Here is a 144179-nt window from a genome sequence, read left to right as displayed (position 1 = left end):
AATTTTGTAAAGTTAATGTGGGAGAGGTGGATTTTTTCTTGTTATCGATCAATTATGACAAACCTCCTAGCATTGACAACTTAGATGGAAAGGTACTGAGGATGGTAGCTGACTCTATAGCCACTCCTATCTGTCATATCTTTAATCAGAGTCTAGAGAAAAGTATTTGTCCTCAGGCCTGGAGGGAAGCCAAAGTAATTCCGCTACCCTTGAGTGGTAAAGCGGCCTTTACTGGTTCTAACAGTAGACCTATAAGCTAGCTGCCAGCTCTTAGCAAACTGTTGGAAAAAATGGTGTTTACCAAATACAATGCTATTTCTCTGTAAACAAATTAACAGCTTTGCACACTCTTGGCATTTTCTCAACCAGCTTCATGAGGTAGTCACCTGGAATGCATTTCAATTAACAGCTGTGCCTTCTTAAAAGTTAATTTGGGAATTTCTTTCCTTAGGTAGGTGGGGTATACAGAAGATAGCCCTATTTGGTAAAAGACCAAGTCCATATTATGGCAAGAACAGCTCAAATAATCAAAGAGAAACGAGTCCATCATTACTTTAAGACATGAAGGTCAGTCAATATGGAAAATGTCAAGACATTTGAAAGTTTCAAGTGCAGTCGCAAAAACCATCAAGCGCTATGATGAAACTGGCTCTCATGAGGACCGCCACAGGAATGGAAGACCCAGAGTTACCTCTGCTGCAGAGGATATGTTCATTAGAGTTACCAGCCTCCGAAATTGCAGCCCAAATAAATGCTTCACAAAGCTTAAGTAACAGACACATCTCAACATCAACTGTTCAGAGGGGACTGTTTGAAGCAGGCCTTCATGGTCGAATTGCTGCAAAGAAACCACTACTAAAGCACACCAATAACACCAAGAAGAAGAGACCTGCTTGGGCCAAGAAACACAAGCAATGGACATTAGACCGGTGGAAATGTGTTATTTGGTCTGGAGTCCAAATTGGAAATGTATGGTTCCAACCACCGTGTCTTTGTGAGACGCGGTGTGGGTGAACGGATGATCTCCGCATGTGTATTTCCCACCATAAAGCATGGAGGAGGAGGTGTTATGGTGTGGGGGTGCTTTGCTGTTGACACTGTCTGTGATTTATTTAGAATTCAAGGCACACTTAACCAGCATGGCTACCACAGCATTCTGCAGCGATACGCCATCCCATCTGGTTTGCACTTAGTGGGACTATCATTTGTTTTTCAACAGGACAATGACCCAACACACCTCCAGGCTGTGTAAGGGCTATTTTACCAAGAAGGAGAGTGATGCAGTGCTGTATCAGATGACCTGGCCTCCACAATATCCCCACCCTCAACCCAATTGAGATGATTTGGGATGAGTCGGACCGCAGAGTGAAGGAAAAGCAGCCAACAAGTGCTCAGCATATGTGGGAACTCCTTCAAGACTGTTGGAAAAACATTCCAGTTGAATCTGGTTGAGAGAATGCCAAGAGTGTGCAAAGCTGTCATCAAGGCAAAGGGTGCCTATTTGAAGAATCTCAAATATAAAATACATTTTGATTGGTTTAACACTTTTTTGTTTACTACATGATTCCATATGTGTTATTTCATAGTTTTGATGTCTTCACTATAATTCTACAATGTAGAAAATAGTTTTAAAAAATATATATATATATATATATAGCTACAAATGTGGGGCCCAAAACAAACCCTGCCCTGAATGATGGGTCGCCACTGCCTACAGCACCCGATGTCACAGGAAGGCCTTAAAGATCAACCACCTGAGCCACGGCCTGTTAACCCCGCTATTATCCAGAAGGCGAGGTCAGTACAGGTGCATCAAAGCTGGGACCGAGAGACTGAAAAACAGCTTCTATCTCAAGGCCATCAGACAGTTTTTTAGCCATCACTAGCCGGCTACCACCCGGTTACTCAACCCTGCATCTTAGAGGCTGCTGCCCTATGTACATAGACATAGAATCACTGGTCACTTTAATAATGTTTACATATTGTTTTTCTAATTTCATATGTACAGTGGGGAAAAATAGTATTTAGTCAGCCACCAATTGTGCATGTTCTCCCACTTAAAAAGATGAGAGAGGCCTGTAATTTTCACGTCAACTATGACAGACAAATTGAAAATCACATTGTAGGATTTTTAATGAATTTATTTGCAAATTATGGTGGAAAATAAGTATTTGGTCACCTACAAACAAGCAAGATTTCTGGCTCTCACAGACCTGTAACTTCTTCTTTAAGAGGCTCCTCTGTCCTCCACTCGTTACCTGTATTAATGGCACCTGTTTGAACTTGTTATCAGTATAAAAGACACCTGTCCACAACCTCAAACAGTCACACTCCAAACTCCACTATGGCCAAGACCAAAGAGCTGTCAAAGGACACCAGAAACAAAATTGTAGACCTGCACCAGGCTGGGAAGACTGAATCTGCAATAGGTAAGCAGCTTGGTTTGAAGAAATCAACTGTGGGAGCAATTATTAGGAAATGGAAGACATACAAGACCACTGATAATCTCCCTCGATCTGGGGCTCCACGCAAGAGCTCACCCCGTGGGGTCAAAATGATCACAAGAACGGTGAGCAAAAACCCAGAACCACACGGGGGGACCTAGTGAATGACCTGCAGAGAGCTGGGACCAAAGTAACAAACCTACCATCAGTAACACACTATGCCGCCAGGGACTCAAATCCTGCAGTGCCAGACGTGTCCCCCTGCTTAAGCCAGTACATGTCCAGGCCTGTCTGAAGTTTGCTAGAGTGCATTTGGATGATCCAGAAGAGGATTGGGAGAATGTCATATGGTCAGATGAAACCAAAATATAACTTTTTGGTAAAAACTCAACTCGTCGTGTTTGGAGGACAAAGAATGCTGAGTTGCATCCAAAGAGCACCATACCTACTGTGAAGCATGGGGGTGGAAACATCATGCTTTGGGGCTGTTTTTCTGCAAAGGGACCAGGACGACTGATCCGTGTAAAGGAAAGAATGAATGGGGCCATGTATCGTGAGATTTTGAGTGAAAACCTCCTTCCATCAGCAAGGGCATTGAAGATGAAACGTGGCTGGGTCTTTCAGCATGACAATGATCCCAAACACACCACCCGGGCAACAAAGGAGTGGCTTCGTAAGAAGCATTTCAAGGTCCTGGAGTGGCCTAGCCAGTCTCCAGATCTCAACCCCATAGAAAATCTTTGGAGGGAGTTGAAAGTCCATGTGGCCCAGCGACAGCCCCAAAACATCACTGCTCTAGAGGAGATCTGCATGGAGGAATGGGCCAAAATACCAGCAACAGTGTGTGAAAACCTTGTGAAGACTTACAGAAAACGTTTGACCTGTGTCATTGCCAACAAAGGGTATATAACAAAGTATTGAGAAACTTTTGTTATTGACCAAATACTTATTTTCCACCATAATTTGCAAATAAATTCATAAAAAATCCTACAATGTGATTTTCTGGAAAAAAAATTTATCATTTTGTCTGTCATAGTTGACGTGTACCTATGATGAAAATTACAGGCCTCTCTCATCTTTTTAAGTGGGAGAACTTGCACAATTGATGGCTGACTAAATACTTTTTTCCCCCACTGTATATACTGTTTTCTAGTCAATGCCACTCCCACATTGCTCATCCTAATATTCATATTTTTTAATTCCATTCTTTTACTTTTAGATGTGTGTATTGTTGTGAATTGTTAGATACTACTGCACTGTTGGAGCTAGGAACACAAGCATTCCGCTACACCCGCAATAACGTCTGCTAAATATGTGTATGTGACCAATAACATTTTATTGTATTATTCCAGTGCATACGGAATAACATGACATGTCTTTTTTTGTCTTGCCCCTGTTCTTGCCCATTTGATAATGGACCATTCTAAATCGAAACAAATGTTACATATTAGTAAAGACAAGATTAAATTGAGAATAGTCTGATGGGTGAAAAGATGATCACATGATGAGAGAACAGCTGTGCAGCCTGAGGCAAGGAACAGAGCACAAGCTTTTTTTTCTACTTTCTCAAATCAACAATAGCCTATAGTCGCATCATGCAGCCGATATATCTTTTGATTTCTAAGACATTCTAAGGTTTGTATCACTCACAACTAAAGTTGCCAAATAACTCTAAATCTAGTGTCACTTTTATGCTCAACACTTCTTATGCGCACATACTCGCTCCATAATGGGAAAAATATCCTTTCTATTTTATTCAGCAAAGTTCAATTATATTCTTCTTACTATAAAATCATATAATATAAAATAATGGCACAGGACTTATAAGCATATCTTGTCTGCTAAATGAACAAGCATACAGCCTTTGGCATGGCACATAGCCAGATAACATACGGTAGGCCAACTCGTATTCTGTTCTTCTGAAATACATTTTCTTCATATCATGTTTCTTTAGACCTGCCTAAAATAAATAATGGATTTATTGTGATGGTGTATATTAAATAGATATATTATATATATTTTTTTATGTAGATGTTCCAAAGGCGTGCATCATTGGCTTGTATGCGTGGAGGTTTGGAGATGCTAAACATGTTTATGTTAATTAACGTTCAATTACAGTGAGACCGGCAGTCTTTTGCATGACAATAACAGGCTGACAAAATGTCATGACCGCCACAGTCCTAGCCAGGCGCACCAGTTCATGTCAAGAACTCCAACGCTGCTGGGTTTTTCATGCTCAACAGTTTCCCATGTGAATTGTCCACCACCCAAAGGACATCCAGCCAACTTAACACAACTGTGGGAAGCAATGGAGTCAACATGTGCCAGCATCCCTGTGGAACGCTTTCAACACCTTGTAGAGTCCATGCCCTGACAAATTGAGGCTGTTTTGAGGGCAAAAGGGTGTTCCTAATGTTTGGTATACTCCGTGTATGTGTGTAGTAGGCTAAATGCTAAGGAACAGAATGCTGACTTTCAAATGGCCGTTATTAGCAGTCCTTCAATTATCACCCAAACCACTATATTCTGGATTCTCAAGCCTGTACTCTGGTGTAGGCTATACTATAACTGTGGTCATATTACGTTCTAAACTAAAATACTGTTTTATATAGTGGGCAATGCAGTACTGTGCATCTCTTTTTGTAATGGTAAGCCTTAAAATAGTTGGTTTTGCGTTGAATGGGAACCACTTGCATGCCCGTTAAAAAGGTCAGGATTTTTTAGGTACAGTACCGTTAAAAAGAGAGAACTGCTTATTGTTTTATGCCACTTTTGTGGGAGTGACAATATCTTGTAGAGGTTAGTGACTGCTTGGTAGGCTTGGAAAATACCATTTTCAATGTATATACAGCATTTGATCACATTAGTTTTTCGCTACAGATTTAGGGTGGTGATGACTCAGATGTTTTAGTAGAATCCTTTTAACCACAAAGGGATCGCTTAATTTAGCAATGTTCTATAAAATTAGAATTTGAACCTTTATTCAATCACTGACAACATACAAGCATTCACTTTAGCCTTTAGAGATTGATGAAGCAAGAAATGTCCATCAAATAATATGGTGTGATAATATGGTATCCATGTCTTCAACATGCCTGTAATGATAAAGTGTAATGCTCTGTCCTGCTGCTAAACTGAGAGTGAATAACAATCTACAAATAATGCATACTACGTACAATCATATTAATCTGAGACAATTTTTTTGAAATGTTGAGTGAAATAATAACCTGTGACTTTTTAGGTAAAAACGTGTATTTTCATAAATAAAGGTCATTGAATCTTCCCATGTGTATCTGATTCCATTGTTTAGTTTTAGCGCACCTGGGGTATAATTATAAGTGCCAAACAGTAGTAAAACATTTGGCAATGGGAAATGTTTTGTCAACAAAAAGGGGTGTTTCTTATTGGACAAGTTCAGATTAGTTGCTCCCCGTTTTAGCTGTTTGCTTCTTTTTGGTTCCTACTAGTGAATAAACCCCAGGGCATATCTAGGAAGAAAAGGTCAAACAATCATATTGTTGATAAATATTGAATGGAGAATACCAAATTGTTGTTTGGTTTTAAATTATTCATCAAAGTTATGCAGTACAATTTTAAGTGTGTTTATAACAGTCTGTTTATTAAACAAGGTAAAGGTCGTTTTTTATTCAACATTGATATTCTTAGTTTTACTTCTCAGTCTTGTGTGTGCATATTAAGTTGTCTAGAAACTTTATATTAAATCACAAAGCAAGACAAGAAAAGGTGTAATAAATCGACACTATCTTTTCATAGAGAATATGGGTTAACAGTTAATTCATATACAGATTAGAGTTTGGATATTTCATCGGGAAAAATAAAAATGTTTACAAGACCCAATACTGAGGAACACAATACAGAATATGGAAATAAAATGGTAGTTCAATGATAAAATTGTTAAGGCTTATATGTAAATAACTGATATAAAACATGAATATTAATAAAAAGTATCAATATTCAGAAAGACAAATCATTACAGTAAGTTCATACATAAACATACCTGTACAAAACCCTAACCCAAAACAGTTATGAAAAATGATAATGTTTTACAGTACAGCAACATGTACATTGCCCAATTTTTTTCTCGGAAGAGAGTAAATTGAAGTGGCAGGGTCTTTTGTTGCCATAAATGTTTATTTCCAGGCCAGTGGCTTGAATTGTATTTTTTTTTAAACATACTATAAATGTATTTAACAATATTCTCAGTTCCATCTCAAATAAACATCTAGCCTTAGCACCGTGTCCTAAGTAACCTGAAGAATACAGGCTACTAGTACCATCCAGAGCAACTAGAAGGTAAAATTACAGTAAAAATACAACAATACTGTGTGTATACCATGATGAAAGAAACATATGAAGTTATATGGTTTGAACAAACTCATACTGACTGCACATTAAAATGTAAACCTGTTGAGAATTAGTTTCACAAATCAAGATAAAACTATCCTGAATGTAGTGGGATTAGGGTTAATATTGGCTAACTATTTGGTCCAAATGTGCACTTTCAAATATCAATGTCATGTTTAAACTATGTTATTGACTTTTTTCAATAAAGCAGCACAGTCCTCTGTAACCAGGCTGGGAAATAGCTTTAACCTGACTTGGTGATATGATTGTGAAGTGTAATGTGACACCAGTGAGAGTATAACAACATAGAAGTCAATAAAAATACAAAACATTTCACCTCCAATAAATGTATGTTTACTATATTTTCTCTAAATATATTCAGAATAGAAATGTGTCATGTTCTACTCTAGTAACATAGACCTAACCACATTACCAACTTGTCAACATCAGCTGTTGTGACTTAGAACTATCATGACACAAAGCATTCCTCTCCTTTACTAGCACCTTTGCTAACAACAGCTTGTGTTATGATTACCATCGGAAGTTACTTGACAAAAGTTGACATGACTGTTTATAACATTTGTAATGCTTATCTTGACAGCTTTGTGTAGGCTTATTGAGGGCAGTGCCAAGTAAAGCCAAAAAGCTTGCGCACTAGCTAATGTTAGCTTGCTTTCCCAATGAATCTTGACTAGGCTCACATAGGTGAGAAGTTCTGTTGATTTAATTAGTGTCTGATCATATAACCCATATGATCTTGATTCCATTAACCATAACAATTGAACTGATCTTGACGAAACAGTAAACATTCATGAATGTTTTTAACATTTTGGTGCACTTTGTTTCACCATTCCTCCAAGAGAAACAACCTTACAATCGAGTTGTCCACATAGTTCCAATTGCTTTTCGCTAAAATGCTGATTTTAATGTCTGACCCTGTAAACTTTGCTTAAAATAAAAAAAAAGATCAGACTTTTGATTAGACACAGTCAATACTCTTAGCTGCCTCAAGCAATCTTTTTGAATTTCCATCGGAAAAGGTAGAAAACCATTTGGATCCAAAACCACAAGGCCTGAAAGTGCTTTAAGATTATCTTTGGATGTCGCCAGAACACACCCAGAAAATATTAATCCATTTAGTTTCGGTATAAGGGAAAATATTGACTGACATTTTAGAAACCCATTTAATGGAATAATTGTTCCGTAACATTAAAATGTTAAGAGCCAATGCATTAGACCGTTTGCATAACGCTCAGTTGTATCCGACACCAGACATGATCCGACATTTTTCCCCATTGACATAAACCTTTGCAAAGAATGCGCTATGCTCATTTTCATTTAAACCGACCCAATCTGTGTAAAAATTGAACAAAGGTTTGTAAATTAATGTCAGGTGTCATGTGATGCATATGTAGGCCTTGTGTCGATGGCCTTATGTGCAGGGCCCCTAAACTTCAGCCTTATATAGAAAAATAATACAACAACATACAGTAATGCTGAACTCAGATGAGGGAGATGCGTATTGGGATACTGGGGGACTCTGTCCTCTGAGGGGACTGGTGGCTCACTAGGTGCTCCACTACTGTGTGTTTGGACATGTGCTTCATAAGGTAGGTCTCCTGCAAAGACACAAAATGGACGATCAAAACCGGTTTGTTTTCCCGACACAAAAGCGTAATCACAGGAACAGGTTGGCAACCCTGCTTCCAAAATGCAGTCATGACTCGTGCATGCAGGTTTTTGTAAAAGTCAGGAAGCAACTGAAACTGATTCAGTTAATATTCAATCTTCTTTGACCACTGTAGATTATTTCTACATGTGGTGAGCATAATCGTGCTTAATTATCATAATGTCCAGCTTGAGCAAATGTTCACAGACACTATAATTGACCAGGACCATAGTAATGCCTTGTATTTGCTGACACTACTACTACTACTAACACCTAATACTGAATAGTGGGATAGGATACTCACTGAGGTGTATGCCCGGCCACACATACTGCAGCAGTACGCCTTAGCATTTTTGATGGCGTGCGCAGACAGGTGGATCTGTAACGATGCTGAATCTGAGTAGGCACGGTAGCAGTTGGGACATTTGTACGGCTTGTCCTTGTTGTGCTGCCTCTGGTGGGACTACATAGAGCGAGAGAGAAGAGGTAAGAGCAACCCAGTCACTCATTACAGGATAACTATCATTCAGAGCATCCCAGTAAAGGTATTGTATGGTTGAGTTGACAATGTTGCTCGACATGTTCAGCAATGATATCCAATTTAGGTCTCTTGTTATACATTCTTTTTGAATAATACGGCTTAAAAATACCTATATTCTTCTCTCCTGGAATCTTATTCCTTTAATTCTGCAGTATACCATTGCCATTTAGGGCTAATTTCAGGTTGAATTGTTACATGTAGCACCTTTAACATTACGAAGTGACTGCGGATCCCAACTTTTCTGGACCCCTCTTCCCGACAGCTAAAGGTCCCTGAGCTTCTAAGCATTTGTGCGGGATTCCCTACTTTACGCAGTCTCTGCTCTACTCTCTACTCATAGAGAACAGGCTACTCTGGCGAATGGTGCTCGTTTAATAAAGTTAGATCAAAGCTGAATCAATGTCTGGAAGATCACATAATGATAGTATTCTACATTATAAACTGGTTGTTTGGATCCTGGATGCTGATTGGACAAGCGGCGTTCCAAGCCGTGCTATATTGGCCGTCACAGACACAGCTATGCCTGCTAACAGTTCCTTCTGAAAAGTATGACTACGCCTCCATAAGAATATCATGTTCATGCTGCTGTCCGAATCATCTCTTGTATTTATCTCAACTCGCACATTATTTACCCTTGCTTCCAGCCTAGTATTTAGTTACAGTGGGGGTTAATATAAGCCTCGCTGTCTGCCTGTCCGACCTCGGAAAGAAAGTTTCACTTTAGAATTTTGATCTCTGTAGTACCATACCTAGAGTGAACGGTGCCCAAGCGACACAAGACAACTTTTTCTGAGCCAGTCGTATTCACTCATCAATGTCATTATCATGGACATCCAAGTAAATGCAAATAGAGAAAAAGCTACAACAAACAAAAATGCAGCTAGTGTACTGTCATTCCAGGTTCAATGTTTGACGTGACTGAGTTAGCTGAAGTTGGCTAAGTGACAAGAACGTTATGTATCCAGCTTGCATAGCAACCATTTTGTTTAGAATGGACGACCAGTCCTTTTGCCTAGGCATAGCAACTATGCAAAAATAATTAATACCTGGGTCGCATCTGTAGCAACATGCCCAAAATAACCAGACTTTTGTCCGGACTATATCTTCTGGTGGAAGAATGAAATTGTATGAATTGACTTATCAAAATAAAGTTTTAATTAAAATATGTAATACCTTGTTATTTTAAGATGTTGGTAACAGTTTTATCAAAGCAAATAAGGCACACGAGGCAGTGCTGTATCGCGTTGGGCTGAACAATGGCATTTACCTGTGACTGTATTCATGATACAGCACTGCCTCTTGTGCCTTATTGCTTAATAACAGAACCGAATATAATAGCATAGTATAACATTACTGTAAGCCAAAAAACACAACCTAATTTCTTTTTTTAGGATGATTGTGCTAATGGTCACATTTTTCTCATGTGGCCCAAACTCAACAGTGTGCGCCACTAGGCAAAATATGTGCTTCGATTGAAACTAAACACAGGTAGGCTATGCTACAGTTTGTTAACACCGTCTGCTCTAAAATTCGCTCACTGTACATTATTCAAAACAGCCTTGTAGGCTACTTCGAAACAACACTGTATAACTCAAGAAGATCTAAATTCATATCCCCATGAAACTGATTAAGATCAAATGGTTGGTATGCAGATGCTGCATGGACATTTCAGCGGTAAAACAGAATTTATCATTCACGATCACAAAAATGTGTGCATCAAGTAGAGGTAAAGATCTTGAAGCTCTGGGGGAAAGGGATCCAGGGGGGCAGGACAGGGTGGTTACCAACGGATCCACAGCCTCGGCCTTAACATTATCAATCGGCTCGGTGCCATTCAGGACTGGGAGATGGACTGTAAAGGATTATTATTCCTGTTATGATGTAGCTAGTACTGACCTGGAGGTTAGAGAGCTGGGTAAAGGCCTTTTCACATCCAGGGGCCGCACATTTATAGGGTCTGTCACCAGTGTGGATTCTAAGACACATACAGAGGACGATAGATTCATGTTAGAGAGAATGAACTGAAATATTACGGTTTATTGAGCAATTACAGCAGAAAATATAATGTAATTACAAAATAACATGTAAAAGAATATGGTGTAAACATACTGTATTTATGACAGTTATAAAATAATGGATACATTCACTGTATCATACATTTCATATTCCTACCCAATGTCAGTGTCACTGATGGAAAGCTACTGTACATTCCAGCAATACATCAATGGAATGCTCCGGTTTAAAATATATTTGTTATGTTGTCAATGTCATTATGAAGCAACAGACACATTTTCAAATGGTGTGGATTGTGGTGGACGACTTCTTTCCCTCCATCCCTTTCTATTCCATGAAGGTGAACTCAACTGACCTGGTGTGCTGTTGCAGGTGCGAGAGCTGGCGGAAGGAGTTCTCGCAGTAGGAGCAGTGGTAGGGCTTGATGCCCAGGTGGATGCGGAGGTGCTGGGCCAGGTAGGATGCGTTGGCAAAGGACTTGGAGCAGTGGGGACACTTGTGAGGCTTGGCCTCCGTGTGGGACTTGGAGTGGATCTGCATCTCTGACTTTGACATGAAGGTGAGCGGACACACTTTGCATCTGGGTGGAGGGATACATACAAATGGGACAGGGTCAAATCTTTTGTCACGAACGAAGGTTGTTTTATGAATGATACTGCAACACTCAATAAGGCACTTAATAAGGTGTCATGACTGAATGCCTTATGTACTGTATGTACCCCCTTAAAGTAAAGTGTTACTGATATGTGCATATAACTTAACTACATATCTCAAGTAGGTCAAAAACCATTGAAATGGGTGATTATTTAAGAGATAAGACATTAAACTAAGCGAAACTAAAACTTTTTTGTTTGTTGTTGAAGTAACCATACCTGTAGGTTTTGCCCTCTTTGGCAGGGAAGGTGATACAGCCCTGGTCGGCACCAGAGGCCATGATGGGGTAGGGCACCACCAGCAGAGGCCCTCCACTCTCCGCTTTGATCTTCTTCCGCCCACGGGGAGTCTTGGGTGGTGGGCCGAGGAGTCCGGCCAGGCCCCCGCTCTTTATCTGTTCCATGCCAGGGCTGCTGGCCAGCCCAGAGATGATGTTGACCGATGGGGTCCCTCCCAGTCGGTTCTGGCTGCTGGAGGTGGGGGTGGTGGGGGTGAGGGCTTCCGAAATGCTGTGGCCGTCCGGCCGGGACATAGGGGCCAGACCTGTGTATGGGCACATGAAGACTTACAAATGATAAGCCATGCAAAAAGTTAGCGATTTAGCTTGCTGAAAGACTGAGCTTTTACGCAAACTAATAAGGGACCGTGTTACACTGAAATATTTTTGGGCTCTTGTCTCATCCTTTGCCGTGTACTACACTGCTGTTGAATGTTTTAATTGATGATTGTACATGTATGTTTCCCATGAGAAAGGGGGTGTGGTTATTACCTGACCGATGGTTGACTCTAGAGGGCTGCTCTACGATCTGTCGCATGTGCCACTCATCCCACAGTCCTTTGGCCTTCACTGCTGACTTGTCATCCATATTCACGTCTGCATCATCGAGATTGAAGGTAATAAAATTAACTGATCTAACTGAGGGACAAATGAGAAAATCACTTTATAAATAGCACCAATTTCTACTCAACATCCATCCTGAAATCTTACAATGCTCTATAATACAATGGGAATGATTAAAAACTGGACTGGTAGGCATCCACCATATGACTTTCATCTATGCGTTCGGAAATCAATGCAGAGGAGATGCGGAAGGGAAGCCACTTCAGACAATTGAGACGCACCATTGAACAGGTCTCGAGCATCACCAGAGCCAAGTGGTATCTCCAGTGTGCACCCATGTGGTGAGCAGACAGCAGACCGCAAACACTGTTACAGTACCTACCTGGTACAGAGCTGGAGGCTGGGCGGGCATGCAGGGCGATGTCGGGCTGCTGGACCGAGCCCTGGGGGTGATGCTGGCCCTGCTGGGGCTGGGGCTTGGGCATGAGCATGCTGTGCTGCCCCCCGTCCAAGGGGGAGGAGGCCACCAGCAGGGTTTGCTGGGAAGGGGCTGAATTGGTCGGCAGGTGCAGGGGTCGGATCTTCTCAGCCATCAGCTGCTCCTTGATCTTGTTGATGAGTACCAGGTTATCCAGCTGAAAGGGTTAACCGGTCATGCTCAACAGAAAACAGCTCCAGTGTATCAACCATCAAGCTAAAGATAATCCCATTATAGTCCTACTTTTGTTGCCTACTTTTGTTGTTTAGCTCTTATACTCATGGAAGTTTACCTATATGGACATTCTTAGATTGAAACACTTCTGAGAAAACAATGAGATGCATATGCATAATGTCAGCCTAGATGGAAGGACAGAAAAAAGGAAGATGTCCTTACCTGGCCAGGCATGGAAGGAGGCGGAGGCCAGAAGTAGGGGTTGTTGAATCGAGGCTCAGCCATCCTGAGACAGAAACACACATTTTACTGCAGTATTCTATCAATTTCCAATTACAAATATACAAAGCATTTTCAATGTATTGGGAGTTGAGGGATGTTATTAAAACTACTTAGATTAAAACAGTGTCAGTTTATCTGTCCATCTACTTTGGGATTCCTGTAACTCTTTGTTTTTGAGCATGCCTCATATTTTCCTTTGATTTCTGAAGTAGGGATGCCTACCTGAACATTAAGAAACATTGTTTCTTAAAATCGGAGTAAAGTACAGTAGTAGAGTGAAAAAAGTACAATAAAATGAATAGGAAGCAGACTCGGGTCCACCTCTCAACACCAAAAGAGCAGTTTTGTACCATATGGCTATGGAAATTAATTGTTGTGACTATGTGTGAATTTGCCTGTTGTTGTGTGTATTTTATGTGATAACTAAAGTTATTCCATTTTTATATTATATAAAAGTAATCCTTCTACTAAATATGACATGCCAATAATAAAGTATTAATAGAATATAATAATTATATTGTGGTATTCAGTCACAATAATACATTTTCATAATTATGGCTAGTATTTTGGTATAAAAATCTATTATGTTCAGTTCAAAGTACATAGTAAAATAAAGGCCTATCATACAAGACATGACAAGAATGCAGTCAAAGATCAAAACTTTCACTGTTCACACCTGTCAGTCATTTTCGATAGGCCTACCCTCAATATTCTTTATCCCACTCCCAAATGTTTATTTAATTTGCCTAAAGATGGCTGAACTCACATTTTTGGTCTGAAATCAGAATAGGCTAAATGTCATCGTTGTATTAATTATTTCTTACCAAAATTATTTTCCAGTAAAATATGAGTTATGTAGGGTATTTTGGGCGACTTTTCCCTCATAACATGTTTCCTTTGGAAGTCTAGACTTTTGTTAGGCTTACACGTGTGCCCTTCGACCTTTCTGGAATTCAGTGACATAATTTGGCGATGTGACCATCCGATCCGATACCACTCAGACATTCTCAGACAGTTTTATTTAAAAAATTCCAGACAAAAGAGAAACAAAAATGGCAGCCTGACTCATTTTTATAAGGCGGGACGCCATATTCTGCAGACCCCAATATTAGGACCATCTTCTTTTGCTCCTAAAAGGAGACCGCCTAACACAAAGGTGTGTTTATGTCAAAACATGAATGTTTGTTTACGACAATTTGCAGGTTTGAATAGCCCGGCCTCCCCACCTCTTAAAAAAACGGACACTTCCTACAACAACCATGCCTTGCAAAATAACACGGAAATATGTACGATTCTCGAGCTTTGCACCTAAATATTTTAATAAATCAACATCATCGATGCGTAAAGGTCACAACAGCACGCTGACAGATATTCTAAAATACGTTATGCCAATCTTAACCAAAATGCATTCAACATTGCAACTTTTTTTGACGAACCGAGGGGCAATGCATATATATCTGTACAATGCATACATTTGCGGTTTATCGACTTCCAGAAATACCCATTTACAAATAACATAAAATAATTGCACACAGACCTGATGTCACGATTGCAGATTTTGTCTTGCTCTATAAAATGTTGATGTTCTTTCTGCCTGCCTCCAATTGGTTCAGCGCTTCCGGGTTGCTTTGTTCACTTCTGGGTACTGCTACATGGTAGCTGCTGCTGCTGATGCTGCAAACTGACTGAAGGCTGGTATTTTTTTAAATCTGAATCCAACAACAACAATAGTTTTTAGCGTGGCTATAATGCAAAACAACAACGCACAAAGAAAGCATTGATCATGTCCAGGAATCCAAACGCGCCTGTGTCACTTGCGACATTACTAAAAGAGACAGTGCGGTGTACTTAAGATTTATATTAAAGATTCGGAATTTACTCGTTAATACCTCTTAAACGGAGCGTGCAAGATTGATATAAATGACATATTCTGAATCAGCTGAACAAGTTACACCCCTTGTTTTTGAAATTCGGTGTCGTATTTTGTTTTTGGAGTTCAAATGCAGCTGAAACATTGCTCTTCTTAGCTGAGGGGTTAAGGGACTGTCTTAAAACTGCAACGCCTACTTTGGCATGTTAATAAAACACTTTCAATGTAGCTTCTCAAACACATTACATATTGCTCCCAAATCGATTGGACATTGTTCATCGACCTCGTCTCTCGAATCCAGGTCAATTTGTTTAGCTTTTTTTTTTACTTGATCAATTTATTTTAATTCCCTTTACAGATAAATACTTCCAAAAAACGTCAATAGCTTCCACCCCATAGGACTTTCATGAATACTACCAACTGTTATGTCTGTACAATCTATGGCAATTACTTCTGTATTTTATTTTTTTCACTTTGGCTATTTTCAATGAATGTAATTTTATTATACGTAAAAAAAATATTTGCTTAAAACTTCAATAGCTTCTACCCCTAAGGACTTTCATGAATAAAACCAACTTTTATTATTTCAGGGACCTTGACTGTACAATCTACGGCAAATACATTTTCTTTTCACTTTGGCTATTTTCTATGATATTGAATGGACTTTAAATTAAAAACGCTTCCTTTAAACATCAATAGCTTTCACCCCATATGAATAAAACTAACTGTCTGTACAAGCTACAGCAATTGCATTTTTCTTTTTTTACTTTGGCTATTGTTTATGAATTTCTGTTGACTTTATATGACAAATACTTCCATAAAACTTAGCTTCAACCCAATATGACTTTCATATGAATACAACCAACTGTTATTGGTTGAGGGACCTCTTCCCTCGAATCCACCACAACTACTTTTGGGCTTTTTGACTTTGTCAATTTTTGATCAATGTTAATTGTATGTACATGACAAATACTTCCTTAACTTCAATTACTTTCACCCTGTATGACTTGTATGAATGAGTCCATATTTCGCTCCACTGGCCGTTTCAGAGCAGTGTGTCACCATTTGGCTATCTAAAGAGGGTCATAGTTATTCCCGCACTTTGTTGAATTGAATGAAAGAGGTCCAGAGGGCCAGGGTTCCAGGTGGCGCCACTCCAGTCTGCCAGCTCCCTGCCCCAGGGAAATGGGGGAGAGGACCAGGGAGGGCTGGGGCCGACTCAGGGAGAGGGGACCAATTTGCGGCCGCCATTCAGTCCAGCCAGCTCTTTGCTCACAACCTTTCTTCTCCTCTTGAGATGCTAGGAGATCTCAGTCTCACTCCCATCACATAAACACAAACTCCCAAGGGGAAGAATATACAGTGAGGGAAAAAAGTATTTGATCCCCTGCTGATTTTGTATGTTTGCCCACTGACAAAGACATACTTTTAATGGTAGGTTTATTTGAACAGTGAGAGACAGAATAACAACAAAAAAATCCAGAAAAACGCATGTTATAAATTGATTTGCATTTTAATGAGGGAAATAAGTATTTGACCCCTCTGCAAAACATTACTTAGTACTTGGTGGCAAAACCCTTGTTGGCAATCACAGAGGTCAGACATTTCTTGTAGTTGGCCACCAGGTTTGCACACATCTCAGGAGGGATTTTGTTCCACTCCTCTTTGCAGACCTTCTCCAAGTCATTAAGGTTTCGAGGCTGACGTTTGGCAACTCGAACCTTCAGCTCCCTCCGCAGATTTTCTATGGGATTAAGGTCTGTAGACTGGCTAGGCCACTCCAGGACCTTAATGTGCTACTTCTTGAGCCACTCCTTTGTTGCCTTGGCCGTGTGTTTTGGGTCATTGTCATGCTGGAATACCCATCCACGACCCATTTTCAATGCCCTGGCTGAGGGAAGAAGGTTCTCACCCAAGATTTGACGGTACATGGCCCCGTCCATCGTCCCTTTGATGCGGTGAAGTTGTCCTGTCCCCTTAGCAGAAAAACACCCCGAAAGCATAATGTTTCCACCTCCATGTTTGACGGTGGGGATGGTGTTCTTGAGGTCATAGGCAGCATTCCTCCTCACTTCAGACGGCCCTGTATATGTGCTTTCTTGAGCAGGGGGACCTTGCAGGCGCTGCAGGATTTCAGTCCTTCACGGCATAGTGTGTTACCAATTGTTTTCTTGGTGACTATGGTCCCAGCTGCCTTGAGATCATTGACAAGATCCTCCCGTGTAGTTCTGGGCTGATTCCTCACCGTTCTCATGATCATTGCAACTCCACGAGGTGAGATCTTGCATGAAGCCCCAGGCCGAAGGAGATTGACAGTTCTTTTATGTTTCTTCCATTTGCGAATAATCACACCAACTGTTGTCACCTTCTCACCAAGCTGCTTGGCGATGGTCTTGCAGCCCATTCCAGCCTACAATCTTGTCCCTGACATCCTTGGAGAGCTCTTTGGTCTTGGCCATGGTGGAGAGTTTGGAATCTGATTGATTTATTGCTTCTGTGTACAGGTGTCTTTTATACAGGTAACAAGCTGAGATTAGGAGCACTCCCTTTAAGAGTGTGCTCCTAATCTCAGCTTGTTACCTGTATAAAAGACACCTGGGAGCCAGAAATCTTTCTGATTGAGAGGGGGTCAAATACTTATTTCCCTCATTAAAATGCAAATCAATTTATAACATTTTTGACATGCGTTTTTCTGGATTTTGTTGTTGTTGTTATTCTGTCTCTCACTGTTCAACTAAACCTACCATTACAATTATAGACTTTTCATTTATTTGTCAGTGGGCAAATGTACAAAATCAGCAGGGGATCAAATACCTTTTTCCCTCACTGTATACTATTTCTTCTTACACGCATACGTATGAACAATCATTGCAGCACTCAGTGCATTATTACACTGCAGTCCAGAAATGGTCACGTGAATAGGAGTGAAGAATGCGTACCTCCTATATCACATATTTTACAGGGAAGACAATCTGACCGTTCATTTGGTATCGCTGTGAATGACTGGCCGATACATATTCTGCATTTGGAGGTATTTGTTTCTTTTTGTTTCTCTATCTTTGTTATTATTTGTTGTTATTTGTTATTAGTCCCATCATTCAACTCTATTCAATACCTCCCATCTATCTCTTAACACCATCCATATAGGATTTCTATTTGCCATATATATTTCAACTGTACTGTGATGTTTTACAAAAGTTCTGAACCTTTCTGTTCTCATTGCTTCTACAGATTGTGAATTAAAAATAAACATTTTTGCTAAAAGTATTATTATATTATTGATCGATTGATTATGACTTTTCAGATCACCCAGTAATGCTATCTGCAAGGTTAGCTCCAGGTAAATATTTCAATCCTTTAGCCATTCCTGGACCTGTGTCCAAAAACAAGCTACAAATGGACAGAACCAAAACAAATGATCTAATGATTCTGTCTCTTCACAGCAAAATCTGCAGAACTGGGAAGATTGTATCCCCCATATAAATAACATTCTATTGGTAGCAAGAATTTTATATAATAATTTAAATTGAAAGATTCAATTTTTTGAATCCGTGTCGTTTTGCGTGTCAGTTCATAAACACTATGCCATGGGATCGGTACGTCAAAAATCTCTTCCCAACTATTTTGCAATCTATATGGGACGGCTGTCAATCCTTTGGTCCTTAAGTGAAACTGATATACTTTTTTATTTATCACAGTTTTCCTTAACCAATTATGTTCTTTAATGCAAGGCCGACAGACAAGTTCCTTACTTTCTCTTACTTTTAATTAATTTTTATTAATTAAATTACTATTAATTAATATCATCACCCCTTTTGAATTTCTTTGCCCATGGGAGAAGTATATTCCCCCCATTCTTCTTTTTCCACGCTACTTCATCTCGAATTGTGGAATGAGTTTCCTGTATACAATAGATATTATATTCCTTCTCTTTGAGCCATGTAAATATTGTTCTTCTTTTGTTATTATCAGCTAAGCCATTACAATTATAACTGGCTATACTTATTTCACCATACATCATAATGAGATACAAGTTTCAAGTCTATTTATCATTATATATGTTTGTAATTTTACCAATAAAAAATACCGTAATGATTGAGTGTCCATATAGCTGTTCCGTGATATTTGCATTGCTACGGAGTAACCCTTCAATTGTTCTCCACTAACTCTCCCGCTAAAGCCCCTCCCCATCCCAAGTTGAGCCGTCATCCCAGTGATCAGCATCCCACCCACGTCCCTCCGGATCCCTAAGGCCCCGAGAGGCCAGGACCCATCCATCGAAAACAGCACACAGTGCCACCCACAAAACAGAAGCAGATTAACCGGCAAAAGCATTTCCAATGCTTTCACCTCTATAAATATATATCTATATAACTATTTTTTTTTAAATTATGCATATCCTATTTTCCATCATTATCAATTAATATGCGTAATAATGTTGGCAGTTCACGCGTAGGATTCTAACATATAACCCGGATTGCCATTGTATTACAATTAATTCATTGACAGGCAATTATTATCCTAGCAAATAATTCCCGTGGTCCATCCCATACCCCCCCGCCCCCAACATCCCCACCCCCTCACAACAGATGCCAGACAAGCACACACGCACATACTCACATACTCCAACACACTCAAACCCCTCCTCCACAATCCACCATAAAATCAGATACTCAACGGCTGTTATATCCCAAGGCCCAACTTGAGAAATAACCTGATTTACGAGTGCACATACAGTTAAAGCTGATTGAGAAAGCATGCAGATTGAGCAGAAATTGATAACAATGTGAGATTTGATTAATCTACTTAATCTATGTCAAGTCCTAGGTGATGGAGATCAGATCCACCCTCTTCACCTGAGACACAAACACTCTGATCCCCTGTTGTAACCATTTTCCCAAGCATCTCCGTGCGGTCAGACCTTTGATTATTTTGTGCCACCTGGGCCACAATGATAAACCCCCTCCGCTGGACATTTGTTGCAGCTACTTTCAGGGTCATTTTTTAGCACCTCCTCTGTGCAACTCTGTGTAGGGTCAAGACAGGCTAGCGTAAACACCTGGCAGACAAAGGCGAGGCAGAGGTTTGTTATTGATGGTGGCACATGTTAGTGGCGCTTACCGTTATACTCATATCCCTTTACATAAATGTGTATATTTTGAAATTACCTCACTAATACTCTGATTTCATCATCAAATATTTTTTTAAAGATCAGATGTCAAACCTCCAAACATGTAGGATACTTTGATCATTGGGAACACTTCATAAGTGGCCAGTCAGAATGCCTACATTTTAATTGTAACAGTGTAAAAACACTGTCATGGAAATATTGCCTTCTACGTCACTGCCTTGCTAACACTAACGACAACTATTATCACCAATTAACTCCTGCCACCCTTATTGGTTCAAACAGCTCCAAACAGGCCCCTACTGACCTGGTGACCTCTTCCCCACTAGAGGCCACCCTGTTTGGGCCTCACTCCTGCCGCACCCTTATTGGTCCTCTCTGGAGCACCAAACAGGCCCCCACTGACCTGGTGACCTGTCCCCACTCCAGGCACTTTTTCTATACTATCTATTCCGCTAGTAACTATAGCCTAGGGACTATTGTTTATTATATAATTGTTTCATCATTAAAATGTTGGATAGCATACAGTCCAAGGGCGGTGAAGACGGCCTTCCTGGGGATACTAGAATAATGAAGCACTTTAGTCTAGTATTCCACACATTATCCCTGTAATATGCAAGTTTATCAGTGGAGAATTGACCCATGAATCTTGGCTGGCTTGACTCACAGGCTGGGACATCCGCAATGGGAGTTGCACTATCGCTGTTTGCTACGCTGGTGTCAGAAGTGGGATGGCATAGGAAACTGTGACGGGGAACTTCACTTGCGGGTCTTGAACCTGGATCTCCTAACCCGTAGGCACACTCGCTAACCATTGCTCAAATAGGGTTAACCCACGTGGGAGAGATTGTACTCATGAGAGACTATCCCAAGTCTCTCATGTGTACAAGCCTCTCCAATGGCCTCACATTTGAAACTCCCCCTTTCAGGTCTCAGACCTGGGTTTCCCACTTAGCCTAACTAGGCAACAAGTCTACCTAGGCAAGGGTCATTACATTCATACAAATTATGTTACAATGTGTCATCACATAGCAGACTATTGTGGATAAGTATAAATTTTTTCCAAGTATTTTCCGAATATACAGTAAGCGGCAGCTTTACAAAATTACGTAGAACTGCTTGCTTACGTATGGTTGTACCACCAATGGAAACATGCATTTTATCTGACAGGGTTTCCTGCCACCAGTTCTCCGAAGTCTTGAAAGAGCTGACACTATAGACTTCCTTTGACCTACTTCTAACTCATCACAGAGTATCAAGAGCCAGCTTAACGTTTTAGCTTGAATTTTTTCTAGGAAATTGGCAAATGGCGAGCTACAATGCCGCAAACATTTTGTGTTGATTCCCTTTGTATTTTTGGACGTCACAGTATTTTTAATATTTAAGTTATGTTTTATGATTGAGATAAGAACATTCATTTATTTCAAATGAGAGAAGAAAACGACTGCCTACACTTTATCATTTCAATTATTTTCAAAATGTGGTTCTGTGTGTTAGTAAGTATTATTGGAATGATCAAAATCTTGTTTTTTATATATTGTAGTTTTGTTCTTAAAAATTCCTATACATTAATTTGGAAAAAAGTAATTTTGCTGTACATTATTTTGGATGAATTGAATAATTGTTATTGGCCTGTCATAATGCTTATATAACGCCATCATAACCGATATGTAAGGTGAGATCCTAGCAGATTATTTATGTAATGACAGACAATTCTTTCATAAATTATGATGCTTAAAATGTTTACCATTTCATGTTTAGTGATAATAGTTGTCGTTAGTGTTAGCAAGGCAGTGACGTAGAAGGCAATATTTCCTTGACAGTGTTTTTACACTGTTACAATTACAATGTAATCATTCTGACTGGCCACTTATGAAGTGTTCCCAATGATCAAAGTATACTACATGTTTGGAGGTTTGACATCAGATCTTGAAAAAAATATCTGATGATGAAATGAGAGTATTAGTGAGGTAATTTCAAAATATACACATTTATGTAAAGGAATATGAGTATAACGGTAAGCGCCACTAACATGTGCCACCATCAATAACAAACCTCTGTCTCGCCTTTGTCTGCCAGGTGTTTACGCTAGCCTGTTTTGACCCTACACAGAGTTGCAAAGAGGAGCTAAAAAAGGACCCTGAAAGTAGCTGCATCAAATGTCCAGCAGGTAAGCAACACTGAGTAACACAATTAGAATCTGAGCATGAACAGAAGTGGGGCTCGGTAGTTCCAAACTACAGCATATTGTATTTTGCTGTAACTATGTTTACAATCTTGATGTTAAACAGTGGATAGTTTTAGGCATTAAATTACAGTGCCTATAAAACAATGTTTGTGCAACTCTGGTGAAGATACATATACATTGTACTGTATTTCAACATGTCTTTCAGGCTTTCACAAAGATACGAATACCTCCAAATGCAGAAAATGTATCGGCCAGTCATTCACAGCGATACCAAATCAACTGTCAGATTGTATTCCCTGTAAAAGATGTGATATAGGAGGTATGCATTCTTCACTCCTATTCACGTGACCATTTCTGGACTGCAGTGTAATAATGAGTGCTGCAATGATTGTTCATACACGTGTGTTTGTCTGTGTGTGTGTGTGTGTGTGCGTGCGTGCATGCGTGTAGTGTATATTTTTCCCCCAGTTTGTGTTTATGTGATGGGAGTGAGACTGAGACAGTGTCTTCGCTGTGTCTTTGCATCCTAGCATCTCAAGAGGAGAAGAAAGGTTGTGAGCCCAATAGTGACACTGAATGTGGCTGCAAGGAGGGATTCTATCAAAATAAATTCAAAAAGTTCTTGCTCTGTGAATCATGCTCCAAATGCAAAAACTGCAGTCTCTGTAAGTATAACTCTTTAATGGCCTGATAATATTCAAAATGTTGTGCAAACTGGATACAGTCCTGCTGCATTCCCTGCAGCCTCAATAATCCCTCAATAAAAGGGTGGCAGGTAACCTTGCGGTTAGAGCGTTGGGCCAGTAACCGAAAGGTTGCTGGTTCGAATACCCACGTCGACAAGGTAAAACAATCTGTTGATGTGCCCTTGAGCAAGGCACTTAACCCTAGTTTGCTCCAGGCATGCTGTACTACTGTGGCTGACCCTGTAAAGCAACACATTTCACTGCACCTATCTGGTGTATGTGACAACAAAACATACATACATTGACCAGGTGAAAGCTATGATCCCTTATTGATGTCACTTGTTAAATCCACTTCAATCTGTGTAGATGAGGGGGAGGAGACAGGTTGGAGTCAACATGAGCCAGCATCCCTGTGGAATGCCTTCGACAACTTGTAGAGTCCATGCCAGACGAATTGAGGGTGGGGTTTTCCGAATGTTTTGTATACTCAGTGTATATACAGTTGAAGTCGGAAGTTTACATACACCTTAGCCAAATACATTTAAACTCAGTTTTTCACAATTCCTGACAATTAATCATAGTAAAAATTCCCTGTCTTAGGTCAGTTAGGATCACCACTTTATTTTAAGAATGTGAAATGTCAGAATAATAGTAGAGAGAATGATTTATTTCAGCTTTTATTTCTTACATCACATTCCCAGTGGGTCAGAAGTTTACACACACTCAATTAGTATTTGGTAGCATTGCCTTTAAATTGTTTAACTTGGGTCAAACGTTTCGGGTAGCCTTCCACAAGCTTCCCATAATAAGTTGGGTGAATTTTGGCCCATTCCTCCTGACAGAGCTGGTGTAACTGAGTCAGGTTTGTACGCCTCCTTGCTCGCACACGCTTTTTCAGTTCTGCCCACAGATTTTCTATAGGATTGAGGTCAGGGCTTTGTGATGGCCACTCCAATACCTTGACTTTGTTGTCCTTAAGCCATTTTGCCACAACGTTGGAAGTATGCTTGGGGTCATTGTCCATTTGGAAGACCCATTTGCGACCAAGCTTTAACTTCCTGACTGATGTCTTGAGATGTTGCTTCAATATTTTCACATAATTTTCCTTCCTCATGATGCCATCTATTTTGTGAAGTGCACCAGTCCCTCCTGCAGCAAAGCACCCCCACAGCATGATGCTGCCACCCCCGTGCTTCACGGTTGGGATGGTGTTCTTCGGCTTGCAAGCACCCCCTTTTTCCTCCAAACATAACGATGGTCATTATGGCCAAACAGTTCTATTTGTTTTTTCATCAGACCAGAGGACATTTCTCCAAAAAGTACGATCTTTGTCCCCATGTGCAGTTGCAAACCGTAGTCTGGCTTTTTTATGGCGGTTTTGGAGCAGTGGCTTCTTCCTTGCTGAGCGGCCTTTCAGGTTATGTCGATATAGGACTCGTTTTACTGTGGATATAGATACTTTTGTACCTGTTTCCTCCAGCATCTTCACAAGGTCCTTTGCTGTTGTTCTGGGATTGATTTGCACTTTTCGCACCAAAATACATTCATCTCTAGGAGACAGAACGCGTCTCCTTCCTGAGCGGTATGACGGATCCGTGGTCCCATGGTGTTTATACTTGCATACTATTGTTTGTACAGATGAATGTAGTACCTTCAGGCATTTGGAAATTGCTCCCAAGGATGAACCAGACTTGTGGAGGTCTACAATTGTTTTTCAGAGGTCTTGGCTGATTTCTTTTTATTTTCCCATGATGTCAAGCAAAGAGGCACTGAGTTTGAAGGTAGGCCTTGAAATACACCTCCAATTGACTCAAATTATGTCAATTAGCCTATCAGAAGCTTCTAAAGCCATGACATCATTTTCTGGAATGTTTCAATCTGTTAAAGGCACAGTCAACTTAGTGTATGTAAACTTCTGACCCACTGGAATTGTGATACAGTGAATTATAAGTGAAATAATCTGTCTGTAAACAATTGTTGGAAAATTTGCTTGTGTCATGCACAAAGTAGATGTCCTAACCGACTTGCCAAAACTATAGTTTGTTAACAAGACATTTGTGGAGTGGTTGAAAAACGAGTTTTAATGACTCCAACCTAAGTGTATGTAAACTTCCAACTTCAACTGTATATACACTGAGTATACCAAACATTAGGAACACCTTCCTAATATTGAGTTGCATCTCCCCCTCAGCCTCAAGTCAACGGGGCATGGACTCTACAAGGTGTTGAAAGCGTTCCACAGGGATGCTGGCCCATGTTGACTCCAATGCTTCCCACAGTTGTGTCAAGTTGGCAGGATGTCCTTTGGGTGGTGGACCATTCTTGATACACATGGGAAACTGTTGAGCATGAAAAACCCAGCAGCGTTGCAGTTCTTAACACAAACCGGTGCACCTGGCACCTACTACCATACCCCGTTCAAAGGCACTTAAATATTTTGTCTTGCCCAGTCACCCTCTGAAAGACACACATACATAATCCATGTCTCAATTGTCTCAAGGCTTAAAAATCCTTCTTTAACCTATCTCCTCCCCTTCATCTAAATTGATTGAAGTGGATTTAACAAGTGACATCAATAAGGGATCATAGCTTTCACCTGGATTCACCTGGTCATGGAAAGAGCAAGTGTTCTTAGTGTTTTGTATACTCAGTGTGTAGAATGTGTTTTTATTTTTATCCCCTCTCAAAGAGTGACACATACGTGAAATGGCCAGGTTTTACTCTATGTACACTGCTTTCATGTCCTTGACCAAAGACATTTACATTTAACATTTTAGTCATTTAGCAGACGCTCTTATCCAGAGTGACTTACAGTTTTTATTTTTATTTTTTATTTTATTTTCATACTGGCCCCCCGTGGGAATCAAACCCACAACCCTGGCGTTGCAAACGCCATGCTCTACCAACTGAGCTACATCCCTGCCGGCCATTCCCTCCCCTACCCTGGGCCAATTGTGCACCGCCCCATGGGTCTCCCGGTCACAGCCGGCTACGACAAAGCCTGGATTCGAACCAGGATCTCTAGTGGCACAGCTAGCACTGCGATGCAGTGCCTTAGACCACTGCGCCACTCGGGAGCATATTCAGTTTTCTCCATGACATTCATTAATGTTTTAAAATAACATGTTAAAATGTAAGCAGTGTCGAAACCAGAAGGAATAAGATAAACAATGTTTTTGAATGAACAAATATATGTGTTCACGATAAATGTGTCCATGATACTCTCTATTCTCAGAATTGTCCCTGTATTTTCCCCTCAGGTTCCGTGTGTAAATCAGGCTTTAACAAAGACGAGTTGAAGCGATGCCAACCATGCCAAATGTACGACCACCAGATTCCAGCTTCTACAATATTTATACATTTAGTAACCGAGCATATGCACCACCCTTTTTGTTTAGCTCTGACAATACAATATTCTGTAGTAACAAGGAGTAATGCTCACATACTTTACAGTCTCACCAAACCATAACATTTTGACACTGGCAATGACCATAGAACATCCTAGAATTTATTTATATTCACCTCAGACACGTTCACATGGTTTCACATTGAGACCTTGATTGTGTCACAAATAGCACCATATTCCCTATATAGTGCACAACATTTGATATAGGCCCTGGTCAAAAGTAGTGCAATATGTAGGGAACAGGTTGCAATTTGGGATGCATCCATACTATTCAGCAAAACCCCTCAAAACTCACAGTTCTTTTGATGTAGACTTGATATCCCTGAAATGACTCAGCCATGAGTTTTAATCCAGTCTACTAGAGAATTAAAGTGTTCTGTTGTTGAAGTACACCAAGGAAGCACAGTTATTTGTTGGATGCTGCTAAAAGATCAATCAGATCCTGTAATGGCATGCATTGAGGCCAGTGGGTTGAGAACTTCCTCTCAAAGCGAAGCTTTATAAGATTTATAAGATCTGAAGTTCCTGAACATACTATCTATGTTTCTAAGGTACTCTCGGGTTTCTGGTCATTAATGTTCTAAAGGCACACCCACATATCACAGATACAAGATACATTTTCAACCCTTCGGATTTCAGTAAAAAATCACAACATACAAAAAACATCTGTATGCAAACCTTGCTTTCATTAACAGTTTGTAAATAGTTGATCCATCTGTCTTTCTCTTTGTCCATTTTTTAAATGTTCACGTAAAAATGATATTGGTGTCATATGAAACAAATAGTTATGAATGTCAATATGATATAGTTGTCTGGGAAATCCCTTCTGGTTTTAATGTGTTTTTCTGTCTTCATATATCAGGAAAGAGTGCACCACTACTTCAACCCCCAAACTCCCAAACTCAACACCCAACCCTACCATCACCAAAAATATAGACACTTGTGAGTTCCACCAATACCTTTGCTTCCACAGATCTTTTAGTTCTTTCAGTGACCTCATGAAGCCTTCATAAACTTTCATAATCCTTTCATAGCACCTATTGTTGACAGTCAGACAGCCTTGAGACACAACAAGCAGCACCAAGTAGTATAAAACATTAAACTTTTTACAATTATAACACATTGTCATGTCAGTTACCATAAGTGTAAGTCAACTCAAATGGTAACTATTACAGGTGTTAATTGATAGCATTAATCATAATACAGCATTAGTGCATCATATTGCCGATTTACTATGATGTAAAATACTCTCCAGTAAGTAGAATTTCTACTCCATGCCAACAATTTGCTCTAGTTGAATATTTTTGCGCTCTAATCTACATTCTTCTGATCCCTCTTAAATGTAGTCAGATAGTACAGTTATTTTTGTGGTATGAAATAAACGCCATTGATGGTTATACTTGTCTGTATCCTCGACAGCTCACCTCCTCTACAACATTATGTATGTCCTTCTGGTTCTCCTGGTCACCACTCTGTTAATGGCCTGTCTCCTGGTCCTGACTAAGGGTGGATGGAGGGGACATAGCTGTTGTGCAAACCCTGAAAAGGAATTCCAGTTGCCTACAAGGGACACCTCAGCCAATGGTAATGATAAAATATCCAGGCAGTCAGTAACCCAGTTGACTTGCTTGTCAATTAAACTCTGTAGCCAATGGCCTAATGAGACGTGATCCCTTAGAGTGGTATATTGATATAAATGATATATACATAGAAGCAAAAATATTTTTTTACTTTTTTTTTTACTAAAGAAGTGTTGAATGTTATACTTGGTTTACATGAAAATGTGTGTAATTCTTAGCACTCCAACTTTAATCATGTTATTAGCAGCAGTGGTGTAGTGGAGGCTTATACGCAGGTATACGCCGTATACCCACTTATTTTTCAGTGGGCATTGTGTATACTCACGTCTTAATCCCCACGATACGTATCAAAGTAGGGTAGTGGAGGTATACGCCGTATCAATTAATAAGGCGTATACCCAAAAAAGGGAAATATCTCAAACCTGTGAATTTCTGACTCTGTTGACAGCCTCATTCATCTGTTTCAATAGTAGACCTACTATTAGCCTACTTGCACAGTACCGCTTGGGTTGGTCTGACTGTGAAAGAGCAATGTGGGATTTATCATTTCAGGTCATTCAGAGTGTATGTCACTGTTTCTCATAGAAGTTTTCACACAGGGTGCCTTTCCTTCCCCGGGTGGGCCGTTTGGAAAAAATTGGCAAAATTAGAGTATACCCACTTCTCCCTGATTGGCAGTTGTTATTATTAGTCATGTTTAATCTTAAAGAGCTCTTGTGTGAATACACAAGTTATTCATTGCAACAGTTGCTGCAGGAAACTCTGATATATGTCTTTAACTCAAACAGATCAGCTTCGTCATCAGCCAAACTGCCAAACTTCACTGGTAAGTATCAGTTTCTTACATTACATTTGGATAATGATCAGCGAAAGTGTTAAAAAGGAAGCAGATGATACAAATGATAAAGAACATGAGAAAACATATTTTATTCACCTGTAGGCCGGTCCTGACTAGCAGGTGTGAAACCTACATTACATTTAGAGTTGGAATGTCCAGCATACCATTTTTCAATATATAGTCTTTGTCTGCTTTTAAACCAGTAAGAAAGCATCTAGTTCAGCATCTCTTTTGATATGTTACCATACCTATACCGTATGTGTGCATGGACACTTTGCTGCTCTGCTTAGCCAGACAGATGCTAACGATTTTTGTCTGTCTGCTGTCCCTACCAAGACGCTGAACATTACTGATGGGATTCCTATGATGACCCTCGCTCACAGTGCTGCCAAGACTGAGTATGACCCCCTTGTCACACCCCTGCTGCCAGACAGAGAGCCCAGAGGTAAGTCTTTGATGTAGTTTGTCTGTCTTCAATGTACAGGTAACTGACAAAATAAAGGAAACACCAACAAACACCTAGATTCTACTATTGTCTGGAACTCTTGTGGAGGGATGTGACACCATTCTTCCATGTGAAATGCCATTATTTGGTGCTTTGTTGATGGTGGTGGAAAATGCTGTTTAAGGCCCTGCTCCAGTATCTCCCATAAGTGTTCAGTTGGGTTGAGATCTGGTGACTGAGACACACACACACACTCTCACACACACACATACACTCTCACGCACACACACACACTTAAAACCCCCTATGCTCCTTTGAGACCCCTCTTTCAAAGTCACTGAGATCTCTTCTTCTAGCCATGGTAGCCAAAATAGTGGGCAACTGGGCATGTTCATACATGACCCTAAGCATGATGGAATGTTAATTGCTTAATTAACTCAGGAACCACACCTGTGTGGAAGCACATGCTTTCAATATACTTTGTGTCCCTCATTTACTCACGTGTTTCCTTTATTTTGGCAGTTACCTGTAGTTTGTCTGTCTCCAAGTGTGGCTTTGCCATCAGCCTTAGTTTGGCAACATTGCATGTAAGCTGCTCTAGCAAGCTACCTGGACCACCTATTGAGTGCCTTTTGTTAACCCTTTATACTCGTGGGAATTTTCCTATATGTATAGGGCTACATTGAAATGTTTCTTACAGAAGAAATATGAAAAGCATATGCATAACCATGGTAGCAATTGAAAGGGAACAGTTTGGAAATAATGTGAAAATTATTAGACCAAAGGTGAGTACACAACAGTTCAACCTGACACAAGACTGAATCCAAACATCACGCTGTTGATTTTATGTGCATTTTATATTTAGTGTACTTTCCGTGGCATTTGTCGATAGTGGAAATTCAAAAATACTCTGGATACATTCAGTAACAAAATAAGACTATTCCTGGAAAATGTGGGGTAGGTGCAACATAAGACCAAAAACTTACAAGGGTTTGAATGAGAGGAGTAACTGGTGTCTCCAAGTGGCCACACACCTCTCCAAAGTGTGCACAGTTCCTAAGCAATTTCAATGCACTTTTATGACTCAAAGAAGAATCTTGAACTATAAGGTACTTTTTTCTTTAGCTCTCCTAGAGGTGTCGTTGACGAACTAGAGCAAGCACACTTGTAGTTGTTTAGTTTGGAACGCAACCCTGCATCCCCGCCATCACACAATGACGAAAAACGGTCCATTATAAATCGGAATCTGGGTCAGGTGGGCATGATTTGAAATCTTGTTCTATTGCCAACATGACTTGCGTAAAATATGATCTTACAGTGTTAGGCTTTCACAAGGCAATTCAGGGATGGGGGCAACTTCTTGTCACGTGCGGTGCTCAAGATCAGAACAGCTGTCAGTGAAAACCAATTTGGCGCTGTGAAGCGCAGAGCCAGTGCTCTGACATCATGTATAAAGTGAAAAGGCACTGGAGTAGGACTTTAAGGTTGGGTGCATAAGCTTGGATTTATAATAAATGTATATTATATAATGTAGATGTTTCGCATATCAGAAGTAAAAGTCCCTGTACTCTTGAGATATGATGGGACAGACATCCCATCGAGCACATTTCTGAGTAGTGTGTGTACTACAGCATAGCAATACCTATCCTGTCGCTTTGGTGTGGGTAGAATCTGTACTGTTGTGTACTCAGAATCAAAACAACCGCATTTCCTTAAATACCTCAGCGTGTCAGCATAAAACGAATCTCTGGTCAGCCACGTGGAAATGTGCATGCATCTGTAGGTGTCAGAAAGAAGCTGAGGTTCAGAGGAATTGGCAAATCAAATAGCGAGAAGCAGCCTTCAATTGCTCGGCCTTTAACATTTAAGGCTGTTGCCTTATCCTTCTTGCAAATTACACGCTGATTCCAACATCCGTTCCACTGAAAATATGCACAGAAGCATCTACACCAAGCATCAAAGCGTGATGTTGGTTACAGTAGTTTCAGTGACAAATTATGATACGTGTAAAGGTTTGTCCCGAGTCTTTCCATCCTGTTTTTGATCTTCTAATCTCAAATGTAAGGCTACGTTTTTTGAGATTTCAGTCAAAAACCCATGTTTCTGTCTCTTTGAGGTGAAATAGTATGACCATGTCTAGCTTACGTGAAAATTGCTCATGGTTGTCAACTTCAGAATTCTCCTGCGGTGATGTTGTAAGGTTATGGTGCATTTGAGGGGCCCCTTTGTGGTATAGTTCAGCTTGCATGTCATTTCCTTTACAACAGTTGACTGGGGTCCAGACTAGGGCTTCCCCCACAAAAACAAATATACTGGACTGGGATTGTGCATAGTGTGCAAATACCTTTAAAATCAAAATACAAAAATGCTTGTTAGAAATAAACTATGAGCATCACACTTATCAGGTCTCATAATTTACACAAGCGAGACAAGTTTAGCCGTTTCTGTTGAAAAACAAGTTAAAACACTTTTCTCACTCATAAAACGCATTATCACAGCACAGAGGTTTCCTCATACCCCACAAATGACCTGATTACATTATTGATTGAATCTTGCCCAAACCCACTATTGCTTCTTTGCTCACTTAAATGAAAACTCCACCCAGAAACTATCTTTTGGTATTTCTTTCATTAGTCCATTGTTGACATACAGTGCTATGAAAAAGTATTTTCCCCCTTTCTAATTTTCTCTACTTTTGCATATTTGTGATACTGAATGTTATCAGATCTTCAACCAAAACCTAATATTACATAAAGGGAACATAAGTGAACAAATAACACAACAATTACATATTTATTTCATTTATTTCATCAACAAAATTATGCAACACCCAATTCCCCTGTGTGAAAAAGTAATTGCCCCCTTACACGCAATAACTGGTTGTGCCACCTTTAGCTGCAATGACTCCAACCAAATGCTTCCTGTAGTTGTTGATCAGTCTCTCACATCGCTGTGGAGGAATTTTGGCCCACTCTTCCATGCAGAACTGCTTTAACTCAGTGACGTGTGGGTTTTCAAGCATGAACTGCTCGTTTCAAGTCCTGCCACCATATCTCAATTGGGATTAGGTCTGGACTTTGACTAGGCCATTCCAAAACTTCAAATGTGTTGCTTTTTAGCAATTTTCATGTAGACTTGATTGTGTGTTTTGGATCATTTTCTTGCTGCATGACCCAGCTGCGCTTCAGCTTCAGCTCACAGACTGATGGTCTGACATTCTCCTGTAGAATTCTCTGATACAGAGCAGAAGTCATGGTTCCTTCTATTAAGGCAAGTTGTCCAGGTCCTGAGGCAGCAAAGCATCCCCAAACCATCACACCACCACCACTATGCTTGACATTTGGTATGATGTTCTTACTGTGGAATGCAGTGTTAGGTTTTCATAGCACTGTAGTCCCAAAATGTTTTGCATCATATAGGGATTATTTCTGTATTTTGAACGTTACATATCTTGAAAACTTGAGTTTTTAGGTGGAGTTTTCCTTTAAGCACTTTGCAAGAATCTCTCCACCTGTTACCATCCTGGGCCCGTATTCATAAAGCTTCTCAGAGTAGGAACGCAGATCTAGGATCAGTTTAGCCTTTTAGATAATAATAAATATGATTTCATGGACACGGGAACCCTTATCCTACATCAGCACTCTGACTCTGAGACACTTTGTGGAAAAGGGCCCTCATCCCCTCCCTCCCATTTCCCTCTCTTCCTCAGTCCCTCGCCAGGACACCCAGGAGGAGCACTGGCCCGCTACGGTGTTGTATGCCATCATCAAGGAGGTGCCTCTGCGGCGCTGGAAGGAGTTCCTACGCGTGCTCTCCCTGCCTGACCGGCAGCTGGAGCGTGTGGAGCTGGAGCCAGGCCTGGGCTCTATTGAGAAGCAGTACCAGATGCTGCGGCTGTGGAGCCAGGGCCCGACTGCAAGTCTGGAGGACGTGTACTCTGCCCTGCTCTACATGGACCTGGCTGGCTGTGTCTACCAGCTGCAGGATAGTCTGGAGCAGCTGCAGTGGAGAGCCACAACCAATGACATCACCACAGTTTCATAGTAGGGAGTACGGATGGGTATGAGTACTCGAGTACTCGAACAGACGTCAAAAATCGATCTTAACCAGAGATCACATTGTTTTCAAATACTGTGTTGCGACAAAGCGCTAGACACTTCTCTCTCCATGCTCGCTCTCTCTGTTTGTCAATGTTTATGAATTCCCTGCAATGTATCAAAAGTATCACCAGTAGTAAATGTAGGCTACCGTTATTCATTACCATTTCCCCATTAATCTAGAATGTTTGGTTATGGTCATTTCTGTTTATTCAATATATTAATACTGCATACCGTTCTCATTCTGTGCATGTTGTTTGGAGAGCTCACAAACCGCGCTGTGATAATGAAGTTGTGGTTTATATAATTATACACTGAATACAAATATATACGCAACATGCAACAATTTCAAAGATTTACTGAGTTACAGTTCATATAAGGAAATCAGTCAATTGAAATAAATTCATTAGGCCCTAATCTAAAGATTTCACATAACTGGGAATACAGATACGCATCTGTTGGTCACAGATACCTTTAAAAAAAGGAAGGGGCATTGTGCTGCTCTCCTTCGCATAGAGTTGATCAGGCTGTTGATTGTGGCCTGTGGAATGTTTTCCCACTCCTCTTCAATGGCTGTGTGAAGTTGCTGTATTTTGGCAGGAACTGGAACACACTGTCATACATGTCAATCGAGAGCATCCCAAACATGATCAATGGGTGACATGTCTGGTGAGTATGCAGGTCATGGAAGAACTGAGAAACGTTCAGCTTCCAGGAATTGTGTACAGATTATTGCGACATGGGGCCATGCTGAAACATGAGGTGATGGCGGTGGATGAATGGCACGACAATGGGCCTCAGGATCTCGTCACGGTATCTCTGTGCATTCAAATTGCCTTTGATAAAATGCAATTGTGTTCATTGTCGGTAGCTTATGCCTGCCCGTACCATTACCCCACCGCCACCTTGAGGGACTCTGTTCACAATGTTGACATCACTAAACCGCTCGCCCACACGACGCCATGCACACTGTCTGCCATCTGCCCGGTACAGTTGAAAACCGGGATTCATCTGTGAAGAGCACACTTCTCCAGTATGCCAGTGGCAATCAGAAGTGAGCATTTGCCCACTAAAGTTGGTTACGACCCTCGTGAGGACGACGAGCACACAGATGAGCTTCCCTGAGATGGTTTCTGACCATTTATGCAGAAATTCTTCGGTTGTGCAAACCCACAGTTTCATCAGCTGTCCGGGTGGCTGGTCTCAGACAATCCCACAGGTGAAGAAGCCGGATTTGGAGGTCCTGGGCTGGCATGGTTACATGTGGACTGCGGTTGTGAGGCCGGTTGGAGGTGCTTCCAAATTCTCTAAAACAACGTTGGAGGGGGCTTATGGTAGAGAAATGTACATTTTAAATTATCTGGCAACAGCTCTGGTGGACATTCCTGCAGTCAGCATGCCAATTGCATGCTCCCTCAAAACTTGAGACTTCTGTGGCATTGTGTTGTGTGACAAAACTGCACATTTTAGAGTGGCATTTTATTGTCCCCAACACAAGGTGCACTCGTGTAAGGATCATGCTGTTTAATCAGCTTCTTGTGCCACACCTGTCAGGTGGAAGGATTATCTTGGCAAAGGATAAAGGCTCATTAACAGGGTTGCAAACAAATTTGTGCACACAATTTGAGAGAAATAAGCTTTTTGTGCATATGGAACATTTCTGCGATCTTTTATTTCAGCTCATGAAACACGGGACCAACATCTGTTGCGTTTATATTTTTATTCAGTATATTTACCAGTTTTATGTCAATTTCGTCATTGTCTTTCATTTGGAGTACATGTCTGGTGTCTCAGTCTTGTCATGGTTGTGTGTGCGCTTGAGTGTGCACAGATGTAGGTTTCAGATGCAGACATCATCAGCCCAGTAAAATAAAAATAAAAAGCACATTATTTAAATGTATGCTCACTCAGCTGTGCCTCACAAGTAATACAACAATGGATCTATTACTAGTGTGATCATATATCCAACACGATCTCATACTCAATTCGTACAAAAACGTACAAAAAGTATTTCAGCAGATTTTGTGCGTTTTTGTGTGGCTTAATTCTTGACAAAATTTTTGGGGTGCAAACTTCAGAACAATCTTTTGAAAGTTATTGGCGCAATGCATTTTGGGCAATGGTTTTCTACACTGCCTTTCTTTGTGAACTACATTTATTTATATATATTTTTAAACGTGTTAACCCAATATTGTTAATCAACCAGGTTGTCTCCATTGCCCAAACACACTTGTTTTTTTCTTTGTTTTTTTATTAATGCCAATTGCTGTTTTCTATGCTTGTTTTCACTTAATACTTTGGGATACTGGTGCTATGTCGGATTTTATGAGGGTTGCCAGATTGGATTAAAAACTGTAGTTGTTTTGTTTTTTTGTGGTATCGATTAAGGGATTTGATTGGGGAATGGGGATGCATTTTCATGATGGGAAATTAATTCATCAATAAATGTGGGAAAACAGAAGACGTGCAAAACAAATATGTTTGATTTAAATTCCCCTGGTGCAACTGAATGGTATTTTCAACTATAATGAGTCTGGACTATGATCAATTAAGCCATATCAATTCAGTTAAACAGGTTCATTTAAAATAATGATGTTGGCTTACACTTCCAAGGCCATTTCATGATGATTATTACGGTCGTGTCAATCATGTTATATACTTAGGCTATTGTAGCAAGGCATATGCCAGCATTGTAGGCCTACTGCCTCTGCCCAGAGGCCTACTAGAGCTCACTTTGCCACGTATGAGCCCTGGTTAGAGTCCCTGTTGCAGCTTTCTTCTGCTATATTGGAGGCTGCGTTGGGATCATATCCAGCTTACGTCTAGTTATGTGATCTAGTGGTGGGAAGCGTTCTGTTTTTAACATTATTTTGGGAGTTTAATAACAGTGCCTTTCTGACCACTTGACTTTTTCCACACTTTGTTACGTTAAAGCCTTATTCTAAAATGGATTAAATTGTTTTTCCCCCTCACCATAATGACAAAGCAAAAACAGGTTTTTAGAAATTTAGCACAAACATTTTATAAATGTAATATCACATTTACATAAGTATTCAGACCTTTTACTCATTACTTTTTTGAAGCACCTTTGGCAGCGATTACAGCCTCGAGTCTTACATTTTACATTTTAGTCATTTAGTCTTCTTGGGTATGATGCTACAAGCTTGGCACACCTGTATTTTAAGAGTTTCTCCCATTCTTCTCTGCAGAGCCTCCTCTGTCAGATTGGATGGGGAGCGTCACTGCACAGCTATTTTCGATCTGCACCGAGATGTTCGATCGGGTTCAAGTCCGGGCTCTGGCTGGGCCATTCATGGACATTCGGAGACTTGTCCCGAAACCACTCCTGCGTTGTCTTGGCTGAGTGCTTAGGGTCCTTGTCCTGTTGGAAGGTGAACCTTCACCCCAGTCTGAGGTCCTGAGAGCTCTGGAGCAGGTTTCATCAAGGATCTCTCTGTACTTTGCTCCGTTAATCTATCCCTTGAGCCTGACTAGTCTCCCAGTCTCTGCCGCTGAAAAACAACCCCACAGCATGATGCTGTCACCACCATGCTTCACCGTAGGGATGGTGCCAGGTTTCCTCCAGATGTGACGCTTGGCATTCAGGCCAAAGAGTTCAATCTTGGTTTCATCAGACCAGAGAATATGTTTCTCATGGTCAGAGAGTCTTTAGATGACTTTTGGCAAACTCCAAGTGGGCTGTCATATGCCTTTCACTGAGGAGTGGCTTCCATCTGGCCACTCTACCATAAAGGCCTGATTGGTGGAGTGCTGCAGATGCTTGTCCTTCTGGAAGGTTAACCCATCTCCACAGAGGAACTCTGGAGCTCTGTCAGAGTGACCATCGGGTTCTTGGTCACCTCCCTTACCAAGGCCCTTCTCCCCCGATTGCTCACTTTGGCCGGGCGGCCAGCTCTAGGAAGAGTCTTGGTGGTTCCAAACTTCTTTCATTTAAGAATGATGGAGGCCACTGTGTTCTCGGGGACCTTCAATGCTGAAGAACTGTTTTGACACCCTTCCCCTGATCTCTGCCTCAAAACAATCCTGTCTCGGAGGTCTACGGATAATTCCTTCGACCTCATTGCTTGGTATTTGCTCTAACATGCACTGTCAACTGTGGGACCTTATATAGACAGGTGTGTGCCTTTCCAAATCATGTCCAATCAATTGAATTGACCACAGGTGGACTCCATTCAACTTGTAGAAACATTTCAAGGATGATCAATGGAAACAGGATGCAACTGAGCTCAATTTCGATTCTCACAGCAATGGGTCTGAATACTTATGTAAATAAGGTATTTCTGTTTTGTATTTTTAATAAAATTGTTAACATTTCTAAAAACCTGATTTTGCTTTGTCATTATGGCATATTGTGTGTAGATTGATGAGGGGGAAAAAATGTTTAATCCATTTTAGAATAAGGCTGTAACATAACAAAATGTGGAAATAATCAAGTGGTCTGAATACCTTCCGAATGCACTATATGTATACTGTATCTAAGAAAGAAATACTAACTGTATGTTTTATAGTAAGCTGTTAGTAGCCCATGTGCCTCACCCTAATAATTTGGTCCCTTCCCCCCTCATAACCTCATCTTCGAATATTGTAAGAGCTTTCATTGTCTTCTTATATGTCCTCTTTATTTATCCTATAGTTCTGACTTGGTGTACAGGGAGAATACTGTAAGAACAGCCCATGTTCTGAATTCTGACAGCCAGGTGTAGCGGTGGTAAGGATTCACTCCATGGTGCTGAAAAGAAAACTCTGCTGTTGGGACAACTTAATGTAGGCCCTAACAGTTTGTGGGCACCGTTTGTCACCGTTATAGTGCAATTAATGTATTGTTTAGTGTTGTCTTGTGTAGTGTAGTGGCTTTGCTGGCATGTATCTAAAAAAAAATATGTTTTGTTTGCCCACCAAGATTTACATGCTAAAATCGCCACTGCGTAAGGTTATATAAAACAGATTGTTACTTAAGGAAACTTAAGGAAAAAACGAAAGTAGGGTGGTTGGTCAGGGTGGATGGGTAGATGTACAGTGGGGAAAAAAAGTATTTAGTCAGCCACCAATTGTGCAAGTTCTCCCACTTAAAAAGATGAGAGAGGCCTGTAATTTTCATCATAGGTACACATAAACTATGACAGACAAAATGAGAAAATGAGAAAAAAATATCCAGAAAATCACATTGTTGGATTTTTAATGAATTTATTTGCAAATTATGGTGGAAAATAAGTATTTGGTCAATAACAAAAGTTTCTCAATACTTTGTTATATACCCTTTGTTGGCAATGACACAGGTCAAACGTTTTCTGTAAGTCTTCACAAGGTTTTCACACACTGTTGCTGGTATTTTGGCCCATTCCTCCATGCAGATCTCCTCTAGAGCAGTGATGTTTTGGGGCTGTCGCTGGGCAACACGGACTTTCAACTCCCTCCAAAGATTTTCTATGGGGTTGAGATCTGGAGACTGGCTAGGCCACTCCAGGACCTTGAAATGCTTCTTACGAAGCCACTCCTTCGTTGCCCGGGCGGTGTGTTTGGGATCATTGTCATGCTGAAAGACCCAGCCACGTTTCATCTTCAATGCCCTTGCTGATGGAAGGAGGTTTTCACTCAAAATTTCACGATACATGGCCCCATTCATTCTTTCCTTTACACGGATCAGTCGTCCTGGTCCCTTTGCAGAAAAACAGCCCCAAAGCATGATGTTTCCACCCCCATGCTTCACAGTAGGTATGGTGTTCTTTGGATGCAACTCCGCATTCTTTGTCCTCCAAACACGACGAGTTGAGTTTTTACCAAAAAGTTATATTTTGGTTTCATCTGACCATATGACATTCTCCCAATCCTCTTCTGGATCATCCAAATGCACTCTAGCAAACTTCAGACGGGCCTGGACATGTACTGGCTTAAGCAGGGGGACACGTCTGGCACTGCAGGATTTGAGTCCCTGGCGGCGTAGTGTGTTACTGATGGTAGGCTTTGTTACTTTGGTCCCAGCTCTCTGCAGGTCATTCACTAGGTCCCCCCGTGTGGTTCTGGGATTTTTGCTCACCGTTCTTGTGATCATTTTGACCCCACGGGGTGAGATCTTGCGTGGAGCCCCAGATTGAGGGAGATTATCAGTGGTCTTGTATGTCTTCCATTTCCTAATAATTGCTCCCACAGTTGATTTCTTCAAACCAAGCTGCTTACCTATTGCAGATTCAGTCTTCCCAGCCTGGTGCAGGTCTACAATTTTGTTTCTGGTGTCCTTTGACAGCTCTTTGGTCTTGGCCATAGTGGAGTTTGGAGTGTGACTGTTTGAGGTTGTGGACAGGTGTCTTTTTATACTGATAACAAGTTCAAACAGGTGCCATTAATACAGGTAACGAGTGGAGGACAGAGGAGCCTCTTAAAGAAGAAGTTACAGGTCTGTAAGAGCCAGAAATCTTGCTTGTTTGTAGGTGACCAAATACTTACTTTCCACCATAATTTGCAAATAAATTCATAAAAAATCCTACAATGTGATTTTCTGGATTTTTTTTCTCTCAATTTGTCTGTCATAGTTGACGTGTACCAATGATGAAAATTACAGGCCTCTCTCATCTTTTTAAGTGGGAGAACTTGCACAATTGGTGCCTGACTAAATACTTTTTATCCCCACTGTATAACGCAAACGTCTAGCAACCCAAAGGTTGCGAGTACGAATCTCATCACAGAGAACTTTAGCATTTCAGCTAATTAGCAATTTACTACTTTTTAGCTACTGTGCAACTACTTAGTATGTTAGCTAACCCTTCCCCTAACTTTAACCCTTTAAGCCATTACAGTCAATTTTGCTATTTGATTTTGAAATTTATAAAAAAATAAAAAGATGAACATTTTTACTTGGCCTTACTGCTATTAGCCCATACAAACGCATTGAATAACAGATTCACTACATGGAACAATATATAGTCCTCCCCAAAAAATCTAAAGGAAGTCTGAGGGATACAAGAAAGATCGGGAAACATTTGTTCTATGTTTATTTATGTATTTAACCCCATATTTTTGGCATTACACAGTCTCCATATATTTACAAGCATTTCGCTACACCCGAAATAACATCTGCTAAACACGTGTATGTGACAAATAAAAATTACATTTGATTTGATATATACTTCCATTCATTTTTTCAACTGGTACCAGGGAACCTTCAAACGAGTCTTGTGAGGCCTGTGCGCGTCCTAGAGCAAAGCAACTGACATGTACATGTTCGTGAGAGTCTCATTAATTTGAGAATGCCCATCATCCATTTTCTTATATGTTACGAATTACAATTCGTATGATATGTCACGAATTTGCAAAACGTACAATATGTTACGAATTTGCAAAACGTACAATATGTTTTTGCCTTAACTCTGCAATATGCAACTTTTTGGGGGACCCGACCAAATTCACATAGAAATGTTGAGTTATAGATCTGTCATTCTCATTGAAAGCAATTCTAAGAAGCGGTATATCTGTTCTTTGTGCACAATTTCTATAATTCCTGTTCTTAAGTTTTGTTTTTGCGTCTTTTACTTTCAGTTTTGTACAACAGCTTCAAACAGCTGAAAATACAATGTTTTGGGTTATGAAAAATATATTTCACAGCTGTTTAGATGGTACAATGATTCTCTACATAATGACTGCTTGTTTTGTCACATAAACTGAAATTAGGCAAATTATTAGAATTTTAGCAACCAACCAGGAAATGGCAGAGTGATTTCTGCATATTGCACCTTTAGGTAACCTTCTGTCTTATGTAACCATACCAAACGGTTGCAGCACTCACTACCGAGTTCCAAACTGCCTCTCGAAGCAACATCAGCACAAGAACTGTTGGGAGCTTCATGAAATGGGTTTCCATGGCCGAGCAGCCGCACACAAGCCTAAGATCACCATGTGCAATGCCAAGCGTCGGCTGGAGTGGTTTAAAGCTCGCCGCCATTGGACTCTGGAGCAGTGGAAACGCGTTCTCTGGAGTGATGATTTACGCTTCACCATCTGGCAGTCCGACGGATTAATCTGGGTTTGGCAGATGCCAGGAGAACGCTACCTGCCCCGATGCATAGTGCCAACAGGTTTGGTGGAGAAGGAATAATGGTCTGTGGCTGTTTTTCAGGTCAGGGCTCTGTGCAGGCCAGTCAAGTTCTTCCACACTGATCTCGATAAACCATTTCTGTGTGGACCTCGCTTTGTGCACGGGGGCATTGTCATGCTGAAACAGGAAAGGGCCTTCCCCAAACTGTTGCCACAAAGTTGGAAGCACAGAATCGTCTAGAATGTAATTGTATGCTGTAGTGTTAAGATTTCCCTTCCCTGGAACTAAGAGGCCTAGCCCAAACCATGGAAAACAGCTCCAGACCATTATTCCTCCTCCACCAAACTTTACAGTTGGCACTATGTATTGGGTCAGGTAGTGTTCTCCTGGCATCCGCCAAACCCAGATTCGTCTGTCGGAATGCCAAATGGTGAAGCGTGATTCATCACTCCAGAGTCCAATGGCGGCGAGCTTTACACCACTCCAGCCGACGCTTGGCATTGCGCACGGTGATCTTAGTCTTGTGTGTGGCTGCTCAGCCTTGGAAACCAATTTCATGAAGTTCCCGACAGTTCTTGTGCTGACATTGTTTCCAGAGGCAGTTTGGAACTCGGTAGTGAGTGTTGCAACCGAGGACAGACAATTGTTACGCGCTACAGGCTTCTGTGAGCTTGTGTGGCCTACCACTTCGTGGCTGAGCTGTTGTTGCTCCTAGACGTTTCCACTTCACAATAACAGCACTTACAGTTGACCCGGACAGCTCTAGAAGGGCAGTCCGGGTCAACTGTAAGTGCTGTTATTGTGAAGTCGAGCTGACTTGTTGGAAAGCTGGCATCCTATGATGGTGCCACGTTGAAAGTCACTGAGCTCTTCAGTAAGGCCATTCTACTGCCAATGTTTGTCTATGGAGAGTGCATGGCTGTGTGCTCGATTTTATGCACCTGTCAGCAACGGGTGTAGCTGAAATAGCTGAATCCACTAATTGGAAGGGGTGTCCAGGTGAAAGCTATGATCCCTTATTTATGTCACTTGTTAAATCCACTTAAATCAGTGTAGATGAAGGATGGGAGACAGGTTAAATAAGGATTTTTAAGCCTTGAGACAATTGAGACATGGATTGTGTATGTGCCATTCAGAGGGTGAATGGGAAAGACAAAATATTTAAGTGCCTTTGAACGGGGTATGGTAGTATGTGCCTGGCACACTAGTTTGTGTCAAGAACTGCAACGCTGCTGGGGTTTTCACGCTCAACAGTTTCCTGTGTGTATCAAGAGTGGTCCACCACCCAAAGGACATCCAGCCAACTTGACACAACTGTAGGAAGTCAAGTTGGGCCAGCATCCCTTTGGAACACTTTCGACACCTTGTAGAATCCATGTCCAGATGAATTGAGGCTGTTCAGAGGGCAAAAGTGGGGGGTGCAACTCAATATTAAGAACGTGTTCTTAATGTTTTTTGCACTCAGTGTAGATTGTCATTTAGGAGACACCTATTTGATAAACTCCTCTCTAGCTGCGAAAAAAGATTGGTTTTTCAGGCCTTGTGGGCAGGTTTTGAGTGTTCATTGACTTAGACATTATTACTGGACCTGGCAACCCTGGCTGTGTCTGTTGGTTATAACCGAAGGCGATCGCACGACTTTATGGGCAGAAAGAGAAATAACAGAAATAGACAAAGCATGGCTGAGCAGATAGATGTTAATCATCTCAGATGCTAGCAGCGAGAGAGAAGCAGGCTGCCCACGCAAAGACTTTCCAGATATCAATGGCAAAAGACGGCTGATCTACACCAAAAACTGTGCAATCGAAAATGAGAAACCTTCCACCATTGAATTGCCGACGGAGGCGAAAAACGCTGCAGTCAGGGCGGTTGGTTTCCATAGTAACCCCGGAAACAAACTGCCAAGAACAAGAGGTAGTGCTGGCTCGCGCGTTTATTACGGACAAAATAATATAGAAACTAGCCCAATATTAGCCTGTATGGAACATGCAATTTGCTTAATAGTGAATTTGTTAGACTTTTAAAAATCTAGTGACGGTAAAGGGTCAATTAGATTTACACAGTAGTTTACTTGATAGCAGTAGTTGGCTGTATTGAATTACAAAAATGGGGCCAGTGCAATGTGTATTGTGTTCTTGAGAGTCTCTTGCCTATCGAATTTTAATAGCCAACAGATTGGTTAGCTAACACACTGGGAAGTAGTTGGATCTGTCAAATGTAGGTCAAACCATATCTCAGTTACTATGAAGAATAGCTAGCGTATGCTATAGTTCATTTTTTTTGGTATATAACTTTAGTAGCTTGCACAGATAGCAGCTATAGGTTCTCTAGCAACAAGTAAACAAAGTGAACTGAAAACCTAGGAGGGCAGTGGGGGTTGTGATAAAAATAGGGGACAGAGCAAGCTAGCCTACGCACACATTTTTCTCTGGGGAAAATGTACCTTATTCTTAAACAGCAAGTTGAGCTCACAAAAGGACTAAAGGTAAAGGTAAGCCAAATGTATAATTTTCAGTCATCTAACGTTAAAGAGGCAATCAGCAGGCGTAACAATAACAGCAAGATCCCGGACCCTTTATCGGTAAAAAGATGAGGGATGGGGCTGGAGAAACGTAATAGACAGAGCTATGGATGCAGGACTGACCATCCATGCATGATATCGAAACTATAGTTTTTAAACTATAGTTTTAACCATGTTTTGAAGCTATATAGTGTTTGTTTACATTTACTTTGTTTACAAACATTGAAATAAAGCAAGTTTATATTCTGGGTTCTGATGGGGTATGACAGTTGAACAAGCTAATAAGCTCATGGGGCATTTTTATAAGTTATATTCTTCAATAATGAATGGGTACATATAATTAATCAAGACGTTTAAAAAAATGTAACTGCTGATTGCCACTTTGAGTGTGCTTTATCATTCATTCTAACTTAAACATACAGCTTTGAAATATTTTAGAGATCATTTGTCAGGTTTAATTGTGTTACTGTTAGTGGGACTATAGTCACTATAGTCTATAGTTGCAGTACAGCTGTTTGTGTTATTGCCCTGAAAGCTAGGCTACTTATGCTACACGTTTGACTTCTCATATTTCAAGTTAACATTGGTTATTCAGGTGAATTTTTTGTGGTATTGAATAAATAAAAAATATCTCATTTTAAACTATGATTCTATATAAGATATTGTTTTCCCCCCAATTTTTGACAGTCATATGAACACTAGTGTGAATCCACTAGAGAGCAGAGGGGCGCGATCATGACAGCCCTGGGACCTGCTGGGATAGGAGTGGCAGACCTGTGCCAAGAAGGAGACAAGCTCCTAGAGACTGGAGAGTTGGGGAGGGCCACTGCTCTGTACATGTCTGCCTTCAAGAGCCATGCTGGATCCACCGTGGGTCACATGCGAGGCCTGGGGCGTTCCAGGTTGGCTAGGGTGATCTCCACTCTGGAGACCTGGCTCGATGGTCATGGGGAGATCCAGGCTTCCATGGAGGGTCTCAACAAAGGCCTGGCAGCTGTGTTCCTATCAACACTGAGCCCCAACAATGTGTCTTCCTCTCTTTTCAAAATGGAGTCCATACTTCAGAGTGCCGGTCACGGATGTGACGAGATTCGCTGCTCAGCTTTGCTCGAAGGAATGCAAAACGCACGTCCAGAGGGTTCCACTCGTGTGGTTTTGGAGTTAACTAGAGCCCTCGCCTGCTTGCTCTCAGACCCCCACAGTCCCAAAGGCCCTATGCTTTATCTCAAGGCTTTCCAAGACAATAAATCGGAGACTGTAAGACTAGTCAAGGGCAGACAAGCTCAGCACCTGCCCAAGATAGTGAAGGCCTTCTCTGAGCAGATGTTGCAAAAACATTCCTTACACACTGCTGAAATGAAGTCTGGCGAGGGAGCGAGTGAGGTCGTCGATATTGTAGCAGGGGCCGCCTCAGAATTCCTTGAGTTCTTAATGGCTGTTTCGCCAGGGGACACAGACGTGCAAGAGCTGCAAGCGGCCCTCTTATTTTCACTAGGCAAGTTCGAAGAGAGCGCAGATGTTTATTCTGTTGCCTTGCAGGATCATTCACAGTCACAGCGAAAGTCAGGTACAGGCAAGGTGGTTAAGGGGATGCCAGCGGAAAGAAGAGCCACTCTCTTAACCAGTAGAGCGGCTGCCCATTTCTCCGCAGGGGGACGAGCCACGGAGGCAAGCCGGGACCTTGGTGAGGCTTTTGAAGTCCACCCGGCCACAGCCCGACTGCACTTCCAGAGGCTCTTCGTGGACCAGAGGACGGGAGCGGCAGCCCGCATGCAGCTGCGTCAGCAGGCAGAGAGAGGCCTGTCGGGGTACAGGGAGACAGTGCTGGCCCGCCCTGACCTGCGCTCCTCTGAGGGCGTGGAGCTGCTGGACCCCGTGATCGCACAGCTCTGGGCGCTGTGCCACCTGGAGCCCGACGGGGGCAGCAGAGAGTTGCGGGTGCGGCTGGCCGATTGCCTCCTCCTGCGGGGCGAGTTCCGAGAGGCCCTCTCCATCTGCAGCCAGCTGGCGTCCAACTCCAACGCCCACACCCAGCAGAGCTACCAGAACACAGTGCAGGTGCTGCGCGGCTACTCCCGTCTTCTCTCAGACGACCACAAGGGGGCCCTGGAGGACTTTCAGGCGGTGATCGAGCACAAAGCCCCCCACCCTTCCAGCTGTGTGCGGGCGCTGTGCGGCAGAGGCGTCCTGCGCATGATGGGGGGCCTGCACTACCTCACGGCCCTGGACTATGTGACGGCGAGCCGGCTGCAGCCCCAGGACACTGCGCTGACCGTACGCTGCCTGGTTCCCTGGAACTGCCGCGGGCTGCTGCTCACTGTGCTGTTGGAGCAGGCCAGGGTCATGCTGGAGGAGTGGACCGGAGATCACAACTCCAGCCTCAGCCCCTTGGAACACCAAGAGCACCAGCAGAGCGAGCAGCTTCAGCCCACGCAGAGAAAAGATGGCTACAAAGAGGGGTAGCTAGCGCATGTGTTTCTCAGTGTTGGAGAAGCTACTCTACCAAACTACCAATTACTTCACACTAGAAGAAGTTAAGATACACTAAAGCTACCCTTAAGAAAAATGTAGTTTTTCACTATATACAAGCTACTTGGGGAAAAATGAAGTCATAGACTAGAAATTGCAAGAACAGTTCACTCTGGGGTCAGGTATTAACAGAATGTGTATTTTAGCCTATTAAACACAAAAACGATTATTGCCTATTTCCCACATATTTTCTTCTTTTTGCAAAAAAAGTAGTGTGTAGTTCCAGTAGTTATCTACACCGTTACATGGCAAAAAAAAGTAATTAACTACTGAAAACACTACCATAATTTGAATTTAGTTCAACTACCACAAAGCTACTGCAAAATGTAGTTTAATTAGTAGTTGAACTACATGTAGTTCACTACTCCTTAACACTGGTGTTTCTGCATGTCACACGTGGAGTACTTTAATGTGAAAGATCTCATAAAATAGGCTGCATCGTGAATTAGGCTATAACCCACAAGTTGGCTATTCTTTAGACAGTGCCTGAATGATCTTTTATTCGTTTTTCAATCTTAAACCCTGTCTGTCAGAGAGTTTGTATAATTTTTTACATAATTTTTATTTAATTAGACTTCAATTAGATCTTCATATACCTATGAATTTCAGTGAGGGTTTTTAAATTCATGAATGTCATTTCAGTATCAGCTGATATCCTGATTGAAACGTGATTGAATGTCTCTCTTTGGCAGGACCCCAGTTGGAGTCCACTCTCTGGCTGTTTTGCTGATGGAGTTGCAGCCCAGTGCCGACGCTCCTCAGATCCTGGTGGCTGATGCCCTATACCGGCTGGGCCGGGTGGAGGAGGCTTATCGCCTGCTGCTGGCCATCGGGCCCACCAGCCCACGTGCACCCATCCTGGCCCGTCTCGCCCTGCTACAACTGCAAAGGGGCTTCCTCTATGATGCCAACCAGGTCCATCATTATGTAAACATTGCTTTATGTGAAAGGGCAAACTAATATGATGTTGTTTGGTGTTTCCAACATAAACAGTCATTCTATTCGTCATAATTAAAAGAAAAAAATACTACCTACAGTATAATATGTCTTTAGAACACTTGTCAGGAGAAGATATGACCACAATATGACTACAAAAATACCTTTGATACTGAAAGTCACTTGTTATTATGCATAAGCAATACACTTGACTTGGCCCTTAGTGACATTGTGTTCAAATTATACTTTTTAAATGTGTATAAATTCACACTGCTGTTATAGCTATCCAGAATTGTATGCACATTTTGAAATTGTGGACTACTTCCCCCAAATCTGCCATGGTAAACTAAAAAGCTAATGATTGCTATCAACTCTGTGCTCATGCGCTGTCTGTTCTTCTTTCAGCTGCTGAAGAAGCTGATCCAGTGTGGCGATACGAGCTGCTTGCGCCCTCTGCTGGCCGTGGCATCTACAAAGGACCGGCTGCTGCTGCAGGGCTACTGCCACTCTGCCTCCAAACGCATCCTGGAGGGCCCGCGAGGCGAGTGCTCCCTGAGGGAGGCCGTGGCCTATCTGTCCATCGCAATCATGGCCTCTGGTGATTGGCTCTTGTCATTTGATCAAGCATAGGTCATCGTTTTGGATATATGTTTTGTTGTGTAGGAAGCTCCTCAATGATAGTTAGGAATGTGATTTTTCCTTGTTAATCAGGAATTCCTGCTTTTGTGACATTTATCCTCGATTCCCATGTAATAGAAACTGACCTATCTCCTTGACAAAATTCAGATTTTCCTAATTTTCGCACATTGTTGAAGAAAAGTTTCAAATTAAATAATGCTGCAAGATTAAAATTAGGTTTATACTGTATTTTTTTTGCGGTAGATGCATCTCTAAAGCCTAAACACTTGAAAAAGGGTGTCTTTTGCAGTGTAGATTCGTCGTTATGTTTTGAACAGGTCATAATAGTACAATGTACACTGAGTTACAAAACATTAGGAACACCTTCCTAACATTGAGTTGCACCACCTTTTGCCCTCAGAACAGCCTCAATTCGTCAGGGCATGGACTCTACAAGGTGTCGAAAGCGTTCCACGGGGATGCTGGCCCATTTTGACTCCAATGCTTCCCACAGTTGTGTCAAGTTGGCTAAATGTCCTTTGGGTGGTGGTGGACCATTCTTGATACACACGGGAAACTGTTGAGCGAGAAAAATCCAGCAGCGTTGCAGTTCTTGACACACTCAAACCGGTGCGCCTGGCACCTACTACTATACCCCGTTTAAAGGCACTTAAATATTTTGTCTTGCCCATTCACCCTCTGAATGGCACACATACACAATCCATGTCTTTAAATCCTTCTTTAACATGTCTCCTCCCCTTCATCTAAACTGATTGAGTGGATTTAACAGGTGACATCAATAAGGGATCATAACTTTCACCTGGTCAGTCTCTGTCATGTGAAGAGCAGGTGTACCTAATGCTTTGTACACTCAGTGTATATTTTATATATACTAACATTCATGACATTATAGGCAATACAGCTAATGTAAGGTCTACTACTCCTTGCAGGATGTGAGGCAGCAAACTCTTTGATGGAAAGGGCCAGGTGCTATGTCTTGTTGGGCCAACGCAAGACGGCCATCTTTGATTTCAGCTCCATCTTGAAGGAGCACCCTGACCATGTACAGGCCCTCTGTGGAAGAGGCTTCACCTATCTCATGCTAAACCAGCAGAAGGTACTAGGACCCAAAAATGGGCAATACTTATCCTACTGTACATGCAGTGCTAATATTACTTTTTGCATCAGCAAAGGCCTCTACATCCACATTGACAGCTTCTGATTGACAGATAATCTCAAGACGATTGTAAACATGTCTTTGTTTTCCAGGAATGTACTCAGGATATACTGGCAGCACTTCAAATAAGCACGGACGCCGTCACCAAAGACATCCTGACGCTCAAAGATAAGGCAAGGAAACTGGTCTGTGATTGGCTGCAGCAGTACTGCCGGACCAATCTGTCGGAGATCCTGGCGGCTAAAGCCGTCCCCTGCCAGGAAGAGGAGCTCCGAGAGGCCTTTCTAATTGTAGGAGTCCTGATGAGGACTGACTGCCGAGACACCAGATGGCATCTCCTCTACGTGGATATACTACTAGCCAAAGGTGAGATTGGCACTTGGCTAAAAGATGCTCACTTATGCTCTTTTTGGATGACTTTTGCCTATCCCAGCCTAGACCATGTGCCCTATGATTACACCTTACACCTATCAAGTCATCTCAGATCTTCACAAGTGCATAGGGTGTAGGTTTTATGGGTCGATTTGGGATTTAGCCTTTGTCCTGTGATATGATACCAGATCAGGTGCATTTTAGATTGAAGAGACTTAAAAGTACAGCAGAAGAATGGTAGCTTCTGAAAGTAAACTGTGTAAGTGCTAAGCTGTGCACAGTTAGTACATGTAGCTGTTTTGAAATATCTGCCGCTGTGATCCAGGTGAGGTGAAATCAGCAAGAGCTCACCTGGCCCAGGTGTTTGGCCAGGAGCCCCGGGAGGCTGCAGCTCAGGCCAGGGTGGGCGTGGTGGAGGCCTTGCAGCAGAAGTACCGAGGAGGGGGCGGCAGGCTGAGCAAGCTGACCGAAAAGGAACCCTCTACTCTGGACTTCCTGCTGAGCCTCATTCCCCCGATTCACAGGAAACGCATGGCACAAGTAAAAACAAAGACGGCTAGCACCTATCGACCAATCAGATTGCTAACCGTTTTATAATCACCTTTTTCTTTTTTTTACGCAAGACAAAGCAACTCTCATTACAAGACAAAACAATCAACTCTTATTAGAAGAAAAAGCTTTCAACTCTTAATATGAGTCGTAACGGTGAACTCTCATGATAATATGTACTCACACAATTCTGTCTGTGTTACCACAGGCGGCAGCCCAGGAAGCAGGCAGTGTCTCAGCAAGTGGCCATTGGGAGCATGCCCTGGCCCTCCTGACCGTGGCTGTGCGAGCCGCGGCAGAGCTCCGACCGCAGTTCCTGCGCCAACGGGCCGCTTGCCTTGCCCAGCTCGATCTGCACGAACGGGCCGTGGCCGACCTGGACCGGGTCATCCAGAGCCACGGTGGCCCCTCCGACACCACAGTCTCCGGAGCCCCAGAGGAGCCTCACGTCTGGGCCGAGGACCTGTGTCGGCGAGGCCGCAGCCTGGTGCTGTGCTCCAGCGAGGGGCCCGCCCTGGACGACTTCAGCCGGGCCCTGGAGCTTCACCGGGGCCAGGCTCTGCAGTGTGTGGAGGCCGGGCTGGGAAGGTCCCGTCTGGCCGAGTGCTTCCTGCGTATGGCCCTGCAGCACTACAGAGAGCATCAGCTCAGTAAGGCCTGGAGGTTGACCGAGAGCGGCCTGTTGGTGGACAGTGAGCACATGGAGCTGCGCAGGCTCAGGACCAGGGTCAAGCGGGAGCAATGCAGCCCCTGTATTGTACACTAGACTAGTGTACCATTGTAGTGCCTTTGTCCCTTGAGATACCATTGTACTGTATTTTGGAAGAAACCCTTCCAAATTAAAGCTCACTTAGAGTAACCCTATGACTATTTGTTTTTATGTACACTAAACCTCAGTTAATTGCTACCGGCAAAATATTTAGAATGTCAAAGGGGAAGCTGCATTTATATCTTATTCAGAATGAGGGCTAATGGAATAATGAGCATTTCCGTTGGGTAGTGTTTTTGTAAACATGGAAAAGTCATTGAATGTATTTGTAATATGTGACTATTATGCAATCACATTTAATAGGAAATGGCATGGAATCAATGGATATTCCCTGGTGCTTACTTCAATGAAATATACTTGATACCTGGCCCATATGGTGCCTGTTTGAAAGAATCCCAAAGGAACAAACAAGTAACACAGGTTATTGCTGTGTAATTACATTTGACTATTTTACTACATAACTAGTAAGACTGTAAAGGTAAGAAACTTAAAGATGCAACTACACACAACAACTTTTGTTTTATTTCCATTTATTTTGGTGTATTTTTGAATTCATGTGTAATAAACCAAATCACTTCGACAGCAATTCTTTTTTTTTAACTTTAAATTTGATACATTCAAGTTAAAGACTGATTGTGTTTAGTTCATTCAGCTTCGATGTCATTGAGACAAATCATATTTTCTTGTCATTTACAATTGCGGAATACCAGACCATAGCACCTGAAATCTATACAACCAAAATATCACCCTGAGGTTAAATAGTTATTTTATAAAGTGCCCATGTGCAGGTTTTACTTTCTACGGGGCAAATTCAGACCCGAGTTATGCACGTGCACTTTTCTCTCTACGAGTACTCTGACATTGAACTTAAGCATGGGCAAACGCCAGTGTCAGCAAGGTACGTGTTTGGGGTGGAGATCAAAGAAATTGCGGTGTGTCTACAGATACGCCATATTCTGACCTTGACTTAATTCCCTAATATTTCCACCACCTTTACGGGCGAGGAAACCATCATTAAGGTCGAGCGAACCTGCCGGTTCCAAGTGGAAAAAGCATTTAGCCTACTTAATTTTTTCAGATAGAATGAATTTTTTCTTATGATCCCTGGAGACTAATGTAAAACCAGTCATATGGAAGCAAACTGAAAATCATATCAATATGACATGTACAGTATTGCGGCCCCTTTTCCACAGTGAAGTAGGCTATAAACAGATGTGTCGTTATTCCGAATTTGTATCGTATGCCCTCATTTGTGGGAAATAAATCTGTAGACCCAAGCTATAGGCTTCTGTAGCGTCTAACCTGCCGAGTTGATTTATGTGCTTTAGATTGTTTTAATTATATGCCTGGGCTTTTTATTTTACAATTTGTATCATATTAAATATTAGCCACTATCGGGAGCCACCGTCAGTAATACCCACATTCATTTATAACTTTCACTTTATTGTTAGTTTCCTTCAATTTGTAGCCTACATTTTGCATCATTCCATTCCATTCCGTTCACCTTTCTTTCCTCTGTCATGTCCGTGTAGTTGTTCCTGAGGGTCGCTAGCAATAGTGGATCATATTAGGCTAACGTGCAATAATTTGGGACATGTAGCCTATTTGAATCACTGTGGAACTCAGACCACACGTAGCAGGTTAAACCCGGAGCCTGGTGCACGGTTCACAATGACTGGACTGTTGTCATACAGTTCCATGATTAGTGAGGATTAGGGTAGATTTAAAGTACAATTGTTCAACCCCTAGTGTACACTTCTTTTCCACCTTCCAATATTTCATGGATTGAACTTGAATGTGGCAACTTTCAGGATTAATCAAACCACTGTTTTGTGTGTAAAGGCTTTCCAAACATGTTTTTTATGATTCTTACATACTTTCCTATCCCTAAAATGTGTCTAAATAATCTACAAGATCAGAGTATTTTTTAATCTACCAGTTGGTGCTGAAACGGAGACGAATATGCATATATTTCGCTGGCTTTCTTTCATTGATCTCTACATTCTGAACCCGTTATCATCATGTATTCTAGTGAGTCTGTCAACAAAATTCTAATTAAAGGTACACTGTATTTAAAGGGATGGCTTAAGATAAATGTACTGAAAACCGTATTGAATGAAAACTCCACGAGAAAGTCTGTTGGTCAGCAAGTGGAAGGGTTTTCAGTGGTTGAATTACATTTATTCAGTGCACGCAAGGTAGCCACACCTGTAGAGTGCATTATGCTTCTGCATAAGGTCAGTCTGAATACCAACTACTGAGAAGTGTGTAGGAAAGGCTTGCGTAGGAAAGGTGTACATTTCCTAAGTCTGAATTGGCCCCTATGTGAAAGGGGGAAGGGGCACATATTTTAGTTCCTGGAATTATATATGCGTTCATATTCATTTTGGGGAAAACAAGTTACTTTAGAAACACTTAAGTGCAGAAAATAAATACTGAATGAGATAACATTAGAATGTGTAGTCTGCATAATATGTACGTTGTACGATAGAAACCTGGTATGAAATAAGAGGGATAATGTAACGATAATGATGCAAATGTAATGAATGAAGATACATATGGGGATGTATATCTTAATGTAAATCTTTCTCTGGTTTTTACTATGCAGAGACAGTGATGTATTGAGGCTCCATGTTGCCAAAGTAAGATTTCTCCCACTTACTCATCAGGTCAAAGTGCAGTGGGTGTTCACAGAAGGTGCAGGAGCCTCTTGCCATACCTCCACAAGCCTCTCTGTCACTCAAAGTGAAACGTGTCAAACACAAAGAAACGTGAGTCACGGCTAACACAGCTAGTAGTATTAGCTGCAATATCTTGGCTCCAATAAACCAAATTGGCCTAACTGTACTATTTAACTGATAGAATAATTATTAATGACTAATTATTACACCCTGAAACTGTGTGAAATGTGTTAGAATGTGTGAGTGTAGGACCAGTAAAGACTATGACATTGAGCTACTATTTAGCAATGTGAGTAAGTTAGACCAGACAACAAAGGACAAGGAGAACTGTCTACAGACAACTGAGAAACCAAGATAACTGAGGAATTTAGGGAGGAGAGAAATTGTTAGTCTTGGAAGAGAGAGAGTGTGTGTGTGTGTGTGTGTGTGTGTGTGTGTGTGTGTGTGTGTGTGTGTGTGTGTGTGTGTGTGTGTGTGTACTGATGGTCAGGAGAGCAGTTTTAAAGTGGAAAACTACAGCCCGCCTAAAGAGGAGAGGGATTTTGAAATTGTGATGGCAGAATTCTCAATGAATAAACATCTCTGACTATGCAGACAGGGACTCTGTCCGTTTCTTGATTTTGGGAGACGCACAGAGACACTGAAATAGTTTGTTAAATAATTCTCATAACATTGATTTTAAGTCTATTTTGAGGTTATTCAGGGATCAAATGTTTATGAATACACTAAGGATAGATACTATTGGTGGTTGATTAAGTGTTTCCTTCTCTGGACCCCCAATTCGTCAATATGACCATTAATGGAATGAACACCACCAGGGCCCGTATTCACTATTCAGAGTATGTGTGCTGATTTATGATCAATTCCACCTTTTAGATCATAATTAATAAGATTATTTGTATTTGTATTTGTATTTATTATAGATCCCCATTAGCTGCACTCTTCCTGGGGTCCAGCAAAATTAAGGCAGTTATACATTTTAAAAACATTACAATACATTCATAACAGATTTCACAACATATTAAGTGTGTGTCCTCAGGCCTCTACTCTACTACCACATATCTATAACACAAAATCCATGTGTACATGTGTGTATAGTGCGTATGTTATCGTGTGTTTGTATGCATGTGTCTATGTTTGTGTTGCTTCACAGTCCCCGCTGTTCCATAAGGTGTATTTGTATCTGTTTTTTAAAATCTAATTTGACTGCTGGCATGAGTTACTTGATGTGGAATAGAGTTCCATGTGGTAATGGCTCTATGTAGTACTGTGCGCCTCCCATAGTCTGTTCTTGACTTGAGGACTGTGAAGAGACCTCTGGTTGCATGTCTTGTGGGGTATGCATGGTTGTATGAGCTGTGTGCTAGTAGTTCCAACAGACAGCTCGGTTCATTCAACATGTCATTACCTCTCACAAATACAAGTAGTGATGAAGTCAATCACTCCTCCACTTTGAGCCAGGAGAGATTTACATGCATATTATTAATGTTAGCTCTCTGTGTACATCCAAGGGCCAGCCGGGCTGCCCTGTTCTGAGCCAATTGCAATTTTCCTAAGTCCCTCTTTGTGGCACCTGACCACACGACTGAACAGTAGTCTAGGTGTGACAAAACTAGGGCCTGTAGGACCTGCCTTGTTGATAGTAATGTTAAGAATGCAGAGCAGCGCTTTATAGACAGACTTCTCCCCATCCTAGCTACTGTTGTATCAATATGTTTTGACCATGACAGTTACAATCCAGGGTTACTCCAAGCAATTTAGTCTCCTCAACTTGCTCAATTTCCACATTATTCAATACAAGATTTAGTTTAGGTTTAGGGTTTAGTGAATGATTTGTCCCAAATAGAATACTTTTAGTTTTTGACGGGGGGGCTGATCCTAGATCAGCACTCCTACTCTGAGATGCTTTTTGGACATAGGCCCAGTTCTATTGCAAACCCTGTCAGAGCAGTAGCAGCAGGTGGCTTGGTCACTCACCCACAAAGTACTCCATCATTTCGGGGTTGTGGTGAGGGGAGGGTGCCAGACGCAGCAGCTCCTCACCCTGGGCTACGGTCGGGTAGTTGATGGCCTGGACGTAGATGTTGTGTCTCTCCAGCAAGATGTCACACACCTTAGAGTTGAGCTCCGCGTTACCAACCTGAGAAATGACAACACACACACACAGTGAGTCTATCATACATCCTTACATATCACTGTCATGTAGAGAATGATCAGCCTGGGTGGCCGTCTGTTTCTGCTCTCTCGCCATCTCCTTATGGAATTCCATAAGGGGTTGGCAAGAGAGCATACAGTCAACAGGCTGGCACTCAGGCTACAACGTTATTTATAATAATAATAAGCCATTTAGCAGACGCTTTTTATCCAAAGTGACTTACAGTCATGCGTGCATACATTTTTTTTTGTGTATGGGTGGTCCCGGGGATCGAACCCACTACCTTGGCGTTACAAGCGCCGTGCTCTACCAGCTGAGCTACTGAGAACCACGTGTTCTGTGTTTACTTTGTTTCTGTGTTTACTTTTGCGTTACCAAAAACAGATGCTTGATGCAGGCGTTAAGAAACATGAACATGTATTTCAAAAGAACTGAATAGCATATTTTAAGTTTGATTATTTTACTGGTAGAGTAATTAAAAATGTCAATTTGTTTTGAGTCAACACGACGCGCTCAGCTCTCCTAGTGTTAATAAAGAAATGTAACTAAGTAACTGATTACTTAAATTGATAAACAAACACGCTATGTTACTCCTTATCACAAAAAAAGCCATTTGAGTACTCTTACCCCCGACACTGCTTATACCTGTGGAATAACAAAGCTGGCATGATACAGTACCTCTTGCACACACTAGTAATGACTAGGGCCCTGCATTCTTCTACACTGCCTGGCCTACTACAACATCTTCAACCAAGGTGTCACTGCAGGCTTTTTCAGGCACTCCCACAGCCCCCCTAATCATTAGATAATTAACACATCAGATAATTCACTCAGATAATTCATCTTTAGAAAATTAACATCCCCTTTAGGGTCTAATTGTCAAAAGCTTTCCAACAGAAGTCATAGAAATGACCCAGTTAAATGAGAGGTGCACAGACAATCCACATGCTTAGAAGCTTAATTTGTGGTAAACAGATAATTAGTTTTTTTACTCAGCTATCAAGATGTGATGATTTCAAAAACGATATTTAACAAGTGGCTTGAGAAGGAACGATCAATGTCTTGGTGCAGGAGGACAAACTACCCACTGAACAAGAAGTTGAGAAAAAGGCAGGGCCCTAGTAATGACACGGTAACTCTCATGACTGGGGTGACAGTGACACAGATAGGATATCCACTGCTTAACGCTGTAGTTGTAATAGAACATGTATTACCCTTACAGGGATGATGTAGTAGTAGCAGAGATGGAAGAGAAAGCGAGACATCTCACTGGCTCATTTTATTCTGGTTCATATACAGTCAATTAACTAAGTAGACCAGACCGAGCTGCTATTGCATTGGTGTCTATGGGAGAGCCACCCCTTAAGTAGACCGGAACTGTGACAATTTTCTCCAATGGTAAACAGCCTGAGTAAGACATCTTCATTTATCTACCATCTTTGGTAGTAGTTATTGGAGCATGATGTACTACAGTACCCATAATGCTATGCACAACATATCCAATGCTGTCCTGTCTCCTCATCAATATCAATTATGTATCTCTAATATTTATAGGGATGATGTGGCTAGGCCATTTGACCATAGGCAGTCCTTTCTCCAGGAGCAGCTGCCTCATGTGTTTGGCGTTCCTCTGGTGGGCCCTGCGTAGCAACTGGCCCTCGGAGCGAGGTGGTGAAGATGAAGCCTGAAGCGAAGGAGCGCACCGTGTCCACCAGGGTGGCGCTACTGGCAATGTAGCCCCCCACGCAGCTAAAGGCTATTACCAAAGAAGAATAAATAATTACCAAATGGAATACTTTGTGTACATTTTATTTGCCACATGCGCCGAATACAACAGTAAGCATTTCACCTTAGAGTGAAATGCTTACTTACAAGCCCTTAACCAACAATGCAGTTAAAATAAAATAAATAAAAAGTTAAGTAAAAAATAGATAAATAAAGAATAGCAAATAATTAAAGAGCAGCAGTAAACTAAAAGAACAGTAGGGAGGCTATATATAGGGGGTACCGGTACAGAGTCAATGTGCGGGGGCACCGGTTAGTCGAGGTAATTGAGGTAATATGTACATGTGGGTAGAGTTAAAGTGACTATGTATAGATAATAAACAGAGTAGCTGCAGCGTAAAAGAGGGGGTGGGGTTGGGGTGGGGGGGCAATGCAAATAGTCTGGGTAGTAATGATTAGCTGTTCAGGAGTCTTATGGCTTGGGGTAGAAGCTGTTAAGAAGCCTTTTGGACCTAGACTTGGCGCTCCGGTACCGCTTGCCATGCGGTAGCAGAGAGAACAGTCTATGACTAGGGTGGCTGGAGTCTTTGATAATTTTTAGGGCCTTCCTCTGACACCGCGGTGATGCAACCAGTCAGGATGCTCTCAATGGTGCAGCTGTATAACTTTTTGAGGATCTGATGACCCATGACAAATCTTTTCAGTCTCCTGAGGGGGAATAGGCTTTGTCGTGCCCTCTTCACGACTGTCTTGGTGTGTTTGGAACATGATAGTTTGTTGGTGATGTGGACACCAAGGAACTTGAAGCTCTCAACCTGTTCCACTACAGCCCGTCGATGAGAATGGGGGCGTGTTCAGTCCTCTTTCTTTTCCTGTAGTCCACAATCATCTCCTTTGTCTTGATCACATTGAGGGAGAGGTTGTTATCCTGGCACCACACGGCCAGGTCTCTGACCTCCTCCCTATAGGCTGTCTCATCGTTGTCGTGATCAGGCCTACCACTGTTGTGTTGTCTGCAAACTTAATGATGGTGTTGGAGTTGTGCCTGGCCATGCAGTCATGGGTGAACAAGGAGTACAGGATGGGACTGAGCACACACCCCTGAGGGGCCCCCATGTTGAGGATCAGCATGGCAGATGTGTTGTTACCAAGGCCTGCAGCTGTAACCCAATGAGACACTATTCTTATGGGAGTTAGTGTACAATATTACTGGATTTTGGAAGCAATGAAGTATTCTTAAGTTGTAAATAGTGTATCAAGTTTGAATGTGACCCAATGTGACCTAGCTATATTGACAACCACTTACTCTGAAATAAGTAGGCATATGACTTTCTTAATACCCCCTTGTCATCTTAGCCTATATAAGCACTGATCTGAAGCAATATTGAGTTCTACCGTCAAATGGTGAAGGTTAGGTTTGAGAGAAGGTAAGCTGGTCCTAGATCTGTGCGTAAAGGCAACTTCTTCTTTGAGCTAGTCACAGAAACTGCTCCTAGAGGGACTCTTATAAGTATGGCCAGACTGGGTGTATGGGAGCATCTCCACAGCTGATACCATATGTCCCCTGCTTCCTCTGACAAGGCCTAGCTTCTATCGTGCCTTCGGTTAACCAGCATCAGGGCATGATACAAGTTATTGCTGTGATGTCAGCGATATTAATGTATCAGTTAGTACATGATGACCAGTATTAATTGGTTAAATGGGACCTCTTCCAAGGATAGTCTCTTGGCTCAATTAAATCTATGTTTGCGGTGAGGGAGCCAAGCTAAGACAGATAGAGACTAATGGTTAAGGGGGAAATCTGCAGATGCTACATCCATTTTTGGACTTATAAATTAATGATATATACCCATTGATTCTTGAAGAACATAACTTTAAATGCCTCATGAGCTTAGTTCAACTGTCACACCCCGTCAGAACCAAAACTATAAACTTGTTTTACTCCAATGTTTGTAAACATTGCAAATGTTAACAGAAACTGTACAGTCTCAAAACATGGTTAAAACTATCATTTTGAAATCATGGATGGTCAGTCCTTGTATCTTTAGCTCTGTCTATGAATTTCCGAGTGGTAACATTACTCCAGGCCCATCCCTCAGCTTATTACCAAATCAAAGGCGGGCTGACCACTTCGTTATGTTTCAACTGCGGATTGGCCCTTTAAAGCTATGAGGGAACCTGCTTGAGGTGTCATTATACTGTATTTGTACAGTAAGTGTGCTAGCTACATTATTCTATTAATTATATACAAAAATATATTATTATTTCACTTTGTGGTAGTAATCACAAAATAGCTAAGATTTTTAAAGGGATACTTTGGGATTTTGGCAGTGAGACACTGTATCTACTTTCCCAGTCAGATGAACTTGTGGATACCATTTTTATGTCTCTGTGTCCAGAAATTAAAGGTAGTTTCGAGGGCCAATGCTAACTAGCGTTAGCACAATGACTGGAAGTCTATGAGTATCTACTAGCATGCTAGCAGATACCCATAGACTTCCAGTCAATACGCTAACGCTAGTTAGCATTGGCTCGCAAAACTACCTTTTAACTTCCTTCATACTGGACACAGAGGCATAAAAATGGTATCCACAAGTTCATCTGACTGGGAAAGTAGATATAGGGCCTCATTGCCAAAATCCCAAAGTATCCCTTTAAGAATGAATGCTAGAGTCCTAGTTTAGGCAAACACATCTATTTCTTTTATTTATTTATCCTATATGAATCTCAAGAGAAAGCAGCTGCAGCAGTACATAATAAATACAATACAGCATGGTATAAAATACACTTATAACATCACAACAACAAATCTATAAAACATAGCTTTCATCAAACCTATTCATTTCTTAACTAAAGTTCCAGAGACAATGTCAATCTTGTGCATGATGTTGTCTCTATCCCCCACACTGGCCTCTTGGGCTCCATAAAGGCCCACAGCATGGACCTCAGCAACAAACGTCAGGGCCCCGTAGTGATGGGCCACGTCACATCATTCCTCCAGGGGACATTTAGCACCTAAGAGCGACAGATGAATTAGAATGTAACACCTTTCACTGTAGATAACTGAGAGACAGTGAATATCATTACTGAGGCACTGAGAAACAGAATTATTAAATGTGTAGCGCTCAATATCAACACTAACTGGAAAATGATATTTTTCAAACGTATTAATATATGAATATGAGAGGATGTAACATGTAAAATATTAGCAACAAAGAAATAATCATGCTTGCTTATCTCATGTTAAACCCCCATAAACCCCTAGCAAAAGTTATAGAATAAAAGATATCCAATGATAAATCATTATTGTATGTAACACTTACCGCCCATAGAGTGTACAGTCTCAAAGGCCACAATTTTGGGCACCTTGGGGTCGTAGTGACTCAGTAGTTCCTCTGGGTGTCGGCTGTCGTTATGGCGGAAGATGAAGCGCTTGGCGCCGCTGTTCCTTATGCCATGGATCATTGAAGCATGGTTCCCCATGTCAGAGTAGATCTCACAACCTGTATGTCAAAGCAGACAGCCCACAAGGCAGAATGAACTTTCACTCTATGTCTACCAGAAATGATAGTGTGTGCATATAGTGCAAAGAGCATATTTGGGAAAATATTACTGAACAAAAATATATGTAACATGTAAAGTGTTGGTCCCATGTTTCATAAGCTGAAATAAAAGATCCCAGAAATTTTCCATATGCACAAAAAGCTTATTTCTCTCCAATTTTGTGCAGAAATTTGTTAACATCCCTGTTAGTGAGCATTTCTCCTTTGCCAAGATAATCCATCCACCTGACAGGTGTGGCATATCAAGAAGCTGATTAAACAGCATGATCATTACACAGGTGCACCTTGTGCTGGGGACAATTTTAAAAAATGCCACTCTAAAATGTGCAGTTTTGTCACACAGCACAATACCACAGATGTCTCAAGTTTTGAGGGAGCATGCAAATGGCATGCAGACTGCAGGAATGTCCACCAGAGCTGTTGCCAGATAATAATTGTATGTTCATTTCTCTACCATAAGCCGCCTCCAACGTTGTTTTAGAGAATTAGGCAGTGCGTCCAACCGGCTTCACAACCGCAGACCACGTGTAACCACGCCAGCCCAGGACCTCCACATCCGGCTTCTTCACCTGTGGGATCATCTGAGATCAGCCACCCGGACAGCTGATGAAACTGAGGAGTATTTCTGTCTGTAATAAAGCCATTTTGTGGGGAAAAACTCATTCTGATTGGCTGTGCCTGGCTCCCCAGTAAGTGGGCCTATGCCCTCCCAGGCCCACCCATGCCCAGTCATGTGAAATCCATAGATTAGGGCCTAATACATTTATTTCAATTGACTGATTTCCTTATATGAACTGTAACTGAAATTGTTGCATGTTGCATTTATATTTTTATTCAGTATAGATTGGTGCCAATTGTTACCACATTACCCTCGAAAGCAATGCTGTGGTTTTGATTGGAATGAAACGCGGTCCTCTGTAGCTAAGTTCGTAGAGCATTGCTCTTGCAACACCAGATTAGTGGATTCGATTCCCAGGACCAATCATTAATACAAAAATTATGCACGTGTAACTACGTTTTTTTTGGATACAATTGTCTGCTAAATGGCATACACAGTGTTATATAACGAGTATCCACTATTCATCTCATCGCTATATCTCATCTAGCCTGGTCTCATCCTATGGAGCTGGCAAAACTGCACAAACAGATCTGGGGTTAGGCTAGCTGACCGTTAGCTTGGAGGTCAGGGCCCTGGGTTTAGGCTTACCTGGCAGCATTTTGGCCAGGGTAAAGAGGGTGGAGTCATTGGCCACGAAGCAGGACGAGAAGACCAGCGCTCCATCTTTCTGGTGGAGCTGGGCTAGCTCTTGCTCCAGCAGCACGTGTAAGTTACTGGTACCAGAGATGTTCCTGGTGCCGCCGGCCCCTGCTCAAGGCATCCCTGAGAGAATCCAAGAAGAGTCACAGTCAAACATCTAGTCTTATAATCTAATCTCCAAAACATCAAATAACTTCTTTAACTTCCTTGAAATTTGAACTTTCTAATACAGTTCAAACTTTGAATTTCCGAACACAAATTGATAATACAGCTATCAGTCGATTGTTTTGTTTTTGATTGTTTTCTAGACTAAGCTTTCTGGCGGTATCATAAGAATATAAAGTAGTATAATGAGCCATACATGTACTGTAAGTAGAATATCTAATAGAATATCTAAGAAATTGAGTCGGCTGAATTTAGCCTTTGGTCTGTTTACGCTGCGTCATGGGCTCAATCTCAATTTGTCTTTCTGGGATTGCTCGCATCCTATCTCCTCACCTCCTTCTCAACGGTATTTGTGGAAAAGGTCCAAGGCTTCTCCCACTGGACATTCTCTTGAGTGTGTTTTGAGAAGGAGTCCCCTGTAGCTCAGTTGGTAGAGCATGGTGCTTGCAACGCCAGGGTTGTGGGTTTGTTTCTCACAGGGGGCCAGTATGAAAATGTATGCACTCACTAACTATAAGTTGCTCTGGATAAGAGCGTCTGCTAAAATGACAAAAAAAAAATAATGTAAGGAGGAGAGGATGTGAGGAATCAAGGAAAGATGAATCGAGAAAGAGCCATGCTGTCTGACTTACTGAATCCCCTTGAGGACAGAGGGGTGGCTATCCATGCCCAGGTAGTCATTACTACACCAGACAGACACCTGGGAGCCTTCCCGCCCAGTGATAGAGTAGTCTTCGGCAAAGGGAAAGGCATCAACAAGCCGGTTCACATTCTTAAAGATGCTGTAGGTGTGGTCGCTCTTCTTCTCAAAGATCTTTCTGTCGAAGAAGTCATCATAGTCAAAACTGGGGCCAACTGGAAGGGTGATAGAGTGATAGTGTCAGCGATATTCTCTTCTGAAAGACTTCAATACTTCAAATGACCCAAAAGACATACATATAGTTTCTCAAATTACATATGGTTCTAGATCTAAAGACTTGGTTAATATGATGAAGAATTAATCATCATGTGTCCATTGCATGAAAAGAAAATTGGGTCCCACTTTACATACTAGTAGCAACTTCATACTGCTGTGAAACCTGATTGCGGTTCATGCAACTACACATTGACATCAAAATGAATGCACTCACTAACTGTAAGTCGCTCTGGATAAGAGCGTCTGCTAAAATGTAAAATGTAAATGTGACTCAAATTGCTTGTGTTTAAACCTCATTCCACTGTACATAATTATTGTATAAGATGACTCCATTGTTAGTAGGCTTATACTTGCTAATCCTTTCCATTGTAATGCAATTTATGTAAATCTATTTACACAATACCTGCCAATGTAATTATCATCAAATTGGTATCAAATTACCACTTAATATAAAGTGTGGCTGAAAATAGTTCCTGGTGATGTACTGTGTTATGTAAATATAATTTATCATAGAACTACAGTGCAATGTCTGCTCTGATTGACTAAATACAAATGAGTCACACTGGCCTCACCCATGTTGTCCTTGAGGAGGTGGGACACACTGGGGGTTTGGACCTTTGACATGATGGAGTCCTTGAGTCCCTTCAAAAGAGAACTTATCATACCTGTGACAGAGAGCAGGGCTATAACAGTCTGTAATTCAACTGTTCTGTCCTGTCCTGCACTGTACCTCACTGTGCTGTATCTGTCATTTATGCTATGCTTGTCCATTTTTAAAACAGTTTGTTTCTTTGTCTTGAGTGGTGTTTTATTAGGATGTTGGGGTAAGTGTACCTTGTTTCACTAATACAGTCTAATATTTTATCTGTGGAGCTAAAATCCTCTGGTGACACAGAAATGTAAAGTTGTGTATCGTCTGCGTAGCAGTGAAAATCAATGTTGTGATTTCTGATAAGCTGCCAAGGGGTAACGTATATAAACTGAACAATACCGGACCCAATATCGAACCTTGTGGAACGTCACATGTGATATCTATTTTTTCTGAGTTATGTTCACCAAGGGTGACAAAAAACTCTCAACCGGTTAAATCGGTTCTAAATCAATTTAGAACTGGACCGGATAGGCCAACCCACCTCTCCAGTCTGTCCAGAAGGACATCATGGTCAACAATGTCGAACGCAGCACTTAAATCCAAGAGTACAAGGACAAAGAGCAGTTTGGCATCTGTGTTGGCTCTAAGACCATTAACCACTTTAACTAAGGCTGTCTCTGTGCTGTGGTGGGCACGAAAACCAGATTGGAATTAGTCCAAAATACAGTTGGTACATAAAAAATAATTTAGTTGTTTGAAAACCAATTTCTCCAGAATTTTGCTTGAGAATGGTAGGTTGGAGATTGGCCGAAAATTACTTTTCTTCAGAAGGGTTTTCATCTATAGCAGTTTTTAGTGCAGTGGGGAAAGTGCCTGTGAACAGGGAGTGATTAACAACAGCTTGCACTTCTTCAGATATGCAATTAAAAACTGTTTTAAAGAAGGTGGTGGGGATTGGATCGAGAAGGAAGGTAGAAGGCTTAAGTTGTGATATCACTTTCCTGAGCATGTCTGTGTCAAACAGGGAAAATAACTCCATAGTGCCTTTGCGTGGTAGGCTAGGGCACATATTATCAAACTTCTCATCAGGTCTTGCTTGACTGATACCCAGCCTAATGTTTGCTATCTTATCTCTGAAAAATGCCGCAAACTCATCACATTTAGATGTGGAGGAAAGTTCACATAGGTTTGCAGGGGTAGGATTTATCAGGCCATCAATGGTCGAGAAGAGCACTCTCAAATTATTCTGATTATTAGTGATCAAGTTAGTAAAATCATGGGGCGATCATGGGGCATCGGTCGGCCATGGAGATGAGGGTGGCCCCAGTTCTCCGTAAAGCAGGCTTGGGGGCCGACTTCAGGAAGGGGCAGTGGTGAAGAAAAGTGGCCATGGCTCTCAAAGCTGTTTTTGACTCTGGATCAACACATGAGAGAGAGGATATAAGATCTTAAAAAACCTTGAATTCTGGCACTTTTTACAGTATATGTAGTTGGGCTTATTTATGCAACATTTACACAAGTTTACTTTTAAACTGACTAATTTACAGTAGCCTACTCCAGAAGTAGTCTACTTAATGCTATTACACCTACAGTATCTTCCAGAATCCTGAATTTCAAAAGGGAAATTCAAAATTAAATATGCCTACAGTGGGGTCCGAAATTATTGACACCTGATAAAGATGAGCTAAAATGACTGTAGGGGAGAGTGGGGTAAGTCTAGCCCTTTTTTTTATTCAGCATCACTCCATCAAGGGAAACATTGTGTTCTTTCTAACAAAGATATCTACTGTACATACATTTCAGGTTGTTGTGTATTCCTGGAAATAATCAGAATTCAAAGGATAAAGCTAAGAACATTAACAAATTCATAGTTAAGAACACTATAACAATATGGAAGAAAATGAAATGTATTCTACAAGAACCAATATCACTCCCTAAAAAAACAACCCTATGGAACAATCCTTGAATATCTTTTCACAATTCACCAATAAACTGGTCCACATGGTAAACTAAAGGCATAGAAATTGTAAATGACTTGGTAATAGGAAATAAATGTATTTCCATGACAGAATTTAAAAGCAATGTTGGACTGACCAATGTAGATATTTTCAAACACATGCAACTTCAAAGTTTCATGTCTAGAAATTTCGATTTGAAATATTTTGGACATCAGCGCAATCTTGAATGAATCCTATTTGAGTCAGAAAAGGATATTCATATGATAGGTAAGATATACACAACATTGCAGAGAGCCTATCCAACTGACAATCTCTTAGAAAAAAATATAAACTATTGGAACCAAGACTTAAAAATAACTGATGTTGGCACAATATGGAGGGAATGTTGGAACATAACTAACAAAATTACAGTTAACAAAAATGTGTGCTTAATCCAGTGTAAATTAATGTATATAATTTATTACACAAAAGACAAAATGCACAAATTCTACAGCACAACGGCAGAGTCATGTCTAAGTGTAAAACTAACAATGACTCAATAATCTATGCCTTCCAAAAGTTTTGGGTGGAGTTAGAAAGTTGGCTTTCAGAAGTATTACAATGTAAATGTATTTTTAATCCATTTGTCTGCATATTTCAAGACATGGCATATGAGGGTGCAATGAAATACCTGATCGTTAGGACAACTACTTTTCTCATCAATCATCTTGAAGAAACAAATACTGTAAATCAACCAATCCTCTATCTTTAACACAATAGAAAGGTCAAGTGCTTTATTATCTAATGTTGAGAGTGCCTGGGCAACTGAGAGAAACAAAATGGTGCAGTTTGAGGCCATATGGCGGAGTGATGTGAACGCTGGAGATCGGGGTGTGAGCATGTGGGTCTGGGCAGGTGTGATGTAGTTGATGTTAGTGTGATGTCGTTTGTATGTGTATGTTTTGTATTGTAAAAAAAAGAAAGGTATTCAAAACAGGGGTGTCATTAATGTTGACACCTACCTTTTTGAGAGAAAAAAAGATTACTTGTTAAACAAAATCTATTTCTCTAAGCAATTGTATTAGTATAAAATAATAAAATGTCCCCATTTTTCTTGTATACAATATACCTCAGTATTTTAATTATTTATTTTATACAGTCACTTTTGCTAATCTTTATCAAGGGTGTCATTAATGTCGGACCCCACTGTACATACATAGCTTACAAAAGAGAGGGGAACAACGTTGCAATTTAACTTTGAATCAAATTGTCGGCAATACAAGGTGTTGAAATTGTAGGTGCACCTGCAGGCGAGGCTTGTCTTGACTATCCAGGTACGCACTGTCCACGCTCTGCAAGTTGCTGAAGCAAGATTTTAACAAAAATAAGTTATTGCACAGGGACTGTGGGCGATTATTAGCTAGCAGCAGTGTATTAAAAAAAATCTACCTTGGGAGACGACGTGGATGTCTTTTAGTTGTTGATTACAAAACACAGACATCGCACAGGCCTATAGACTAGGCCTATTTCTGTCACTGTGACCAAGTTTATGTCTTAATAAAAAGCCAGACATGTCGGACTATTATAAAATAAAGGTATTGGTTAAATAAATGGTTGTTTTGTTTGGAACTATAACTACATAGCTTTTATGAGGATATCATGTAGCCTAGCCTAGAGAATAGGACCTCTACTCAGCTGGTCTGCGGTTTAGGAGATAAGAAGACAATTCTCAGGATCTGTGGTTTATTCTTGTGGTTTGAGGTTATCTGACCTCCAAGTTAGTGCATCTAGACCCATAGCAGCTGAGCTGTATAGGCCATTATTAGGTCAAACGTGCCAGGGATTCTTGGTTGTCCTAATGTTTCAGGAATAACCAAACATAGCCTACATTTATTCACATTCAAATAACACACTGTGGATTCCTGTAGTCCATCTATTTTTGCTTTCCTTATGTCCTTGTTTTTTTAAATAAAGAGAAACACTAAATAAAATGTATTTGGCTGTTATTTATTCTTTAGCTTACAGTAAAGACCTATTACTCTTCTCTCAGAATTCCAGAACTAGACATGTAGACTAGATGTCAAAGACCATAGACACACAACACTTTTATGCCTAATTTGAAGTGTCATATACGCAATAATATTATGCTAAATCACATAGGACCTATCAAATAGAATAATTTGACCTGCACTGAGGACGAACTTCAAAACAGCAATAGACAGAGTTGCATCCGTCGTCCAAAGTTAGGGCAGTTACATTGTCAGCATTATGCAATCTTCTACCAAAATGATTCCCAGTTCACACCCATAGGTTTTCACATAGGCTACGGGGCTAGGCTGGGGACTAGGAGTAACCAAGTTGTAAAAGGACAGGATGTTTTTGAGGATATACAGTCCTAATGCTTTTTGTCTAATTGCTGCTGTTTGTTAAATAGAACTACAAAAACCATCACTTCTGCGCAATTTATAAGGATAAGTTAACCTTGCCATAATATTAAATGAAATATCCTGCCTGTAGGGGTGACATAATGGTTAAATTCTTTTGAACACATTTTGTCAACAACTGTCACGTTCGTTTAAGGACGGGTCAGACCAAGGCGCAGCGTGAAAGGCATACATGTTTATTTCACCGATAAACACAAGAACAAAACGACACACCAAACGACACGTGAAGTCCTCAGGCTAAACACAATACAAGCCTCTACACGGAACAAGATCCCACAACTAATGATTGCCAATAGGCTGCCTAAGTATGCTCCCCAATCAGAGACAACGAGCGACAGCTGCCTCTGATTGGGAACCACACCGGCCAACATAGATCTACACATACCAGATATTACACATAGATATACACAACATAGAATATTCACACCCTGACTCAACATATAAGAGTCCCCTGAGTCAGGGCGTGACAGCACCCCCCCCAAAGGTGCGGACTACGACCGCACAACCTTTACATAACAGGGTAGGGGCCGGGTGGGCATTCCGCCTCGGAGGCGGATCCGGCTCCGGGCGTGACGACCACATACTCTCCGCCTCCCTATTGCACCCCTGGTCTGGTCTGGACCTCAGCGCGCTGCTTCCCCTCTCCTTCCTCCCACGATACTCCAAGCCCTGTCTGGACCCTGGTGTGGGAGACCCCGAACCTGGAGAGGGGCTGATGTCTGGGTCTGTACTGGAGCCGCTGACCGGAGCTGGACCAGGCACCGGTGGAGCGGACTACTCAGGCTCCGGACTGGAGCCGCTGACCGGAGCTGGACTGGGCACCGGTGGAGTGGACTGCTCTGGATCCGGAGTGGAGCCGCTGACCGGAGCTGGACTTGCCACCGGTGGAGCGGACTGCTCTGGCTCCGGAGTGGAGCAGCTGACCGGAGCTGGACCGGGCACCGGTGGAGCGGACTGCTCTGGCTCCAGAGTGGAGCAGCTGACCGGTGCCGGACCAGGCACCGGCGGAACGGGCACGGGCCGTGCCGGACTGGACACACGCACCACTGGTCTGGTGCGAGGTGCAGGCACGGGCCGGACCAGACTAGGAACACGCACCACTGGCTTGGTGCGAGGAGCAGGAACAGGCCGGGCCGGACTGGGAACACGCACCACTGGCTTGGTGCGAGGAGCAGGAACGGGCCGGGCCGGACTGGAGACACGCACCACAGGTCTGGTGCGAGGAGCAGGAACGGGTCATACCGGGCTGGCGACACGCACCACTGGCCTAGTGCGGGGAGCAGGTATGGGCCGGCCCGGACTGGGAACACGCACCACTGGCTTGGTGCGAGGAGCAGGAACGGGCCGTGCCGGACTGGGAACACGCACCACGGGCTTGGTCCGAGGAACAGGAACGGGCCGGGCCGGACTGGGAACACGCACCACTGGTCTGGTGCGAGGAGCAGGAACGGGCCGGGCCGGACTGGGGACACTCACCACTGGCTTGGTGCGAGGAACAGGAACTGGCCGGACCGGACTGGTGACACGCACAACTGGCTTGGTGCGAGGAGCAGGAACAGGCCGGGCCGGACTGGCGACACGCACCACTGGCTTGGTGCGAGGAACAGGAACGGGCCGGGCCGGACTGTGAAGGCGGACTGGAGGTCTGGAGCAGAGAGCTGGCACAACCCATCCTGGCTGGCTGCCCACATTCGCACGACACGTGCAGGGCGCTGGCACAGAACGCACTGGGCTGTGCATGCACACTGGCGATACAGTGCGTTTCTCCGCATACCTGGGTCCCTCTATTAACCCCCTCTCCTTATATTGCCTAACCAACTCCTCTCTCCGTGCATCTACTTCCTCCTTCTCCCTACGAGCCTCCTGCAGTGCCTCCTCTTGAATGGATCTCTCCCACTCTATTCTAGCTATAAGGCCCCGTAATGTGGTGGCCTCCTCTCTTACCCTGCAGATCCGATCCCTCTCTCTCTCTCGGCACTCCTCCTCCAGTGAGGACTCCTCCGGGAGCCCCCACGAATTAGGGAACAGAAACTCATCGTCGTCTTCATCCTCCGACTCCTCAATATAATACTGTTCCCACTCTTCTTCCCATGGTCGTAGGGACTCAATCTGGAAACCCACCGGGTGCAGTGGTCGGGGCTCTTCTCTCTCGCTCCCCGACCACCCCTTTAGCCCCCCCAAAAAAAAATGTATTGGGGCTGCTTCTCGGGCTTCCTCCTCCGCCGGCTTCTGTGTTGCCGTTGCTCCTCTCCTGCCTGGGCTTCCTTCTTCGCCCAGGGTCCTTTTCCCGCAAATATCTCCTCCCAAGACCAAATCTTCCCCACCTGTGTCCAGGGTGTTCGGTCCTCCTGGGCACGCTGCTTGGTCTGTGTTTGGTGGGATCTTCTGTCACATTCGTTTAAGGACGGGTCAGACCAAGGCGCAGCGTGATATGCGTACATGTTTATTTAAATGATAAACACACGACAAAACAACAAACCAACCAAACGTGAAGTCCTAAGGCTAAACACAAAACAAGCCTACTCACGGAACAAGATCCCACAACTAATGCATGCCAACAGGCTGCCTAAGTATGATCCCCAATCAGAGACAACGAGCAACAGCTGCCTCTGATTGGGAACCACACCGGCCAACATAGATCTACACATACTAGATATTACACATAGATATACACAACATAGAATATTCACACCCTGACTCAACATATAAGAGTCCCCTGAGTCAGGGCGTGACAATTAGTAAAGATGTGATCAATACATTGTAACTAACCTGGTAGGTTGACTGATAACCTGAACCAGGTTGCAGGCACTGGTTACAGATTGAAGTTTTTTCTTGAGTGGGCAGCCTGATGAAAGCCAGTCAATATTTAAATAACCCAGAAAATATACCTCTCTGTTGGTATCACATACATTAAAAAGCATTTCACACGTTATCCAGATTCTGACTGTTAGCACTTGGTGGTCTATAGCAGCTTCCCACAAGAATGGGCTTTAGGTGAGGCAGATGAACCTGTAGCCATATTACTTCAACAGTATTTAACATGAGATCCTCTCTAAGCTTTACAGGAATGTGGTTCTGAATATAGACCGCAACACCGCCCCCATTGGCATTTCTGTCTTTTTGGTAGATATTATAACCATGTATTACTACCAATGTATCATCAAAGGTATTATCTAAGTGAGTTTCAGAGATTGTCAGAATATGAACGTCATCTGTTACAAACAAGTTATTGACTTCATGAACCTTGTTTCTTAGGCTACATATGTTAATATGTGCTATTGATTGTTTTTAATGCTTTACTGGGAAGCTTATCAGAAGTAGACTTGCTCATGTTATTTATATTGGAGCTGATCGTCCGCGGTGAGCTGCACATAGGGGACTTCCTACTAGGGCAACAGTGTAACTCTGGTTCATAGGCACATGATTACTGCATACAATAGCTGTAGGATCAACAGAGGTATTCAGGGCAGTTAGGGGGACATAAATGAAGTTACTTACATTGTGTCTGCCAACGCCCCTGGGATAATGTACATTTGATGCAGCATTATCACAACTCAGCGTCACAATGGTAGGGATTAACTGAGCTCGTCTTGGGTCATTGATAAGTCATTGTCTCAACACAGCCTTGAAATGCGTAGACATAGTCCAGGAGCCAAGATGATTTGGATGGACTCCGTCGTTCCTGTAGAGTATCTTCTGTTTCCAGAAGGTGTAAAATTATCTATAAAAGTGATTCCAACAGAGCTACAGTAATCTTTTAGCCAGGTGTGTAATGCCAGTAGCCTGCTGAATCTTTCACACCCGTGGCCCAACGATGGTACCGGACCTGAAATGATTGGCCGCTTTTTGGAATCTTTCAGTGCTAGAATCAGTTCTTTAAAATCAATTTTCAGAAGTTCCGAGCTAGCCCTCCTGATGTCGTTTGATCCCACATGGACTACGACAGTGTCAGCTCCCGGCATCTGTCATAGAACGGTCGGAAGCAGCCTTGTAATATCCTGTACTCGTGCTCCTGGGTAGCACAGGGTTTCTGCCCTGGGAACCAAGATGTTTCCTACAACAGAGCTGCCGATGACAACAGCAGGTGTAATGGCTGAGGAGGTCCAGCCGTTCTTTCACCTTGCGTGGTTTCACACACCCCTCGAGGACCGAAGGGTGGTGAGCCCAGATGGCCCGAGCCGGCTGTAGTATATGGGGTAGAGACCCCCTGGGCTGGAGACAGGGTAGAGGATGAAGGAGCAGGAATCTCTGGAAGCAGGTAGGCGAAACTGTTGGTCAGCAGGATGGGATCCCCCAAAGCCATTTCAGCCCCATTCACCAAAGACCGCTGCCTTGCGCTGGGCTTTCAGTGTGTGACGTGCCTCCACTGGGATGCAGGATCATGGCATCCGCCAGCTCCTCATAAAGCGTCCTTGCTCCTTTATTCTCCGAGGGGGGTGGGGAAGGGGGGCCGGGATGGGAGGTTGGGGTAGGATGGGAAGGGCAGGTGAGATGGGAGGGGAGAGGTGACTTCACTAGGGAAGGGTCTCTGCTGGACAGCCCTGGCCAGTCAGACAGAGAGTGGTAACACCATGGCGAGGCAGTGGCACGACGACCAGTCTGAGGAGTTGAAAAGGAAACGATCTTAGAGTGGGACCTATCCAGGATATGCTGCAATGTCTCAATTTGCTTACTCTGGACGTCCAGCTCAGACATATATTCCTCAATAAGCTGACAGTTTCCACATTGGAAATTTGTCCGGCCAATATTATCCCGGAACTGTGAAAAGTAGGTGCAGCTCCTACATGGGATGAAAAGTTCACCGTAGTCTCTGAAGGTGGTTGCTGCCAATCTGGAAAAAGTATGTTTCCCCATATGGCGGAAAGTGGTAGACGCAATTTTGGAACAATTCTATTAAAATCCACTGAAATAAAATAGGTTGTCGAGGAATCAGCTAAAAGTCAATCAATCCACACAGTGTGATAGTCAGTTAGATTGAATCACACAGTTAGTAGGATCACCACAGTCATAGGCAGCAAGCCAGAACCCAACCACAGACTAGAAACCAGCCAGCACTAGGACCCACAATAAACACAACCAAGGCACAAAATTGGCCAGCATAACAACAGCAAGGAGAGAGTGGTGACTTACTCAATGCGATTAAATGCTGGGGCCCATCAAAACAGCAATGCAACAGAGGCCGTGTTACCAGTATGATAGCCAGGAGAGAAGCACCTTGGACGGGATGTAGTTTCCAGTACAGGCCGGTGGAAAGCCGCGAGAGCATTCACAATCCTGTGAAGTAGTGATGTGCGATATACGCCTAGCTTCCTGAAATGGGTCACATATAGTAAAAGCAAAACTGATCCTCTATCTGCCCCAAAATGCTATTTGAAGATCATTAAAGAAGAGTGTGTGGTCAATGGTGAGAGCTTATGTTGAGGCTGGAAAAGCCAGACCCCAGTGCGTGTGTGTTCTCATCATTTCTGCACTGATGTAATGTATGAATTACTTTAAAGAAATACACTAGAACATGTATATATTAGCTTTAAACCACACATTTCATTATATTATAGCACTGCAGGGGTAGTTATATTGCTGTTTTAAGGCTTATGCTCCTATTATAGATAAACTGCCTAGTAGCCAAGATAACTTGTTGAATGTGCAACTCAATGCATAAAATCATGTCATTTTGTTTTCAAGTACATCTCCACATACAATAGTGGGCAGACAAGGCCACACAGAGAGCAAGAGATAATCAGACACCAGTGGATAATTGAAGTACCCAAAAAGGCCACTAGATATCATCCTGACAGAGATTTTAAAAAGTACATAGTACAACTCCTATTATAGATGTATCTCTACTAGAACACATGTGTTAAATGTAGTGTTAGTACAAGGAACATATACTGTCAAGAAGTGAGCAATACAGCTGTAAAATGTCAAAAACAGATGCAACAATATATACATTGAACCAGGAGATGTCTAGAAACAACTAGATGAAAGTAAATGGTACCCGTGGTATGCTGAGGGCAGGTTCCCTGACACAGATTAAGCCTAGTCCTAGACTAAAAAGCACGTTCAATGAATAATCTCCATTGATCTTGCTTTTAAGTCTAAGACTATGCTCAATCTGTGTCCGGGAAACCATCCCTAAATCCATTAGCAGCAACAGAAATATTACATTAAGTAGGTGTAGGTAGGGGCAGAGACACAGTGAGGCAAACTATTGTCCAACCAGGCACTACAATTACCATACATAATTTAGTTTTATTGTGGCCATGGAACCTTTGGGACAGCATAGCACCCACCAAAATCATGTCAAACACCCTACGAGAGCTTTTAAACCCAGTCTCTACTTTCAGCGGTGCACACTTTTATCATTAGGATATCCTGTGGGAGCAGCAAGAACATTTTGGCACTGAAGTTGCAAATAGGTGTAAAAGAAAATATGGCTCAGTTTCACAACCAGGGGCAGATGAGTAAAATGTACTAAATTGAATTTAGGACTGGGAATGGTGTGTTTTACTTTGAGCCAAAAACCAACTGGAAAAGGGGCTTTATGCTCAAACTACCCTTTGAAACAGCCACATATCTCCATACAAGTGCCATCTGTCAACTTTCAGTAGAAGTGGTAGCGCATTACTGCCATCTAGTGGTTTAAAAAGTGTACATCACAGGGGTATTATGTACATACACTACATATTTACATTTACATTTTAGTCATTTAGCAGACGCTCTTATCCAGAGCGACTTACAGTTAGTGAGTGCATACATTCTTTTTTGTTTGTTTTCATACTGCCCCCCCGTGGGAATCGAACCCACAACCCTGGCGTTGCAAACGCCATGCTCTACCAACTGAGCTACATCCCTGCCAGCCATTCCCTCCCCTACCCTGGACGACGCTTTGCCAATTGTGCGCCGCCCCATGGGTCTCCCGGTCGCGGCTGGCTACGACAGAGCCTGGATTCGAACCAGGATTATTTGAGACATGACCCAGGATTAGGGCCATGCTTTTTGGTTGTTTTTGGGCACTTTGCTTTTACCGGTATTTCCAGCATGATCCACTAGGTTTACTGCAGGTAGAACATCCTAGGAAATTTTATTTAATTGACACAAGCTGTCTCCAATCAATCAATCAATCAATGTCTGGTTGTGCGTGTGTGTTTGTTGGGGGGATCGCCTAAGCCACACTCACACACACACACACACACAGCACTAGCCAGCCAGTGCTAGCTAGCCAGCTACTGCAAGCCAACTTTGTTCAATTGTTATTGAGTTTGTTCTATTGGCATGCGAACATCATGATCAATTCTGCATCTTAGCTATCATTAATATTTGTATCTTCCTGTCACACAAACAGTATAAGCCTTTATTTGTGCTGCCAACCTAGGCTCTAAACACATCTCGTAATCCCTGTGAATATTCTATGAGGGGGCATGTACTTTCAGGTATGAACAAAACAAAAAACAAAAATTACAAAATTGAATACATTTTTTATTTGTTTTTTTTTCGTTATTACAGGTCCAATTTTGACACAATAAATAAAGAAAACAAGTCAATTTCTGATTTCCAAATTCAGATACGAAAAACGAGACGTTTTCTCTTGTTGCATTTCTATGATCATCAAACCTTCTTAAATGTTACTCCTTTTCAATTGTAGTTTATTGAATGGCACCTTCATTAATTAGACAGGTGGGTTGTCAAAGCCTTTAAAAAATGTTAGTTACACATAGTGCTCTAAGGCAGATTGTGCATTTCACCAAATAATGTCTATTATATTGACAAGATAGTCAAGTGACAGCTCTAACAATGGAAATACATGTCCTCAAAGATGGAAGGCAGGCAGGAGAAGGAGAGATCAGGTGGGACCATTCTAGCCAATGAGAGGGCAGATACGGGTGTGAACAACGTGCCATAGAGATAGATAGAAGACTCATCTTTGTATCTGTGACACTATATCTGTGACAGCATGGGCAGCACCATTGGGGCTATCTCCTTTTTAAAGTAGTAAATGTTATTTTCCATTGGCTGATTGCTCACAACTCACAGGAATCCCCACCCAGTTGACTACTTTAAAATGGTGGAAGCCCTCAATGACAATGTCCATGCTAAGAGGCAGCCTGAACAGAGAGCTTGGTCTGTTTTTTAATCAGCTTTTTTACATTTACATTTAAATTTTAGTCATTTAGCAGACGCTCTTATCCAGAGCGACTTACAGGAGCAATTAGGGTTAAGTGCCTTGCTCAAGGGCACATTTACGTCATTTAGCAGACGCTCTTATCCAGAGCGACTTACAAATTGGTGCATTCACCCTATAGCCAGTGGGATAAGCACTTTCCAAAATAATTTTATTTTTTTGGGGGGGGGGGGGTAAAAGGATTACTTTATCCTATCCCAGGTATTCCTTAAAGAGGTGGGGTTTCAAATGTCTCCGGAAGGTGGTGAGTGACTCCGCTGTCCTGGCGTCGTGAGGGAGCTTGTTCCACCATTGGGGTGCCAGAGCAGCGAACAGTTTTGACTGGGCTGAGCGGGAACTATGCTTCCGCAGAGGAAGGGGAGCCAGCAGTCCAGAGGTGGATGAACGCAATGCCCTCGTTTGGGTGTAGGGACTGATCAGAGCCTGAAGGTACGGAGGTGCCGTTCCCCTCACTGCTCCATAGGCAAGCACCATGGTCTTGTAACGGATGCGAGCTTCAACTGGAAGCCAGTGGAGTGTGTGGAGGAGGGGGGTGACGTGAGAGAACTTGGGAAGGTTGAACACCAGACGGGCTGCGGCATTCTGGATGAGTTGTAGGGGTTTAATGGCACAGGCAGGGAGCCCAGCCAACAGCGAGTTGCAGTAATCCAGACGGGAGATGACAAGTGCCTGGATTAGGACCTCTGCCGCTTCCTGTGTAAGGCAGGGTCGTACTCTCCGAATGTTGTAGAGCATGAACCTGCAGGATCGGGTCACCGCCTTGATGTTAGCGGAGAACGACAGGGTGTTGTCCAGGGTCACGCCAAGGCTCTTCGCACTCTGGGAGGAGGACACAACGGAGTTGTCAACCGTGATGGCGAGATCATGATTTTTGTTTATGATAAGTCATTGCGTTGGTGATTGGATATATCTGGTTGTTTTTACCCACAGAGTTGCAGGACTGTTGGCAGGTTGACTTGTCTGGTTTGGCTAGCTAGCTAGCTGGCTAATGTAAATGTTTGCATTTAGAAGGTGCATCTCAACACCGTCTGCTTTTTGATCAATGAGACCTGACTGCATTATGGAAATGGTCTGAGTGCTCGTCGTGAGGATGACTTCTGCTCTGGACTGATGTGTCGTGGGTTTTTTTTTGCGCTGTAGCAGCAGCAGCAGAGGCATCGCCCAAGTGGATGCTACATGTTAGTTGTGAAAGAGTACGAAGTCCAGGCCACAATGAGGCTGAGCTGAAAATGACAGGGCCAGCAAGCCAACTCCATCACCATCACCTAGCATCAACTGCATCATCATCTGGCATCACCATCATCAACCATCATCTAACTCAGTTTAAGATCTGAGATCGCTGATCTACTGAGGGAGTCCTGCTCTAGGGTCTAGGCCAGTGGTCACCAGCCTTTTTTGAGTCGAGATCATTTTCTGTGTCAAAATGCAAGCTGAGATATAAAAATATTTAAAAAAAATACGTAAGGCTATGCAACATGAACCTATTCAAAACAGTACTGTAGTAATGAGGTTTGTGCAGAAGGCTCAAAAGGTTATCACCACATATTGGCTTTGCTTGACTTGCCCTGCCAATGCATTGTTGTTCTTCTCAGACAATTTAAAATATATATATTTCAACATTTGAAGTAGGCTATATGACCACTCCGGTAATTGATCAGTTGTTGTATTACTTGTGAGGCACAGCTGAGTGAGCATACATTTAAATAATTCCCTTTTTTGTTTTTTACTGGGCTGATGGAGCCTGCATCTGATGGTCAGTCTCAGTGGAGGGAGAGGGCAGCAGGCTGAGGGTCCACCTCTCAATGTCCCTCCACTCTCCCTTTCCTCCACTGACAGTGATCAAAAAGGGACACCGTCTTCCAGCTGATGGCGAAACTCGAGTCGCACCGCATTATTTCTGGTAGTACCTTCAGACATATGAAATGGTTTAAAAATGGGAACACATAACCTATCCGGTGCGCAGGTTAATCGGGTGCACCTACCACCAACAGCGTGACATGAATTTAAAAAATAGGAACGCAAGGCTTTTCGTTTTTTACAGAAATGTTTGGTGATCGACTTGGAATGCCTTGGAGATCGACCAGCCGATCGCAATCGACCGGTTGGTGACCACTGGGCTAGGCTATGACAATGGTGTCCTTTTTTTTGTTATCTGTTATACCCAGACAGCACACATACATCTCGGGCCGATGTAGTATGGAGAGCGTTTGCACATTGGCAAGATGTCGCCGAGACGTCGGCATTACATCGCATTTGCCCTTCAGCTGCTGTTTGGACGATGCATGTTAAAGCTGCTAAATTATACTGGCAATAATAAAAAACAATAAGCTTTACATTTGAGTAATTTAGCAGATGCGACTTATAGTAGTGAGTGCCTACATTTTCATCAAACTTGTCCCCCGTGGGAATCGAACCCACAACCCCTGCATTTCAAGCGCCATTCAAGTGATTGTGTTTGTGGGTAAAATGAAGAGAGTAGATGAAAGTTAATGTCAAGTTTATTAGGCTATTGCTATCAGTGGCGGTCAGTGCCGTTTAAGATGAGGGAGGACATTTTTTTTAATGAGCATGGCCTTATTTCTATTACACCATATTGGATGACTGTCATTCATATTCCATTCATCCAGTTCAATGTAACATCGATAGGTTTAGGCTACTACATTACACTCAAATGTTCCCTATACCCATCATTATATTTCTACAACCTAGCCTATGAATGAAAGATTACAACGTAGGTGCACACAAGTCAAGAGAAAATGTTGAGGTGACAGACAGTGACACATTCAATACCGCCTTGCACACTCTTGCCTGCATCTAGCGGATCTAGGGGGTAATCATTAGTCCAACGGTTGCGAACGAGAGTTTCTATTGGACAAATTCAGGTATGTTTATCCCCGTTTCGTTTTGTTTGCTTCCGTTTAAGAAAGGTTTATCAACAGAATCATCGGAATGAATACACCCCTGGTCACCCCTGGTAAACACAGTTCACATTCATAGCAGCCACATTGTATTCCTTCTCGCATCTAAGCACTCTCCTTCTCTCACCTTTTCCCTTTGTTTGTGGACTTCAATGCACAACACATCAGCTGTATGTGACCAGGCAAAAAAAAACTTTCCAAGCCAAACCATATCATAACTGCTACACACAGCCTACATCGTTGTCACCAAATTAGCTAAAGTAACATCATAGTCAACAAAGCTAATAGAACTATTAGTAACGCGTTAATAAATCTGCTACAATCATGCAGTAACTTTACAGTGCATAGTCAGCTAGCAGTTTAGCAGTTACACCAGCAGGCCCCGATGGCAATAAATTAGTAAAACCAAAAGCTTACCTTGACTTGGAAGAGTTCCAGTGTTGTGTTGGTTAGTCATAACCAGCTAGCTAGCATCCCTCTGTTTGAACAGGGTGTTTTAGTAGGCTAATCTAGCTAGCTGCATTTGCTAGCTAAGTAAGTGAAACTGAAAGTGAAAAACAATGCCGAAATCTCTCTCTCATTCTCCTTCATTTTGGAAAAAAATAATTTGTTTAAAACTGTTAAACTATTGTCTTTCTCTCTCTTTAAGTAAACTACTCACCACATTTTATGCACTACAGTGCTAGCTAGCTGTAGCTTATGCTTTCAGTACTAGATTAATTCTCTGATCCTTTGATTGGGTGGACAACATGTCAGTTCATGCTGCAAGAGCTCTGATTAGTTGGAAGACGTCCTCCGGAAGTCATAATTACTGTGCAAATCTATGGAAGGGGGTGAGAACCATGAGCCTCCTAGGTTTTGTATTGAAGTCAATGTACCCAGAGGAGGACGGAAGCTAGCTGTCCTCTGGCTACACCATGGTGCTACCCCACAGTGTGCTGTTGAGGCTGCTGTAGACCTTCATTGCAAAACAGTGTGTTTTAATACATTATTTTGTGACGTGAATATATTAAGTATAGTTTTATTAAAAATGGATGAAATTAACTGAGGAGGATGGTCCTCCCATTTCTCCTCTGACGAGCCTCCACTGATTGCTATACCATTAAATTCTTAAAATAACTCCAGCACAGAGAAGAGAGAAACAAGGAACAGAGAAACAAGGAACAGAAACATCACATTTAACAAAAATGTAGCTTATGCAGAGGGTGTGCAGTTAGTTCCATAAAGATGGATTTAAGGTTTTATTACAGGCTAATAGCAGTGAATATGTGATGAATATATTTACAAAAAAATGTAAAATTTGAGCCACTTGGTGAAAAGAATGCATGGGACAAGTACTGTAACGCATGGGACAAGTACTGTAATCAGAAAATGGGCTTTATACATATTTTCTTATAAAAGTATTGCCAACCCTGATTCGAAAATGTTTGACTGTCCATGGGTAGGCTATGCCTAAAAGATGTGAAACGTGCCTCCCACGGGTGAGGAATGATAATGCATCAAGAGAAGGCAGCATTGTGACACTCCTCCCCAGTCAGTACTCACACCTTTGGCCGAGGTATCAAAACGCTTAGGGAATATGTAGTTTGGAAAGCGTTTGCGCATTGGCAAGATGACGCCGAGACATCAGTTCGACATATAAACGATGTAGAACTGTAGAATTTAGAATGTAGGCATTCTAAATACATCTGCAAGACGTCTTGCCAATGTGCTAACGCTTTCCATACTACATCTTCCCGATGTGTCATGTATACATCGTGACTACGTTGGGCAGACATATGTGTGCAATCTGGGTCCCAATTTCGATGTCTACACGATCTACCGCAGACTCTGTGATGCTGAGCGGCCATGTCACCGTGCAGCGCGCATGCATTTCGACCTCCAACACTCACAGCCAGAGACAATTTAAATGGAACGCGATCTGCTAAAGATATACCGGCGAGATGTATGTGTGCTGTCTGGGAATGTGTAACCCAAGTATGCCTAGTAAGCTAGGTCTACTATGTTTATGTTTGTACATTTTTTAACAATTTAGTTAAGAGGACCACAACACAATGGAAATATGTTTTATCTATCTATAAATCGGCTTATATCCGTGATGAGTCCTCTATCTATCTTTATGACAATATAAAGTATATATTTTTCAAAGTTGCCGAAATGCCACGTGCGTCCACTTCATCAGTGCATTCGTAACAACCTAACCATTACTAAACTTATATTCCATCTTATTTGATCTAATGTAGCAAATTAGCAAGTACATTTTATGTTGACCAAATTCCACACGCATTGCCCTCTATACAGAAATTCCTCACTTTGTGAGCTTATTTTCGTGGACAGATTTTGGTCGGAGTAAAACCTCTAGCTTCGCCTCTTCCTACACATACTGTATTTCATCAATAACAGTTCGCTCGTGACAGTGGAAAGGCGGAGTTTCTTATGTTGTCAAATCAAATTGCTTTATCGCAAACTGGCCAGCCGCCTCCTCAAACAACCGACCAGGAAGCGAAGCAGTAGCCTATATCAAGAGCAGCATCGGGAGGAGAACATATCAAAGACCACGGACATCATAACCAGGACCAAGGACAGCCATTCATTCAAAAATTCACAAATTGCATCCAAATAGATTTTCAAGATGCTGTCATGCACAGAAATTATCACCATGTGTCTCCAGTCTGCTAAGCATGACAACCACAGGAAACAGCAGCAGCTCCTGCAGACGAACCAAAACCAAGGAATCTCTATTTTCCAAGATGTAAGTAGCCCAGTCTGCATCCCATCGTCAATAATTTTTAGGAATGGAAGCATTTCACTGAGCATGTCGCCTTGTTGTCGTCATTTGCCATCATTTGTAATCATGTGGTCAATGGCATTATGCACTTTGAAATGATATGCCAGGCAGCTGTCAAATCGTTCAAAGATGCTGCAGTTCGACATTTAAAAGTAGTCTATTTGAATGTTCCTTTAATCTGTTGAGCCAACCAAAAAACCATTCAGAAATTCTATCTAGTAATTCAATAATGATGTTTAATTTGCGTTAATTGCGCTCGTGCATGTTGTCATAAAATAAAATGAGCGGGATTTAAAGATCATTAGTGTGTGAAAAATAATCTGATGTTGACAATTCCACGAAATCTCACATCATATTTCGTCAACACATCTGCTGGATGTATTATTTTAAGAACCACAACGATAAAAAAGGCCTTAAGGCTCTGTTATCTATATATAGCCAACCATTTCTCCTATACATTACATTGGTCATAGGGGTCATGACATTGGTTGTAGAATGAATGAATGAACGGATGGACGAATGAATAAATTATCCAATACACTGAATAAATTATACAATACACTGAATAAATTAGCCAATACAATGAATAAATTATCCAATACACTGAATAAATTAGCCAATACAATGAATGAATTAGCCAATACACTGAATAAATTAGCCAATACAATGCATACATTATCCAATACACTGAATAAATTAGCCAATACAATGAATGAATTAGCCAATACACTAATTCAAGATCATCGTTGACAAAATGCTTTTTTTATTTTCATTGTTTTTATTTTTGTCATTTCTGTTATATTCTTTCATGTACAGTGCATTCGGAAAGTATTCAGACCCCTTTTTTTGTTACTTTACAGCCTTATTTTAAAATGGATTCAATAGTTTTTTCCCCTCATCAATCTACACACAATACCCCATAATGACTAAGCAAAAACAGTTTTTTCGAAATTTTGGCAAATTTATATAAATAAAAAAAACTGAAATATCACATTTACATACAGTACCAGTCAAAGGTTTGGACACACCTACTCATTCAAGGGTTTTTCTTATTTTTTTTTTACATTGTAGAATAATAGTGAAGACATCAAAACTATGAAATAACACATATGGAATCATGTAGTAACCAAAAAGGTGTTAAACAAATAAAAATATATTTTATATTTGAGATTCTTTAAATAGCCACCCTTTGCCTTGATGACAGCTTTGCACACTCTTGGCATTCTCTCAACCAGCTTCACCTGGAATGCTTTTCCAGGTGAAGCTGGCTAAACTTTTTGAAAACTTGTCATTATCGCTTTGTCATTATGGGGTATTGTGTTTAGGTTGATGAGGATTTTTATTTATTTAATTCATTTTAGAATAAGGCTGTAACGCAACAAAATTTGGGAAAAGGGAAGGGGTCTGAATACTTTCCCGAATGCACTGTAATATGTTTCACAGGAAAGAGCAGGAATAAAGAAACCTTGCATGCCTACAATTTTTCTGCCATTATCTTATCCCAGATTGACAATGGTCCCTTGGTTGGATTGGTCACACTTGCTCCAGCAACATAACAATACTCATTATTTAATGTTACAAATTATCTAAACTCCATGTCCCAATAAGAAGTAGCCTAGTTCTGATAGGCCTATAGCAAGAAGCATTTGTCATGAATAATTCGCCGTAAAACCTGTTTAATGAACCCTCTCTCTTTATAGAGTTAATGCAAAAGGAAATGTAGCCTACACTGGCTAGTTACAGACACATTCTTTATGAACTATGATTTCAATAAATAAGGTGATGGAAGGCTTTTACATATACATTTTGATTATGTTTTCCTTTAAGTATGCTATTACATAATAGTAAGCGAGCATGATACTGTAACTTAAGGAGGGCTTTTGTGTGTGCATTTTGATGATGATTGCCTACAGGTAGGCTAGTACATCATAAAAGCATAATAAAGAGAAGATGGTACTGCAGTAACCAACGACCCTCCAACAGTGTCACTGTCTTGCCTCACAGCCCTCCAATTACATAGAAGGAACATTTTCCACATTTAATTTAGGCAGGTAATTGGCCAATAATCAGAGCAGTATGTACCCTTTCAGTCAGTCAACTTCGGTACAACATATTATGGGGAGTCGCACTCTCGCGACTTCAGTTGAAGGATCTGTAATCATGCCTGACAAGGCCAATGAAATGCGCGCCTCGCTGGAAGCACCGCCTTCCACAGGTGATAAGCGTTGAGGCTCGGATGAATTCCTTCAAATTATTCTGCTCTTTACCTCGGTGTGAACAGGAATGATTCACACTACTTAAACAAACAATTGGAAAACGAGATTGTCTTACGTTGCACCAACTAAACTATCCCATAGTGGTTGAGCGTGCTTACCCCCTGGATGTTGTGTGCTGAAGGTTGTACTTGTTCTCATACGTTTTCTAATCACAAACAATTAGTTATTCTTCAATTTGCTGGTGCAATGAGTAAGATGGCTAAGAAAACGACCGAGATGACGATGGCTAAGCCGGGTTCGGGGTCGAGATCATGCCCCCAGTCATGCGGTTATAGCATTTGTCTGAAAGATACTCACGATCTATGTGTAGTTTGTCTCGGCTTGGAGCACACTCAGGCGGACCTCGCTCAAACCAGTCTGTGTGCTCATTGCCACGTACTGTGTACAAATTCCCTGGAAAGTCGTGTAGCATTCTTGAGGAAGCTTTGAATTACCGATGGCGACTTTCCTTTCCCAGATGCCGGTACCTCGGCTGGTACCTCGGTGCAGGAAATGGAGATGGATTGGGTGGTCGGAGCAAATGTCTTGTCTGCCTGGGCGTGGGGTATGCAGTGGCTGCCTGCGCCCACCCCGGCTCCTGTGCGTTCTGTCGCCAGTTACGTGAGGCAACTCAAAGACACAGCATACCCCACATACCGCGGTGGGTACTCCCCGCTGCCTGTGTCTGCCTCGGTTGCCTCTCTTCCCAGACTTGTTGATGAAGGGTCCGGTCCCACCTCGGTGATCCGGTCCAAGGTAGATCTTCGAGACCGGGCTAGCTAAATGAGCACTGCATAACGTGCTAGCCAGGTTAGCTATTCCTGCCTCCCCACGGTGGAGTTGCTGGGGTAGCTCTCTTGTTTAGCTCTCTTGTTTAGCTGCTACTCTGTTCTTTATTTTACTCTTATTATTATTATTATTATTATTATTATTATTATTATTATTATTATTATTATTATTATTATTATCTGATGCTGACCTTCTAGGCAGAGTTGCAAAGAAAAAGCCATATCTCAGACTGGCTAATAAAAAGAAAAGATTAAGATGGACAGATATGGATTTTTCTTTGCAACTCTGCCTAGAAGGTCAGCATCCCGGAGTCACCTCTTCACTGTTGACGTTGAGACTGGTGTTTTGCGGGTACTATTTAATGAAGATGCCACTTTAATGTATTTGTCCTCTTGCTCAGTTGTGCACCGGGGCCTCCCACTCCTCTTTCTATTCTGATTAGAGCCAGTTTGCGCTGTTCTGTGAAGGGAGTAGTACACAGCGTTGTACGAGATCTTCAGTTTCTTGGAAATTTCTCGCATAGAATAGCCTTCATTTCTCAGAACAAGAATAGACTGACGAGTTTCAGAAGAAAGTTATTTGTTTCTGGCCATTTTGAGCCTGTAATCGAACCCACAATTGCTGATGCTCCAGATACTCAACTAGTCTCAAGAAGGCCAGTTTTATTGCTTCTTTAATCAGCAAAACAGTTTTAAGCTGTGCTAACATAATTGCAAAATGGTTTTCTAATGATCAATTAGCCTTTTAAAATGATAAACTTGGATTAGCAAACACAACGTGTCATTGGAACACAGGACTGATTGGTTGCTGATAATGTGCCTCTGTACGCCTATATAGATATTCCATTAAAAATCAGCAGTTTCCAGCTACAATAGCCATTTACAACACAATGTCTACACTGTATTTCTGATCAATTTGATGTTATTTTAATGGACAAAAAATTTGCTTTTCTTTCGAAAACAAGGACATTTCTAAGTGACCCCAAACTTTTGAACGGTAGTGTATATATATAGATAGAGTACCAGTCAAAAGTTTGGACACACCTACTCATTCAAGGGTTTATCTTTATTTTTACTATTTTCTACATTGTAGAATAATAGTGAAGACATCAAAACTATGAAATAACACATATGGAATCATGTAGTAACCAAAAAAGTGTTAAACAAATCAAAATATATTTTATATTTGAGATTCTTCAAAGTAGCCACCCTTTGCCTTGATGACAGCTTTGCACACTCAGCTGGCATTCTCTCAACCAGCTTCACCTGGAATGCTTTTCCAACAGTCTTGAAGGAGTTCCCACATATGCTGAGCACTTGTTGGCTGCTTTTCCTTCACTCTCCGGTCCGACTCATCCCAAACCATCTCAATTTGGTTGAGGTCGGGGGATTGTTGAGGCCAGGTCATCTGATGCAGCAGTCCATCACTCTCCTTATTGGTAAAATAGCCCTTACACAGCCTGCAGGTGTGTTGGGTCATTGTCCTGTTGAAAAACAAATGATAATCCCACTAAGCCCAAACCAGATGGGATGGCGTTTCGCTGCAGAATGCTGTGGTAGCCATGCTGGTTAAGTGTGCCTTTTAATTCTAAATAAATCACAGACAGTGTCACCAGCAAAGCACCCCCACACCATAACACCTCCTCCTCCATGCTTTATGGTGGGAACTACACATGCGGAGATTCCCGTTCACCCACACTGCATCTCACAAAGACACAGTGGTTTGAAACAAAAATCGCCAATTTGGACTCCAGACCAAAGGACACATTTCCACCGGTCTAATGTCCATTGCTCGTGTTTCTTGGCCTAAGTAGGTATCTTATTATTATTGGTGTCCTTTAATAGTGGTTTCTTTGCAGCAAATCGACCATGAAGGCCTGATTCACACAGTCATTTTTTACATTTTACATTTTAGTCATTTAGCAGACGCTCTTATCCAGAGCGACTTACAGTTAGTTTTCATACAGTCTGCTTCATAGACAAACTACCTAGAGTACGGTAGGCCATATTTACAAGGAAAGACACCTGCTCTTAACCAGCTAGCACAAAACAACCAATGTAATGTTAACTAACTTGGCTAGCTAAGTTCAGTCCCCACTGAACAGTTGATGTTGAGATGTGTCTGTGACTTGAACTCTGTGAAGCATTTATTTGGGCTGCAATTTCTGATGCTGGTAACTAATGAACCACTTCCAGTGGTGGTCCTCATGAGAGCCAGTTTCATCATAGCACTTGATGGTTTTTGCGACTGCACTTGATGAAACTTTCAAAGTTCTCGAAATGTTCCATATTGACTGACCTTCATGTCTTAAAGTAATGATGGACTGTCGCATTCTCCACTTTAAATGTGTACATGGCCGCTGTCTCAGTGTGTCATGTGAGAAATGACGGAACCTCACCGGGGGCTCACCTTGGTGGTGCGGTTCCTGAAAAGTGTATGTCATCTCTGACCGGTCTCTAAACCTATTGCGCCCACATGGGACTTGTCGCTGGTTTTGGAGACACTGTGTGCAGCGCCCTTTGGGCCTCTGGAGTCACTGGATCTGAAGATCCTCTCCTACAAAACCTCCCTGCTCATGGCTTTGGCCACGGCTAAATGTGTTAGGGACCTCCATGCGTTATCCGTACACCCTTCCTGTACTCAGCTCGCCCCAGGCGACTCTAAGGTGACGTTGCATCCCAATGCGGCCTTCGCCCCGAAAGTCATGACTATGTCCAACAGGTCCTTAGCTTTTTAGTTATTTCTCTTCTCGCCTCCTCATTGAGCTTCTGAAGAGCAACAGAGGTTACATGCCCTGTGTCCGGTGCAAGCTTTACGCATGTACATTGAATCGACCCAAGATATTCGGTTATGTGACCATCTTTTTGTCTGTTTTGCTAATCCAGCTCACGGCAGGGCACACTCTAAGCTGCGTCTCTCCCACTGGATTGTCTCCCTGGCATGTAGCAGCAAGGGGCAAGGGTTACCTAGCGGCCACTTCACCAAGGGTCTGGCAGCATCTTGGGAGTTGTTTAAATGGTTGACTATAGGAGATATTTGTGCTGCGGCGAGTTGGGCATCACCACACACTTTTGTGAGGTTTTATCGCTTGGATGTCATTCCTCCCAGTATAGCACAGTGAGCTTACGGCTGGGACAGTCACTACATTTTACATTTTAGTCATTTTAGTCATTTAGCAGACGCTCTTATCCAGAGCGACTTACAGGAGCAATTAGGGTTAAGTGCCTTGCCAAGGGCACATCGACAGATTTCACCTAGTCGGCTCGGGGATTAGAACCAGCGACCTTTCGGTTACTGGCACAACGCTCTTAACCACTAAGCTACCTGCCGCCCCAGGTTCTTATGGGCCTGGCAGTGCGCCGTGCGCGCAATACTCAGACTTCAGGTCTGGGTGGTCTGCCATGGGCCTTTTTCATTTAGTATCCGTTGGGGTTGGCTTGGGGCGTGATTATATTTCCCCATAGTATGTTGTACCGACGTTGACTGACTGGAAACCCTTTTTGGTGCTAGGTAGAAGCCTTTGCAGAGGGTTTTGCCTAGAACCCTCTATGAAGTGTTCTTCCTAGTACCCTCTATAAATGGTTCTACCAATAACCCCTTTATCATCTAAAGGTTCTTATTAGAACCCTCTATGAATGGTTCCACCAGCCTTATTAGCCTTTCAAATTAAACTCTTTATGACAATACATTACATGTGACATAAGGCCTTTTTTTGAGGGCCTATAGCTATACTCTAACACAGTGGTGTTAAGAAACTCCTGGTTTACAGGCCACATCAAGCCTGCAAGTCACATTATGCTGGCTTGCAAAGTGATGTATAATTCCTATTGGAATCCTGCCAGAGTGAGGATATCCAACAATTGGAGCTTTTAATCACCTGCAACCTACATTCAGAATGACTGCCAGGGTAGGGAAAATTGCAAAATGAGACCACTTTAATCATCTAAATTGGAACAACAATCTCAGTAATGGATGTCCAGCTACTAACAGATTGCATTAGTTTAGAGAAATGTATGTTATTTATCTTTGTGTAGCATAAGATTAATCAACCAATCAATGTACATGCAAAAACACAGATATTGAAACAAACAATTCTGAAAATCAACCTGCAATAGAGCATGCTGGGAAATATGCTGGGTTTTGAGTGTTTTACTCTACAAAGAGTAAAAATGACACAATCACACTCAACTCTGGTTATTAACCATAGACATTAAAACCAGTAGATAGTGATAGCGCTGACATCATTCACGTATTCCTATGGAAAACTCCCGATGGTGCATGAAGCCGAAAGTATTTCAATTTGAAAAGTGTCATATTGCTGAATGGGGCTGAATGGCACCAACAAATCGCTAAGGATCATGGTGAAAGTGGCCGTAACTAGCAAAGGATCATGGTCGATGTAGTTGTTTTCATCCTGCCTGAGTGAGTCAACCCAATGCTGCTAGATGACGTCGAAGTCAAAACTCCTCGTAGCCTGCTGGCCCGTGATTGGTCTGTGTCAGCACGTGGTCCTGTGTGACGACTAATCTAGTAGTCAGAACGGATCACTGTTTAATTAAATATCTCGATTTTTAGCGAACTTTAAAATAATTCACTGTGGGGTTCGAACTTGATCATAATAAAATGATTTTAGAGCCTAAAACGGGCGTCTACATTATTTTTTTTGAGGTCGTTCTGGTGATCGTAATTTACATCTTTCTAGGACAGACTAGGGCTTTTGGCACCACTAGGTTGCTACACAATAGCCGACCAGCAGAGCTTGTGACTTCACGCTCCAGACCGGACACTGGGATTCTATTACATCACTGAGTGTTAAGTTAATGTATCTTCTGAATCAATGCTAGAAAAGTTACACTGAAAAATCAACACAAGGTAAAAGTGGCCAATTTGCTGTGTACCATACAATACACTGCTGGTTCACTCATACTCCCTTCTATTCTCATACTCTCTGCTCAATAAAATCACAGAAAATACTCATTTGAAAGACAGAAATCATGGCAAAAATATCAACTATGTCAGTACTGTATATGTAAAATGATTAAGGGAATACCAGACACATGCAGAAATATTCCCATATAGGTACAGTTTAAAACATGCTCGCACCTATCTTTTGAAATTTATCAGATTACTCAAACTCCTGATGGTCAAGTTTAAACACTGAGGTAAACAATAATGCTATTTCAAGAAATAAAAAATAATTACAATAAAACCTTCTTGCCTTTCAAATAATCTTTCTATATGTGTATGTGACCAATTTTTTATTTGATTCTAGCCTCCCAAATAATCATCAAAGAACCCTTTCTTCCAAAAACGGTTCTTAGGATGAAAAGGGTTCTAGGTATAACCCTTTGCCTTACAAAGAACCCTTGTCTTCCAAAAAGGGGTTTTCAAATGAAAATGGTTCTAGGTAGAACCCTATCCCTCCACAAAGAACCCTTTTGGAACCCTTTTTTCTAAGAGTGTAGGTCTTTGAGAGGATTTTGTACTGATTGAATGCAAGAAGGATGTAAATAGATACGGTGATGAATTAATTGGACATGGTGTCACTCAAGGACCACTTGAAGACTGTGAAAGTGCCTGATGGTACCTGTGTGTTAAGACAACATTCCCCTCTCATTTGTGCAAATATTTGTGCCTAGGCAACCTTTCCAGAACAGCTCGATTACAGTTTTGACTGGCAAATAACCAATGTTCCTCAAATGACAAAGAATCATTTGCCAGGCAAATGACCAACTTTCCTCCTGAGCTGCATCCTGGTAAACATAAATGTCACCGTTTATAATTTCCAGAGATAACATCTCTCTCAGATATAAAACATGCGTGCAGATATTATAGTTAATCTTTAATGTTATCTTGTGCACCAGTGCAGTATGCCCAAACATCTATTATGGTATTATACATGGTCTCTGATTCATAAATACATAGTCTTCCTAACATGCCTCACAGTTCTTTCCCATCCTGATTGATTTGTCAAGGCAGAATCTCACCGTTTTATTTTGTGTCCAATTTTCCACAACATGCAGTTTTCCTGAACGTTTGTGCCTTTTTTACTGCATGTTTCACAATGTTGTTATTTGAAGCTTTGAAGCTAGAATCCTTAATTGAAACAATAACAAAGGAGTCACCTCTGTTTCGGTACAAAGCTGAGGGATGGGCCTGGATAAATGTAAACACTCTCAACTTCATAGACAGAGCAATGGATGCAAGGACTGACCATCCATGATATCAACATTACAGTTTTAACCATGTTTTGAGGCTATACAGGGTTTGTTTACATTTACATTGTGTACAAATATTGGAGTAAAACAAGCTAATATTTTGGGTTCTGATGGAGTATGACAGTTGAACAAACTCATGAGGCATTTATAAGTCATATTCTTCAATAATTAATTGGTATATATAATTAATTTATAAGTCTAAAAATGGATGTAGAAACGAAGGATTCTAGCTTTAAACATGAATTATGTAGATTCGTTTATTTAATTATTTATTTTTATTTCCAGATATTTCGCCGTGCAGACAAAAATGGTGAGTACAATTTCTGCTATTAATAAGATGGTCATGCTAATGATTTGCTTTATATGAACTGTGTGTGACTCAGTATGTTTACTCTTGCAATACTTAATTTAGCTGTTTGTTGGTGGTAATATTGTCTTATTACCAGCAACATAGAAAATAGAATTAGCAAGGGTTCAAAATGCAATGGTTAATAACTGATGTCGGAAATATCTTGAATTAGAACAAAAATCTGTCTTTAAAAACATCCTTAGTTGTTTGCATCTAGTTTATAGCATGTACAGAAAATGAGGGACTCTGATGACTTCATTCTGAGAGACTTGCTTGATTCAAATCTAAGGCCTAGGGTAATGTTCTTTGGGTAATGTTCATCCTTGTTCATCGGATACAAAGCAGCTGAGCCTTATGTGTTTTGCTGGGACATTTTTCAGACTTGGGAGCAAAACCTTGCAGCGATTGAAAAGGGGTGGTCTGTCTTATTATCTGGAACATGATGATTGACAGTGCATGCAATGTAGAGATTGAGGGATTGAGTAGATCCTCTTGACTGAGCATATTCATCATGCAATGCTCAAGTCAGTCATGCGTTCTGGTGTGCAAATTGTCAGTGGAAAACAACCACAACACTGCTTGTGTGTTCTTTGGACTGTATTGTTTGAAATTTGCATTTACCCTTCGTCATCTGAAAACTGGCTACTCCTCCACACCCCAGACAGATAATCTGCCCTTGGTTTGTCATATATTGTGCAAACATGGAAGAAAGCAACATGGTGGAAGAACACTGGAAATAGACCTGAAACAGTGAAATTAAATGCAGCACAAAACAATAGTAAACTAGATAGCATCCATGATCCATCCCCTTTAAACAAAATTGTTTCTTTTTTTAGATTGGTTTATCATTAACTTGAAAAACACATTGAAGTGTTTTGTAATTACAGTGACAAAAAGGAGTTTGTGTTTCCTCATGTTTTATTAATGCTTTACATTAGAGTGTAATGGGATGAGAAATGTAATAAGGAAGGTGATTAATGCCTGAATAAACGCTGGACAGCTTCCTCTGTAGAGCGCTGTTTTAACACTGCACTCTCATATGGGCTCTTTCTCATTTAGTCTTTCCCGGATTCCTCGCATCCTCTCTCCTCGCCTCCTTCTCAAAACACATTAGATCAGAAAGCCTGAGGACAGGGACCTTGGTTCTTCTACTCCAATATGGACAGAAGGAGGCGAGGAAATAGGATGCGAGGAATCACTGAAACAAACCCTTGGTCAATCATGTCATCCAAAACATGCAGCCCTAAAAGATGCTCTTTTGCCGGTCGGGGAGATGGGCTTATGTGTATAGGAGAGGCAGAGGATATACAAATACTGACTTCCAGGAGAAAAGATGGACTCTTTTTTCATTATAGATTTGACCCGCCTCTGCCAGAGAGTGACCCTTTGGAGCGAGTCACTACAGTGGGGAGTAAACTAAACCTGTGGCTTACATAAAGGGCCTAATGTTGGACATTGATATGGAATAAATCGTTGCAATAATAAGCTTGGAATTCACATTAACGTGCTGCTATCTATTTTTTCTCGTAGCTCCTTAACAACCTGAAACGTTATGCTCTTGAAAAACAGCAAAGTGTTGCTTTTTCCACTCTGCTGTAAAAACAGAACTCAAGTGTATGTGTGTTGTGTTGGTTATCTTCAATTCGCAGCAAAAAAGCCCTCCATGGTATTCATCTAACTCGTTGAGTCGTGCACCCTGGAGGACAATCTCTCCTTCTGAGCAACACTGAGTGGGCCGCCATGATACACCGTGAGCACTGCGGATTTACCACATTATGAGAGCTGGAGACTTGCCATAGCAAATCCTTCTACCTATGCTATTGCAATAAATAATGTACTTTCTTAAGGAGCTCAACGATCTGCCATTTTCTCCATTTGGTCCAATGCATATCATAATGTGTTCAACACCCCCAAGCTATAAGACTCCTGAACAGCTAATCATGGCTACCCAGACTATTTGCATTGTCCCCCCAACCGACCCCACCCCGTCTTTTACACTGCTGCTACTCTGTTTATTATCTATGCATAGTCACTTTAACTCTACCCACATGAACATATTACCTCAATTACCTCGACTAACCGGTGTCCCCGCACATTGACTCTGTACCGGTACCCCCTGTATATAGCCTCCCTACTGTTATTTTATTTTACTGCTGCTCTTTAATTATTTTTATTTTTTATATGTATTTTTTACTTAACACTTTTTTTCTTAAAACTGCATTGTTGGTTAAGGGCTTGTAAGTAAGCATTTCACTGTAAGGTCTACTACACCTGTTGTATTCGGCGCATGTGGCAAATAAAATGTGATTTGATTTGACGATGAGGTCCACTTTTGCAGGATAGTTCAATTGGGTCATGAGAAAGTGACCTGTGCATCAAATGAAGGATTTTTACTAAATGCCACATAAGTGCCTTGGACATGGATTTCTGAGGGCCAATTGAGGCCATAACTCTGATGTGCCCTGGTCAGAAATAGTGTACCATGTGGGGAATAGACGACCATTTGAGAGGTATGTTATTGAGTGTGACGCCAAAGAGATAGGATTTGTCCATAACTAAGTATAACTTCATATACAAATGGAATATTTGCATGAAAAATCAACTCATGCACACAAAAGTACACTAAGTGTACAAAACATTAGGAACACCTTCCTAATCGTGAGTTGCACCCCCTTTTGCCCTCAGAACAGCCTCAATTCATCAGGGCATGGACTACAATGTGTCGAAAGCGTTCCACAGGGATGCTGGCCCATGTTGTCTCCAATGTTTCCCACAGTTGTCAAGTTGTCTGGATGTCCTTTGGGTGGTGAACCATTCTTGATACACACAGGAAACTGTTGAGAGTGAAAAACCCAGCAGCGTTGCAGTTCTTGACACACTCAAACCGGTGCGCCTGGCACCTACTACCATACCCCATTAAAAGGCACTTAAATCTTTTGTCTTGCCCATTCATCCTCTGTCTCAATTGTCTCAAGGCTTAGAAATCCTTCTTTAACCTGTCTCCTCCCCTTCATCTACACTGATTGAAGTGGAGTTAACAAGTGACATCAATAAGGGATCATAGCTTTCACCTGGATTCACCTGGTCAGTCTATGTCATGGAATGTTTTGTACACTCAGTGTAGATGCCTAATGACATATAGTATGACAATCCCTTGCATGCCCTGAAATACAAACATGATTTGTTCACTTAAAGCACATGGCTGGTGTTCAAATCCCTAAGACAGTTTTGGATATGTATCAACGTAACGTTGCCTCTACACTTTCCAGACGAGAAGAGAACATTCAGGTTTGTTCATTTTCTCGCTTATGTAAGAATCAATGACAAAGAATGCAATATTTATTGAATTTGATAATTTAATTATATGTGTTGAATAAGACATTGACATTTATTCATTTCCTAAATTGAGTTTAAATGGAATTGAACCCAACCCTGGTTCATTTGATTGATTGTTTTACTGTGCCATTGGAACAAAAAAGAATCCTATTGACAACTACAATATTCTACAACTTTCGTTGAAGAATATTAAAGCTCACACACCCGTACAGAAGGGGAAGACAGGAACATCTCAGAGACAAACAGCTCTTCAGTAGCTGATCTCGAAGCACATTAAAACTTGTTTTCAACCACTCCACACATTTTTTTGTTAACAAACTATAGTTTTGGCAAGTCGGTTAGGACATCAACTTTGTGCCTGACACAAGTATTTCTTTCATCACATTCCCAGTGGGTCAGAAGTTTACATACACTCAATTAGTAATGGGTAGCATTGCCTTTAAATTGTTTAACTTGGGTCAAACGTTTCGGGTAGCCTTCCACAAGCTTCCCACAATAAGTTGGGTGAATTTTGGCCCATTCCTCCTGACAGAGCTGGTGTAACTGAGTCAGGTTTGTAAGCCTCCTTGCTCGCACACGCTTTTTCAGTTCTGCCCACAAATGTTCTATAGGATTGAGGTCAGGGTTTTGTGATGGCCACTCCAATACCTTGACTTTGTTGTCCTTAAGCCATTTTGCCACAACTTTGGAAGTATGCTTGGGGTCATTGTCCATTTGGAAGACCCATTTGCGACCAAGGTTTAACTTCCTGACTGATGTCTTGAGATATTCCTTCAATATATCCACATAATTTTTCTTCCTCATGATGCCATCTATTTTGTGAAGTGCACCAGTCCCTTCTGTAGCAAAGCGCACCCACAGCTTGATGCTGCCACCCCCGTGCTTCACGGTTGGGATGGTGTTCTTCGGCTTGCAAGATCCCCCTTTTTCCTCCAAACATGACGATGGTCATTATGGCCAAACAGTTCTATTTTTTTTCATCAGACCCGAGGACATTTCTCCAAAAAGTACGATCTTTGTCCCCATGTGCAGTTGCAAACCGTAGTCTGGCTTTTTTATGGCGGTTTTGGAGCAGTGGCTTCTTCCTTGCTGAGTGGCCTTTCAGGTTATGTCGATATAGGACTTGTTTTACTGTGGATATAGATACTTTTGTACCTGTTTCCTCCAGCATCTTCACAAGGTCCTTTGCTGTTGTTCTGGGATTGATTTGCACTTTTCGCACCAAAGTACGTTCATCTCTAGGAGACAGAACGCGTCTCCTTCCTGAGCGGTATGACAGCTGCGTGGTCCCATGGTGTTTATACTTGCGTACTATTGTTTGTACAGATGAACGTGGTACCTTCAGGCATTTGGAAATTGCTCCCAAGGATGAACCAGACTTGGTGAGGTCTACAATTGTTTTTCTGAGATCTTGGCTGATTTCTTTTGATTTTCCCATGATGTCAAGCAAAGAGGCACTGAGTTTGAAGGTAGTCCTTGAAATACATCCACAGGTACACCTCCAATTGACTCAAATGATGTCAATTAGCCTATCAGAAGCTTCTAAAGCCATGACATCATTTTCTGGAATTTTCCAAGCTGTTTAAAGGCACAGTCAACTTAGTGTATGTAAATTAGTACAGACACCCTTTACATCCACTTCCAAACACTGAATAATTGTTTTCTTCTTCACTACACTAAGGTGATGGGGACAGTATATCTAAAACAGAGGTAAAAGACATGCAGTGTAGCTTGGCCAACTTGCTCTGGGGGAGAAATAGCAGTAGTCGTTGCTTAATCATAATAGCAATATAGCCCATCTCGATTGGGAACATGTTGCATAATGTGCAATCTGGACTATGTTGTCTGCTTACATATTCAGGCGAGTAATTGGGTGTGAAACTAGAACAAAGAGATTGAAGCATATGGAAACCTGGAAACCTGTGCATGGGAATGAGCTGAAAGCTCAACATTCAGTATTCGCACTAAGCACTTACTGTACTTCTATGATTAAAGTAGAGCAGGCTTTGCATTTGGAATACTTTAGAGAAACGGTTGTGGTCCTTTATAGCATGTCATCATTTCCATTTGAGGTCAATTTGACCAGACCTACATTCTGGTACGACATAGGTCAAACTGTTTTCCTCTTCCAGGGCAGCAACAGAATCTCTCTTCCTCAGATGCTCTAAAAGCAGCATTTCCAAATGCAGTTGTTTATAATAAATTAAGATATACAATATTAATTAATTAATGAAGCACACTTTCCTGACATTAATGTTTCTTACAGTGACTTGTCCTCAAATTAAATTCATGGCATGGCATGATGCCAGAATGATTGCAAATTTCCTAACAGATTATATTATGTACAGTAGGCCTAGCTGTCTGACGTCTCTTGACTGGCGGATCTCTATCTCAAATTTTATTTCAATCAATCAAATGTTATTTATAAAGCCCTTTTTTACATCAGCAGATGTCACAAAGTGCTGTACAGAAACCCAACCTAAAACCCCAAACAGCAAGCAATGCAGATGTAGAAGCATGGTCTCTCAGAGCTGTCTCTAAGGGGAGTCGGCCTTGTGGAGCAGAGCTGTAATAGATCTCATGAATCCACAGTCAGCCTGTCAGTGAGCCCAGACTGCTCTAACCACCCCACAGTCCACCTGACCATCCCTCGGGGCCTCCACAGGCTCTCTGCAGAGACTTACCATAGGAATACACTGTACTTAACATTGTTTTACAGACAAGTGTTTGTGACAGGGTCACATGGCTGCATATTTATAATCTTAAAGGGATAGCTCACTTAAAAAAAAAACGTTTATTTGATTTTGACAAGCAATAAAAGTGAAAAGAGAAGGTTGAAATATTAGAAGAGGAAGAGAATCAAATGGGATTGTCAAATGTCAATCATAATTAAAGTGTTCATCAAAGTTGTTGTTTCCATATCATTGGAGAGGATGAGAGACACTGTGATGTACTGTTAAGTAAGAAAGAAGAAGACAAAGAAAGGTGCAATCTGCTTTTTGCATACTTCAGTTTCAAGAGGAAAAACTCTTTGAAGTAAATATTGCCTAGAGAAAACAGTGGTTTTGTCTTCTTTATAAATAACTGAGAACATAGTTATGTGAAATAATTGGAATTTGAGATAAAGCCAGGCATGAAGAAAGATATTCCCAATCTATAACTCATTTATAGAGTGCACTCGACATGCTGAGTCTGAATGAGTTATTTTAGTTCCATTAACTTAAACAAATGCAGTCATGAATATTCCTTTATTCTCTTCTCTGTTTCAGCAGGTAGTTAATATGTCCCTCTTTTCCCTCTCTCAGACGACGGCAAGCTGTCCCTGGAGGAGTTCCAGTCGTATCCTCACCACGGAGCAGATGCAGGAGCTGTTCTATTCCATCGACAGGCAGCAGACTGAGTGAGTGCATCTCATCTGCCTCTGGGAATCCACCTTAGTCACCATCTGTAACTCTGCCACGCAGGGCGGGACGTCTACACTTCAAAGAGGATGTGTCAATATTTCATCAAGGGGAAATAGAATCTAGCGCATGAGCCCTAGTTTTAGTAGTCTAATGAGGGCTCCAGTAGGGGTGATGCGTGAAGCTTGAGGCTGAGAGTGTCCTAAAATGTACACCGTACAGCAGCATGTTTAGGGAAAGGGGGATACCTAGTCAGTTGCACAATTGAATGCATTCAACCGAAATGTATCTTCCGCATTTAACCCAACCCCTTTAAATCAGAGGTGCGGGGGGCTACCTTAATCGATATCGGCAACCGGGGAGCAATTGTTGCTGGGGGTTAACTGCCTTCCTCAAGGGCAGAACTGCAGATTTTTCCACTTTGCCGGCTCGGGGATTCAAACCAGCGACCTTTCGGTTACTGGCCCAACGCTCTTAATGCCCGTAACCACTTTATACACACAGAAGAATGGAATATAGAGAGAGGAAAGAAAGAAAGACTATGTGGTCAATCGATGTGCTCGTAATTAGAACCTTAGGTAAAGAAAAATAGAGGTGTAAGCCAGGGTTTCTCTGAAGACAACACATGCATTATACAATAACATACACATACTAGATAATGGTACACAATCCTTTGTTTTCTTTCTTTTTGCTTCTCTACACTCACATCCCCTTATGGCCCCATATGGCCCAAGGCCCTTACTGTTTCTCCACAGTGTCCTGATACCTAACCAACACCTCCTTGTATCTCCAGGGAACCTACAGTGAGGGAAAAAAGTATTTGATCCCCTGCTGATTTTGAACGTTTGCCCACTGACAAAGAAATTATCAGTCTATAATTTTAATGGTAGGTTTATTTGAACAGTGAGAGAAAGAATAACAACAAAAAAATTCAGAAAAACGCATGTCAAAAATGTTATAAATTGATTTGCATGTTAATGAGGGAAATAAGTATTTGACCCCCTCTCAATCAGAAAGATTTCTGGCTCCCAGGTGTCTTTTATACAGGTAACGAGCTGAGATTAGGAGCACTCTATCTAATCGCAGTTTGTTACCTGTATAAAAGACACCTGTCCACAGAAGCAATCAATCAATCAGATTCCAAACTCTCCACCATGGCCAAGACCAAAGAGCTCTCCAAGGATGTTAGGGACAATATTGTAGACCTACACAAGGCTGGAATGGGCTACAAGACCATCGCCAAGCAGCTTGGTGAGAAGGTGACAACAGTTGGTGCGATTATTCGCAAATGGAAGAAACACAAAATAACTGTCAATCTCCCTCGGCCTGGGGCTCCATGCAAGTTCTCACCTCGTGGAGTTGCAATGATCATGAGAACGGTGAGGAATCAGCCCAGAACTACACGGGAGGATCTTGTCAATGATCTCAAGGCAGCTGGGACCATAGTCACCAAGAAAACAATTGGTAACACACTACGCCATGAAGGACTGAAATCCTGCAGCGCCCGCAAGGTCCCCCTGCTCAAGAAAGCACATATACAGAGCTGTCTGAAGTTTGCCAATGAACATCTGAATGATTCAGAGGAGAACTGGGTGAAAGTGTTGTGGTCAGATGAGACCAAAATCGAGCTCTTTGGCATCAACTCAACTCTCCATGTTTGGAGGAGTAGGAATGCTGCCTATGACCCCAAGAACACCATCCCCACCAACATGGAGGTGGAAACATTATGTTTTGGGGGTGTTTTTCTGCTAAGGGGACAGTACAACTTCACCGCATCAAAGGGACGATGGACGGGGCCATGTACCGTCAAATCTTGGGTGAGAACCTCCTTCCCTCAGCCAGGGCATTGAAAATGGGTCGTGGATGGGTATTCCAGCATGACAATGCCCAAAAACACACAGCCAAGGCAACAAAGGAGTGGTTCAAGAAGAAGCACATTAAGGTCCTGGAGTGGCCTAGCCAGTCTCCAGACCTTAATCCCATAGAAAATCTGTGGAGGGAGCTGAAGGTTTGAGTTGCCAAACGTCAGCCTCGAAACCTTAATGACTTGGAGAAGATCTGCAAAGAGGAGTGGAACAAAATCCCTCCTGAGATGTGTGCAAACCTGGTGGCCAACTACAAGAAACGTCTGACCTCTGTGATTGCCAACAAGGGTTTTGCCACCAAGTACTAAGTAATGTTTTGCAGATGGGTCAAATACTTATTTCCATCATTAAAATGCAAATCAATTTATAACATTTTTGACATGCGTTTTTCTGGATTTTTTTGTTGTTATTCTGTCTCTCACTGTTCAAATAAACCTACCATTAAAATTATAGACTGATCATGTCTTTGTCAGTGGGCAAAAGTACAAAATCAGCAGGGGATCAAATACTTTTTTCCCTCACTGTATCACAGGATAAAATGGTGGCTTTGCTCATAAAAATGATTTGACCTTTAAAGTATTTTGATTATATTTTCTGGACACTAATCCTCTCTGATTCTGTTAATGTTTTTGTCATCTTCTTCTGCTGACAATTTCCCTCCCTCTCAGCAACCTAGACATGGACACACTCTCAGGTAATTATCCCTGACTCTTCACTTTTGTTATTGACTGTGTGCTGTCAAAATGCTCTCTCAAGAACTTTACTTTTTAATCCCCTGTCTTTTACAGGATTTTAAATGTTATAAAGCCCTACGTGTTTTATGCCACTCAGTATACAAGTATTCAACATTGTACCCGACAGCTCTGTATCTCTACTCCCCAGAATTCTTCTCTCCACACCTGGGGGAATATCTGAACGTCCTGTCTGCTCTGGAAAAGCTGAACGTCGCCATCTTAAAGGCCATGGACACAACTAAACAGGTTTGTGGCCAATACAGTACAGCATGTTTAAAGGGATAGTTCAGTGAAATTACATGTTGAGATATTTGTTTCCTTACCTCGAAAGCAGTCTATGGACAAGGTGTGACTGCTATCCATACTTTGCTTTTGTTAAAATGACCACGGCCAACAAATGCTAATATTGCTGAACTATCTCTTTTACATTAGAATCAACTTTTAGTGGTAACTGCAGCTCTCATAACTCATTTGGTAAGAGAAACTCACTTGGCCGTCTCTTTCCATTACATTTTGCTGTTGTTATAGCTTTTGCCGTCACACACGTTTCATGTGACAGCTTTTGTTGATGTCTACTGAGAATTTGAAGTAAACAGCAACACAATAGCCAGTTTTGCCTTTATTCGCTTATGACATTTAAACCACTTTTCCCCTGTAGGATTTAGGGTAGGCTTTTGTTAGTGCCATAAGCCTATGAGATCTCTCAGCTGTGATGGTGATATGACAGTATGGAAAGTGGATATGCACTACTTAGTCCTCTTGCTCTTTCTGTTTGAACACACTGATGTGGCATTTTAAAACGACAGGCTGAAATACCCCTGCAGGGACCCCTCACTTACATTTCAACTATGACTCCAGTTCAGGTATTTTCATTGTAAACTTTGGAATGAAATGTGGTGTCGGTCTGAGGACCGACCTATCTCTAGTTGGACAGGTGCTGTAAATACGGTAGTCCTTTAAGCAAAATTCCCTCCAAACCCAGCAAACAACTTCTGGTTGGTCATTTCTGGCATTTATAACTACTCTCAGGGTCCAAGCATAAAGTAAAGCATATAAAACCATGGCTGTCTTCTCTGTCAGGGCATTGCTTGCCAATACGAGACATCACTTCAAAGATTCATGCTTGGTTATGAAGAAACCAGCTAAAAAGAGCATTGGCAAGTGGTTTACAATTTCTGAAATTTATTTTTGATGTACAGTGCATTCAGAAAGTGTTCAGACCCCTTCACTTTTTCAACATTTTGTTACAGTACAGCCTTATTCTAAAATGGCTTACAATACCCCATAATGAGAAAGTGAAAACAGGTTTTTAGAAATGTTTGCTAATTATAAAAAATAAAAAACAGAAATACCTTGTTTACATAAGTATTCAGACCTTTTGCTATGAGACTCGAAATTGAGCTCAGGTGCATCCTGTTTCCAATGATCATCCTTGAGATATTTCTACAACTTGATTGGAGTCCACCTGTGGTAAATTCAATTGATTGGACATTATTTGGAAAGGCACACATCAGTCTATGTAAGGTCCCACAGTTGACAGTGCATGTCAGAGCAAACACCAAGCCATGAGGTCAAAGGAATTGTCCGTAGAGCTCCGTGACAGGATTTTGTCGATGAACAGATCTGGGGAAGGGTACAAAAAAATTCTGCAGCAATGAAGGTCCCCAAGAACACAGTGGCCTCCATCAATCTTAAATGGAGGTGACCAAGAACCCAATGGTCACTCTGACAGAGCTCCAGAGTTCCTCTGTGGAGATGGGAGAACCTTCCAGAAGGTCAACCATCTCTGCAGCACTCCACCAATCAGGCCTTTATGGTAGAGTTGCCAGACGGAAGCCATTCCTCAGTAAAAGGCACATGACAGCCAGCTTGGAGTTTGCCAAAAGGCACCAAAAGGAGTCTCAGACCATGAGAAACAAGATTCTATGGTCTGATGAAACCAAGATTGAACTCTTTGGCCTAAATGCCAAGTGTCACGTCTGGAGGAAACCTGGCACCATCCCTAAAGTGAAGCATGGTGGTGGCAGCATGATGCTGTGGGGATGTTTTTCAGTGGCAGGGATGGGGAGACTAGTCAGGATCGAGGGAAAGATGAACAGAGCAAAGTACAGAGAGGGGCGAAGGTTCACCTGCCAACAGTACAACGACACTAAGTACACATCCAAGACAACGCAGTAGTGGCTTCGAGACAAGTCTCTGAATGTCCTTGAGTGGCCCAACCAGAGCCCGGACTTGAACCCGATTTAAAATCTCTGGAGACACCTAAAAATAGCTGTGCAGCGACGCTCCCCATCCAACCTGAGAGAGCTTGAGAGGATCTGCAGAGAAGAATGGGAGGAACTCCCCAAATACAGGTGTGCCAAGCTTGTAGCGGCATACCCAAGAAGACTCGAGGCTGTAATCGCTGCCAAAGGTGCTTCAACAAAGTACTGAGTAAAGGGTCTGATTACTTATGTAAATGTGATATTTCAGGTGTGTTTTTTGTAAATAAATGTGCAAAAATTTCTAAAAACCTGTTTTTGCTTAATTCATTATAGGTTATTGTGTGTAGATTGATGAGGGGCAAAAAACGATTAAATCCATTTTAGAATAAGGCTGTAACGTAACAAAATGTGGAAAAGGTGAAGGGGTCTGAATACTTTCCGAATGCACTGTAAATGGCTTGATCAAATGAATTTACAAACATAACTCTTGAGAGTCCTGCCCATCACCAACGTCTAAAATCAAATCAAACGCTGTGTGTGTCACTCTACACTCTCTCCTCCTCCACTGACGATACTGTCTGCACACACTAGAGTATCTAGCGTCCTGCCAGTGCATTCGGAAAGTATTCAGACCCCTTGACTTTTTAAAATGGATTAAATAAAAACATTTCCTCATCAATCTACACACAATACCCCATAATGACAAAGCAAAAACTGGTTTTTAGAAATTGACATGATTTGGAAAGGCACACACCTGTCTATATACAGTGAGGGAAAAAAGTATTTGATCCCCTGCTGATTTTGTACGGTTGCCCACTGACAAAGAAATGATCAGTCTATAATTTTAATGGTAGGTTTATTTGAACAGTGAGAGACAGAATAACAACAAAAAAATCGAGAAACAAGCATGTCAAAAATGTTATAAATTGAATTGCATTTTAATGAGGGAAATAAGTATTTGACCCCCTCTCAATCAGAAAGATTTCTGGCTCCCAGGTGTCTTTTATACAGGTAACGAGCTAAGATTAGGAGCACACTCTTGAAGGGAGTGCTCCTAATCTCAGTTTGTTACCTGTATAAAAGACACCTGTCCACAGAAGCAATCAATCAATCAGATTCCAAACTCTCCACCATGGCCAAGACCAAAGAGCTCTCCAAGGATGTCAGGGACAAGATTGTAGACCTACACAAGGCTGGAATGGGCTACAAGACCATCGCCAAGCAGCTTGGTGAGAAGGTGACAACAGTTGGTGCGATTATTCGCACATGGAATAAACACAAAATAACTGTCAATCTCCCTCGGCCTGGGGCTCCATGCAAGATCTCACCTCGTGGAGTTGCAATGATCATGAGAACGGTGAGGAATCAGCCCAGAACTACACGGGAGGATCTTGTCAATGATCTCAAGACAGCTGGGACCATAGTCACCAAGAAAACAATTGGTAACACACTACGCCGTGAAGGACTGAAATCCTGCAGCGCCCGCAAGGTCCCCCTGCTCAAGAAAGCACATATACAGGGCCGTCTGAAGTTTGCCAATGAACATCTGAATGATTCAGAGGAGAACTGGGTGAAAGTGTTGTGGTCAGATGAGACCAATATCGAGCTCTTTGGCATTAACTCAACTCGCCGTGTTTGGAGGAGGAGGAATGCTGCCTATGACCCCAAGAACACCATCCCCACCGTCAAACATGGAGGTGGAAACATTATGCTTTGGGGGTGTTTCTCTGCTATGGGGACAGGACAACTTCACCGCATCAAAGGGACGATGGATGGGGCCATGTACCGTCAAATCTTGGGTGAGAACCTCCTTCCCTCAGCCAGGGCATTGAAAATGGGTCGTGGATGGGTATTCCAGCATGACAATGACCCAAAACACACGGCCAAGGCAACAAAGGAGTGGCTCAAGAAGAAGACATTAAGGTCCTGGAGTGGCCTAGCCAGTCTCCAGACCTTAATCCCAAAGAAAATCTGTGGAGGAAGCTGAAGGTTCGAGTTGCCAAACGTCAGCCTCAAAACATTAATGACTTGGAGAAGATCTGGAAAGAGGAGTGGAACAAAATCCCTCCTGAGATGTGTGCAAACCTGGTGGCCAACTACAAGAAACGTCTGACCTCTGTGATTGCCAACAAGGGTTTTGCCACCAAGTACTAAGTCATGTTTTGCAGAGGGGTCAAATACTTATTTCCTTCATTAAAATGCAAATCAATTTATAACATTTTTGACATGCGTTTTTCTGGATTTTTTTGTTGTTATTCTGTCTCTCACTGTTCAAATAAACCTACCATTAAAATTATAGACTGATCATGTCTTTGTCAGTGGGCAAAAGTACAAAATCAGCAAGGGATCAAATACTTTTTTCCCTCACTGTAAGGTCCCATTGTTGACAGTGCATGTCAGAGCAAAAACCAAGCCATGAGGTCTGAATACTTTCCGAATGCACTGTATATATACTGAACAAAAATATAAATGCAACATGTAAAGTTTTGGTCCGATGATTCATGAGCTAAAGTAAAAGATCCCAGAAATGTTCCATATGCACAAAAAGCTTATTTCTCTCAAATGTTGTTCACACATTTGTGTACATCCCTGTTAGTGAGCATTTCTCCTTTGCCAAGATAATCCATCCACCTGACAAGTGTAGCATATCAAGAAGCTAATTAAACAGCATGATCATTACACAGGTGCACCTTGTGCTGGGGACAACAAAAGGCCACTCTAAAATGTGCAGTGTTGTCACACAACACAATGCCACAGATGTCTCAATTTTTGGTGTGCTGACTGCAGGAATGTCCACCAGAGCTGTTGCCAGAGAATTTGATGTTAATTTCTCTACCATAAGCCGCCTCCAATGTCATTTTAGAGAATTTGGAAGTACGTCCAACCGGCCTCACAACCGCAAACCACGTGTAACCACGCCATCCCAGGACCTCAACATCTGGCTTCTTCACCTGCAGGATCATCTGAAACCACCCACCCGGACAGCTGATGAAACAGTGGGTTTGCACAATCGAAGGATTTCTGCAGTTTCAATTGTTTCAACTGTATCGGGCAGATGGCAGACAGCGTGTCTGGCGTCGTCTGGGTTTGCCAATGTCAACGTTGTGAACAGAGTGCCCCATGGTGGCGGTGGGGTTCTAGTATGGGCAGGCATAAGCTATGGACAACAAACACAATTGCATTTTATCGATGGCAATTTGAATGCACAGAGATACCGTGATGAGATCCTGAGGCCCATTTCATCCACCGCCATTACCTCATGTTTCAGCATGATAATGCACGGCCCCATGTCGCAAGGATCTGTACACAATTCCTGGAAGCTGAAAATGTCCCAGTTCTTCCATGGCCTGCATACTCACCATACATGTCACCCATTGAGCATGTTTGAGATGCTCTGGATCGACGTGTACGACAGCGTGTTCCAGTTCCCGCCAATATCCAGCAACTTCGCACAGCCATTGAAGAGGAGTGGGACAACATTCCACAGGCCACAATCAACAGCCTGAACAACTCTATGTGAAGGAGATGTGTTGCGCTGCATGAGGCAAATGGTGGTCACTCCAGATACTGACTGGTTTTCTGATCCATGCCCCTACTTTTTTTTAAAGGTATCTGTGACCAACAGATGCGTATCTGTATTCCCAGTCATGTGAAATCCATAGATTAGGGCCTAATGAATTCATTTCAATTGACTGATTTTGTTATATGAACTGTAACTCAGTAAAATCTTTGAAATTGTTGCATGCTGCGTTTATATTTTTATTAAGTGTATTTGCTCCGTGGTGCACATTGGAAGGAACCACTTACTAGGGAGAATAGTAAGTGGTTCCACTGACAGATATTTCTTGAAATTATTATGATAAAACATGAGCTTAAAAATCAAGTGTAGTAATTATTTTAACATCTGAATATTGTATTAAAAAAAATATCTGATGGGGCACGTGCCCTTGTGTCCCCTATGGGCATGACACCATTGAATATAACGTTGTGGATAAAGTTTAGAATTACACAATTTCATATCTACAACATCTAAAGGCCTACATCACTATACTGAGAGCATGTCTGTTTCTAAAAGGACGTATTTGGTTTCTTTGGGAGCCTTTGTTAATGTATTTTGGTCACCCCCACAGTACACAACGAGCAATGAGGAAGTTTATTGCAGCTGGGGTAAGTTTCTCGAAAACAAGTGAAATCACAAAAAAAAGTGTCTGCACCCTTCTATAACTGCCATTTACATAAAAATAGAGATTCCCTTCAGATAAAGTAAACCACTCCTTTAAGACATGAAAGCAGAACGGTGTTAATTTGGTGTGATCTATAGAGATATCCTGCTCATAGCACATACAGAGGCAGACTGGAGAACTGGATGATAATGAGATTATTGTTTTGATAAACATGGTGTTCAGATCAAAGAACCTGCCGTAAAATGAAATCGATAACATGCTTAAGCTTCATCAGTCTAATCCTTGATGTTGGGATCAGGCTAATCTGTGGTGTGGATGGATGCAGATGGAACATTATTGATTGGTCTATGCTATGCTGTGAATCCCAATCCCCACTATTTGTGTCGAAATTGCTATACAGATGTAGGATTTTAATTTGATCCGTTTTTCACAGCATGAAAATAAAGTGGAAATTACAAATTTAAGAAACTTCGGAAAGGTATAATCTTGAGCGGAGGGAGCATAGATGGAACAGCCAGGCAGGGAGGTAGAAACATCCCACTGGGCACAAACTGGTTGAATCAACGTTGTTTCAATGTAATTTGTCAACGTATTGTGATGTGGAATCTATGTGGAAAATACATTGGATTTGAAAAAAGTAATCAACTGTTGTTTTGAGGGTGAAATTTCAACCACAGGATTACGTCATCATGGCAACCAATTTTCAACATAGAAAACCTTGTATAAAATGTTGAAGTTTTACCTTTGAAACAACGTCAGATCTTCAACGTTATATCCACTATCTGAAAAAACAATAGGATGCGCCCTGCTTAGCTTTGATATCTGTCACTGACTACTACCAAAGTGCTATCTTGGGATGATTATTGAGAGAGCTCTTAGTAACTCAATAGATTCCCCGTTGCTATCGAAGTTATTCCAAAGGGTAGATTTAACAGAGCAAATGAAATATATCATTAATATTTAGGCCTGAATGGCATTTGTGAAGCCATCAACAGCTATTGTTTAATTTCAACCCAGAGTTCAACTAAAAATAGAAAATACATATAGGCCTAGGGTTTCAAGCTTTGGTTGATTTGAAATGTTATCTTCAAGTTGTTAATTCATATGTTAGATTCACGTCTCCATCTAAACCAAAAAGTGAAAGAATAGGACTAAATCAAATAAAACTTTATTTAAAGTGCATTTAAAATTTGATTTGATTTAGTCCTATTCTTTAACTTTGATTTTTGATTGAGATGGAGATGTGAATCCAACATATAAATTATTAATCTGTAGACAAACTGGATATTGAATTGTGTTTGGTTGTCAACGCAACAAATGTCAATATTTGAAGATATATCTTCTGCAAAATAGTTCCATCTGTGCCCCTGACTTAGTCTGGCTTTAATTCCAGTTTTCTACAAATTAATAATTGATATGTTGGATTCACTTCTCCATCGCAACTGAAAATCAAAGTTAAAGAGTAGGACTAAATCAAATCAATTATTCTTTAAAGGTGCTACGCATTGTAATTTCAGAAAATGGCCATAATATACACTACATGACCAAAAGTATGTGGATAACTGCTCATCGAACATCTCATTCCAAAATCATGGGCATTAATATGGAGTTTGTCCCCACTTTGCTGCTATAACAGCCTCTACTCTTCTGGGAAGGCTTTCCACTAGATGTTGGAACATTGCTGCAGGGACTTGCTTCCATTCAGCCACAAGAGCATTAGTGAGGTCGGGCACTGATATTGGGCCATTAGGCCTGGCTCCGATTCATCCCAAAGGTGTTCGATGGGGTTGAGGTCAGGGCTCTGTGCAGGCCAGTAAAGTTCTTCCACACCGATCTCGACAAACCATTTCTGTATGGACCTCGCTTTGTGCACGGGGGCATTGTCATGCTGGAACAGGAAAGGGCCTTCCCCAAACTGTTGCCACAAAGTTGAAAGCACAGAATCGTCTAGAATGTCATTGTATTCTGTAGCATTAAGATTTCCCTTCAATGGAACTAAGGGGTCTAGCCCGAACCATGAAAAACAGCCCCATACCATTATTCCTCCTCCACCAAACTTTACAGTTGGCACTATGCATTGGGGCAGGTAGCGTTCTCCTGGCATCCGCCAAACCCAGATTCATCCGTCGGACTGCCAGAGGGTGAAGCATGATTCATCACTCCAGAGTCCAATGGCGGCGAGCTTTACACCACTCCAGCCGACACTTGGTGATTTTAGGCTTGTGTGCGGCTGCTCGGCCATGGACAACCATTTCATGAAGCTCCCGATGAACAGTTCTTGTGCTGACGTTGCTTCCAGAGGCAGTTTGGAACTCGGTAGTGAGTGTTGCAACCGAGGACAGACGATTTTTACGCGCTACTTGCTTCAGCATTCGGCGTCCCGTTCTGTGAGCTTGTGTGGCCTACCACTTCGCGGCTGAGCCATTGTTGCTCCTAGATGTTGCCACTTCACAATAACAGCATTTACAGTTGACCGGGCAGCTTTAGCAGGGCAGAAATTTGACGGACTGACTTGTCGGAAAGGTGGCATCCTATGATGGTGCCACATTGAAAGTCACTGAGCTCTTCATAAGGCCATTCTACTGCCAATGTTTGTCTGTGGAGATTTCATGGCTGTGTGCTCGATTTTATACACCAGTCAACAACGGGTGGGGCTGAAATAGCTGAATCCACTATTTTGAAGGGGTGTCCACATACCTTTGTATATATAGTGTATCTGGCGCTAATAGTGGAAGGATAGTGTTTCACAGTATTACTTACCCACCAGTGTTGTGATTGGCTGTGATATTCGCCTATTGATTTCTCCCGCCGAAGCGGCATCTGTTGTCAAAATGTTCTGACTTAGTGGATGTGTTATCTAGTGGAAATCGCTCTGTCATTCCTGGTTGCAAAAATTCTACACTGTTCGCTCAATTTCAGTTGATGTGACAAAACAATGGAATCATTGTACCATCTAAATCGCTGTGAAACATATTATCCATAACAAAACATTGTGTTTTTACAGCTGTTTGAAGTTGGTGGACCAAAACTGAAAGTTACAAGTTACTTTCAGTTTTGGCCCACCAGCTTCAACCAGCGGTTTTGGTCCATCAGCTCCAACAGTTGAAAAAACTATATTTTTTGCTATAAAAAATATATTTCACAGCAATTTAGATGGTACAATTGGCCCAGCGTCGTCCAGGGTAGGGGAGGGAATGGCCGGCAGGGATGTAGCTCAGTTGATAGAGCATGGCGTTTGCAACGCCAGGGTTGTGGGTTCGATTCCCACGGGGGGCCAGTATAAAAAACTAAAAATAAAATAAATAAATGTATTCACTAACTGTAAGTCGCTCTGGATAAGATGTAGCAAATGGTGGTAACGTCAGATACTGACTGGTTTTCTAGGGGCGTGGTGATCCACGCCCCTACCTTTCTGTTTAAAGTATCTGTGACCAACAGATGCGTATCTGTATTCCCAGTTATGTGAAATCCATAGATTAGGCCCTAATGAGTTTATTTCAATTGACTGATTTCCTTATATGAACTGTAACTCAGTAAAATCTTTTAAATTGTTGCATGTTGCGTTTATATTTTTGTTCAGTGAATATAAGCTAAACAGACTTGCCATAATCAGTCTTGCAATTCCGTGGATCACCACCCAATGTTTCAGTTAATCTCTCAAGAAGTTATCAAAAACCAAAAAAGTAAAAAAACGCTTTAAGAGGCACAATGCAGAAATTGCTCCGCCATTTCCTGGTTGCTAAAATTCGAATCGTTCGCCTAATTTCAAGTATCGTGTAGTGAACCATTGTACCATCTAAACCGCTGTGAAATGTCCCCTGTAGCTCAGTTGGTAGAGCATGGCTCTTGTAACGCCAGGGTTGTGGGTTCGTTTCCCACGGGGGGCCAGTATGAAAATGTATGCACTCACTAACTGTAAGTCGCTCTGGATGAGAGCGTCTGCTAAATGACTAAAATGTAAATGTAAAATATATTTTCCATAAACAAAAATATTGCATTTTCAGCTGTTTGAAGCTGGTATACAAAACCGAAAGTCAAAGACGGGAAGCATAGAAATAGCGCACATAGAACATATCTACCGCTTCTTAGACTTGCTTTCAATGTGTCACGTTCGTTGAAGGACGGGTCAGACCAAGGCGCAGCGTGATATACGTACATGTTTATTTACTCGCACCAGACCAGTGGTGCGTTTGTCCAGTCCGGCCCGTGCCGGACTGGACAAACGGGGAGCAGGAACAGGCTTGGTGCGAGGAGCAGGAACAGGCCGGGCCGGGCTGGCGACGCGCACCACTGGCTTGGTGCGAGGAGCAGGAACAGGCCGGGCCGGGCTGGCGACGCGCACCACTGGCTTGGTGCGAGGAGCAGGAACAGGCCGGGCTGGCGACGCGCACCACCGGCCTGGTGCGAGGAGCAGGAACAGGCCGGGCCGGGCTGGCGACGCGCACCACCGGCTTGGTGCGAGGAGCAGGAACAGGCCGGGCCGGGCTGGCGACGCGCACCACCGGCTTGGTGCGAGGAGCAGGAACAGGCCGGGTCGGGCTGGCGACGCGCACCACTGTCTTGGTGCGAGGAGCAGGACTGGGTTCCTTTATTAACCCCCGCTCCTTCTGCTGCCTAACCAGCTCCTCTCGCCGTGCCTCTACTCTTTCCTTCTCCCTTCTAGCCTCCTGTAGCGCCTCCCTCTGACCGAATACCTCCTGCTCCCTCTGAACCAATAGCCCCGTAAGATGGTAGCCTCCTCTCCTAACCTGCAGATCCGCCCTGTCGTGGCCTCCTGCTGCCTCGTCGTCCACACCGCGTGCCCCCCCAAAAAAATGTATTGGGGTTGCCTCTCGGGTCTCCGTCGTCGGCGCCGTTTCTCCTCTCCTGCCTGGGCATCTACATTAGCCCATGGTCCACTCCCCGCAAATATCTCTTCCCATGACCACAAATCGGCCACCTGTGACATGGCCATTCGCTCCGCCTGGGCACGCTGCTTGGTCCTCGTTTGGTGGGATCTTCTGTCACGTTCGTTCATTGATGGGTCAGACCAAGGCGCAGTGTGATATACGTACAGTGGGGAGAACAAGTATTTGATACACTGCCGATTTTGCAGGTTTTCCTACTTACAAAGCATGTAGAGGTCTGTAATTTTTATCATAGGTACACTTCAACTGTGAGAGACTGAATCTAAAACAAAAATCCAGAAAATCACATTGTATGATTTTTAAGTAATTAATTTGCATTTTATTGCATGACATAAGTATTTGATACATCAGAAAAGCAGAACTTAATATTTGGTACAGAAACCTTTGTTTGCAATTACAGAGATCATACGTTTCCTGTAGGTCTTGACCAGGTTTGCACAGACTGCAGCAGGGATTTTGGCCCACTCCTCCATACAGACCTTCTCCAGATCCTTCAGGTTTCGGGGCTGTCGCTGGGCAATACGGACTTTCAGCTCCCTCCAAAGATTTTGTATTGGGTTCAGGTCTGGAGACTGGCTAGGCCACTCCAGGACCTTGAGATGCTTCTTACGGAGCCACTCCTTAGTTGCCCTGGCTGTGTGTTTCGGGTCGATGTCATGCTGGAAGACCCAGCCACGACCCATCTTCAATGCTCTTACTGAGGGAAGGAGGTTGTTGGCCAAGATCTCGCGATACATGGCCCCATCCATCCTCCCCTCAATACGGTGCAGTCGTCCTGTCCCCTTTGCAGAAAAGCATCCCCAAAGAATGATGTTTCCACCTCCATGCTTCACGGTTGGGATGGTGTTCTTGGGGTTGTACTCATCCTTCTTCTTCCTCCAAACATGGCGAGTGGAGTTTAGACCAAAAAGCTTTATTTTTGTCTCATCAGACCACATGACCTTCTCCCATTTCTCCTATGGATCATCCAGATGGTCATTGGCAAACTTCAGACGGGCCTGGACATGCGCTGGCTTGAGCAGAGGGACCTTGCGTACACTGCAGGATTTTAATCCATGACGGCGTAGGGTGTTACTAATGGTTTTCTTTGAGACTGTGGCCCCAGCTCTCTTCTGGTCATTGATCAGGTCCTGCCGTGTAGTTCTGGGCTGATCCCTCACCTTCCTCATGATCATTGATGCCCCACAAGGTGAGATCTTGCATGGAGCCCCAGACCGAGGGTGATTGACCGTCATCTTGAACTTCTTCCATTTTCTAATAATTGTGCCAACAGTTGTTGCCTTCTCACCAAGCTGCTTGCCTATTGTCCTGTAGCCCATCCCAGCCTTGTGCAGGTCTACAATTGTATCCCTGATGTCCTTGCACAGCTCTCTGGTCTTGGCCATTGTGGAGAGGTTGGAGTCTGTTTGATTGAGTATGTGGACAGGTGTCTTTTATACAGGTAACGAGTTCAAACAGGTGCAGTTAATACAGGTAATGAGTGGAGAACAGGAGGGCTTCTTAAAGAAAAACTAACAGGTCTGTGAGACCCGGAATTCTTACTGGTTGGTAGGTGATCAAATACTTATGTCATGCAATAAAATGCAAATTAATTACTTAAAAATCATACAATGTGATTTTCTGGATTTTTGTTTTAGATTCCGTCTCTCACAGTTGAAGTGTACCTATGATAAAAATTACAGACCTCTACATGCTTTGTAAGTAGGAAAACCTGCAAAATCGGCAGTGTATCAAATACTTGTTCTCCCCACTGTACATGTTTATTTACACTGAATAAACACCACGACAAAACAACAAAGGAAACGAAACATGAAGTCCAAGGTAGAACACACAACATACCTTACAAGGAACAAGATCCCACAACTAAACAGTGCCAATAGGCTGCTTAAGTATGGACCCCAATCAGAGACAACGAGCGACAGCTGCCTCTGATTGGGAACCACACCGGCCAACATAGATCCATACATACTAGATCCTATACATAGAACTACACAACCTAGAATATACACACCCTGACTCAACATATAAGAGTCCCCTGAGTCAGGGCGTGACACAATGAGAATGACAGATCTATAACACACATTTCTATGTGAATTTGGTCGGGTGCCCAAAAAGTTACATATTGCAGCTTGAAAAACAAAATATGTATAATATTTACAGATCTTTCTGCCAGGGTTGCCAGGTCTTGCTAACATTTCTAGCCCAATGACCACTCAAAACCTACCCACAAGGCTTGAAAAGTAGCCCCATTTTTTGGGGTCGCAGCAAGAGAGGTGTTGCCACATTTACAACTGGTAAAATCACTTTAAGACGTATGTTTTTTTTTCTCCAGAAAACATTATTGTGAAATGGTGTTCATACAATGTTAAACATTGTTAAATAAGGATAATACAAGTCACATTACTCCAAAATAATAATATTTTCAACTGGAGTATAAAAATCGATAAGCCCCAACAGTTTGCTTTTTGGCTTCTTTTTGTCCCAGTCATCAATCCCTCTGGAGCAAGAAGGAAAGGAAAGAGAGAGAGGAGATCCATCATGAGTCCAGTACATCAAGATAGTATTATTCTACTATTAATCAATCACTACTATAATTTGAAAGTAAGTAATGGAGTTAATTGGTTCCTCTCTGTCCTCACCACTGCACCACTCTCTCTCTCCTCTGACTTCAACTTTCTGGCCAATGTTAGCTAGCTACGGGGCTCGAGACTTTTTTCATCACCATACCAGAATCGTCTCGAAGTGCAATTTAAAACGTCCCAAATTGCAGATTAACTGTCCCAAATTAAAATTTGGTGTGAAAACCGCAATGCCATGGCAACCACAGAACTAGTAGAACTGCACCAGAGCTACACGGCGCCATGGCAACCACATAACTATTAGAAATGCACCAGAGCTACTCAGCTGTTCTCCCCATCTCCCCTTCTCTCTCCATATCTATTTCTTTCTACCTCCCTCACACAGTCCCTCTTCGCCTTTTCCATTCTGTCATTAATCTGCCCAACATCAGTTTTGATTCACTCAAGGAGAGGTTATTGCCTGAAGGGCTGTACTGAGATCAGATTTGCCTTCCCTAGTCCTAGCCTTGACTATTGCTTATTCAAAAACAAACTGGCCTTGGAGCATAAGAGCTTGAGTACAACTCCTATCAACATTCCTCTTTACATCTCAGAAGTGATGTCAATAAGTCCCCTCTCGGGACACTAAAGTGGGGGTGAATATCTGTGTCGCTCTACAGCCATGGTTCTGATAACATTCAATCCAATTCAAACATTTCAACAGTCCTGGGCACATTATTCAAAAAGTGTCAGAGTAAGAATGCCGATTTAGGATTACGTCCCCCCCCTGTCCATACAATCATATTCAGTATGGTCTAAAAGGTAAAACTGGTCCTATATCAGCACTCCTACTCTGATCTTATAGAAATTGGAGCATACATTTTTATCCATGTCTATAAGTATGTTCTCTCTTCCAATGGAGTGCTGAGATAAAAAAAAAAAAAAAAAAAAACTATTTTCAACAGAAAATCTCAACTCTGGCTTTCTGTCGAGAAGAGAAAGGAAGTAAAACGAAAATAGAATAGTGTTCATTACTCATGAAGTGTACAGCACACTGGGAGGGAGCAGGAAAACATTGGAGAGGAGGGAAAGAAGGAATACAATAAACTGTTTCCATAGGTTGCAATTTTTCAAAATACAGCACACTTTCAAGGCTTTGCACACTCAATTTCGATAACTTAATTTCATAGGGCCATTGGGGCTTTTTCAGTACTAACAAAAATGTAACTGAAAAAAATGAAACTGAATCATAAAGAGATCAGTGCGAACACAGCAGGCTTTCTCAGCTACTATAAATCAGGGTCCTCCAATGAAATGATGAGTGCAGTAAAACAAAACAAAAGTATCATTAACAATATTTTTTACCATCATGTTACTTGTCACACACCATTACACATGGCACCTGCAACTGTAACATGTTAACCTTTAGCACATTTAAGATCAATTTAGCAAATTATTGGTGTGTGAAATTTCTCAAAGTCACAGAGGCTGGGATTCGCTCTAGTGCCGATAGTAGTTGAGGGTTACATAGAGGTTAGAGGTTACATGGTTTACATGGAGGAAATTGGACCTCTCTGAAAAGAAAATGGTTGGCCCTCCATTCAGCAAAATATATTTTACCTAAACCCTCCCTGAACGCTTGAAAAAAAAACAAGTGACCCTCCACTATACCAAAAATAATAGTTTAAAACCAAGTGGATCGCAGAGAACATGTCTACCGTTTATCCTGACTTCTTGGACAGACCAGAGCTTTAGATATGCAGTTTTAGAAACTGTTCTTCGTCCTGTAAGTGTTACATGGCAACGCGGGAATTTTGATAGCGTACAGGGCTGCGGGCCAGAAGGTTGTGGGTTCGCAGACCACCGTGGACAAGAGTAGGGGTGGAAAGATCTACAGTTGAAGTTTACATACACCTTAGCCAAATACATTTTAACTCAGTTTTTCACAATTCCTGACATTTAATCCTAGTAAAAATTCCCTGTCTTAGGTCAGTTAGGATCACCACTTTATTTTAAGAATGTGAAATGATTTATTTCAGCTTTTATTTCTTTCATCACATTCCCAGTTTGTCAGAAGTTTACATACACTCAATTAGTATTTGGTAGCATTGCCTTTAAATTGTTTAACTTGGGTCAAACGTTTTGGGTAGCCTCCCACGAGCTTCCCACAATAAGTTGGGTGAGTTTTTGCCCATTCCTCCTGACAGAGCTGGTGTAATTGAGTCAGGTTTGTAGGCCTCCTTGCTCGCACACACTTTTTCAGTTATGCCCACAAATTTTCTATAGGATTGAGGTCAGGGCTTTGTGATGGCCACTCCAATACCTTGACTTTGTTGTCCTTAAGCCATTTTGCCACAACTTTGGAAGTATGCTTGGAGTCATTGTCCATTTGGAAGACCCATTTGCGACCAAGCTTTAACTTCCTGACTGATGTCTTGAGATGTTGCTTCAATATATCCACATAATTTTCCTTCCTAATGATGCTATCTATTTTGTGAAGTGCACCAGTCCCTCCTGCAGCAAAGCACCCCCACAGCATGATGCTGCCACCCCCGTGCCTCACGGTTGGGATGCTGTTCTTCGGCATGCAAGCCATCACTTTTTTCCTCCAAACATAACGATGGTCATTATGGCCAAACAGTTCTATTTTTGTTTAATCAGACCAGAGGACATTTCTCAAAAAAGTATGATCTTTGTCCCCATGTGCAGTTGCAAACCGTAGTCTGGCTTTTATATGTCAGTTATAGAGCAGTGGGTTCTTCCTTGCTGAGCGACCTTTCAGGTTATGTCGATATAGGACTCGTTTTACTGTGGATATAGATACTTTTGTACCTGTTTCCTCCAGCATCTTCACAAGGTCCTTTGCTGTTGTTCTGGGATTGATTTGCACTTTTCGCACCAAAGTACGTTCATCTCTAGGAGACAGAACGCGTCTCCTTCCTGAGCGGTATGACGGCTGCGTGGTCCCATGGTGTTTATACTTGCGTACTATTGTTCGTACAGATGAACGTGGTACCTTCAGGCGTTTGGAAATGGCTCCCAAGGATGAACCAGACTTGTGGAGGTCTACCATTGTTTTTCTGAGGTCTTGGCTGATTTCTTTTAATTTTCCCATGATGTCAAGCCAAGATGCACTGAGTTTGAAGGTAGGCCTTGAAATACATCCACAGGTACACCTCCAATTGACTCAAATGATGTCAATTAGCCTATCAGAAGCTTCTAAAGCCATTTTCTGGAATATTCCAAGCTGTTTAAAGGCACAGTCAACTTAGTGTATGTAAACGTCTGACCCACTGGAATTGTGATACAGTGAATTATAAGTGAAATAATCTGTCTGTAAACAATTGTTGGAAAAATTACTTGTGTCATGCACAAAGTTTTCAAACCGACTTTCCAAAACTATAGTTTGTTAACAAGAAATGTGTGGAGTGGTTGAAAAACGAGTTTTCATGACTCCAACCTAAGTGTATGTAAACTTCCGACTTCAACTGTATATACTAAAAGCATTGCATGAATCTATCATCTTATTTGTAGGTCAGAGAAAAAAAAAGCCTTTTTATAAACATTTCATGCAATTCTACGTCATTTTACATATTAGCAGAATATTTTTTTAATACCACACAAATTACCGAAATGACAGGCTAAAATAGGCCTATGTGTTCATCTTATCATATTTCTCCAATGCCAAATCAGTGTGTCTTGTTTGCAAATAATTACATGTGAGACGTCATTAGGAATCTGAGCATGGTACTTTCAAAAGTTAGGCCTAACTTTCCACCCCAGACAGGGTAGGCCTACCGACACAAAACAATTGAAGCTTTAACTGCCAGCTACTCTTCTTCCGTGGCTTAACCCAACGAAAGAAGGTCACAAGTGTTTCCCTAAAAGCTGTCTGGGTTTAAACATCTTCTATTGTACAGAAAGTGAGTAGCTTAATCAATTGATAGTGACAGAATTAGATTACGTCCCAAGCAAAGTCAGCGTCTGAATGTCGTAGAAACAAAACATTGAAATCCCGGGTATTTTACGGCTTGTTTCTAACATAAAGCATTGCGGACAAAAGCGCTGTTATATATCACTTTATATAATCAGATCCGTATTTTTTTTCTAAATCTTAAGCTAACAAGGAGTAGGCCTGTGCTTTTTGCCATTTTCTTTGATAAAAGGTAAGCCTATGGCATACCCTCTCATACCCCCTCAATTCGAGTCTTGATTTTACTGACACAGAGGTAGGCTATTTAAAGAGTGCATGATGGGTGGAGGAATTGACCGACAAATCTATGGATATAGCAGCCTATAGCCTAATTTAATCTGTGAAACAGGTAGGCCTACCTCTTATTTCTTAAATAGGAGAAATAGGCTCTAACACAAATCCCTCGTTGTTAGTAAAATGTCCAATTAAAATGAAGACGGTTTAAATGAATCATGCCTACTCGAATTTGCCTACTTTCAGCACCATGAGCTGTCCATTTCCTTTTTCTATTTTGTATTCTTTTTTGAACAAATTATATTTTACCCCCTTTTTCTCCCTAATTTGGGGATATCCAATTGTTAGTTACGATCTTGTCTCATCACTGCAACTCCCCAACGGAGTCGGGGAGCTGTCCATTTCCGATTGATTGTGCTGCGGCTGCTGCTTCAAGTTTCAGCACCACAATGTAAGTTACTTAAATCTGGCTTATTGTGAGGTCAATAACTCTGATAAATACATCATGAGCAAGAAACATATTGTTTTTAATAAAATCAATGATAGTAGTAGTAGTGGTGGTGGTAGTAGTCCTTCTCATCTTTACGTTCTCCTTCTCACACTGAACAGAACATAGGCTATAGGCTAGTCCGTGCGCAAGACATTTTTCAAACTAGGCCTAATCAACAATAACAAATCTACACAGCACAGCCATTGGTTAAGCAGCACACCAAAAAGTTAGAATTTCCATTGCAATGTGTAATGCAGCATAGTTTTATTTACACCATCTCAGCTATCTTAGAAATATAACTTTGCTCTGTGCTTCTCCGAGCATGCACTTCGTAGGATATAGCCTATAGGCTATGGATCATTTGATTGAGACCAAACTAAATAGCCTATAGGCACAATTGATATTACGCGACCAGTGGAGAATCAGAGATGAGAGGCAGCATCAGGCACACAGCGATATATAGCCTAATAAGCAACTAATTCTAAAACACTGAGAAATACTGACATTTTATCAATTACAAATTACATGACCCTCCCATGGACTAGAGTAAAACAGTACTAAACCCTCCCCTTGACTGAAATTGAAAGAAACATGACCCTCCCCCATTTTCCTCCAGGTAACCATTCGGTACATTTCGATCCGTCCCTTAGTCAACTGACAGTCCAGTACAAAATTGGTGCCCAAAGACCCATAAAATAATGCATAAGTCGTCGTACCTTGACACGAATGGGATATGGAAGCCGACGACCTTACAGAGTTCCACTTCTTTCAGCAAAAAACAAGAAACTGCGATTGCAGTGGGCTAAGGAACGAAAACACTGGACACTGGAGAATTGGAAAAACATTGCCTGTTCTGATGAATCCCAGTTCCTGCTGTTTCACACTGATGGGAGGACTAGGGTATGGAGAAAACCACATGAGTACATGCATCCATCATGCCGCGTGTCAACATTGCAGGCTGGTGGTGGTGGTGGTGTGATGGAGTGGGGTGTGTTTTCATGGCACGCAATGGGCCCTTTGATAAAAGTGGAGCAACGTTTGAATGCCACAGGATATCTGAACATCATTGCCAATCAGGTGCATCCCTTCATGGCAGCAGTGTATCCATCTGCGAATTGAATCTTTCAGCAGGATAATGCCCCATGCCATAAGGCTAGGATTGTCCAGGACTGGTTCCACGAACATGACAGTGAATTCAGTTTACTGTAGTGGCCTGCACAGTCACCCGATCACAATCCAATTGAGCATCTGTGGTATGAGATGGAACAAGCTATTCGGAGTAGAGATCCACTACCAGCCAACTTGACACAACTGTAGAGTCCATGCTCTAACGAATTGAGGCTGTTCTGAGGGCAAAAGGGGGTGCAACTCAATATTAGGAAGGTGTTCTTAATGTTTTTTACACTCAGTGTATATACAGTATATATATATATATATATATATATATATATATTCTGTGACGTCACGAGAGGCTACACAGCTTTCAGCGGGATTGCTCAAGTAGTGCAAGGAGACAAGGTTCAAACAAAACAAGGATTTTATTATGGGTCTTGGGAAATTAACGAAAATATAACAAAATTCTGTTCTCTTGTGGCTCTTTAAGGGTTAACAGTTCAGGGATGTCTCTTCCACCTCCAAAATCATAATTCTCACTCGCTCAGATAACTTTTCCCCAGCCTTACTGTAGTCCACGTTGCAGCTAGTGGCCAACCCAGCAAAAAGTCCTTCCAAATGTCTCTCACGTATTTCCACAGGTGCATATATCCAAAGGTGAGTATTTCCCAAAGGTAAGTATCTCCAAATCCTTATATTCCTCATGGAAGGGGACGTGCAGCACTCTTGTCCTCCAGAGAGCCCAGGTTGGAGACTGTGTCTCTTCCCTTCCCAAACCTTCAGCTCATCAGCTCCTCATTTGTTTCAGCTGCGTAGGAAGATTGGCCATAGAGGGGGTGGAGTTCCCGACCATACCAGCAGATGGAGCCATAGCTGTCTGGGTTTGCAGCCACCTCAGGGGGATGTAACGTCCCTCCAGGACACAGCCTCTCGTGACATCACACATCCCCCCTCCTCGGGACCGACGTCCTCGTCGGGTAAAGGCAGCGAAGAAGGCATCACGCCGGGAGAGGGCGTCCGCATTGCCGTGGTGCTTGCCAGCCCCTGTGGACAACAGAAAAGTTAAACGGTTGCAAGCTCAAAAACCATCTGGTTACTCTACTGTTTGATTCCTTGTTCTTGGCCATCCACTGCAGAGGGGCGTGATCAGATACCACCATGAAACGTTCGGCCCAGGAGATAGAACCGAAGGGACTCCAGGGCCCAGACTACAGCCAGACATTCTTTCTCCACCGTTGAATAGTTCTTCTCTCTTGGAAGTAACTTTCTGCTTAGGTAGAGAATGGGATGTTCTTCACCGTCATGTGCCTGGGTGAGGACAGCACCCAGACCCACCTCCGAAGCATCCGCTTGGACAATGAATTCCTTCTTGAAGTCTGGTGCCACCAGGATCGGACTGGAGCAGAGTGCTCGCTTCAGGTTGAGGGAAAGCCGCCTCCGCCGCAGGGTTCCACTTCACCATTCGTGAGTGGCGTTTGGTCGTCAGCTCCGTCAACGGTGCAGCTATGGTAGCAAAATCTGCAATAAAGCGTCTATAGTAGCCAGCGAGGCCCAAAAATGACCTTACTTGCTTCTTGGTGATGGGCTGCGGCCAGTCCTGTATGGCCCGCAGTTTGGCTTCCTGTGGTTTGACCAACCCCCGCCCAATGGTGTACCCCAGGTAGTTTGTCTCACTGAAGGCCAGCTTGCACTTCTTCGGGTTTGCCGTGAGCCCTGCTTCCCTGAGCGAATCCAGCACCGCTTGTACCCGGGGTATGTGGCTGGCCCAATCCGGACTTTGTATAACAACATCATCCAAATAAGCCGCTGCGTACCTCTTGTGGGGCGCAAGGACTCGATCCATCAGGCGTTGGAACGTGGCAGGTGCCCGTGGAGACCAAACGGAAGTCGGGTATACTGGTAGAGCCCCTCCGGGGTGGCAAAGGCTGTCTTCTCCTTAGACGCCGGGGTCAGGGGCACCTGCCAGTAGCCTTTTGTGAGATCAAGAGTGGTTAGGAAACGAGCATGCCCCAAGGAGTCTATTAAATCATCGACACGAGGCATTGGGTATGCATCAAATTCAGACACTTCATTCAACTTTCGATAGTCATTACAAAATCGTACTGAACCGTCTGGCTTGGGAACTAGTACGATGGGACTTGCCCAGGCACTGTGGGACTCTTCGATTACTCCCAACTCCCGCATCTTCCTTACCTCCTTCTGTATAACCACTTTACGAGCCTCTGGCACGCGGTACGGGCGCTGGTTTACCGTTCGGCCAGGCATGGTGCGGATCTCATGTTGGACCACCTCTGTGTGACCGGGAAGGGAGGAGAAGACATCCTGGTTCTGCTCCACGAGTTCCAGGGCCATCTGTCGTTGATGTGGGGACAGATTTGGACCCAGCTGAACCTCTTCTCGCGCCGGTTCCTTGGTCTCTGTGGGGGTAGACAGCTGAACAGCGCCTCTCTGGCGTGCCACTTCTTTAAAGGTTAACATGATAAATCTGCTCAGTTTTTCTTTTATCTGGTTGCCTCACCTTGTAGTTTACTTCTCCCATGCGTTCAATGACCTCATATGGTCCTTGCCAGGTTGCCAGGAATTTACACTCAACGGTTGGCACCAGGACCAGCACTCTGTCCCCGGCTTAAACTCCCTGGGTTGAGCAGATCTGTTGTAGGAGGCTTGCTGTTGCCGCTGACTGGCCTCCAGGTGTTCCCGCATCATGGGATAGATGGCCTTCATTCTCTCCCTCATAGCCCCGACATGGTCGATCAGTGTCCGCTGTTGGCATGGCTGCTCCTCCCAGGCCTCCTTGGCGATGTCGAGCAGTCCTCTGGGTCTGTAGGAAAGCAAGAGCTCAAAGGGTGAAAAACCAGTAGAAGACTGAGGTACCTCTCTCACTGCAAATAATATGTAGGGTAACAGCTGATCCCAGTTGCGCCCATCTTCCCCTACCGCTTTCCGCAGCATGGATTTTAGTGTTTTGTTAAAACGTTCGACTAGGCCATCTGTCTGGGGGTGGTAGACCGAGGTTCTCAGCTGTTTGATTTTCAGTAAAGCACAGAGTTCTTTCATCACCCTGGACATGAATGGAGTCCCTTGGTCCGTCAATATCTCTTTTGGGATTCCCAGACTAGTTGAGAGACGGAACAGCTCCTTGGCGATTTGTCTGGATGTAGCCTTCCTCAGCGGAATGGCCTCCGGGTACCGGGATGCATAGTCCAGAATGACCAGAATGTATTGATGTCCCCTGGAACTTTTCGGTAAGGGCCCGACTATGTCTAATCCAATCCTCTCAAAAGGAGTTTCGATAATGGGCAAGGGAATGAGCGGGTTTCTATATGTGGGCTTTGGCGCAACCTGCTGACACTCAGGGCAACTACGGCAGTAGTTCTCTATCTCTTTGTGTACTCCTGGCCAAAAGAAACGTTGCATGATTCTTTCCTTAGTCTTCTCTACCCCCAAGTGGGCCCCTAGCGGGTGTGTGTGTGCTAGGTTGAGTACTGTGGCCCGATAGGGCTGTGGCACGAGGAGCTGTTCATGCACTTCATCATTTTTCTTGACTATCTGATATACTAACCCCGGTTTACTGCGAAATGGGGGTAAGTAGGGTTTGTCTTATCACCTAACACTACACCTTCTAATACCTGCACATTTCTTAAGGCATTTGCAAGAGTAGGATCTTGTAATTGAGCCGTACCATACTGGCCTGTGAGAGGGGGAAGCTCTTGGGTGCCTGGGGACGTCTTCTTCACTGGAGAACGGAGCACTTTCCTGGGCTGCGTTCTCTTCTCCGTATCCGGACCAGTCTCGGTGTCGGTCTGGGCACCTGCCATCCCTATCAGAGCCCGGGCGGGAGTGAGTAACTCGGAGGATTGCACCGGAGCCTTCCCAGGATGAGTCTTGCCTCTCCGTTTCCGAGGTACTCGGGTTATCCTCTCCTGAGACTCTCTCCAGAGTGGGTAAAGGCTGGGCAGTCTCGTCCAATTAGGACAGGGACGGGGAGGGAATCAACCACCCCCCGCCGTCGTGTGTATGGTTCCCCGTGTGCTGGTCATTGTAAGTTCAGTAATGGGGTATTCTCTGGTGTCCCCATGGACACAGGAAACTGGGAGGACTTTCCCCGGGGGTCAGACACGTTGGGCCCACCAAATCCTTACGCACCAGGGTGGCCCGGCTACCAGAATCCAGTAAGGCCTCCACATCATGGTGATTCACAGTTACCGGGCAGGTGGGGGGTCGATCTGGGCCGCCATCTACGACTCCCAAGAGCGAGGCAAAAGCGGTGTGTGGGTGCTGAGCTGGAGGACTCCGCAGTGGGCATAGGTTCATCGGCTGGTTTCCCACACTGCCAGGAGATATGTCCCATCTCCCCACACCGGTAACACTGTCGAGTTTCCCCCTCCTGGTGTACTCTTCTTGGACCCGTCTGGTTTCTGGCTCCCCCTGGAGCCGGGATAAGTCCTGACGTGGCTGGGTTCGAGACCTTGGGGTCCTTTGGACGGGTTCTTCCCATTTGTGGTGGGGCCGCACTCCTGGGGTCTTTTCGGGAAGCATTCAGCATCTCCGCTGTGGCCTGGTACTTTTCCACAGCTTCCACGGTCAGATCAGCCGTGGTCAAGGCCTGTTGACTGATGAACCGTTTTGCCTCATAAGGCAGGGCGCGTAGGTAACGATCCACCACAACGGCCTCCACCACCGCCGCTGCTGTATTCCTCTGCGGATCCAGCCATTTCCTTGCGATTCGGACAAGTTCATGCATCTGCGCCCGAGGAGGTTGGTCTGGTTGGAAGGTCCAGCTGTGAAAGCGCTGGGCCATACCAAACTTTGTGAGTCCATATCTGCTGAGGATCTCAGACTTCAGGGCATCATAGTCAGTAACCTGGTCAGGGCCCAGGTCCCGGACAGCATTCAGCGATTCCCCGGTTAGAAAGGGGGGCTAACAGACCAACCCACTGTTGCTTGGGCCAGGCTTCCCTAGTGGCCGTGGCCTCAAATGCATGCAGGTATGCCTCAATGTCATCGGTAGCTCCCATCTTAGATATAAAGTCACTTGCCTTTATTGGGCGGGTATTTTGGACCACCCTCTGTCTCTGCAACTGCAATTCCTCTGCCTTCAGAAGGTTGGCTTTCTTTTGCTCCTCCAAGAGAGCCACGTTTGCTTGCATCTGGGCTTGCTGGCCAGCAACAAGGGCTTTCAATATGTCCTCCATTTCAGTCGGCGGGGAGCCTACGGCCAACTTGGAAAACTGGGTGATCAAACCTTCGGTATCCTCCTCTGACATGCACTATTAACGCTTGAGCGTGCCCGTATTCTCCACCATCTGTGACGTCACGAGAGGCTACACAGCTTTCAGCGGGATTGCTCAAGTAGTGCAAGGAGACAAGGTTCAAACAAAACAAGGATTTTATTATGGGTCTTGGGAAATTAACGAAAATATAACAAAATTCTGTTCTCTTGTGGCTCTTTAAGGGTTAACAGTTCAGGGATGTCTCTTCCACCTCCAAAATCATAATTCTCACTCGCTCAGATAACTTTTCCCCAGCCTTACTGTAGTCCACGTTGCAGCTAGTGGCCAACCCAGCAAAAAGTCCTTCCAAATGTCTCTCACGTATTTCCACAGGTGCATATATCCAAAGGTGAGTATTTCCCAAAGGTAAGTATCTCCAAATCCTTATATTCCTCATGGAAGGGGACGTGCAGCACTCTTGTCCTCCAGAGAGCCCAGGTTGGAGACTGTGTCTCTTCCCTTCCCAAACCTTCAGCTCATCAGCTCCTCATTTGTTTCAGCTGCGTAGGAAGATTGGCCATAGAGGGGTGGAGTTCCCGACCATACCAGCAGATGGAGCCATAGCTGTCTGGGTTTGCAGCCACCTCAGGGGGATGTAACGTCCCTCCAGGACACAGCCTCTCGTGACATCACAATACACAGTTGAAGTCGGAAGTTTACACACACTTAGTTTGGAGTCATTAAAACTCGTTTTACAACCACTCCACAAATTTCTTGTTAACAAACTATAGTTTTGGCAAGTCGGTTAGGACATCTACTTTGTGCCTGACACAAGTAATTTTTCCAACAATTGTTTACAGACAGATTATTTCACTTATAATTCACTGTATCACAATTCCAGTGGGTCAGAAGTTTACATACACAAAGTTTACGTGCCTTTAAACAGCTTGGAAAATTCCAGAAAATGATGTCATGGCTTTAGAAGCTTCTGATAGGCTAATTGACATAATTTGAGTCAATTGGAGGTGTACCTGTGGATATATTTCAAGGCCTACCTTCAAACTCAGTGCCTCTTTGCTTGACATCATAGGAAAATCAAAAGAAATCAGCCAAGACCTCAGATTTTTTTTGTAGATCTCCACAAGTCTGGTTCATCCTTGGGAGCAATTTCCAAACGCCTGACGGTACCACGTTCATCTATACAAACAATAGTATGCAGGTATAAACACCATGGGACCACGCAGCTGTCATACCGCTCAGGAAGGAGATGCATTTAGTCTCCTAGAGATGAACGTACTTTGATGCGAAAAGTGCAAATCAATCCCTGTCAAGTGTCAATGTGCAGCGGTAGGACGGAGTCAGGCGCAGGACACAGAACTGATTAAACAACGTACTTTACTTGAAAAATAAATAACACTAATTTCCACGCAGGGAAAACACACCAGCTCAAATAAGTCTCAGACACAAAACAAAGAACAAACACGCACAAAACCATGTGGGTACCAGAGGGTTAAATAGGGAAATAATATAATGTAATGGGAACCAGGTGTGTACAATCAAGACAAAACAAATGGAAAACGAAACGTAGATCGGTGGCAGCTAGAAAGCCGGTGGACGACCCGGAGGACGAGGCGCAGGACGATCCGGGTGGAGATGGTGAAATTCCTGCAGTAAGGAAGGGTCCAGGATGTCCTCCACCGGCACCCAGCATCTCTCCTCCGGACCGTACCCCTCCCACTCCACGAGGTACTGAAGGCCCCTCGCCCGATGCCTTGAGTCCATGATGGCTCGTACAGTATACGCAGGGAACCCCTCGATGCGGGAGGTTCCCCTCACAGGAACCTCCCGCACCTCAGACTGCTGGAGCGGACCTGCCACCACCGGCCTGAGGAGAGACACATGGAACGAGGGGTTAATACAGTAATCATGGGGGAGCTGTAACCTATAGTATACCTCGTTCAGTCTCCTCAGGACTTTAAATGGCCCCACAAACCGCGGACCCAGCTTCCGGCAGGGCAGGCGAAGGGGCAGGTTTCGGGTCGAGAGCCAGACCCGGTCCCCCGGTGCATACACCGGGGACTCACTGCAGTGGCGGTCGGCGCTCGCCTTCTGTCGCCTGATGGCCCATTGCAGGTGCACATGGGCAGCGTCCCATGTCTCCTCCGAGCGCCGAAACCATTAATCCACCGCAGGTGCCTCGATCTGGCTCTGATGCCACGGTGCCAGGACTGGCTGATAACCTAGTACACACTGAAACGGAGACATGTTAGTGGAGGAGTGGCAGAGGGAGTTTTGGGCCATCTCTGCCCAGGGGATGAAAGCCGCCCACTCCCCCGGCCGGTCCTGGCAATAGGACTGCAGAAACCTACCCACATCCTGGTTAACTCTCTCCACCTGCCCATTACTCTCGGGGTGAAAACCTGAGGTCAGGCTGACCGAGACCCCCAGACATTCCATGAACACCCTCCAGACCCTCGATGTGAACTGGGGACCCCGATCAGACACTATATCCTCAGGCACACCGTAGTGCCAGAAGACGTTGGTAAACAGGGCCTCCGCAGTCTGTAGGGCCGTAGGGAGACCGGGCAAAGGAAGGAGATGGCAGGACTTAGAAAACCGATCCACAATGACCAGGATCGTAGTGTTACCTTGTGACGGAGAGATCCGTCACGAAGTCCACTGATAGGTGTGACCATGGCCGTTGTGGAACGGGGTAGGGGTTGTAATTTCCCTCTGGGCAGGTGTCTAGGTGTCTTGCACTGGGCGCACACCGAGCAGGAGGAAACATAAACCCTCATGTCCTTAGCTAAAGTGGGCCACCAGTACTTCCCACTAAGACAGCGCACTGTCCGACCGATGCCAGGATGACCAGAGGAGGGTGACGTGTGGGCCCAACAGATCAATCGATCGCGGACATCAGACGGAACGTACAGACACCCAACTGGACACTGGGTGGGAGTGGGCTCCGTATGTAACGCCCGCTCAATGTCCGCGTCAACCTCCCATACCACCGGTGCCACCAGGCAAGAAGCCGGAAGTATGGGAGTGGGATCCGTGGACCGCTCCTCTGTGTCATACATCCGGGACAGTGCGTCTGCCTTAGCGTTCTGGGAACCTGGTCTGTAGGATAGGGTGAAAACAAAATGGGTGAAAAACATGGCCCACCTTGCCTGGCGAGGGTTCAGTCTCCTCACCGCCCGGATGTACTCCAGATTGCGGTGGTCAGTCCAAATGAGGAAAGGGTGTTTAGCCCCATCAAGCCAATGCCTCCACGCCTTCAGAGCCCTGACAACAGCTAACAGCTCCCGGTCCCCCACATCATAGTTTCGCTCCGCCGGGCTGAGCTTCTTCAAAAAGAAAGCACAGTGGAGGAGCTTTGGTGGCGTACCCGAGCGCTAAGACAGCACAGCTCCTATCCCAGCCTCGGACGCGTCCACCTCTACTATGAATGCCAAGGAGGGATCAGGATGAGCCAGCACGGGAGCCGAGGTAAACAGAGCCTTCAGGTGACCAAAAGCCCTGTCCGCCCCAGCTGACCACTGCAGTCGCGCCGGTCCCCCCTTCAGCAAGGGGGTAATGGGAGCCGCCTGACCAAAGCCCCGGATAAACCTCCGGTAGTAGTTGGCAAACCCTAAGAACCGCTTCACCTCCTTTACCGTGGTTGGAGTCGGCCAATTACACATGGCTGAAATGCGGTCATTCTCCATCTCCACCCCTGACGCGGACAGGCGGTACCCTAGGAAGGAGACGGACTGTTGGATGAACAGACATTTCTCAGCCTTGACGTACAGGTCATGCTCCAACAGTCGACCAAGCACCTTGTGCACCAGGGACACATGCTCGGCGCATGTAGCGGAGTATATTAGAATGTCATCTATATACACCACTACACCCTGCCTGTGCAGGTCCCTGAAAATAGCATCTACGAAGGATTGGAAGACTGATGGAGCATTCATCAACCCGTACGGCATGACGAGGTACTCATAGTGCCCAGAGGTGGTACTAAATGCCGTCTTCCACTCATCCTCCTCCCGGATACGCACCAGGTTGTAAGCGCTCCTGAGATCCAATTTGGTGAAGAAGCGCGCCCCGTGCAATGACTCTGTCACACTGGCTATGAGAGGCAGTGGGTAACTGTACTTCACAGTGATCTGATTTAGACCTTGATAGTCAATGCACGGGCGTAAACCTCCATCTTTCTTCTTCACAAAAAAGAAACTCAAGGAGGCAGGTGAAGTGGAAGGCCGAATGTATCCCTGTCCCAGAGATTCGGAGACATATGTTTCCATAGCCGCTGTCTCCTCCTGAGACAGAGGATACACGTGACTCCTGGGAAGTGCTGCGCCTACCTGGAGATTTATCGCACAATCCCCCTGTCGATGGGGTGGTAGTTGAGTCGCCGCCTTTTTACAGAAGGCGAGAGCCAAATCGGCATATTCGGGGGGAATGTGCATAGTGGAGACCTGGTTTGGACTCTCCACCGTAGTTGCACCTATGGAAACGCCTACACACCTCCCTGAGCACTGACGTGACCATCCCTTGAGAGCCCTCTGTTGCCACAAAATAGTGGGGTCATGAGAGGCCAACCAGGGAAGCCCCAACACCACAGGATCAGGAAGAGACTAATTCTCTCCTCATGACCCTCCTGCGTTTTCATACATAGTGGAGCTGTGACCTCCCTAATCAGGGCCGAACCTAAAGGACGACTATCTAAGGCATGTACAGGGAAGGGCACATCAACAGGAACAATAGGGATCCCTAATCTACGTGCAAATGAACGGTCAATAAAGTTCCCAGCTGCGCCTGAATCTACTAGCGCCTTATGCTGGGAATGTGGGGAAAACTCAGGAAATTCTATGCATACACACATGTACGCAACAGGGAGCTCTGGGTGAGTTGGGTGCCTACTCACCTGGGATGATCCAACAGTGCCCTACCTGCTGCCTCGACTCCCTGGGGAACCTCCCCAGCACCGACCAGCAGTGTGCCCTCTGCGGCCACAGTTGGTGCAGGAAACGGCCCCCCCTCCGGTCACCCTTAGAGCAGCACTTCCGAGCTCCATAGGGGTAGGGTCGGAGGTGCTGGGGGATGGAATGGACGGACCCTGACCCGGACGTCCGCGGATGGCCAACAGGTTATCCAGCCGTATAGATAAATCCACCAGCTGGTCGAGGGTAAGGGTGGTGTCCCTGCATGCCAGCTCCCGACGAACGTCCTCACGTAGACTACACCGGTAATGGTCGATCAGGGCCCTCTCATTCCATCCCGCTCTGGCAGCCAAGGTCCTGAAGTCCATTGCGAAGTCCTGTGCGCTCCTCTTCCCCTGTCTGAGGTGGAACAAGCGTTCCCCCGCCACTCTCCCCTCAGGTGGATGATCGAAGACCGCCCGGAAGCGGCGGGTGAAATCCTCATAGCGAACCAACGCTGCATCTATTCCTCCCCATTCGGCGTTGGCCCACTCAAGCGCTCTCCCCAACAGACAGGAGATGAGGGCGGACACGCTCTCGTATCCCGAGGGGACCGGGTGGATGGTCGCCAGGTAGAGCTCCACCTGGAGCAGGAACCCCTGGCACCCGGCAGCCGTCCCATCAAATGCCCTCGGGAGCGAGAGAAGAATCCCACTGGGTCCAGGTGACGGATGGGTGGACATCGGTGTGGGTTGATCTGAAGTTGATGGGGTTGTGGGAAAATCCCCTCTCTCCCATCGCTCCATGGTCTGCAACACGCGATCCATGGCTGTGTCAAGATTCTGGAGCATCGTTGCATGCTGCAGGATGCGCTCCTCCACTGGTACCAGAGGACTGGATGCACCTGCTGACTCCATATGTGGTGCGTGTTTCTGTCAAGTGTCAATGTGCAGCGGTAGGACTGAGTCAGGCGCAGGACACAGAACTGAGTAAACAACGTACTTTACTTGAAAAATACACACATTTCCACACAGGGAAAACACACCAGCTCACATAAGTCCCAGACACAAAACAAAGAACAAACACGCACAAAACCATGTGGGAACCAGAGGGTTAAATAGGGAAATAATATAATGTAATGGGAACCAGGTGTGTACAATCAAGTCAAAACAAATGGAAAAAGAAACGTCGATCGGTGGCAGCTAGAAAGCCGGTGACGACGACCGCCAAACGCCGCCCGAACAAGGAGAGGCACCAACTTCGGCGGAAGTCGTGACAATCCCAGAACAACAGCAAAGGACCTTGTGAAGATGCTGGAGAAAACAGGTACAAAAGTATCTACAGTGAGGGAAAAAAGTATTTGATCCCCTGCTGATTTTGTACGTTTGCCCACTGACAAAGACATGATCAGTCTATAATTTTAATGGTAGGTTTATTTGAACAGGGAGAGACAGAATAACAACAAAAACATCCAGAAAAACGCATGTCAAAAATGTTATAAATTGATTTGCATTTTCATGAGGGAAATAAGTATTTGACCCCTCTGCAAAACATGACTTAGTACTTGGTGGCAAAACCCTTGTTGGCAATCACAGAGGTCAGACGTTTCTTGTAGTTGGCCACCAGGTTTGCACACATCTCAGGAGGGATTTTGTCCTTCTCCTCTTTGCAGATCTTCTCCAAGTCATTAAGGTTTCGAGCCTGACGTTTGGCAACTCAAACCTTCAGCTCCCTCCACAGATTTTCCATGGGATTAAGGTCTGGAGACTGGCTAGGCCACTCCAGGACCTTAATGTGCTTCTTCTCGAGCCACTCCTTTGTTGCCTTGGCCGTGTGTTTTGGGTCATTGTCATGCTGGAATACCCATCCACGACCCATTTTCAATGCCCTGGCTGAGGGAAGGAGGTTCTCACCCAAGATTTGACGGTACATGGCCCCGTCCATCGTCCCTTTGATGCGGTGAAGTTGTCCTATCCCTTTAGCAGAAAAACAACCCCAAAGCATAATGTTTCCACCTCCATGTTTGACGGTGGGGATGGTGTTCTTGGGGTCATAGGCAGCATTCCTCCTCCTCCAAACACGGCGAGTTGAGTTGATGCCAAAGAGCTCCCTTTTGGTCTCATCTGACCACAACACTTTCACCCAGTTCTCCTCTGAATCATTCAGATGTTCATTGGCAAACTTCAGACGGGCATGTATATGTGCTTTCTTGAGCAGGGGGACCTTGCGGGCGCTGCAGGATTTCAGTCCTTCACAGCGTAGTGTGTTACCAATTGTTTTCTTGGTGACTATGGTCCCAGCTGCCTTGAGATCATTGACAAGATCCTCCCATGTAGTTCTGGGCTGATTCCTCACCGTTCTCATGATCATTGCAACTCCACAAGATGAGATCTTGCATGGAGCCCCAGGCCGAAGGAGATTGACAGGTCTTTTGTGTTTCTTCCATTTGCGAATAATTGCACCAACTGTTGTCACCTTCTCACCAAGCTGCTTGGCGATGGTCTTGTAGCCCATTCCAGCCTTGTGTAGGTCTACAATCTTGTCCCTGACATCCTTGGAGAGCTCTTTGGTCTTGGCCATGGTGGAGAGTTTGGAATCTGATTGATTGCTTCTGTGGACAGGTGTCTTTTATACAGGTAACAAACTGAGATTAGGAGCACTCCCTTTAAGAGTGTGCTCCTAATTTCAGCTCGTTACCTGTATAAAAGACACCTGGGAGCCAGAAATCTTTCTGATTGAGAGGGGGTCAAATACTTATTTCCCTCATTAAAATGCAAATCAATTTATAACATTTTTGAAATGCGTTTTTCTGGATTTCTTTGTTGTTATTCCGTCTCTCACTGTTCAAATAAACCTACCATTCAAATTATAGACTGATCATTTCTTTGTCAGTGGGCAAACGTACAAAATCAGCAGGGGATCAAATACTTTTTTCCCTCACTGTATATCCACAGTAAAACGAGTCCTATATTGACATAACCTGAAAGGCCGCTCAGCAAGGAAGAAGCCACTGCTCCAAAACCGCCATAAAAAAGCCATACTACGGTTTGCAACTGCACATGGGGACAAAGATTGTACTTTTTGGAGAAATGTCCTCTGGTCTGATGAAACAAAATAGAACTGTTTGCCCATAATGACCATTGTTATGATTGGAGGAAAAAGGGGGATTTGCATGCTGAAGAACACCATTCCAACCGTGAAGCACGGGGGTGGCAGCATCATGCTGTGGGGGTGCTTTGCTGCAGGAGGGACTGGTGCACTTCACAAAATAGATGGCATTATGAGGAAGGAAAATTATGTGGATATATTGAAGCAACATCTCAAGACATCAGTCAGGAAGTTAAAGCTTGGTCGCAAATGGGTCTTCCAAATGGACAATGACTCCAAGCATACTTCCAAAGTTGTGCCAAAATGGCTTAAGGACAACAAAGTCAAGGTATTGGAGTGGCCATCACAAAGCCCTGACCTCAATCCTATTGACAATTTGTGGGCAGAACTGAAAAAGTGTGTGCCAGCAAGGAGGCCTACAAACTTGACTCAGTTACACCAGCTCTGTCAGTAGGAATGGGCCAAAATTCACCCAACTTATTGTGGGAAGCTTGTGGAAGGCTACCCGAAACGTTTGACCCAAGTTAAACAATTTAAAGGCAATGCTACCAAATACTAATTGAGTGTATGTAAACTTCTGACCCACTGGGAAAGTGATGAAAGAAATAAAAGCTGAAATAAGTCATTCTCTCTACCATTATTCTGACATTTCACATTCTTAAAATAAAGTGATGATCCTAACTGACCTAAGACAGGGAATTTTTACTAGGATTAAATGTCAGGAATTGTGAAAAACTGAGTTTAAATGTATTTATCAACTGTATATATAAACGGAGTGTACAAAACATTATGAACACCTGCTCTTTCCATGACAGACTGACCAGGTGAATCCAGGTGAAAGCTATGATCCCTTATTGATGTCACTTGTTAGACAGGTTAAAGAAGGATTTTTAAGCCTTGAGACAACTGAGACATGTATTATGTATGTGTGCCATTCAGAGGGTGACAAAAGAATGGGCAAGACAAAATATTTAAGTGCCTTTGAACGGGGTATGGTAGTAGGTGCCAGGCTCATTGGTTTGTTTCAAGAACTGCAACGCTGCTGGGTTTTTCACGCTCAACGGTTTTCCGTGTGGTCCACCACCCAAAGGACATCCAGCCAACTTGACAACTGTGGGAAGAGCCAACATGAGCCAGCATCCCTATGGAATGCTTCCGACACCTCGTAGTCCATGCCCCAACATATTTAGGCTGTTCTGAGGGCAAACGGGGGATGCAACTCAATATTAGGAAGGTGTTCTTAATGTTCTGTACACTCAGTATATTATTCATTGAAATTACCATTGAATAGGAGTAGTTTCATTCAAGTTTTCCTTACCACTCTTCCCCAAACCCCATACCCACCCCCAACCACCCCCCCTTACCCGTACAGGAGTACCAGGGTTCGTCTGTCTTAGGCCAGTTTGTGACACGTTTCCTTCTGCGAGAGACCAACACCCAGTTGCAGTCCCTGCAGTTATCACTAGACTGCACTATGGAGGCTGTGGACGAGCAGAGCTGCACTGGCAGGTAGAGTAGCACCGCAGTTACTATCTATTATCTTCCGCTGTGCACTGCTACATCAAGTAGTTGAACATCTTGGTGTACTATTACCATTACCAGTGAGTGATCAGTTACCGTACAGGATTATGCCTATATCAGGATATGTAGGATGATGATGCATTTGATGGTAGTGACAATTATAAGGATGCAGCTGGTACGGTTGATGACAATGATGATGAAAATCACTGTATTTGACAACAGCAACAACAACACTGTTGCTGTTGATGATGATGATGATGATGATGATGATGATGACGATAATGATGATAATTGTGTCCACTGCAGGAAGATAAAGAAGCCAGAGGATCTTTCCCTCCAGAGAATCGCCATACGCCCCAGCCGTCGAATCCAAAAGGACCTGTGTCTCTCTCCCACAGACCCTTACTCTGGCATGCTCACTACAGGTACACAGCAGTGGAGGCTCCTCAGAGGAGGAAGGGGAGGACCATCCTCCTCAGTGAATTTCATAAAAATAAAAATAGTAAAACATTAAAAAATGTATCCTTTTTAGATAAAACTATGCTAAATATATTCACGTCACCAAATAATTGATTAAAACACACTGTTTTGCAATGAAGGTCTACAGTACCCTCAACAGCACTCTATAGGGTAGCACCAGGGTGTAGCTGGAGGACAGCTACCTTCCATCCTCCTCTGGATACATTGACTTCAATACAAAACCTAGGAGGCTCATGGTTCTCACTCCTTTCCATAGACTTACACAGTAATTATGCAACTTCCGGAGGACCTCCTCCAACCTAACAGAGCTCTTGCAGCATGAACTGACATGTTGTCCACCTAATCAAAGGATCAGAGAATGAATCTGGTACTGAGAGCATAAGCTACAGCTAGCTAGCACTGCAGTGCATAACATGTGGTAAGTAGTTGACTCAAAGAGAGAGAAAGACAATAGTTGAACAGTTTTGAACAAATACATTTTTTCAAAAATGAAGGCGAGACAAGAGAGAGAGCTAGAGAGATATTTAGCCATTTTCACTTTCACTTACTTAGCTAGCAAAAGCAGCTAGCTAGTTCAGCCTACTCAAACACCTGGCTCAAACAGGGGGATGCTATGTTAGCTAGCCAGCTATGACTATCCAACACAACACTGGAACTCTTTCAAGTCAAGGTAAGCTTTTGGTTTAACTCATTTATTGCCACCGGCGCCCGCCGGTGTAAACTACACTGTAACGTTACTGCATGATTGTAGCAGGTTTACTAACAAGTTAGTTCTATTAGCTATGTTGACTATGATGTTACTTTAGCTAATATGGTGACAACTATGTAGGCTGTGTGTAGCGGTTATGATATGGTTTGGCTTGGAACGTTTTTTTTACCTGGTCACAGCCTGATGTGTTGTGCATTGAAGTCCACAAGCGAAGGGAAAAGGTGAGAGGAGGAGAGCGCATAGATGCGAGAAGGAATACAATGTGGCTGCTATGAAAGTGAACTGTGTTTACGTGTATTCCTTCTGCCGATTCTGTTGAGAAACATTTCTTAAACGGAAGCAAACGGAATGAAGCGGGGATAAACATACCTGAATTTGTCCAATAGAAACTCTAGTTTGCAACTGTTGACCTATTGATTACACCCTATATCAGCTAGATGCTCGACCTGTGTGCACCTACGCTGTACATTTCATTCATAGGCTAGGTTGTAGCAACCTCATGATGGGTATAGGGAACAATTTGAGTATAATGTAGTAGCCTAAAGCTATCGATGTTACATTGAACTGGGTGAATGGAATATGAATGACAGTCATCCAATATGCTGTAATAGAAATAAGACCATGCTCATGAAAAAAAAATGGTCCTCCCTCACTGGTACACACTGACACACACCTGTGTATGGTCTCAAAACATTCAACTGCAATATGTGTTTTTGGCAATGACACATATCACATATAAGCCTATGGCAATTGGAAATCAATTTAGTGCAGTTGAATGTTTTGAAATGTAAATTCTTAAACTGTAATTGTTTGATTTTTTAAATGTTTTTACTTCAAATGTCACAAAGTCCTGTGATGATCTGACATTATGTTTCCTTGGTTAAGGTGTCAGTGTGGAGCCAGACAACCACCACTGGAGCTCATAGACAAGCTGGAGTATGAGGTACGAGGTTCAGTGGTTGTTAGCTAGAGTCTGAGGAACGAGGTTCACTATTTGTTATCTGGAGTATGGGGAACAAGGTTTACTATTTGTTATCTGGAGTATGGGGAACAAGGTTTACTATTTGTTAGCTGTAGTATGAGGTACGATATGCAGTAGTTGTTAGCTGAAGAATGAGGTTCAGTGGTGGTTGAGGTTCAGTGGTTGTTGAGGAACAAGTTTCAGTGATTGTTAGCTGGAGTATGAGGTACAAGGTTAGTACATAGATCATTCCATTTGGTCTTAATGATGTGTTGTGAGTCTCTATTCAAACACGTATGTCTTTGATAAGTGCCCACTGATTCATTTATGCTTAGTTGACACTAAGCTTAAGTCACAACATTGCCCCTCCCGCTGGGATGCACTAATATTTAATAGACGACGACAAACACCTAAAGTGCTAACTGTCAAATTCTCGTCTTATATTACCCAAGCTCATGCTCTCATGGCTAGATTCAACCTGCTTAGGGAAATATACACTCACCAGCCAGTTTATTAGGTACACCCATGTAGTACTGGGTCAGACCCCCCTTTGCCTTCAGAACAGCCTGAATTCTTTGGGGCTTGGATTCTACAAGGTGTTAGAAATATTCCACAGGGATGTTGGTCCATGCTGACGTGATAGCTTCACGCAGTTGCTGCAGATTGGACGGCGTTACATTCATTGCTCAATTGGTATCAAGGGACCTAACGTGTGCAAGGAAAACATTCCCCACACCAGTACACCACCGCCACCAGCATGTACTGTTGACACCAGGCAGGATGGGTCCATAAGCTCATGCTGCTTACGCCAAATCCTGACTCTGCCATCAGCATGACGCAACAGTAACCGGGATTCGTCGGACCAGGCAATGCTTTTCCACTCCTCAATTGTCCAGTTGGTGATCGCATGCCCACTGGAGCTGCTTCTTCTTGTTTTTAGCTGATAGGAGTGGAACCCGGTGTGGTTGTCTGCTGCAATAGCCCATCCGTGACAAGGATCGACGAGTTATGTGTTCTGAGATGCCGCTCTGCACACCACTGTTGTCCTGCACCGTTATTTGTCTGTTTGTGGCCCACCTGTCAGCTTGCACGATTCTTGCCATTCTCCTTCGACCTCTCTCATCAACAAGCTGTTTTCGCCCACAGGACTGCCGCTGACTGGATGTTTGTTGTTTGTCGCACCATTCTCGGTAAACTCTAGACACTTTCATGCGTGAAAAGCCCAGGAGGGCGGCCGTTTCTGAGATACTGGATCCGGTGCGCCTGACACCGACGATCATACCACGCTCAACGTCGCTTAGGTCACTCGTTTTGCCCATTCTAACATTCAATCCAACAGTAACTGAACGCCTCGATGCCTGTTTGCCTGCTTTATATAGCAAGCCACATGACTCACTGTCTATAGGAGCGATCCATTTTCGTGAACTGGGTGGTGTAACAAAAAAACTGGTCTGGTGAATGTATATATACATATATCAATCCATTTCATATCAAAGGCAATGCTCTGTGACATACAGTTAGGCTACCATATTTCAGCCAAATTTGATCAGGCTCGTTATGTTCTTAAAGTTTGTTCTTTTCATGACTGATATTTATACTTCCATTTGCAGAGTCCACATCTGGAACCACTCAAAGAAGACACGTTAGCCGGCACATATAACTCGGTAAGTCCAACTCGGACAGCCACTATGGCCTCTTCCTTTTAGATTTGGAAAAGTTTTCTATGTACACTACCAGTTAAAAGTTTGGACACACCTACTCATTCAAGGGTTTTTCTTAATTTTTTTACTATCTTCTAAATTGTAGAATAATAGTGAAGACATCAAAACTTTGAAATAACACATATGGAATCATGTAGTAACCAAAAAAGTGTTAAACAAATACAAATGTATTTTGTATTTGAGATTCTCCAAATAGCCACCCTTTGCCTTGATGACAGCTTTGCACACTCTTGGCATTCTCTCAACCAGCTTCACCTGGAATGCTTTTCCAACAGTCTTGAAGGAGTTCCCACATATGCTGAGCACTTGTTGGCTGCTTTTCCTTCACTCTGCGGTGCGACTCATCCCAAACCATCTCAATTGGGTTGAGGTCGGGTGATTGTGGAGGCCAGGTCATCTGATGCAGCACTCCATCACTCTCCTTCTTGGTAAAATAGCCCTTACACAGCCTGGAGGTGTGTTGGGTCATTGTCCTGTTGAACAACAAATGATAGTCCCACTAAGCCCAAACCAGATGGGATGGCGTATCGCTGCAGAATGCTGTGGTAGCCATGTTGGTTAAGTGTAAATAAGTCACAGACAGTGTCACCAGCAAAGCACCCCCACACCATAACACCTCTTCCTCCATGCTTTACAGTGGGAACTACACATGCGGAGATCATCCGTTCACCCACACCGCGTCTCACAAAGACACAGCGGTTGGAACCAAAAATCTCAAATTTGGACTCCAGACCAAAGGACAAAGGTTTCTTGGCCCAAGCAAGTCTCTTCTTCTTATTGGTGTCCTTTAGTAGTGGTTTCTTTGCAGCAATTCGACCATGAAGGCCTGATTTACACAGTCTCCTCTGAACAGTTGATGTTGAGATGTGTCTGTTACTTGAACTCTGTGAAGCATTTATTTGGGCTGCAATTTCTGAGGCTGGTAACTCTAATGAACTTATCCTCTGCATCAGAGGTAACTCTGGGTCTTCCATTCCTGTGGCGGTCCTCATGAGAGTCTGTTTCATCATAGCGCTTGATGGTTTTTGCGACTGCACTTGAAGAAACTTTGAAAGTTCTTGACATTTTCCGGATTTTCCGGATTGACTGAACTCCACCTTGTCCCAACACAACTGATTGGCTCAAACGCATTAAGAAGGAAAGAAATTCCACAAATTAACTTTTAAGAAGGCACACCTGTTAATTGAAATGCATTCCAGGTGACTACTTCATGAAGCTGGTTGAGAGAATGCCAATAGTGTGCAAAGCTGTCATCAAGGCAAAGGGTGGCTATTTGAAGAATCTCAAATATAAAATATATTTTCATTTGTTTAACCCTTTTTTGGTTACTACATGATTCCAAATGTGTTATTTCATAGTTTAGAAGTCTTCACTATTATTCTACAATGTAAAAAATAGTACAAATAAAGAAAAACCCTTGAATGAGTAGGTGTGTCCAAACTTTTGACTGGTAGTGTATATCTTAAAAGGTGTTACCCTAGATTTCAATTACTTGACATAGTGAGATCCATGTATCTCTCAAAATAATGTTTCTCTGCTATAGCATCATTCATTTGTCTTAGGTCCATAAGGAAACGTATACTTCTTTAGGGAGTTATTTTGTCTTGTTTTGACCACATTATCAACACAGGCAGCACGTCTCGAGATTGAGGGTTTTAACATTAGAATGTCCAAACCAGTAGTTTCCCCCTCAACAGAACATCCTGCTGGTGCAGAGACAGATGTCTGTGAAGGACAAAGACACAGAGGAGTTCCAGCAGGCTCTGAAGATCTACACAGACGCCACAGTCTGCCAGACCAAAAATTTGCAGTGGGTCTCTCTTCTAGATTGAATAAATTGCCAATTGTTTTTATTTACAATTTAACATTTTAATCATTTAGCAGACACAACTTACAGTTAGTGCATTCATCTTAAGATAGCTAGGTGGGACAACCACATCTCAGTCAGTGTAAGTACATTTTTCCTCAATAAAGTAGCTATCAGCAAAGTCAGTGCTCGTGGGGGGGGTGAAGTGCGAGTGTTAGTTTACAAAAGGCAAGGGGGTGCTGAGGGATTATTTAAGATACTCTTTGAAGAGGTAGGGTTTCAGATGTTTTCAGAAGATGGGCAGGGACTCTGCTGTCCTAGCTTCAGGGGGAAGCTGGTTCCACCATTCGGGTGCCAGGACAGAGAAGAGCTTTGACTGGGCTGAGTGGGAGCTGCCCTCCTGTAGGGATGGGAGGTCCAAGAGACCAGAGCTTGCAGGACGGAGTACTCGGGTTGGGGTGTAGGGTTTGAGCATAGCCTGAAGGTAGGGAGGGGCAGTTACTCTTGCTACTCCGTAGGCAACAACCATGGTATTGTAGTGGATGCGAGCTTTGACTGGAAGCCAGTGGAGTGTGCAGAGGAGCGGGGTGATATGGGAGTCCAGCCAACAGCGAGTTGCAGTAGTCCAGACGGGAGATGACAAGTGCCTGGATTAGGACCTGCGCAGCTTCCTATGTGAGGTAGGGTCGTACTCCACGGATGTTGTAGAGCATGAACCTGCAGGATGGAGTCACTTCTTTGATGTTTGCAGAGAACGACAGGGTGTTGTCCAGGGTCACACCAAGGTTCTTTGCACTCTGGGTGGGGGACACCGTGGAGTTGTCAACTGTGATGGAGAGGTCTTGGAGCAGGCAGGCCTTCGTCGGGAGGAAGAGCAGCTCCGTCTTGTCGAAGTTGAGCTTGAGGTGGTGGGCCGACATCCAAGCTGAGATGCGTGTCTCCACCTGGGAGTCAGAAGGGGGGAAGGAAAAAATTAGTTGAGTGTCATCCGCATTGCAATGATAGGAGAGACCATGAGAGGATATTAGAAGAGAGGGCCTAGAACCAAGCCAGAGGGGACACCAATAGTGAGAGTACGTGGTGCAGACATAGATCCTCTCTACGTCACCTGGAAGGAGCAGCCTGCCAGGTAGGATGCAATCCAAGAGTGTGCAGAGCCTGAGACGCCCAGCCCTGAGAGAGTGGAGAGGGGGATCTGATGGTTCACGGTGTCATAGGCAGCGGATAGATCCAGGGGAGAGAGAGAGAGTCAGGTTTGGCAGTGTGGAGAGCCTCTGTGACACAGAGGAAAGCAGTTTTGGTTGAGTGGCCCGTCTTGAGCCTGGCTGGTTAGGGTCAAGAAGATTGTTCTGAGAGAGATAATGAGAGAGTTGGTCAGAAACACTCAAGTGTTTTGGAAAGAAAATACAAAAGGGATACCGGTCTGTAGTTTTTTACATCAGAGGGGTCGAGTGCTGGCTTCTTGAGGAGGGGAGCGACTCTGGCCATTTTGAAGTCAGAAGGGACTCAGCCAGTGGTCAGGTATGAGTTTATGAGGGAAATGAGGAATGGAAGAAAGTCTCCAGAGTTGGTCTGGAGAAGGGAGGAGAGGTGGGATCGAGCGGGCAGGTTGTCGGGCGGCTGGACCTCAGTAGTTGCAGGATTTTGTCTGGAGAGAGAGGGGAGAAAGAGGTCAGGACCAGTGGACTCAATGGGCTGAGTGAATGAGGAGCAGATGTTGTCAACCTTATTTTCAAAGGGGTTGACAAAGTCGTCCACAGAGAGGGAGGGGGTGGAGGATTAAGGGTTAGAGGCAGAAGCTTAACATTTAGAGTGATATAAAGTGGATTTAGCAGCAGATACAGAGGAAAAGAAGATAGAGAGGAGGAAGTGAAAGGATGATTGGTCCTCCGGAAGTTTAGTTTTCCTCCATTTCCACTCAACTGCAAGCAGCACTGTTCTTTAATCTTGCAATGAGTCACTCAGCCACAGAGGAAGAGGGGAGGCCTGAGTCATAGGGGACAGTGCAAGTCATAGGATGCGGAAAGTGAGATTAGTAGGCGAACATCCTCTAGTAAAGCGTATTGCCTGCCTTGTGAGTGGGAGAGGACTGGGAAAGGGTGAGGTCAAAACAGGCAAGGAGGGGAAAGAAAGAGATGGAAAGAAATTAATTGAAAGCAGACGATGGGCGGTTGAAGTCGCCCAGTATGATGAGCGGTGAGCCATCATCAAGAAATTAGCTTATCAAGGTGTCGAGCTCATTCACAAATTCTAAGGCCACCTGGTGGGCGATAGATGACAACAATGTTAAGCTTGAGTAGACAAGTGACAGTGACAGCATGGAATTCAAATGAGATAGACAGGTGAGTGAGGGAGAAAATAGAAAATGAGTAGCCCTGTGCCACCACTGCGAGGACCAAATGCTCTCGGACTATGAGAGAACGCGTAGTCAGATGAAGAGAGAGCAGCTGGAGTAGCAGTGTTCTCTGGGGTGATCCATGTCTCCGTCAGGGCCAAAATGTCTAGGAACTGAAAGGCAACATAGGTTGAGATGAACTCTGCATTCTTGACCGCAGATCGGCAGTTCCAAGAATTCCACATGGCAGCCTATTGTGAATCTCTTTT

General features: G+C 43.0%; 3 protein-coding genes and 1 pseudogene across 8 annotated transcripts; 2 read left to right on the top strand and 2 right to left on the bottom strand.

Annotated features, from left to right (window-relative positions):
- Positions 1-5401: 5401 nt before the first annotated feature.
- Positions 5402-15509, bottom strand: LOC121545956 (zinc finger protein 362). Of its 5 annotated transcripts, none has more exons than XM_041856905.2 (9): positions 14999-15509; positions 13402-13465; positions 12910-13162; positions 12456-12560; positions 11905-12250; positions 11388-11612; positions 10916-10994; positions 8783-8941; positions 5402-8428 (listed from the first exon to the last, which is right to left on the bottom strand). In XM_041856905.2, the coding sequence occupies exons 2-9, from the start codon at positions 13462-13464 to the stop codon at positions 8312-8314; spliced, it is 1347 nt and encodes a 448-aa protein (XP_041712839.1). In that variant the 5' UTR covers position 13465; positions 14999-15509; the 3' UTR covers positions 5402-8311. The 5 variants fall into 5 exon arrangements, with proteins under 5 accessions (XP_041712839.1, XP_041712840.1, XP_041712838.1 ...); XM_041856906.2 differs by having other exon boundaries at positions 11905-12229; XM_041856904.2 differs by having other exon boundaries at positions 12456-12602; positions 12910-13135.
- Positions 15510-43372: 27863 nt separating this feature from the next.
- On the top strand, positions 43373-51797 carry ttc34 (tetratricopeptide repeat domain 34). Of its 2 annotated transcripts, none has more exons than XM_041856901.2 (8): positions 43373-44237; positions 44955-46726; positions 47489-47711; positions 48138-48330; positions 49301-49467; positions 49620-49893; positions 50225-50439; positions 50657-51797. In XM_041856901.2, the coding sequence occupies exons 2-8, from the start codon at positions 45003-45005 to the stop codon at positions 51212-51214; spliced, it is 3354 nt and encodes a 1117-aa protein (XP_041712835.1). In that variant the 5' UTR covers positions 43373-44237; positions 44955-45002; the 3' UTR covers positions 51215-51797. The 2 variants fall into 2 exon arrangements, with proteins under 2 accessions (XP_041712835.1, XP_041712834.1); XM_041856900.2 differs by having other exon boundaries at positions 47489-47723.
- A 1824-nt stretch (positions 51798-53621) lies between these two features.
- On the bottom strand, positions 53622-64343 carry LOC121546774 (annotated as a pseudogene).
- Positions 64344-82254: 17911 nt separating this feature from the next.
- On the top strand, positions 82255-141502 carry LOC121545954 (N-terminal EF-hand calcium-binding protein 1). The gene is made up of 10 exons (XM_041856899.2): positions 82255-82502; positions 92086-92110; positions 98791-98885; positions 101420-101445; positions 101634-101731; positions 135749-135885; positions 136204-136322; positions 137972-138029; positions 139658-139711; positions 141466-141502. Exons 1-8 carry the CDS (start codon positions 82432-82434, stop codon positions 138010-138012), a joined length of 612 nt encoding a protein of 203 aa, XP_041712833.2. The 5' UTR covers positions 82255-82431; the 3' UTR covers positions 138013-138029; positions 139658-139711; positions 141466-141502.
- Positions 141503-144179: the final 2677 nt, after the last annotated feature.

This window comes from Coregonus clupeaformis, chromosome 30, assembly GCF_020615455.1.
Source record: "Coregonus clupeaformis isolate EN_2021a chromosome 30, ASM2061545v1, whole genome shotgun sequence".
NCBI lineage: Eukaryota > Metazoa > Chordata > Actinopteri > Salmoniformes > Salmonidae > Coregonus > Coregonus clupeaformis.
The sequence above is the reverse complement of the archived record's forward strand: the minus strand, read 5'-3'. Positions and strand labels throughout refer to the sequence as shown.

Coding starts and splice junctions, on each gene's coding strand:
- LOC121545956 (XM_041856902.2), bottom strand. CDS start 13,464: ATGGCTGAGCCTCGATTCAACAACCCCTACTTCTGGCCTCCGCCTCCT. Junction 13,163..13,401: donor CTCCTTCCATGCCTGGCCAG/GTAAGGACATCT, acceptor TAACCCTTTCAG/CTGGATAACCTGGTACTCAT. Junction 11,613..11,904: donor AAAGAGGGCAAAACCTACAG/GTATGGTTACTT, acceptor CCCTCCACCCAG/ATGCAAAGTGTGTCCGCTCA.
- ttc34 (XM_041856900.2), top strand. CDS start 45,003: ATGACAGCCCTGGGACCTGCTGGGATAGGAGTGGCAGACCTGTGCCAA. Junction 48,331..49,300: donor CATCGCAATCATGGCCTCTG/GTGATTGGCTCT, acceptor TACTCCTTGCAG/GATGTGAGGCAGCAAACTCT. Junction 49,468..49,619: donor TCATGCTAAACCAGCAGAAG/GTACTAGGACCC, acceptor TTTGTTTTCCAG/GAATGTACTCAGGATATACT.
- LOC121545954 (XM_041856899.2), top strand. CDS start 82,432: ATGACAACCACAGGAAACAGCAGCAGCTCCTGCAGACGAACCAAAACC. Junction 101,732..135,748: donor CCATGGACACAACTAAACAG/GTTTGTGGCCAA, acceptor TTACCCGTACAG/GAGTACCAGGGTTCGTCTGT. Junction 135,886..136,203: donor GAGCAGAGCTGCACTGGCAG/GTAGAGTAGCAC, acceptor TGTCCACTGCAG/GAAGATAAAGAAGCCAGAGG.